The sequence below is a fragment of the Salmo salar genome, chromosome ssa24 (genome assembly GCF_905237065.1).
Source record: "Salmo salar chromosome ssa24, Ssal_v3.1, whole genome shotgun sequence".
In the NCBI taxonomy this organism is placed as follows: Eukaryota; Metazoa; Chordata; class Actinopteri; order Salmoniformes; family Salmonidae; genus Salmo; species Salmo salar.
Window position 1 is genome coordinate 19,982,360 of NC_059465.1, and position 114,500 is coordinate 20,096,859.

The window sequence follows — 114,500 nt, forward strand, 5'->3', positions numbered from 1 at the left end:
CTCGTTTTTCAACCACTCCACAATTTTCTTGTTAACAAACTATAGTTTTGGCAAGTCGGTTATGACATCTACTTTGCATGACACAAGCAATTTTTTCAACAATTGTTTACAGACAGATTATTTCACTTATAATTCCAGAAGTTTCAAATCAATTGTATTTGTCACGTACACATGGTTAGCAGGTGTTAATGCAAGTGTAGCGGAATGCTTGTGCTTCTAGTTCAGACCATACAGTAATATCTAACAATTTCACAACTACCTTATACACACAAGTTTAAAGGAATGAGTACGAATATGTACATAAAAATATGAGTGGTGGCCGAACGGCATAGGCAAGATGCAGTAGATGGTATCGAGTACAGTATATACATATGAGATGAGTAATGTAGGGTATGAGAACATTATATAAAGTGGCATTGTTTAAAGTGGATAGTGATACATTACATCAAGACGGCAAGATGCAGTAGATGGTATAGAGTACAGTATATACATAAGAGATGAGTAATGTAGGGTAAGTAAACATTATGTAATATAAAGTGGCTAGTGATAAATTGATTACATCAATTTTACCATTAATAAAGTGGTTGGAGTTGAGTCAGTATGTTGGCAGCAGCCACTCAATGTTAGTGATGGCTCTTTAACAGTCTGATGGCCTTGAGATAGAAGCTGTTTTTCAGTCTCTCGGTCCCCGCTTTGATGCACCTGTACTGACCTTGCCTTCTGGATGATAGCGGGGTGAACAAGCAGTGGCTCGGGTGGTTGTTGTCCTTGATCTTTTTGGCCCTCCTGTGACATCGGGTGGTGTAGGTGTCCTGGAGGGCAGGTAGTTTGCACCCGGTGATGCGTTGTGCAGACCTCACTACCCTCTGGAGAGCCTTACGGTTATGGGCGGAGCAGCTGCCGTACCAGGCGGTGATGCAGCCCGACAGGATGCTCTCGATTGTGCATCTGTAAAACTTTGTTTTTGGTGACAAGCCAAATTTCTTCAGCCTCCTGATTTTGAAGAGGCGCAGCTTCACCATGCTGTCTGTGTGGGTGAACATACACTAAGTTGACTGTGCCTTTAAACAGCTTGTAAAATTCCAGAAAATTGTGTCATGGCTTTAGAAGCTTCTGATAGGCTAATTTACATCATTTGAGTCAATTGGAGGCATTTCAAGGCCTACCTTCAAACTCAGTGCCTTTTTGCTTGACATCATGGGAAAATCAAAAGAAATCAGCCAAGACCTCAGAAAAAACATTGTTGACCTTCGAGTCTGGTTCATCCTTGGGAGCAATTTCCAAACGCCTGAAGGTACCACGATCATCTGTACAAACAATAGTAATCAAGTACAAACACCATGGGACCACGCAGCCGTCATACCGCTCAGGAAGGAGACACATTCTGTCTCCTAGAGATTACCATACTTTGGTGCGAAAAGTGCGAATCAATCCCAGAACAACAGCAAAGGACCTTGTGAAGATGCTGGAGGAAACAGGTACAAAAGTATCTATATCCACAGTAAAAGAAGTCCTATATCGACATATTTATTTATTTTATTTTGCTCCTTTGGAACCCATTCTCTATTTCTACTTTGCACTTTCTTCTACTACAAATCTACCATTCTAGTGTTTTACTTGCTATATTGTATTTACTTTGCCACCATGGACTTTTTTTTGCCTTTACCTCCCTTATCTCACCTCATTTGCTCACATTGTACATAGACTTATTTTTCTACTGTATTATTGACTGTATATTTGTTTTACTCCATGTGTAACTCTGTTGTTGTATGTTGTCGAACTGCTTTGCTTTATCTTGGCCAGGTCGCAATTGTAAATGAGAACTTGTTCTCAACTTGCCTACCTGGTTAAATAAAGGTTAAATAAATAAATAAATAACCTGAAAGGCCGCTCAGCAAGGAGGAAGCCACTGCTCCAAAACCGCCATAGAAAAGCCAGACTACGGTTTGCAACTGCACATGGGGACAAAGATCATACTTTTTGGAGAAATGTCCTCTGGTCTGATGAAACAAAAATAGAACTGTTTGGCCATAATGACCATCATTATGTTTGGAGGAAAAAGGGGGAGGCTTGCAAGCCGAAGAACACCATTCCAACCGTGAAGCACGCATTATGTTGTGGGGGTGCTTTGCTGCAGGAGGGACTGGTGCACTTCAAAAATAGATGGCATCATGAGGAAGGAAAATTGTGGATATATTGAAGCAACATCCCAAGACATCAGTCAGGAAGTTAAAGCTTGGCCTCAAATGGACAATGACCCCAAGCATACGTCCAAAATTGTGGCAAAATGGCTTAAGGACAACAAAGTCAAGGTATTGGAGTGGCCATCACAAAGCCCTGACCTCAATCCTATAGAAAATGTGTGGGCAGAACTGAAAAAGCATGTGAGAGCAAGAAGGCCTACAAACCTGACTCATTTACACAAGCTCTGTCAGGAGGAATGGGCCAAAATTCATCCAACATATTGTGGGAAGCTTGTGGAAGGCTACCCAAAACGTTTGACCCAAGTTAAACAATTTCAAGGCAATGCTACCAAATACTAATTGAGTGTATGTAAACTTCTGACCCACTGGGAATGTGATGAAAGAAATAAAAGCTGAAATAAATCATTCTCTCTACTATTATTCTGACATTTCAAATTCTTAAAATAAAGTGGTGATCCTAACTGACCTAAGACAGGGAATTCTTACTCGGATTGAATGATAGTTTTTTACAATTCCTGAGTTTAAATGTATTTGGCTAAGGTGTATGTAAACTTCCGACTTCAACTGTATGCCTAAATAGTGTTATTGATGGTATATCATTTTTAAGTGGAGGATTCTCAATAATAATTTCCACGATAACACATTGGTAGAAGTCAGTGACATATCAAAACTAAGCTGGGCTCGGCTAAAACCCTGGATGGGAGAACAAAGTTCAGCTGTACATAGAGTATCACGTAGGAGGTGCTGGGCCCCAGCCTAATGTTGAAGATCTGACGTTGTATCAAAAGTACAAATTCAACATTTTATATAAGGTTTGTCTATGTTGAAAATTGGTTACCAAGATGGCATAATCCTGTGGTTGCAATTTCACCCTCAAAACAACAGCTTATGTTGGTGACTTTTTGCGAATCCAATTTATTTTAAACATAGATTCCATGTCACAATACATTGACAAATTACATTGAAACAACATTGATTCAACCAGGTTGTGCCCAGTGGGATTTGACTCCATGAGCAAAGCTAACTAATGCAGTCTCACCATTAATGATTAAGTGATATGGCTGACTCTTGTTAGTGATCTTCCATCACAGAATACCATCTGTTTTTAACTTGACTCAACATAAATAGATTGTGCTCTGCCCTTTACAACACAACCATCCAACCACATTTTTAAATCAGGAGCATGTTCTAGATACCACCACCAACCCTTCCTTAAGCAGGGAGCACAGCCATAAGTTAAATCACATTAAAATTTTAGTATTCGCTTTGAAACATTTATGACAGCAAGATGTATGAGAACAGAAACTTAACATAGCACAGATACAATGTTAGCCATGAAGTGCTTTGAATGGCTAGTCATGGCTCACATCAACACCATCATCCCAGAAACCCTAGACCCACTCCAATTTGCATACCGCCACAACAGATCCACAGATGACGCAATCTCTTTTTCACCCCTTTTTTCTCCCCAATTTCGTGGTATACAATTGGTAGTAGTGACAGTCTGGTCTCATCGCTGCAACTCCCGTACGGACTCGGGAGAGGCGAAGGTCGAGAGCCATGTGTCCTCCGAAACACAACCCAACCAAGCTGCACTGCTTCTTGACACAATGCCCATCCAACCCGGAAGTCAGCCGCACCAATGTGTCGGAGGAAACACCGTACACCTGGCGACCAGGTCAGCATGCACTGTGCCCGGCCCGACACAGGAGTCGCTAGTGCGCGATGAGACAAGGATATCCCTGCCGGCCAAACCCTCCCTAACCCGGACGACGCTGGACCAATTGTGTGCCTCCTGGTCGCAACAGAGACTGGACTCGAACCCAGAATCTCTGGTGGCACAACTATGCAGTGCCTTAGACCACTGCGCCACCCGGGAGGCCCAGATGACGCAATCTCAATCGCACTCCACACTGCTCTTTCCCACCTGGTCAAAAGGAACACCCATGTAAGAATGCTGTTCATTGACTACAGCTCAGCATTCAACACCATAGTGCCCACAAAGCTCATCACTAAGCTAAGAACCCTGGGACTAAACACCTCCCCTCTGCAACTGGATCCTGGACTTCCTGACGGGCTGCCCCCAGGTGGTAAGAGTAGGCAACAACACATCTGCCTCGCTGATCCTCAACACGGGGGCCCCTCGGGGGTACGTGCTTAGTCCCGTCCTGTACTCCCTGTTCACCCACGACTGCGTGCCCAAGCACGACTCCAACACCATCTTTAAGTTTGCTGACAACACAACGGTGGTAGGCCTGATCACCGACAATGATGAGACAGCCTATAGGGAGGAGATCAAAGACCTGGCAGTGTGGTGCCAGGACAACAACCTCTCCCTCAACATGAGCAAGACTGGGGGGAAGATCGTGGACTACAGGACCGAACACACCCCCATTCACGTCGACGGGGCTGTAGTGGAGCAGGTGTCCACATCAACAAACTATCATGATCTAAACACGTCCATTGCTACAGAAAGTCGTGAAGAGGGCACGACAACACCTTTTCCCCTTAGGAGACTGAAAAGATTTGCATGGGACCCCAGATCCTCAAAGTTCTACAGCTGCACCATCGAGAGCATCCTGACCAGTTGCATTACCGCCTGGTATGGCAACTGCTCGGTATCCAACCGTAAGGCGCTACAGAGCTTCCTGACATCCAGGACCTATATACTAGGTGGTGTCTGAGGAAGGCCCCAAAAATTGTCAGACTCCAGTCACCCAAGTTATAGACTCCATAGGCTCCTTAACAGCTTCTACTCCCAAGCCATAAGACTGCTGAACAATTAATCAAATGGCCACCTGGACTATTTGCATTGACCACAAACCCCCCACCCCCCTTTGTTTTTACACTGCTGCTACTCACTGTTTATTATCTATGCATAGTCACTTTACCCCTACCTACATGTACAAATTACCTCGACTAACCTGTACCCCCGCACACTGACTCGGTACCGGTACCCACTATTATTGTTATTTTATTGTTACGTTTTTTTTAACTTTCATTTATTTAGTAAATATTTTCTTAACTGCATTGTTGGTTAAGGGCTTGTAAGCATTTAATGGTAAGGTCTACACCTGTTGTATTCAGCGCATGTGACAAATAAAATTTGATAATTGTGTAAGGTGTTAATAATCTGTATTCATCTCTATTACACTGAGGCTTGACCATGATCCCAAAGGAGCTCTGTTGTCGAGGTCATCTTTGAAACAATCTGCTATCACCTAAGCTTCAGTTTCCTCTGCTGTTTACTCTAAATCTCCCTCTGATCCATCTTCAAACAGACAGACAAACATAAGAAAAATCATTCCGCCTCCAGCTAAGTGATTAGAATTGTTTATAGGACGTGAGCTGTGTATAATGTGCTTACTAGAAAGGCTATGATATGGTTAAGTTCTGAAAATGTTTAATTTTTAGTCTTTCTATCATTTCACTCCTTTATCAAGTCAAGTGACTGCTATTAATGAAAACACGTTTGTGGGACTGATTTTTTTTTGTAATCTTGATTTTCTCCATAATGATAATGTAATTTCTTATAATACCAGAGTTAGTGATACGTCTTGTACAATTTCAAGCGTAAACAGTACTGCGAGGAGCACATTTTTCTATACAGCCATTTGTCTATGGAATAGCCTCCCCTCAGAGATCAAGCAAATGAATAATAGAAACGCAAAGTTTTTCATTTGGATGAGGTTGTCAACTAAGAGAAACCACTCCACTGCCCCTTGTGGTGTCGCCTCCTTGTGTTGCTGCTACTGCTGATCAGGTTGTATTTTGTTAGAGATGGGGATGATGTGCAATGAACTTGTTTTTTTACAGTTATGAATGATGTGAAAATTAATTTATATCTTTAAGGTTAGGGTGATGTGCAGCGAATTAGGTTTTATTTTTAAGGTTAGCGATTGTGCCACTTTTTTGCAATTTTAGGAACTTGCAGTCTGGTGCTTGCAAAGTTTAATTCTATCTACAGTACCTTAAACCGCCTCTCAAATCTTTGCTTCCATTTATGTAGCGATTTCACCAAATATAGACATTTTCTAATGAGGCTGCTCTCAAATGGGACAAGATCTGACCCTCATGATGTTGGCTCAGAGTAGAAAGTCTTCGTTATCTGTGCTTGTGATTGCGACCTAACGAAGACTAAAAAGGGCTTTGTTATGTGAGCCAGGGCTGATATTGATCAGCAGCTAGGTAGGTAGCTGTGATTGTGGAGCTGGGGGGCCAGGGGTGGTCTACATATTAATCACTAACAGAACCTGTGGTTGGGCTGCAGATGGAGAACCAGGGCACCTGCTCTATTTGTTCTCTGTGCATGGCGGAGGGCAATCGAAGGCAGATCGTCTTGGTATAGGCCGATTTGAGAGCTCCTCACCTCACTGTCTTACAGAAGGCTGTATGCTGGTGTCTATATCCAACGTTTCTGAAGGCTCAGGTGGAGACATGAGATTACATGAGCTCAACAGTCCTGTGGAGAAGAGGTCATTATTTTACACTCGGTTGCGCCTCCTTCTGTGGGCAGTCTGTTCAGAGCGCTCCACCCTGTGCTTGAGGAGAGGCACATTCCAAAGGAAGTTTACTCTTCCCTTCTTCCCTCTCTCTTCCTGTCCACCCTTTCAGATTTGGGCTGAATGTTGTGGGCTGATAAGAGAATGAGTCGGGGAGACCCCTGGCCTGGCCTGCACACATACAGTAATGGTGTGAACCAACTGTACACTGTTCTGAAGTAAGCCACAATTTTATGTTTTATTTATTTATTTCACCTTTATTTAACCAGGTAGGCAAGTTGAGAACAAGTTCTCATTTACAATTGCGACCTGGCCAAGATAAAGCAAAGCAGTTCGACAACATACAAAAACACAGAGTTACACATGGAGTAAAACAACATACAATCAATGATACAGTAGACAAAAATAAGACTATATACAATGTGAGCAAATGATGTGAGATAAGGGAGGTAAAGGCAAAAAAGGGCATGGTGGCAAAGTAAATAAAGTATAGCAAGTAAAACACTGGAATGGTAGATTTATAATTTGAAGAAAGTTCAAAGTTAAAATATAAATAATATGGTGCAAAGGAGCAAAATAATAAATAAAATAAATAAATACAGTAGGGGAAGAGGTAGTAGTTTGGGCTAAATTATAGATGGGCTATGTACAGGTGCAGTGATCTGGGAGCTGCTCTGATAGCTGGTGCTTAAAGCTAGTGAGGGAGATAAGTGTTTCCAGTTTCAGAGATTTTTGTAGTTCGTTCCAGTCATTGGCAGCAGAGAACTGGAAGGAGAGACGACCAAAGGAGGAGTTGGCTTTAGGGGTGACCAGAGAGATATACCTGCTGGAGCGCGTGCTACAGGTGGGTGCTGCTATGGTGACCAGTGAGCGGAGATAAGGGGGGACTTTACCTAGCAGGGTCTTGTAGATGACCTGGAGCCAATGTGTTTGGCGACGAGTATGAAGCGAAGGAAAGCCAACGAGAGCGTACAGGTTGCAGTGGTGGGTAGTATATGGGGCTTTGGTGACAAAACGGATGGCACTGTGATAGACTGCATCCAGTTTGTTGAGTAGGGTATTGGAGGCTATTTTGTAAATGACATCGCCGAAGTCGAGGATTGGTAGGATGGTCAGTTTTACGAGGGTATGTTTGGCAGCATGAGTGAAGGATGCTTTGTTGCGAAATAGGAAGCCAATTCTAGATTTAACTTTGGATTGGAGATGATTGATGTGAGTCTGGAAGGAGAGTTTACAGTCTAACCAGACACCTAGGTATTTGTAGTTGTCCACAAAGTCAGAACCGTCCAGAGAAGTGATGCTGGACAGGCGGGCAGGTGCAGGCAGCGATCGGTTGAAGAGCATGCATTTAGTTTTACTTGTATTTAGGAGCAGTTGGAGACCACGGAAGGAGAGTTGTATGGCATTGAAGCTCGTCTGGAGGGTTGTTAACACAGTGTCCAAAGAAGGGCCAGAAGTATACAGAATGGTGTCGTCTGCGTAGAGGTGGATCAGAGATTCACCAGCAGCAAGAGAGACATCATTGATGTATACAGAGAAAAGAGTTGGCCCAAGAATTGAACCCTGTGGTACCCCCATAGAGACTGCCAGAGGTCCGGACAGCAGGCCCTCCGATTTGACACACTGAACTCTATCAGAGAAGTAGTTGGTGAACCAGGCGACGCAATCGTTTGAGAAACCAAGGCTACTGAGTCTGCCGATGAGGATGTGGTGATTAACAGAGTCAAAAGCTTTGGCCAGGTCAATGAATACGGCAGCACAGTATTGCTTCTTATCGATGGCGGTTACGATGTCGTTTAGGACCTTCAGCATGGCTGAGGTGCACCCATGACCAGCTCTGAAACCAGATTGCATAGCGGAGAGGGTGCGGTGGGATTCGAAATGGTCGGTAATCTGTTTGTTGACTTGGCTTTCGAAGACCTTAGAAAGGCAGGGTAGGATGGATATAGGTTTGTAGCAATTTGGGTCAAGAGTGTCACCTCCTTTGAAGAGGGGGATGACAGCAGCTGCTTTCCAATCTATGGGAATCTCAGACGACACGAAAGAGAGGTTGAACAGGCTAGTAATAGGGGTTGCAATAATTTCGGCAGATAATTTTAGAAATAAAGGGTCCAGATTGTCAAGCCCAGCTGTTTTGTAGGGGTCCAGATTTTGCAGCTCTTTCAGAACATCAGCTGAATGGATTTGGGAGAAGGAGAAATGGGGGAGGCTTGGGCGAGTAGCTGTGGGGGGTGCAGTGCTGTTGAATGCAGTAGGGGTAGTTAGGTGGAAAGCATGGCCAGCCGTAGAAAAACGCTTATTGAAATTCTCAATTATAGTGGGCTTATTGGTGGTGACAGAGTTTCCTATCCTCAGTGCAGTGGGCAGTTGGGAGGAAGTGTTCTTATTCTCCATGGACTTTACAGTGTCCCAGAACTTTTTAGAGTTTGAGTTGCAGGAAGCAAATTTCTGTTTGAAAAAGCTAGCCTTGGCGTTTCTAACTGCCTGTGTGTATTGGTTTCTAACTTCCCTGAAAAGTTGCATATCGCGGGGGCAGTTCGATGCTAATGCAGAATGCCACAGGATATTTTTGTGTTGGTTAAGGGCAGTCAGGTCTGGGGAGAACCAAGGGCTATATCTGTTCCTGGTTCTAAATTTCTTGAAAGGGGCATGCTTATTTAAGATGGTTAGGAAGGCTTTTTTTTTTTAAATAACCAGGCATCCTCTACTGAAGGGATGAGGTCAGTATCCTTCCAGGATACCAGGGCCAGGTCGATTAGAAAGGCTTGCTCATTGAAATGTTTCAGGGAGCGTTTGACAGTGATGAGTGGAGGTCGTTTGACCGCTGACCCATTACGGGTGCAGGCAATGAGGCAGTGATCGCTGAGATCTTGATTGAAAACAGCAGAGGTGTATTTAGAGGGCATGTTGGTTAGGATGATATCTATGAGGGTGCCAGTGTTTGCGGCTTTGGGGTTGTACCTGGTGGGTTCATTAATAATTTGTGTGAGATTGAGGGCATCAAGCTTGGATTGTAGGATGGCTGGGGTGTTAAGCATGTCCCAGTTTAGGTCACCTAGTAGCACGAGCTCTGAAGATAGATGGGGGGCAATCAATTCACATATGGTGTCCAGAGCACAGCTAGGGGCCGAGGGGGTCTATAGCAGGCGGCGATGGTGAGAGACTTGTTTTTGAGAGGTGGATTTTTAAAAGTAGAAGTTCAAATTGTTTGAGTACAGACCTGGATAGCAGGACAGAGCTCTGCAGGCTATCTCTGCAGTAGATTGCAACACCGCCCCCTTTGGTCGTTCTATCTTGTCTGAAAACGTTGTAGTTAGGGATGAAGATTTCAGAGTTTTTGGTGGACTTCCTAAGCCAAGATTCAGACACAGCTAGGACATCCGGGTTGGCAGAGTGTGCTAAAGCAGTGAATAAAACAAACTTAGAGAGGAGGCTTCTAATGTTAACATGCATGAAACCAAGGCTATTACGGTTACAGAAGTCATCAAAAGAGAGCGCCTGGGGAGTAGGAGTGGAGCCAGGCACTGCAGGGCCTGGATTCACCTCTACATCCCCAGAGGAGCAGAGAAGAATGAGTATGAGGGTACGGCTAAAAGCTATAAGAATTGGTCGTCTGTGACGTCCAGAATAGAGAGAAAAAGGAGCAGGTTTCTGGGGGCGATAAAATAGCTTCAAGGTATAATGTACAGACAAAGGTATGGTGGGATGTGAATACAGAGGAGGTAAACCTAGGCATTTAGTGATGATGAGAGAGATATTGTCTCTAGAAACATCATTGAATCAATGCACCAAAATAATCTGTGTCTATATTGTTAAGCAAATTAGAGGTTATTGCATCAGCATTGATAAAGAAATTGAAAAGTGTTATCAGGGATATCCAATCAATTCTATCAGGAAGAATCATCTAAATTAAATGGCTGCTATAAGTGCTTACAATAGATAGAATCGCTGTTCTCGTCACCTGTGCTGGCTTTGTCACAGAGCCCATCTACACCTTCACCTTCCTAGTCAATGCTGTCAGAAGGAGCCCACCAGTTGAGGAAGCATTGTGTGGGTCTAACAGCTTGACTCTAGTTTTTACTGGACTCCTGTGACAGAGAGCACATCCCATAGCTTGGACCGATAAACATGCACTGACATATTCCATTCACATATAAAATTATTACACAAATATATAAACCACAACTCAGAGTATAAATATTTGTGCAAGCACAGAGCTGTACATCTATTTTTGGATGCAGTGTATTCCCATTATGCACCTTGCTGTTTATTTACATTAGGCCAGAAAACTGAAGACAGGCCTACTCTGCTGTAAAGGAAAACAGCTGAAATAATGTGTCAATTCTAGTGTCCTAACATGTCATTTCTGTGGGATTAGCACTCAGAGGAACAGAGGAAAATTGAGAAATGAGCTTGTGTTGACTACTGAGGATTAAAGTATGCAGAACAGAACACTTAAACATCATGGTCTTTCTTGGATAATAGCCTATGCAGCAGGGAAATCTGCATTCGATTTTCTGCTCTGTTGATTTCTGTTTCCTTTTTCTGAGGTGTGTGTTCACGGCTTTGGAAGAGACTGAACTGTGTTGTACACTTACATTAGGTTTTTTGAGGGGATCTTGTCAACTTAGAGCATGTCATCGCATTATTACAGCATGTCAAATGTTCTCCTTTAGCCTCAAGCACAATGTCACTCAAAAGGCACTTTATGCAGTGTATCTGTCACCAAGTTAGAAACCAGCTGCTATTAGCCATGCTGTTTCCCCTCTCCCTTAGATTTCAGATTCTCTAGACTCTAAAGAAATGTCAGGTCATGGGCTGTTCCTGTGTAAATCATTAGCTTCTGAAAAATGGCTACACAGTCATTAGAGCTTGAACCTCTTGCAGGTGAAGCTCAACAAGTCATGCATCTGCTCAAGTATGTGCTGATTGGCCCTGTTTTAGAAGCATTGCATTTCTTGTATACTTGTATAAATACAGGTGTAGAGGAAAGCATTCTGATTTCCTGACAGGGAATAAATCCGTAAATGATATCAAATAAAATGTTATTAGTCATGTGCGCCGAATACAACAGCTGTAGACCTTACAGTGAAACGCTTACTTACAAGCCCCTAACCAACAATGCAGTAAAAAAAAAAAAATACAGATAAGAAATAAAAGTAACAAGTAATTACAGAGCAGCAGTAAAATAACAATAGCGAGACTATATACAGGGGTGGTACCGGTACAGAGTCAATGTGCGAGGCCACCGGTTAGTTGAGGTAATATGTACATGTAGGTAGTTATTAAAGTGACTATGCATAGATGATAACAACACTACCCTCTGTAGTGCCTTGCAGTCGGAGGCCGAGCAGTTGCCATACCAGGCAGCGACGCAACCAGTCATGATGCTCTCGATGGTGAAGCTGTAGAACCTTTTGACGATCTGAGGACCCATGCCAAATCTTTTCAGTCTCCTGAGGGGGAATAGGTTTTGTCATGCCCTCTACACGACTGTCTTGGTGTGCTTGGACCATGTAGGTTATGTGGACACCAATGAACTTGAAGCTCTCAACCTGCTCCACTGCAGCCCCGTCGATGAGAACGGAAGCGTGCTCGGTCATCTTTTTCCTGTAGTCCACAATCATCTCCTTTGTCTTGATCACATTGAGGGAGAGGTTGTTGTCCTGGCACCACACGGCGATGTCTCTGGTCTCCTCCCTAGAGGCTGTCTCGTCGTTGTCGGTGATCAGGCCTACCACTTGTGTCATCTGCAAACTTATGGTGTTGGAGTCGTGCCTGGCCGTGCAGTCATGAGTGAACAGGGAGTACAGGAGGGGACTGAGCACGCACCCCTGAGGGGCCCCTGTGTTGAGGATCAGCATGGCTGATGTGTTGTTACCTACCCTTACCACCTGGGGGCGGCCAGTCAGGAAGTCCAGGATCCAGTTGCAGAGGGAGGTGTTTAGTCCCAAGGTCCTTAGCTTATTGATGAGCTTTGAGGGCACTATGGTGTAGAACGCTGAGCTGTAGTCAATGAGTAGTGATGAAACAAACATCCTCTCTCCATGTTATAGTTTACCAGATTAAAGGGTGTATATGAAACATTTTAACAGGGCAAACTGTCATGCCCTGATCTGTTTCACCTGTCTTGTGCTTGTCTCCACCCCCTCCAGGTGTCGCCCATCTTCCCCATTACCTGTGTTCTCTGTTTGTCTGTTGCCAGTTCGTTTTGTTTGTAGAACCTACCAGTGTTTTGTTTCCCTGCTCCGGCCTGTTCCTTGCTCCTGTTTTCTAGTTTCCAGGTTCTGACCGTTCTGCCTGCCTTGACCCCTCCTGTACCTTTGCCCCACTACTCTGGATTACCGACCTCTGCCTGACCCTGAGCCCACCTGCCGTTCCGGTGCCTTACACCCTCTCTGGATTATTGACCTATTTGCAAAGTACAAAGCAAAATATCAATAGCCACTATAATGTCAAAACATGATTTTTGTCATGAGTTCCGTACTATACTATTTGCTTGATTTTGCAGACCCATGACTATGGTGTATCGGCATTAGCTAGCTAGCTAAGATAACAGACTGAACTGTGTTGAACACTTAGCTGTAATTAAATTAGGTTTTTCGAGGGGTACCTAAGAGGGACATTTTTTATGATCTCATCAACTGAGGGCATGTCATCGCACCATTACAGCATGTCAAATGTTCTCCTAGTCCAATGGAAACCGATAAACCTGCTGGCTAACGGCTAGCTAGATGACCAGTGGTGCTCTAAGGCTAAGTGCCATCGTACAGAAATGGTAAATAAAATACTGGTTGATGAGCTAGCTAAATTAGCTGGCAAGGTAGCTATGACAGTTACTAGTGTAGTGTGCATGCACAAATGCATGACAACACATTGTATCGAAGTCAAGAAGGCATGCAGAACGGACTGCCTCTGGGACTGGACTGACCCATCTACAGTAGCTAGCTAGTAGAGGAGTACAAAAACGCAAGTACAGTAATATTTGTTCGATCTACTCAATCAAAATACATGTCGCAGAGTAAATACCTGCGTCAAATATATCTCATTGCATTTCATGCAAGTGCATACACATTTTTGCATAGGAAAGGGGACACGCTCAACATCGAGCTTGTGAAGGGGGATACACTTTTATGATAGCTAGTGACTGAAGAAAAACCCTATGACCACAAGATGTCCTCGTATACCCATATTTAGATAAAAATGCACTTGGTGTTTCTTCAATACTGTGTGAATGACAAGCCCATTCAATCTACTTTGGGGTATCTATAATAATTGTTGTTTTTTTATAGTCAGCTGGTAAGGGCCTATGTACTTCAGATCATTTGTTTTCATGAATGGTTTCATGTGGGCTTGGTTGCGTCCCCCATCTTAAAGTGTAAGAAGGCATTTGATATCACAATGTATGTTGTATTTCCATTTCCCCTTGATTGCCATTTCTCATTTAGTTAACCCCACCTCAATCCAGAAATACAAATCAGTTGTCAAATCAGTTTAGAGAGAAAATACATAGATGTATGTGTCTAATGGATCCATAAGTGTTCTCCAAAATGTCCCAGATATGTTAATATAAAAATGATATGGAATAGTGACATTTTACACCAGTGTAGAAAACTAGTGGACTCCAAGTACTGTTGAAATCAATTTGATTTGATCTGTGGGTATTCAATGACACCTAGTGGTCGGTCGTATGGTTGTTTCATCCCCCTCGCTGTTCACAGTTTATTGTGATTTGGTAGGTCCCTGAAAACGGTCTCCACTTCTTTCCTGTGCAAGAACTACGAGCCAAAATGTCAGATGTTATGGACTAATACGCAATGTATTGAGGGATACACTACATGACCAAAAGTATGTGGACACCTGCTCGTCGAACATCTCATTCCAAAATCATGGTCATTAATATGGAGTTGGTCCCTCCTTTGTTGCTATAACAGTGTCGACTCTTCTGGGAAGGCTTTCCACTAGATTTTGGAACATTGCTGTAGGGACTTTTTTTCCATTCAGCCACAAGAGCATTAGTGAGGTCGGGCACTGATGTTGGGCGATTCGGCCTAGCTCGTATTCGGCGTTACAATTGATCCTAAAGGTGTTTGAAGTCAACAAACCATTCCTGTATGGACTTCGCTTTGTGCACAGGGTATTGTCATGCTGAAACAAGGGCCTTTCCCAAACTGTTGCCACAAAGTTGGGAGCATAGAATCGTCTAGAATGCCATTGTATGCTGTAGCGTTAAGATTTCCCTTCACTAGAACTAAGGGGCCTAGCCTGGACCATGAAATACAGCCCCAGATCATTATTCCTCCTCCAACAAACTTTCCTCCTCCAACAAACTTTACATGCATTCGGGCAGGTAGCGTTCTCCTGGCATCCGCCAAACCCAAATTCATCCATCGGACTGCCAGATGGTGAAGATTGATCATGCCAGAGAACGCCTTTCCACTGCTCCAGAGTCCAATGGCGGCAAGCTTTACACCACTCCAGCCGATGCTTGGCATTGCGCATGGTGATCTTAGGCTTGTGTGCGGCTGCTCGGCCATGGAAACCCATTTCATGAAGCTCCTGACGAACAGTTCTTGTGCTGATTTTGCTTCCAGAGGTAGTTTGGAACTCGGTAGGGAGAGTTACAACTGAGTGTTGCAGACAATTTTTTGCTCGCTACGCGCTTTAGCACTCTGAAGTCCTGTTCTGTGAGTTTGGATGGCCTACCACTTCCCGGCTGAGACGTTGTTGCTCCTAGATGTTTCCACTTCACAATAACAACACTTACAGTTGACCGGGGCAGCTATAGCTGGGCAGAAATTTGAAGAACTGACTTATTGGAAAGGTGGCATCCTATGACGGTGCCACGCTGAAAGTCACTGAGCTTTTCGGGTAAGGCCATTCTATTGCCAATGTTTGTCTATGGCGATTGCATGGCTATATGCTCGATTTTATACATGGTTCTGTCAAATAGCCGAATCTACTAATTTGAAAGGGTGTCCGCATACTTTTGTGTATATATAGTGTATTTTGTCATATGTATTTTTTTATGCAATTGCAAGATGTATAGCTAATGGAGATAACACATATAGCTAGCTACTTTACTGTTTTCAACATGCTCGCTCATAGCTATGTGAGTTTGTGTACTAACTACAGATAATAAAGATCATTGCATTGCATGAGCGCTGCATATGTGTATGTGCCGGCGTTTTTGCCAACAGTTCATCCTGGTTGAATGTTGACACAACACCAAAGACGACGGTCTACCATCGATCTTTGACAAAACTGGTCCTGCCATGCATTCAAATTAAGCTAGCTAGCATCCTCTTTGTTAACCGGTATACCTTGCTAGCTAACTTAGCTAGCTCATGAAACATTATTTTCTTTGCTATTTCTGTATGATGGCACTTATTAGAGCCTTGAATCTCATATGGACCTCACTGGCACCACTGGTCATGTAGCTAGCCACATAGCCAGCAGGGTTGCATCGGTTTCCATTGTAAACTTTGAACTCAGATAAACTTTGAATTCAGAGCAAGGCTTCAATCGCAGAGGGACATCAGGGAATGCAGTGTCTTTGTGTTTACTGAGACGTGGCTTAAGGACAATACACTCGACTCTGCTATTCAACCAAAAGGCTCCATATTCCGAATGGATCGCACGGCGGCTACGATTAAGAGTCGGGGGCAGGGGTATATTTCCTCAAACAAATCCTTGTGTACCGAAGTTGAAAACATTGCGAGCTCCTGTTAACCCAACCTGGAGTTTCTGATGCTAAAATGCCGACCCCACTATATGCTGAGGGAATTCATGTGTGTTATTATAACAGCTTTGTACATACCGCCACAAGCAAACACTAAGGCGGCACTCAGCGAACTGTACAAGATCATTAGCCAGCAAGAATCTTCTCCATGCAATCTTCTCACCCAGAAGGACTCACAAAAGAGTGAATATTTACAAAGTTGCTGGCCCAGATGGCATCCCTGGCCGCGTACTCAGTGTGTGCTGACCAGCTGGTGGACGTCTTAGCTGACATCTTCAAGCTGTTCCTGTCCCAAGCTGTAGTACCCACCTGCTTTTAAGGATCCACTCCTTTTTTTAAATTTTTGCCTAAAATTACATCCCCAAATCTAAATGCCTGTAGGTCAGGACCTGAAGCAAGGATATGCATGTTCTTGATACCATTCTAAAGAATACAATTTGAAGTTTATGGAAATGTTAAATTAATGTAGGAGAATAACACATTAGATCTGGTAAAAGATAATACAAAGAAAAAACATGCGTTTTTTTGTATCATCATCTTTGAAGAGAAAGGCCATAATGTATCATGCCAGCCCAGGCGCACTTTAGATTTTGGCCACTAGATGGCAGCAGAGTATGTGCAACGTTTTTGACTGATCCAATGAACCATTGCATTTATGTTCAAGATTTTGTATCAAGACTGCCCAAATGTGCCTAATTCGTTTATTAATACATTTTCAAATTCATAACTGTGCACTCTCCTCAAACAATATCCTGGTTATTATTTCACTGTAACAGCTACTGTAAATTGGACAGTGTAGTTAGATTAACAAGAACTTAAGCTTTCTGCCAATATCAGAGATGTCTATGTCCTGGGAAATGTTGTTGTTACTTACAATCTCATGCTAATCACATTAGCCTATGCTCAACCGTCCTGCGGGGGACCCACCGATCCTGTAGAGGTTTTAATTAAAGGAGACCACCATCATCCCAGTGCCCAAGAAAAACAAGGTGACATGCCCAAATGGCTATCGCCCCGTCACACTCACCTCTGTCATCATGAAGTGCTTTGAGAGGCTGGTCATGGCCCACTTCAAGGCCAGCATGCCAGGCACACCAGACCCACTCCAATTTGCCTACCGCTCCAACAGATCCACGGAAGATGCCACTTCCATCGCTATTCACGTGGCCGTAACACATCTAGACAAGAGAAACACCTATGTGAGAATGTTGTTTATTTACCACAGTTCAGTGTTCAACACTATTATTCCCTCCAAGCTCAACACCAAGATCAGAGACCTGGGTCTGGATACCACCCTGTGCAACTGCATCCTGGACTTCCTAATGGGCAGACCACAGACTGTGAGGATTGGCAACAGGATCTCCTCCACACTGACTGTTAACACATGGGAACCCAGGTGTTTGTCTTCAGTCCTCTGCTGTGCTCCCTGTTCACCCACGACTGCATGGCTTTGCACGACACCAACTCCATCAAGTTTGCTGACGTCACCATGGCTGCAAGCCTGATAATGAACAATGACGAGTCAGCTTATAGGGAGGAGGTACAGTGCCTTCAGAATGTATTCACACCCCTTGACTTATTACAGATTTGGTTGTTACAGCCTGAATTCAAAATGGATTAAATTATAATTCTCACCCATCTACACACAATACCCCATAAATATTTGCAAACGTATTGATAATTAAATACATAAATATCTAATTGACATAATTATTCACATCCCTGAGTCAATACATGTTAGAATCACCTTTGGCAGCGATTACAGCTGTGAGTCTTTCTGGGTAAGTCTCCAAGAGCTTTGCACACCTGGATTGTACAATATTTGAACATTATTATTTTTTACATTCTTCAAGCTCTGTCAAATTGGTTGTTGATCATTGCTAGACAGCCATTTTCAAGTCTTGCCATAGATTTTAAGCTGATTTTAATTAAAAATTATAACTAGGCCACTCAGGAACATTCAATGATGTCTTGGTAAACAACTCCAGTGTATGTTTGGCCTTTTTAGGTTACTGTTCTGCTGAAAAGTAAATTTGTCTCCCAGTGTCTGTTGGAAAGCACACTGAACCAGGTTATCCTCTAGGATTTTTCCTGTGCTTAGCTCTTTCTTTTTATAAAAAAAAACCGTCCTGGTTCTTGCCGATGACAAGCATACCCATAACATGATGTAGCCACCACCATACTTGAAAATTCACTGCTCGAATGAGGGACCTTACAGACAATGGTATGTGGGGTACAGAGAAGGTAGTCATTCAGAAATAATGTAAAAACTATTATTTCACACAGTGAGTCGATGCAACTTAGTGTGACTTGTTAAGCACACATTTTACTCATTAACTTATTTATGCTTGCCATCACAAAAGGCTTGAATACTTAATGACTCAAGTCATTTCAGGTTTACATTTTGTATTAATTTGTAAACATTTCAAAAAACATAATTCCACTTTGACATTAAGGGCTATTGTGCGCAGGCCAGTGACAATCAAGTTAATAAATGTTCAATTCAGGCTGTAAAAATTTGAGGGGTGCAAAATACTTTTTTTATTTAGGTGGTTGATCAGCTTTAATATTGCAGATATATTGTGGCTTCTAACAACAATGTAATTGTCTGCATCATTTCCAATCCCCCATATATATTTAAAAATGTAATTTTTTTTTTTATTGTATTTTTCTTCCTTATTATTTTCCCCAAAACCTACCTCCCCTAACTGGAGTAAACTAATTAAATATACACTGCTCAAAAAAATAAAGGGAACACTTAAACAACACAATGTAACTCCAAGTCAATCACACTTCTGTGAAATCAAACTGTCCACTTTGGAAGCAACACTGATTGACAATAAATTTCACATGCTGTTGTGCAAATGGAATAGACAACAGGTGGAAATTATAGGCAATTAGCAAGACACCCCCAATAAAGGAGTGGTTCTGCAGGTGGGGACCACAGACCACTTCTCAGTTCCTATGCTTCCTGGCTGATGTTTTGGTCACTTTTGAATGCTGGTGGTGCTTTCACTCTAGTGGTAGCATGAGACGGAGTCTACAACCCACACAAGTGGCTCAGGTAGTGCAGCTCATCCAGGATGGCACATCAATGCGAGCTGTGGCAAGAAGGTTTGCTGTGTCTGTCAGCGTAGTGTCCAGAGCATGGAGGCGCTACCAGGAGACAGGCCAGTACATCAGGAGACGTGGAGGAGGCCGTAGGAGGGCAACAACCCAGCAGCAGGACCGCTACCTCCGCCTTTGTGCAAGGAGGAGCAGAAGAAGCACTGCCAGAGCCCTGCAAAATGACCTCCAGCAGGCCACAAATGTGCATGTATCTGCTCAAACGGTCAGAAACAGACTCCATGAGGGTGGTATGAGGGCCCGACGTCCACAGGTGGGGGTTGTGCTTACAGCCCAACACCGTGCAGGACGTTTGGCATTTGCCAGAGAACACCAAGATTGGCAAATTCGCCACTGGCGCCCTGTGCTCTTCACAGATGAAAGCAGGTTCACACTGAGCACGTGACAGACGTGACAGAGTCTGGAGACGCCGTGGAGAACGTTCTGCTGCCTGCAACATCCTCCAGCATGACCGGTTTGGCGGTGGGTCAGTCATGGTGTGGGGTGGCATTTCTTTGGGGGCCGCACAGCCCTCCATGTGCTCGCCAGAGGTAGCCTGACTGCCATTAGGTACCGAGATGAGATCCTCAGACCCCTTGTGAGACCATATGCTGGTGCGGTTGGCCCTGGGTTCCTCCTAATGCAAGACAATGCTAGACCTCATGTGGTTGGAGTGTGTCAGCAGTTCCTGCAAGAGGAAGGCATTGATGCTATGGACTGGCCCGCCCGTTCCCCAGACCTGAATCCAATTGAGCACATCTGAGACATCATGTCTCGCTCCATCCACCAACGCCACGTTGCACCACAGACTGTCCAGGAGTTGGCGGATGCTTTAGTCCAGGTCTGGGAGGAGATCCCTCAGGAGACCATCCGCCACCTCATCAGGAGCATGCCCAGGTGTTGTAGGGAGGTCATACAGGCACGTGGAGGCCACACACACGACTGAGCCTCATTTTGACTTGTTTTAAGGACATTACATCAAAGTTGGATCAGCCTGTAGTGTGATTTCCACTTTAATTTTGAGTGTGACTCCAAATCCAGACCTCCATGGGTTGATAAATTGGATTTCCATTTATTATGTTTGTGTAATTTTGTTGTCAGCACATTCAACTATGTAAAGAAAAAAGTATTTAATAAGATTATTTCATTCATTCAGATCTAGGATGTGTTATTTTAGTGTTCCCTTTATTTTTTTGAGCAGTATATAATTGCATCTGTGTAATGGCATTTGTTTTACCCCTCTACTAGCTAGATGGGGAAATCCAGTCCCAGACGCAGTCCGTTCTGCATTTGTGCATGCACACTGGTAACTGTCATAGCTACCTTGCCAGCTAATTTAGTTTGCTCATCAACCAGTATTTTCTTTGCTATTTCTTCATGATGGCACTTATTAAAGCCTTGAATCTCATAGGACCTCACTGTCACCACTGGTCATCTAGCTAGATGTTAATCATCAGGTTTGCTTCGGTTTTCATTGGACTAGAGCTTGCTAACTAGGTAGCTAACGCTAGCTAGCTAACGCAAGCTGATTATCATCTAGCAGCCTATGCTGACTAGCGTCGCTAACATGATAACGTTAGCTAGCTAGCTAATGTTGATACACGATAGTCGTATAAATAAATGGTTCTGAACTCCTGACAAATCATGTTTTGACATTGTAGTGGATATTGATGTTTTATTTTTTTTGCTTAGTGACATTGCAAATATAATATTTTTGCTATTTAATTCTTCTTCTCTGGTATTATGACGGTCCGCAAACAAACGTTAAACGTGCATGCTTCCACCTACTGTACGGGTGGTGAACAAAAAACAGAAATCCATTGCGGGAAACGGGGGGAAAAAAACATCAGATACAATGTAAAAATATTGTCACGATTTTCGTCGGTTATGGAGGACCAAAACGCAGCAGGTACGCTCATCTTGACGTTTATTAACTTTCCAAAATAACAAAACAAGTGAACGAACGATATACAGAGTCTGGCAAGGCACAAGGCTAACCACAGAACAGCAGTGCTCACAATCAATTCCCCACAAACACACAGACAAACACACCCAACTAATATAGGACTTCCAATCAAAGGCAACACCACACAGCTGCCTTCAATTGGAAGTCCACCCCAATTAACTCTACATAGAAACACACTTACTAGACTACACATAGAAATACATAAACATAGACCATAAACCAAAAACCCGGAAATACTAAATCAAACACCCTTTTACCAAAACACCACCCCGAACCACATAAAACAAATACCCTCTGCCACGTCCTGACCAAACTACAATACCAATTAACCCTTATACTGGCCAGGACGTGACAAATACAAAACCCATCCTCTTTCACCCCAACAGGGCACTTCATGAATTCAGGCGCATGCCCTCCACCACAGTTGCAGCATTTCGTCTCAACTGGCATAAGATACTCCCAACTACATACACTTGACACATGTCCACATAGTTTACATTTATCACACTGCATGGGTTGGGGCACAAAGGCTCTTACAGGGTATCTCACATAACCCAAAAATACATGCGAATGGAGAGACTCTTCTTCCAAGAACAAAAGAATGGATGGAGTGAGATTCCTCACTCATCAACCATACAGGTCAGTCTGCGTGCACCAACCACTGCATCTACTTCTTCAGTTACTTCCTTTACACTCACTTCTAGTGCAACTCCAGCAATAAACTTTGATAGGCACCCTGCTTCGCAGATCCACACGACCCATTCCAATCTGATTAAAAAAAATTCAAGTGCAAAGCACACTCCTTCTGCTCCTTGGACACACAATAATAATAAACCCACTTCTTGCTATCCCCACTGACGCAAACTCATCCAACGGATCTATGATTTTCATTGAGATGTCAAATAGATCTCCCAGATAACACCATCAGTCCAAAACCCTCACTCCAACTAAACAATTGTCAGAACAAGGCTTGGATTTACTAGATTCCACGACCACTTTACTTCTCTTATTTCCCTTCTTGTTTGCCACTGTAATCCATTCCTTCTCACTCATCTCCACTCGATATGCCAGCCGTTTCAAACAAAACATCTGCATCCGCCATCTTCCTCAGCCCTGACATTTAACTCTGATTTAACTACTGGTATCTATCTAATCGGGTTTCGGCATGAGAAAATGAGGTCCCACATTCCTGGGAGAGGCTATGAGAATTTGTGCACTCACGGATACAGAGGGTTTTCACTAGTTACCACAGCCACAAAGCTATATCGTAAAAATGTATGAAAATAAATGTTGCTTTTTTTGGGCTTAATTTAAGGTACGAGTTAAGCATAAGGTTAGCAGTGTGGTTAAGGTTAGGTTTGACATCTGATTTTAAGAAGAGAAAGGGTAGAAATAGGCAGGGTTTATGACTTTGTGGCTGTGGTAACTAGTGATGACCAATATGGAGCCTCAGAAATAAAATCTCCAATCATTGATTAGGAGCCACTCCTTTCTAAAAAACAGTTGAATTTATGTCAATTGCTCTGTGACATCACTTGGGGATAAACTGGTTGCATAGGAATCAATGTGTGGCACTGCAAACATTGCACACTTCTGTCACAAGTGAAATGACACTGAAATGCTTGATAATATTTGATATCAACAGAGGTATATTTTCTGGGTAACCTAAATATTGACTGGCTTTCATCTAGCTGTCCACTCAAGAAAAAGCTTCAAATTGTAACCAGTGCCTGCAACCTGGTTCAGTCTGGGTATTTACAAACAGCACAGGAATGAAATCATCCGCGTGTATTGATCATATCTTTACTAATGATGCAGAAATCTGCTCTAAATCAGTACCCAAATCCATCGGATGTAGTGATCATAATATAATAGCCATATCAAGGAACACCAAAGTTCCAAAGTGTATAAGAGGTCATACAAGATGTTTTGTACTGATTCCTATGTTGAAGATGTAAATAATATTTGATGGTCTGTGGTGTGTAGAAGCAACCAGACAATGCACTTGACGCATTTATGAAATTGCTTATTCTAGTTACTAATAAGCATGCACTCATTAAGAAAATGACTGTAAATACTGTTAATTGGAAAATTGTAAATTAGAGTGATGAGGCAAAAGGAATGGCAAATAAGTCTGGCTGCACAGCCGATTGGTAAACGTACTGTAAATTGAGAAATTTCATGACTAAACTGAACAAAAAGAAGAATAAACTGTACTATGAAACAAAGATAAAGGATATAAAGAATGGTAGTAAAAAGCTTTGGAGCACCTTAAATGAAGTTTCATCACAAAACCCACTGATATTGCAAACTACATTTAAAAAAAAAAAATGTATGGGCAAGATTAGAAAAATTTGACATGACAACAACAAATTCTGAACCTACACATCCATTCATAACTGACCAAACTATGAAAGGCAAGCATTGTAATGAAAGATGAGTACTGTAATTTTGAAGTAATTGTCGAAGAGGTGAAAACATTATTGCTGTCTATCAACAATGACAAGCCACCTGGTTCTGACAACTTGGATGAAAAATTACTGTGGATGATAGCGGACAATATTGGCACTCCTATTTGCCATCACTTCAATCTAAGCCTATAGGAAAGTATGTGCCCTCAGGCCTGAAGGGAAGCAAAAGTCATTCTGCTACCCAAGAATAGCAAAGTACCCTTTACTAGCTCAAACAGCCGATCAATCAGTCTATTAGCAACCCTTCGTAAACTTTTGGAAAAAATTGTGTTTGACCAGATACAATGCTATTTCACAGTAAACAAATTAACAACACATTTTCAGCACACTTATAGGTAAGGGCAATCAACATGTACGGTACTTACACAAATTACTGATTGGCTGAGAAATGTATAATAAAATGATTGTGGGAGCTGTTTTGATAGACTTCAGTAAAGTTTTGACATTATGGATCATAATCTGTTGCAGGAAAAACGTATGTTATGGCTTTACATTCTCTGCTATATTTTTGATTGAGAGTCACCTGTCTAACAGAACAAAGAGGGTGTTCTTTAATGGAAGCCTCTCCAACATAATCCAGCTAGAGTCAAGCATTCCCCAGGGCAGCTGTCTAGGGCAATTACTTTTTCAATCTTTACTAATGACCTGCCACTGGCTCTGAGTAAAGTGTGTCTATGTACAGTTGAAGTCGGAAGTTTACATAAACAAGATTTAATGACTCCAACCTAAGTGTTTCAACCACTCCACAAATTTCTTGTTAACAAACTATAGTTTTGGCAAGTCGGTTAGGACATCTGCATTGTGCATGACACATGTCATTTTTCTAACAATTGTTTACAGATTATTTCACTTATAATTCACAGTATCACAATTCCAGTGGGTCAGACGTTTACATACACTAAGTCGACTGTGCCTTTAAACAACTTAAAAAATTCCAGAAAATTATGTCATGGCTTTAGAAGCTTCTGATAGGCTAATTGACGTCAATTGGAGGTGTACCTGTGGATGTATTTCAAGGCCTACCTACTGTATGCTTGTAGCTAATATCACAAGTACTAAGTGCATGTTTCAACTACTGAAAAAGAGTGTGTTATATTCAAGCTAAAGTCAGTTAAGTTCAGGGATGCAAATGGCTGAGGGCCCAAAAAGGTGACACTTTTTTTAAGTTGCATTGAAACATGCAAAAAGAATCCCTGCTAGGGGGAAATACAGGTTTTAACTAATTAAACAACAAAGAACATGATCCTAACTCACAGCTAAAAATGTAAAGAATGCAATCCAATGTTATTTATTGCCTAGACTTTACTGCAAATGACACTACGTCTTCAGAAAAAACAGTACACTAATATTGCAGTTAGCCATGACAGCCTTTATAATAGAACGCTTGTGACCACACACATAAATATTGCAATTGTGAGAAAAACATCTTAAAGTAGAAATAGAATGAAAGAAACAGGCTTTCTATTTTTGCTCTATTATAGTGGCCACTATAGACATCAATTAAGTGCACAAGGCTACATGTGTACAAAAATAACATTCACTGAGTAAAAAAATGTATAATCCCCTTCACTCACACACACCTGTTACTGTCAAATTCAACACAACCAAAACTATCTTTGGGCTGCACTGCACTGCACATTATTACATTGTACACTTTCTGCCTGTGGACATCTGTTCTACAATGTGCCAGCAAAAGTGAGAAAAAGGGAAAGTGTGTGGTGTTCCTTTCACTTCTATAGTGGCATCCAGCTTAAACCAGGCCCAGCTCCAGATACACTTGATCCCTGAATCCACTTGATTAACAAGCAATGCCTCCTTTTCACCTAATTCTCTCATTCTGAAAATTAACCACATACTGTAGAGGGAAAACATTAGTTAACAGATTGTGGTTAGTTCGTTAGCTAGTTAACATTTCACGCAGATTGCCAGGGTCCAGTAAGTTGGCCAATGTTGCTCAACATTTCGCTGGCTAGCTAATGGAGAATTCGATCCAGCTAGCAAGATACTTAATGCTAATACTTGTTCCACCACACTTTCTCCCTCACCTCAAACTTTCCAAATGCCAGTAGTTTTTTAGTTACAGCTCATGAAGTATGCTTCTTCACCTTCTCACCCCCGTCTCCGTGGTCAGGCTTCTCACCCAACGTTACCTCTTCATTATCGTTCAGGGGACACGCTGCTGTTACTGACAAGCTGACTTTCCAGAGGGCGTGCTGATGCTGTAACTAGTAAATTGGTTGTCTCTTCTTTCTTCAGTCGCGTGCTGCGCAGCATTCTGTTATGTAAACGATTGGCTGAGCCTTGGATACAGCCAGTATTGCTCCAAACGAGCATCACTTGTTTGCTTACAGCCAGTAGTGATCCAACCCCCCCACCACTTTTCTCATCGGATCTACACGAATCACGTAGGTCATCTAGATGCACAATCGAGAGCATCCTGTCGGGCTGTATCACCGCCTGGTACCGCAGCTGCTCCGCCCATAACCGGAAGGCTCCCCAGAGGGTAGTGAGGTCTGCACAACGCATCACCGGGTGCAAACTACCTGCCCTCCAGGACACCTACACCACCCGATGTCACAGGAGGGCCAAAAAGATCATCAAGGACAACAACCACCCGAGCCACTGCCTGTTCACCCCGCAATCATCCAGAAGGCGAGGTCAGTACAGGTGCATCAAAGCGGGGACCGAGAGACTGAAAAACAGCTTCTATCTCAAGGCCATCAGTGTTAAAGAGACATCACTAACATTGAGCGGCTGCTGCCAACATACTGACTCAACTCCAACCACTTTATTAATGGTAAAATTGATGTAATCAATTTATCACTAGCCACTTTATATTATGTATATACTGTATGCTATACCGTCTACTGCATCTTGCCATCTGATGTAATTAAATCTATCACAAGCCACTTTAAACAATGCCACTTTATATAATGTTCTCATACCGTACATTGCTCATCTCATATGTATATACTGTACGCCATACCATCTGCTGCATCTTGCCATCTTGATGTAATGTATCACTAGCCACATTAAACAATGTCACTTCATATGTTTTCATACCCTGCATTGCTCATCTCATATGTATATACTGTACTCTATACCATCTACTGCATCTTGCCTATGCCGTTCGACCATCACTCATTTATATATTTTTATGTACATATTCATACTCATTCCTTTATACTTGTGTGTGTAAGGTAGTTGTTGTGAAATTGTTAGATTACTTGTTAGATATTACTGCATGGTCGGAACTAGAAGCACAAGCATTTTGCTACACTTGCATTAACACCTGCTAACCATGTGTATGTGACAAATAAATACATTTGATTTGATTTATTTTGGATTCAAAACCGCGAACTTCGCCGAAAGGTGACTAGTTTGCATCCCTGTAAGTTGTAGAAGATTCTTAATGGTCTGGTGAGCTCAAACATCCACACTTGATTTACGGCCTTGGCCTAGTAATTAGCAAAGATGCCTCCTATGATCAGATAAGATCTCTAGCTGTTTGGGGAGATGGGGCCATAAATCCTGACTGTCAGCTAGACTCATCAGTGATTAGCCCCTCTCAGCTGAGATGTATCTGTAGTAGGCCTACTGTGTTACCGTGTGTGTGTGTGTAATGGTATGCTATCTAGGCTATGTACAGACTTCATTTATATAGCTGCATTACCGGTGTTAATATGCATTATTTCCTTTCTTTCATAGAACCACAAGATAACTTCTGATGTAGATGTGTGTGTAACTGTGGTGGTGACTAAGATAATAAAACTCGATGTGGGCACATCTGCCTGGCTCTTTCCGGAACCCCTCTAGTGGGGTCAGACCACTAGTTTAAGTCACTAGCGGGTGAGGGCTCAGAAGAGCCAACCACTCAGACGGCTCCAGCTAGCCATTTTTACATGATCCTTCGAGATGGAATTGAACCTGCTGTAGTTGAGATGTTGGGGTGCCCCAAAGAGATACCAGCCCACACCACCACACGAAGCTGTCATGCACCTGTGGAAGATGAGCTGCAAGGCGCTACACACCTCTCTCATCTAAGAGACTACCAGCCCTGCTCCAGGTCCTGTCTGTGGTCATTGAGTAACCACACCCTCTCCAGTTGGGAGCTGCAGAGGGAATACAAGGACCTGCGTCATGAGCAGGAAGAGCTCAGGAAGACGTATTCTCTCAGCCCGGCTGACTCGGGGAGCCACGAAAGCGCTGCGTCCGCTTCTGCTCCCCAAAGCAGCCAAGCTCCTCAGCATATTGACACAACTCCAGAGTGCACAGTCCACCACACCAAGGTCTGCACCCACCTCAGCCAGCTGTTGTGGATTCTTTGCCCGCTCCTAGGATGAAGCCACAGCCTGCTGCTCCTGCAGATGTCAAGTACAGCCCAGACGTTGGTTCCCCTCCAGTCACAGCCTGGTGTGATCAGCAGACCCCCACCTTATTGGGTATGCATTGTCCTATCCCGCCAGGCTTAGAGCCCCCTGCCATGCTAGGCCCTAAATTAGCTACGCCGTCTGTAGGTCTGCAGTCTCCTGCCCTGCTTGGATTGCAGACCCATTTCTTATTGGGTAAGTGGCGTCCTAGCCTGCCGGGCTTACAGCCCCTTGCCCTGCCAGGCTGTAAGTTAGGTGCCCTGTCTGTAGGTCTGCAGTCTCTGGCCCTGCACAGATCGCAGCCCCCTGCCTTAGTTGGTAGACAGTTGCCTAGCACGCCAGGATTAGAGCATCCTGCCTTACTCGGCCCAAAGTTTGCTGCATTAGGCTTGCTGTCTCCAGACAGTCAGCCCATAGCTCCCTAGGTTCTCAGCCCTCTTCAGCCCTCAGTCCCTAGCACTAGGTCCTCGGTCTCCAGTTATACTGGGTCTGCTGTCTCCGGCACTATTCGGCCCTCAGTCCCTAGCTCCGGTGGGCCATCAGGCTCTTACCCGACTAGGCTCAGTTACCAGTTCCTCTAGTAGGCCCAGAGCTCTACCGATCTCCTAGCTCTCTGCCAGTGTGAGGTCCAGAATCCTTTTTCTTGTCAGGTCCAGAGCCAGTTTCCCTGTACGGTTCAGAGCCAGTTTCCCTGTCACATCTAGAGTCAGTTTCCCTGGCATGTGCAGAGTCGGTTTTCCTGGCAGGTCCAGAGTTGCTTTCCATGATAGGTCCAATGTTATCAGCACTATGCTCCCAGACCTCACCCATTCTAGCATTGCTGTCTCCAGCTTAAGTTGGCCTTATACAGTGCCTTCAGAAAGTATTCATACACCTTGACTTATTCCGCATTTTGTTATGTTACATCTACAAACAATACCCCATTTGTGAAAACTCTTCACAGTTGTGTTCTGTGAGTGTCACTGAGTAGGCTGATACCTATAGATTTTGGGTCCATGAAATGGGGTAAGGCCTTACATTGCAATATGAATGTCCAATATGCACAATATATTAAATTGTGATGTGATTTCCTATTAATGGACCCAAGATCCATAGGTAAGACTATACATTGCACTGTTAGTATGCCCCCAACGCAATTCTGAAGTATAATACACCCTTACAAAAAAGATTTCAGTTTTAAAACTGGAGTAAAAGTGCAGTAACTGCAGTCGACTGGTATTTTGGATGCAGTAATTGCAGAGTAACTGCAGCGTACTGCACTAGTGTACTGCAAAATTACTGCAGTAAAAAAACGGTGTTATTTTGGATGCAGTATTTGCAGTCATTGTGTAGTATAACTTCAGAATGCTGCAATCTTTTTCATAAGGACATCCACAGTACGATTTAAAAATATTTTTTGTTGGTCAAATTAACTAATTGTCTTTTGTTGAATTTATATAACATCATTCCAAAATAGTTTAGCATTATCTAGTCAAATTGGGTCATGATTCCAGAATGTTTAACTGTTTGCATCAGTTTCAAAGGGGGGGCCTTTATTTTGAAGGCGACCCGCCGATTCCACAACATACCTTGTAGGGACTACAATTCCCCGGTCTCATTTAGGTCAACGTCACTCATATTAGTGTATTTATTTTTATTTTCAAAATTTAGCACAGTACACGGTCCTTCGCGACGAAGAACCTTGTAAAGCTAGAAAGGTTTTCTTAGATTGTTCGAAGGTGCAAACATTATCTACGGTGTAACTTGCCTGATCTAAAGCCCTACGGAATCTAACTGACAGTAGCGCCGATCTGCACAGTTTGTCATCGACGTTGCGCCCAGGCAGATCAGTTGTTGTCCACGGGAGTAAAGCTGGCTATGAATTACTAGCTACTAGGACACCAACGTAGCTAACGTTAGGCAGCTAGTTAGCTAATGCTCGAAGATAAACCAGTGAGTATTCAGGTGTTTACACCAAGTGCTCTGGAGAAACGGGTGAAATAGCTAGCTAAATGCCTTTACGCTGAAAATGGGTGATGATGTTTGTAAATAACTAGAACAAGCTGGCCAGAGTAGCTAGCTAGCTTAGCAGTTTGCCAACACAACTGTCAAAGCCAGCTAGAAAGGATTTATTTGCTACCACTAGCTAACTGATTATCCATTGCTAATGTTATAGCAATAACCTTAGTTAATAGCTAACCCGTGTTAACGCATATGCTGATAGTGAGTTAGCTAGCTAGTTGGCTATTTAGCTAGCTAGCTATTATGACAGTCGACACCTTGGTAGCTAGCTAGCTAGCGCCTGGAAATCGAACGAGGGGGCTCATCAATAAGATAGCTAGCTTGTTAACTAACCTAAATTGGCTACGGTCATTCAATTATCCAAATCGAATAGCTAGCTAGGCGTTCTTGTGGATAGGTATTGATTGCAAACCAATCGGCACTTGGCTTTCACCACCGGAAAATGAAGAAGTTCTTCGATTCACGCCGGGAACTTGCGAGTTCCGGGCCTGGTTCTGGAGCAGGTGGAGGTGGCATTGGGTCGATCAGCAGCGGTGGCAGTTTTATTGGACGGGTTTTCACCATTGGACGGTATCAAGTGACCGTTGATGAAACTGTTGCTGAAGGTGAGTTAACGTTAGAGTAATTGATCTGCTATTCAAACATTGCCTGATATCACTAGTGCCAAGTTGGAAGCGAGTTTGGGTTCGAAGCAAGTTTACCCTGATGACGTGCAACCTGGTTTCAATACATTTATAAAAAAATTCTGTACGTAAATCGAGATACCTCATTTACGATATGTAGCGTTTCGTATGGTATGCATTAAATTACAGATGTCCATCCATTTCGCATGATATATTACGAATTTGCAAAACTTACAATATGTTGTGAATGTGCAAAACGTATATATCTTACGAATTCCACTGTGGGTTAAGTTTAGGTTAGGGGAAGGGTTAGCTAACATCCTAAGTAGTTGCAAATTTAGTTAAAAAAATAATAAGTAGTAGTAAAAAGTTGCTAAAATTGTCTAATGAGATTCGAACACGCAACATTTGGGTTGCTAGACGTTCGCGTTATACGCCCACCTATCCACCCCAATCAAACGGTCATAAGTAACCTTCTGTCTTATACACAATGTAACATATACGAATTTCAGTGTCCCAGATTTAAAATGTCTATGAGACCAAGCTGTGATTTGGCCTCCATGCCATGATCTCAATCTAACATAAACTAACATTAGCTGCTTTTGTTTGCAAATAGTGGAATAACAGATTGGCTTTGATTTTAATTCGGAATAACAGATTGGCTTTGATTTTAATTGTTGGTGTTATCAAGAATTCTGTCATCATGGTCAATAATAAGGACTTAGGCTAGCCTATGCCTGGGGGCCTTGGAAGCTCTGGTATGGTATGCAACTGCTGTAACAGCTGTGAGCGCCCTAAAACAGCTGTGGTGTCACTGGTAGTGTCAGGATTCATTTGGAATATGACCACCAGACGGATGGTGATAGGAATCTAAAAACTGGACAGTCTGCATCCTGAAGCAGATGGGGCATCTAGGACATGGGCAAGGTTGTATCAAGCATTTCTATCATTCAGGATTGTCCATCTGGTTGGTCTTTCACAGGAGGAACATGGCCCTGGAATTGGAATCTCACCTCATCATAACTGACATACATTATAGGCTAACATTTCTAGCCCCCATTCCTCAAGAATGGAGGAACAAGGTATTCATTTAAGTCTGCTCAGACATTATCTTCTGACTTGAGTCACAACTCTTGATGACAAATGGAGGGGATAAAAAAATGTGCGATTTTAGATCAGGGTATCAGTACAATTTGCTACATGAGGACTGTAGGAGGCAAACGGGTCATATTGTTCCCAATTAATTTCTGTTGTATATGTGTTCACCATTAATCTCCTGTCAATGGAGGATGGAGAATACACTTAAAAGGCATAGATGCTCCAAGGCCTACTGGGAGTGACTGGAATGGCAGCACACAGTGGGGAGGCCTGTCACTTAAGGCAATAAATTAGCACATGCTCCACACAATACATTATCTTTTAGATTGGGAGAGTTGTGTTGGTTTGGCCTCGCGGCTTGTCTTTGGTCACTGACTTTTGTGGGTGTGTGCATTTGCTTCACAGGGTTGGTTGGAACATTGACACACCTTACCTCTTGAGCTATGTTCTCCTTCACGTGATGTTGATGATTATCTGGCTTTGTCATTGTCATTTCTTAATATGTTTGGTAGACCAGAATCTGAAGTCATCATGAGGGGCCACAGTTGCTTGCGGGTATGCGTACATTTTAGTGGCCCCCCTCTTTACAGCGGAGATACTTTTTTGTACGTTTCAGTTCATCTCAAGCAATTCTACACATTTTGCCTTGGGCTGTAGAGAATGTTTGCAGTTTTTAATGTGTTACCCACCATCTGGATTTGGTCCTATGTAACATTTGGAATTGTGTTTTTTTACATTGGATAAAAGTAGACTAAGCTGGAAAATGGTATATCAATGGGAAAGTAATTCTGCTTTGAGAGTTGATAAACTTGTAACCCCACTTTTGAGAAAATGGCCCTTGAATATTTTGTTACACCTACTGGAGAGCATGTTGTCTACACCCATTCAGCATCATTCACACCCTCTTAAGCCTTAGCCCCACATCTCTTTAAGGATTCACATGTGAGGCCATGTACTAAACTGAGTGAGTAGTGTAGTAAACAACCAAAGACATCAAGACTAAAAATGGTAAAAGTAGTAGCCTACAATAAGTGTGAACTCCAGGTAAAAATATACTATCTAGTCCTTGGCCTGTATCCTAATCTGACTTTGGTGCTGGTCATGTTGTTGTTCACATTACCGTCTCTGTTAAACACGCACTATATCAAATTAAATCTAAGTTTGTCACATGCACAGTATACAGAAGGTGTAAAGGGTACAGTGAAATGGTTACTTGTGTAGTAGCAATATCAAAAACGGTGTCCAGATAAAGTATTTTATAATTATTAGATGACGCTTACCCAGGCGCACTTTTATAAATTGATGGATCATGTGAAAGAAATGCTATTACCACCCCCATATTATCGGAATATTCAACAGCGTTTAACCTGTCTAGGCTAGGCGGGACGAATTCGTCCCACCTACGTAACAGCCACTTGCAGCCTGTGGCGCGATTTTCAAATTCTTAAAAATCCTATTACTTCAATTTCTCAAACATATGACTATTTTACAGCCATTTAAAGATAAGACTCTCGTTAATCTAACCACACTGTCCGATTTCAAAAAGGCTTTACAACGAAAGCAAAACATTAGATTATGTCAGCAGAGTACCAAGCCAGAAATAATCAGACACCCATTTTTCAAGCCAGCATATAATGTCACCAAAACCCAGAAGACAGCTAAATGCAGCACTCACCTTTGATGATCTTCATCAGATGACAACCCTAGGACATTATGTTATACAATACATGCATGTTTTGTTCAATCAAGTTCATATTTATATCAAAAACCAGCTTTTTACATTAGCATGTGACGTTCAGAACTAGCATACCCCCCGCAAACTTCCGGGGAATTCGCTAACATTTTACTAAATTACTCACGATAAACGTTCACAAAAAGCATAACAATTATTTTAAGAATTATAGATACAGACCTCCTCTATGCACTCGATATGTCCGATTTTAAAATAGCTTTTTGGTGAAAGCACATTTTGCAATATTCTAAGTACATAGCCCAGGCATCACGGGCTCGCTATTTAGACACCCGGCAAGTTTAGCACTCACCATAATCATATTTACTATTATAAAAATGTCATTACCTTTTGTTGTCTTCGTCAGAATGCACACCCAGGACAGCTACTTCAATAACAAATGTTGGTTTGGTCCAAAATAATCCATCGTTATATCCGAATAGCGGCGTTTTGTTCGTATGCGTTCCAGACACTATCCGAAATAGTAAAGAAGTGTCACGCGCTTGGCGCAATTCCTGACAATAAAATTCAAAGTATTCCATTGCCGTACGTCGAAGCATGTCAACCGCTGTTTAAAATCAATTTTTACGTCATTTTTCTCGTGAGAAAGCGATAATATTCCGACAGGGAATCTCCTTTTCGGCAAACAGAGGAAAAAAATCCCAAAGGCGGGGGCGGTCGGGGTCACGCGCATAAGCTAGTGTCTCTTGATGGGCCACTTGAGAAAGGCGATAATGTGTTTCAGCCTGGGGCTGGAATGACGACATTCTGTTTTTTCCCGGGCTCTGAGAGCCTATGGAAGACGTGGGAAGTGTCACGTTAGAGCAGAGATCCTTAGTAAATGATAGAGATGGCAAAGAAGTTCCAGAAATGGTCAGACAGGCCACTTCCTGTAAAGGAATCTCTCAGGTTTTGACCTGCCATTTGAGTTCTGTTGTACTCACAGACACCATTCAAACAGTTTTAGAAAATTTAGGATGTTTTCTATCCATATGTAATAAGTATATGCATATTCTAGTTACTGAGTAGGAGTGGTAACCAGATTAAATCGGGTATGTTTTTTATCCAGCCGTGTCAATGCTGCCCCCTAGCCCCAACAGGTTAAGAAATATATTCCCTTTGTCGTGTCTGTGACTATCATTAAATGTCAAGACTGTTATTTTATCAAATCAATTCTCTGTAATTATTATTACAATTATCATGTAAACTTTAACTAGTAAGTCGGGGCACCACAGAAAAAAAATGTTTAGTCTCGATTTCCCGAATCGACTCTTAAGATATTTTCAATTAGTCTTCCATTAATGATTATTTATTGTTAGCTCATTAGTCTCATTCCAAACGTTGTAAAATTCTTGGTTATCTGCACAAACCCTAGTTTCCATAAGGATTCAGCAATATAATAAATAATTAAGCCAATTTGTAACTAACTAAATAATCACAGAAATACATGACAGTAGATATTGGTTACTAACAATGATAGGAAAGTCCCTAGTGGGCTAATCCGATATGACTGCTTGGAAGACAAAAGGAAAGGGTTGGGGACTGGGAAAGAGTGGGTAAGACCAAATGGATTCACTACACACAGTCTAGAATTATATTAATTGAAATGCTAATCCTTTGCACGTGAATGGCCGCTCATTCGAGGATAATTGTAATTTATATATTTACGCCGTATGCCGTTGTCTTCTCTGGTGGAATATTCAATCGTCCTGTAGGGTTCATCAGAGTCTCTGGTTAACTTTCCCAGAAGTCACAATGTCTTTTGCGGTTGTAGGTGGTTAGAATGGATATTTCAGAGTACCATTCGGAAATCTTCTCATAGGATAGATGCTTCAGCGGTTGTCGGTATTCTCTTTCTAGACTTGTATAATTACTAGTCTGCAGCTAGAAATTACATATCTAAGATTTGCTCTTACTCTGTAGGGATTGATGGTCTCAGTTTAACCATTTCCAGCCTTGTAGCCAATGCTCCACGTGGTATGGTCTTGTCCTTTCGTAGAGTTGTAGTGCAAACTATTTTAACATGTTGCGTCAGCTGCATGTTTTCTAGTCTGGTGTGAATTTCTTCAGGAGTGGGTTTTATCCTCTGTCGAAGACGCGGCGGTTATATGACGCCTAATGGGATGTCTGGGCTCACGGGGGTGTGGCCACTGACTAGAAATAATATTAAAAGGTATCAGAAATGGTGTTGTCACGGTACCAAAAATGTTACAAAAGATACCAGGCTAAATATTACGATACCTAGTAGTGTCGCGATACCACGGTGTAAAAATAAGTGGCCTAGCATCCTGTTTGCCCCGTCCCCCAGAGGCTTGTCCACGTTTTCTAAACATTCTCCAAAAACCTGTCACTGAAATTCACACTTACTCAATACAACACATTGAGTTGAACTTCACATTGTTCAGTGTATAATAGAATATGGCACTGTATGGCTGATTTGCTCACATTTGCAAAGGCCTACCTGTGATTTGGCTGGAGGAATGGGAGGAACGAATATACATGCGTAAGGATCTGCATGTCATTGTGTCAGTGGAAAACACTGCATGAACCCTTTACTCTTCAGTTAATACACACACACACACACACACTCCGTCTCACACACACACACACACACACACACACACACACACCACTCTCTCTCCCACAAACACTCCTATACACACTGCTCCCAATTTTAAAACGTTAGACACCAAACAGAATTTAAGGAGCACCAGAAAGAAATAGATTTATTTACTTTAGGCTTACATTAGACCAATAGAAATCCTACCTTTTGAAGCACATCTCATGACTAGCAGACCCTTTACCTTTTCTTCCTGTGCCAATAAAATTGGCCTGAACCTACTGTCAAGTTACCAGGTTGTTAGCTAGCTCGGTAACATGACTGAATGTTTGTTATCAAAACAATAATCAGCGACCCGGTATTAGTTTAAAAATGTTCCTTGACATAGTTTGAAATATCAAATGCGCGCGAATACCGATACAAAGAAAGAAAAAGGCATCTCCGGTAACATAGGTAAAATATGGTTTAAATTGTACTTAAGTACAGTGGTGGAAAAAGTACTAAATTGTCATAAGTAAATTCATTATATTAAGCAAACGGCATGATTTTCTTGTTTTTTTATTACGGGCAGATGGGGACATGATGAGCTATATTGATAGATGTGTGAATCGGACCATATTGCAGTCCTGCCTGAGCATTCGAAATGTAACGACTACTTTTGGGTGTCAGGGAAACCGTGTGAGAGTAAAGTACATTTTCTTTAGGAATGCAGTGGAGTAAAGGTAAAAGTTGTAAACAACATAAATAGTAGGGATGCACCTATATGACATTTTTGGCCGATACCAATATTTGATATTTTTCTTGACAAAAAACCTAATACCGATAACCAAAATGTAAATTTTTTGCGGCCTTAAGCGTTCTAGTACAGTTAAATAGTTGAAACACACATTGATCAAAAAGTTAGTTGTTATTTACAGTTGAAGTCGGAAGTTTACATACACTTAGGTTGGAGTCATTAACTCTTTTTCAACCACTCCACAAATTTCTTGTTAACAAACTATAGTTTTGGCAAGTCGGTTAGGACATCTACTTTGTGCATGACACAAGGAATTATTCCAACAATTGTTTACAGACGGATTATTTCACTTATTATTCACTGTATCACAATTCCAGTGGGTCAGAAGTTTACATACACAAAGTTGACTGTGCCTTTAAACTGCTTGTAAATTTCCAGAAAATTGTCATGGCTTTAGAAGCTTCTGATAGGCTAATTGACATCATTTGAGTCAATTGGAGGTGTACCTGTGGATGTATTTCAAGGCCTACCTTCACTCAGTGCCTCTTTTCTTGACATCAAGGGAAAATCAAAAGAAATCAGCCAAGACCTCAAACAAAATTGTAGACCTCCACAAGTCTGGTTCATCCTTGGGAGCAATTTCCAAACGTCTGAAGGTACCACGTTCATCTGTAAAAACAATAGTACGCAAGTGTAAACACCATGGGACCACGCAGCTGTCATAACGCTCAGGAAGGAGACGCATTCTGTCTCCTAGAGATGAACGTACTTTTGTGCGAAAAGTGCAAATCAATCCCAGAACAACAGCAAAGGACCTTGTGAAGATGATGGAGGAAACGGGTACAAAAGTATCTATATCCACAGTAAAACGAGTCGTATATCGACATAACCTGAAAAGCCATTCAGCAAGGAAGAAGCCACTGCTCCAAAACCGCCATAAAATAGCCAGACTACGGTTTACAACTGCACATGGGGACGAAGATCATACTTTTTGGAGAAATGTCCTCTGGTCTGATGAAACAAATATAGAACTGTTTGGCCATAATGACCATCATTATGTTTGGAGGAAAAAGGGGGATGCTTGCAAGCCGAAGAACACCATCCCAACCGTGAAGCACGGTGGTGGCAGCATCATGTTGTGGGGGTGCTTTGCTGCAGGAGGGACTGGTGCACTTCACAAAATAGATGGCATCATGAGGCAGAGAAATTGTGGATGTATTGAAGCAACATCTCAAGACATCAGTCAGGAATTTCTAGTCAGTGGCCACACCCCCATGAGCCTGGGAGCTGGGAATTTTTACTAGGATTAAAAGTCAGGAATTGTGAAAATTAGTTTAAATGTATTTGGCTAAGGTGTATGTAAACTTCCGACTTCAACTGTAAGATGGTGGCTTTCTGTTAAAGGTGCATTGCATGCTTACCACACCGCTCGTGTCGCGTGCGTTGCAAAATACATTTATACCAACGAGCATCTGCCTTGCCAAGCGCTAAAATAGAAGTCAGTTCTATTTGTGACGCTGAACGCGATGCAAGTCCTGCCTCTCCCATCTCCACATTGGTTTATAGAAGCAGATACCCACGTGCCATCTCCTCATTGGTTATATACCCACGTGGGTGATTGAAAGATGAACTGAGTTCGGTCGGTCGTCGTGGTAATACTATGAAATTTAGATTCCAATTGCCATGTAAAGTCCAAAGAAAAAATCCTTGAAGGAGGAGAGGTGACTAGAAACAATTCGGTTGACCGTTTTATGTGTGAATTACTTGTCGGAGTAGAGGACCTTGTGCATTTCAGGTAAAATAACAACTCAATGTTTATATCCCAGGACAAATTAGCTAGCGACAGCAAGCTAGCTAAGTAGGACAAATTAGCTAGCAAGTGCAAGCTAGCTGGCTAAATTGCCATACATGTTTAATGCTTTTCGACCTGTCCCCAAATTAATGTCATTGGTTCAGAGTTTGTTTTGATATTTTAACCTGCGTGTCGTGATCACGTTTGGTGTGGGGGGACAAAATGCATTTATGCACGATGGCACACGAGTGCGCCGGTTTGGGTTCCGTAGAACGTCTGCGCCTCAGCTGAATAAGGTAGCACATCGTTGGTTCTTAATGGGCACGTGAGAGCTATTTATTTTTATATATATTTTGACTTTATTTTTTTTAAACCTTTATAAAAACTGTTGACCCTACAAAAATCTCCAGCATATTTTTAAGTACAATGGTTCTTTTATGGATGCTGTAGTTTTGTTTTATTCCAACGTCTAGAATTTGAGCTAGGTGGGTGGAAAAATATTCTGAAAACTCAATTGCTAACGACCCTGTTAAAAATACAGTATGTGGTTCTCGGTAAGGGCCAGACAGCTCATGAGGAGAGGCGGGATTGTGTCGTACCTATAAATTGATTCACAAATTTTCATCGACATTGGTGTCTTAGTAGTGATTTTACTGATATCAATTTTGTTTATGAATTATTAAGTGATTAAAACTCGTACCAATTATTAACAGAATTACCAAAAAATCTGTAACGGATTTACTGCAACTGAATTGGCTACAATGGGAAATCATAGTCACAAACAGTTGGGCCACCTGCTACTGTCCTCCCTTCCACTGGCATATTGTTATGTTCAGCCCCTGACTTCTGTGTCTGGTGGTCAAACCAAGAGTGCTAAAACAGTGCATCTGGACAAGCCCTCCCTCTCTCTCTCTCCAGTTAATGTCACCTCTCTCAGCTCTTACTGACACGTACCCATGAGCCCACTCTTTCCATTCACTAACCAGCATCCTCACCCACTGAGCACAGACCCACTCCGGACATCCATGGATGTTGAAAAGTAGTACAAATTATTTGGACAGTCCACCCCGTCCTTGATTTTAACTTCCACAGACAGACCCCGCTGGACCAAATCAAAACCTATCATATGTATTTTCACAAGTTTGGATAGCACAGTACATTGAGTAGAGCACAGTAGATTACACTTCAATAAAATACAGTTCAGTAGTGATTAGAGCACAGTAGAATATGTCCTATACAGTAAAGAAAAGTACAGTATATTTTACTGTACAGAACTGAACTGTGCTGTATTGCACTGTACTCTACTGTGCTGTGATGTCCAAACTTGTGAAACAAGATGAGAATGACACTCATATCCATAATGATGCATTTCTGTGTAGTACAGATCAGGGACCCATGATGTAATTCTGTTACCGGGTGTAAATCCACTTCACTTAATGTAGTTCAGTAACCAAAATATATTTTTTCAAACTCAAGGTGCCATGTCATAGCTGACACCCCATTACTTCTGCAAACCTCTTTGAATCTTAATTCAGAGCAGATATTTATAGATTTTTGAAAAATGTGGTTGAATAAAACATGAGGGAGATATTACCATAATTCCATTACCGAAGTTTGCATCTGCACAATTCTTCCACTAAATTCGTTTTCGGAAATTAAGTAGTCTGTGCATAGAGTTTTTATGGTTTATTAAACTTTGAAATCAATGTTTTTTTTTTGTTTGGCATACAGTCGTGGCCAAAAGTTTTGAATGACACAAATATTAATTTTCACAGTCTGCTGCCTCAGTTTGTATGATGGTAATTTGCATATACTCCAGAATGTTATGAAGAGTGATCAGATGAATTGCAATTAATTGCAAAGTCCCTCTTTGCCATGCAAAGAATCCCCAAAAAACATTTCCACTGCATTTCAGCCCTGCCACAAAAGGACCAGCTGACATGTCAGTGATTCTCTCGTTAACAAAGATGTGAGTGTTGACGAGGACAAGGCTAGAGATCACTCTGTCATGCTGATTGAGTTCGAATAACAGACTGGAAGCTTCAATAGGAGGTGGTGCTTGGAATCACTGTTCTTCCTCTGTCAATCATGGTTACCTGCAAGGAAACACGTGCCGTCATCATTGCTTTGCACAAAAAGGGCTTCACAGGCAAGGATATTGCTGCCAGTAAGATCGCACCTAAATCAACCATTTATCGGATCATCAAGAACTTCAAGGAGAGCGGTTCAATTGTTGTGAAGAAGGCTTCAGGGCGCCCAAGAAAGTCCAGCAAGCGCCAGGACCGTCTCCTAAAGTTGATTAAGCTGCGGGATCGGGGCACCACAAGTACAGAGCTTGCTCAGGAATGGCAGCAGGCAGGTGTGAGTGCATCTGCATGCACAGTAAGGCGAAGACTTTTGGAGGATGGCCTGGTGTCAAGAAGGGCAGCAAAGAAGCCACTTCTCTCCAGGAAAAACATCACGGACAGAATGATATTCTGCAAAAGGTACAGGGATTGGACTGCTGAGGACTGGGGTAAAGTCATTTTCTCTGAATCCCCTTTCCGATTGTTTGGGGCATCTGGGGAAAAAAGCTTGTCCGGAGAAGACAAGGTGAGCGCTACCATCAGTCCTGTGTCATGCCAACAGTAAAGTATCTTGAGACCATTCATGTGTGGGGTTGCTTCTCAGCTAAGGGAGTGGGCTCAATCACAATTTTGCCTAAGAACACAGCCATGAATAAAGAATGGTACCAACACATCCTCCGAGAGCAACTTCTCCCATCCAGGAACAGTTTGGTGATGAACAATACCTTTTCCAGCATGATGGAGCATCTTGCCACAAGGCAAAAGTGATAACTAAGTGGCTCGGGGAACAAAACATTGATATTTTGGGTCCATGGCCAGAACTTCCCAGACCTTAATCCCATTGAACTTGTGGTCAGTCCTCGAGGCGGGTGGACAAACAAAACCCCACAAATTCTGACAAACTCCAAGCATTGATTATGCAAGAATGGGCTGCAATCAGTCAGAATGTGGCCCAGAAGTTAATTGACAGCATGCCAGGGCGAATTGCAGAGGTCTTGAAAAAGAAGGGTCAACACTGCAAATATTGACTCTTTTGCGTCAACTTCATGTAATTGTCAAATGCCTTTGACACTTATGAAATGCTTGTAATTATACTTCAGTATTTCATAGTAACATCTGACAAAAATATCTAAAGACACTGAAGCAGCAAACTTTGTGGAAATTAATATTTGTCATTCTCAACTTTTGGCCACGACTGTACATTTAAAGTGAAAGAGTCAAAGCATAATCCCGTTACTGTGGAATTGCCGAGTACTGCTCTCACGTTTCCCATGTTGGTTTCTCTGTAGCCTGTTCATCTGCTTTCAACAAGTGCAGACCTTACCGTGAAATGCTTACTTACAAGCTCTTAACCAACAGTGCTGTTCAAGAAAAGTTAAGAAATTATTTAACAAAAAGACTAAAGTCAAAAATAATAATAAAAAGTAACACAATAACGAGGCTATACACAAGGGGTACTGGTACCGAATTAGTGTGCGGGGGTACAGGTTAGATGAGGTAATTTGTACATGTAGGTAGGGGTGAAATGACTGCATAGATAATAAACAGTGAGTAGCAGCAGTGTACAAAAGGGAGGGGTGGTCAGTCAATGTAAATAGTCCGGTGGCTATTTTATTAATTGTTCATCAGTCTTACGGCTTGGAGATAGAAGCTGTTGAGGAGCCTTTTGGTTCTAGACTTGGCGCTCCGGTACTGCTTGCCGTGCGGTAGCAGAGAGAACAGTCTATGACTTGGGTGACTGGAGTCTCTGACAATTTTATGGGCTTTCCTCTGACACCACCTATTATATAGTTCCTGGATGGCAGGAAGCTTGGCCCCAGTGATGTACTGTGCCGTACACATGACTTTGTAGCGCCTTATGGTCAGATGCTGAGCAGTTGCCATACCAGGCGGTGATGTAACAGGTCAGGATGCTCTCGATGGTGCAGCTGTAGAACTTGAGGCTCTGGGGAACCATGCCAAATCTTTTCGGTCTCCTGAGGGGGAATAGGTTTTGTCGTGCCCTCTTCATGATTGTCTTGGTGTTTGGACCATAATAGTTCATCGGTGATGTGGACACCAAGGAACTTAACTCTCAACCCGCACCACTACAGCCCCGTCAATGTTAATGGGGGCCTGTTCGGCCCGCCTACCATTCTTCTTGATTGATGCTATTGGCTCAGTGTGCTGCTGTCTGCATTGTTTACTTGTCTACACCATTAACCCATTAGGCTGCTGCTCCCCACACCATATCCCTATGCTCTACGCAGTACTGTCCCGTCAATGAGCCATCTACACCCACAGTCTAGTCTGCTGAGCCTGACGCTGTGTGTCCCAAACACTAAAGCTCTGCTTTAGAGACAATGCTACGCTGATCCACATGACCATGGTCAAAGTGAATGTGCCATTCTGTCAACTGAGGGCCTGTTGCTGAATAATAGATGGACACCATGTTTCAGTCTGTACCACCCCTGGTTGAATGCCTGGATATCTTCACTTTCAGTTCTCAGCAGGCTTAGGACTACTCCTCTATGAAAGTGAGTGTGTCATTCAGAGGAGACAGTGACACATGGGGGTTGGATGATACAGTCAAGCACAGTAAAATCACTCAGTATAACTAACTGGATAACTTTCTGAATATTCTCAAACCATGCATGAAGAGGCTGCTTATGTGGTTCACTGGTCTGGGACCAGTGGTAGAACCAGCTGAGATGACCCTCTCCCTCAAACCACTCTTGCCCTCCATTAGATCACACATTTTGATGAATGTTAGTTAGAATGTTTTTCCATGGATACATTTTTCTGGCTGTAGATTTGCTTTCCTTCAGGCTATTTTTGTTCAGCTGGTTTTGAGGTATTGCTGGGTCACATTTGCAGGAAATGTCAAAGCAGTTTTGCCCCTGTTCTCTCAGCAATCCCAAAACCAGAAAGCATTTAGCTGCAACACGTTCTCTTTACAGTATCAACAAGGTGGGTCATTTACTCCAGTTTACAGGCGTGTAACGTTACTGCTGGTATGGTAACACTAGCCCTCTACTACTGACATTGTCATGGCAGAAGCCTGCCTGCCCCTCTCGCTCCACTGTCAGAGAGCGCACACACAAACCACTGGGGCATGCTGGGAAAACCAACTGTCTTTCATTTTTCGAATTATCAACGAGTATCAGCTGGTGCAAGCTGGGTTAATATAATATTAATGCCGACTGGAGACTCGACAGTGCCAGAAGAATTGTCTTCTCCAAGCAGGATGCAGCATAATGCAGACGCCTCAGTGAGCATGATTATAAACCATGTAGTAGTCATGTTTATTTATAGTTTGCTGTTTGTCATCACTGCAATGGAGCTTGTCTATCATTGTTTCCTGAACTGTATGCCAAAACACTTACATTTTTTTATTTGTGTTTGGTTGAGTGGACAGCGGGGTATTATAATGGCTGTCATCAGTGTTAAGGGGGAATGTTTATAATGTACTTGTTGTTGGCCTGTCCAGTCTGGTGAAAGTCAATGTGCTGCTTGTGGCATGTTACTTAAGAAGGTGGCTAATCCCTCTAATTTCACGTAGGTGCCTGAGATTAGATGGCGCAAACTAGCAGTGGCTTGGCAGGACAAACCCTACGTCAGCTCAGACAGGACCACCCACACACACACACTCCATGTTGTGTGTAGGTCTACATGTTTGTGCTTGCTCCCACAAGGTATTCTGATATTAACTTTGAAACGGGGACAAGATAGGCTTTGCTGGATACACTCTATTTTGCATACATTTGTATGAATATATGAGTTGATGTTAACAGATTTAGCTTGGCCCTCCACTGGTCGTACATTTACCATTCTACTGAGTGTATAGGCCACACTGATTATTTGAACTGATACTCATTGTACAGCAGTAGCTCCTATGGAACTGAAGGCTGTGGTGCAAAGCCTCTGATCAAACCCCAAACAGACAGATCACGTGGAGGGGAGCTGTCCTTGGCTTAGTGATGTGAGGCAGGCTGGATGACTCAGCCCAGGGCATGGCTCAGCGCAGGCAGCTATAGACAGCATGCTGGGAGAGCACAGGGCTGGCTACCAACAGGCCTCTCTGAGCAGCAGAAGCAGGCTCCTCTAATAGGACTGACTGTGTGTTTGTCCTAGTGAGTTCACTGCAGGGTTGAAATGCTTTAGGCCTAGCTGTGTCAGCAGTGAAAATAGACAAGGAAGCAGTTGTCCAGTAGCCTAATGCTCTCAAAGGCTTGATTTAGACCTCACTTGTTGTACAGGCTGCAGGTGCTCTGTAGTGCCTTATCTTCTGCATTCAAATGTACAGCCACCTCCCAGTTTGTATTGATTCTTCCCAGAGCATGCAGCAGGCCCCTCTAAAAAATAATCTACAAGATTCAGGAGGACAGACGAGCCTTGTTTCTGTGGTTTAAGGTGAGGTGCTGAAATGCCACTGCAGTACCAAGCCACCTGCACTGGGAAGTGTCTGTGTGTTGATGGTGCTTGTGTGTGCGTGCAGCAGAGAGATGAACCAATACAAAGTCAATCTCTTATTCAGATTAGTGAAACTTGGTCCTGGCCCATATGTTTCTGCTCTGATCAGAACCTGGAGGTGCTTATTTAGCGTAGTGCATGTCAATGCAGCAGCACGGCAGAGCTCTCAACCAACCCCTCCGAGCATTAGCTCAGCTACTACTAGCCTATAATTCTTAATCACAGACACACATACTACTCACACCTTACAGCATTGTGCTGCTACAACACTGCAGAGCCACCAATCCTTCAAAACACCAGCTCTGCATCACTGACATAAATGCACTACTGTTACCTCTCTTTGGACAATGTGAGAAGTCTAGCTGAGATACATGCACCGTATGTTAAGTTCCAGACAGTGCTTCTACTGAACCCTGCCCATCTGATGGAATTATTCTTTATTGAGGTAAAGGCCAGCCCCCTTGCTGTGTGTGAAAGGTGTGTAGATGAAAGAGCCCAGTGATGTATCACGCATGGAGCAAAGCATGCCAGCACTGCCTCCTTGTTCAACAGAAACAAATAGTGGGCACAGCCAGCCACATACGCAATCACTAGTGGTGTTGTGTGTCTGAATTAGCAGGTGAGCGAGACAGAGAGACCGACTTAAGGGCCCTTTTGGAGCCTTGCCAGTTGCCCTGTGTCAGTACAATGTTCTTCTAGTAGCCGGATGATGGAATCTCGCACTCTTCACTGTCTCCAGTCAGTGCTGCTGCTCCAATACCTGCAGTCTTTCTATGTCTCGGCTCTACTGCTGACTCACCCAATGCTATTTTGAGCCGCCCTTTATCACAGCTCCCTCTGACTGAACACATCATAACGTATCTTCCCAGCTAACTTTGCCACCCCCACTGTTTATACAGGGTCATAAAGTGTGTGTTTATATGAGTGTGTGTGAGGGGGCACGTTTCCAGGGTTGTGTGGTGTGCTGCTGTCATGATGAGGTAATGGACAGACTGGAGGATGCCCTCTCTGCTCTGCTCAGTCAGCCTCTCAGCAGCATCAGCAGCTTTGACTCATTCATTGAGGCTGAGCAGAGAGACTGGAGGAGGCTGACTGTCTATGACTCTGGGCTGATTCAGTCACTGTCGCTGACATTTGAAGGTCAAAGATCATCATTTGGCTTAAGGGGGAACCAGTGTAACGAAGCGAACATTTGTCGCTCCATATTTAGCCATTTTCATGTTGTTTATTGTATTCCGTTCCTGTTAAGTTGGCTGACATTGCAGCTGACTTCAGTGGTGACCCAGTCACAGGTCAATGCTAAAAATTAAGCATCCTCTGCATTCTTTCTTGCGCTCTCACTCCTTCCCTCCACAGGAGGCTTTGCCATTGTGTTCCTGGTGCGGACCAACCAGGGGGTGCGCTGTGCTCTGAAGAGGATGTATGTCAACAACGAGCACGACCTGCAGATCTGCGAGCTGGAGATCCAGATCATGGTGAGAACAGGCTCTGGGCTGGAGCCCTGCTTGGTCTGTCACTCAGTCCAACGTAGAATACACACCTAGCTAATAGCTATATGGTGAGGCTCTTAGACAAAGGGGGCAAATGATTGTGTGAGGTCACTGACTCGTTTGGAAACCACTGGATCACTGTGTTTCTGCTATAGTGAAGCGGATGTAGAACCATAGAGCAACATTACACAAATCAAAGAAGAGGGTTGTTTTTGTTCTGGAAGAGGTGATATGGGAGTGTGTGTGAATTGCTGAATATTGAAGCGGTTGGTTGACAAGACTAACTGAAACATATACAGAGAGAAGATGGAGGGAAGGGGCAGGAGGGTGGGTAGTAAGTGTTTCACTCTTAGCCCAGTTGGAGCCTGCTGCTGAATATGTTGAATTGGCATTAATGCAGCTAAACTCCCCCGCCCCCTTGGGCGTCAATTGCCTTACTGGAGGCCATGCTGTAAGATAACTAGCCCTGCAGCCACACCCTGGGGGGCATAATTGGTACAGAATGGCTATCATTATTACTTCCAACCTTTTGGCAGATCCTCATAGGCAGTAAGCTAGAGCAGAACAGTACACTCTCTGTCAGTCCAAAAAACAAACAAAGAACACCATTGTTATGGCAGCCTGTTTGGAACTGGAAAGCCAACCAGAGATGTATGAGGTTCTTTATATTCTCTAAAATATGAACCAATTGTGTGTGTGTGTGTGTGTTCAGAGGGACCTCGTGGGCCACAGGAACATTGTGGGTTTCCTGGACTCCAGTATAACTGCAGTTGGAGCAGGAGATGTCTGGGAGGTCCTCATCCTCATGGACTTCTGTCGTGGTAATTCTGCCCCTCTTTCCTTCTCAAGCGCTTTAGTGGTTTCATTAGGGCACAAACCTCATACCTCATTTTATCCAAATCCGTTGTAAGTCCTTCCTGGTTTGTTGCAGGTGGGCAGGTGGTGAACCTGATGAACCAGCGTCTGCAGACAGGCTTCACTGAGGCAGAGGTGCTGCAGATCTTCTGTGACACCTGCGAGGCCGTGGCCCGCCTCCACCAGTGCAAGACGCCAATCATCCATCGAGATCTCAAGGCACGAGCACCTAGCTTCACACACACACCCTCAGTCTACACTTTACTTACACTTTAATGGCCTCATTGGCATTATCATGGCCTTTTAAGTTTTTCTTTAATACTTGTCCTAGCTGCATATGTGTGTCAGCATGAGAAGTGAGCCATGAAGTGTATAAATATGTTAAACGCTGTTCGAAGATCGTCTCAGGAGTCATCTGTGTGTCTGTCTCCTCTGCAGGTGGAGAATATCCTGCTCCATGACCGGGGACACTATGTGTTGTGTGACTTTGGCAGTGCCACCAACCGCTTCCAGAACCCTCAGACAGAGGGCGTTCCACTGGTGGAGGAGGAAATCAAGAAGTGAGTGATTCTGAAGAGCTTCACCTCAACTGGAATACTGAACACATGAAAGTGGTTTGATAGTTTTAGTCTAGTGAACCAACAAGTACAACAGGTTGGGATGTTGTGGGTTTAACTGTGCCAAGTGAACCCTGTTGAGGACATTTATCTGTGATTGAAGTCCTTCCTAAATTGGTGTGCTCCCTTCCTTCCCATGTAAGGTACACTACTCTGTCATACCGAGCCCCAGAGATGATCAACCTCTATAATGGCACGGTCATCACTACAAAGGCTGACATCTGGGTGAGTTGGCATGCTGCTATATCACCATGAGAGATTGACTGGTTTCTCTCCACTATATAGGGCATTCACTCACTGCTCTAGAATGTGTGGAGAAACGGGGCAATTCAAGAGGGTACTGCGAAATGAATGTCAAAGTACAGTTTTCAGTTTACAATGTAGAAAAGTTTTAAAAAACTTGAATGAGTAGGTGTGTCCAAATGACAAGAGACATGGGGTTTGGACAATTTGTTTTTGATGCAATTCTCTATTGAATGGACATATTTGTATAAACCAATGAATGAATAATTTTATGGGTGAACACCCTACACTACACAGTTGGCTTGAGGCCAAGTTAATACAAGGTGTGCTGATGCTCACTGTGCTGTGGTTCTGCAGGCTATGGGCTGCCTGCTGTATAAGCTGTGCTACTTCACCCTGCCGTTTGGGGAGAGCCAGGTGGCCATCTGTGACGGCAGCTTCACTATTCCAGACAACTCCCGCTATTCCCCGGACATGCACTGCCTCATCAGTGAGTAGCCATCCTCCCCATCACATTATACTCACTGGTCCATGTGTTTGTGTGTGAGAGAGTCAAGGCTCTGCCTTTGTTTTCTGTCTCTGTTTTTCTCTGTGCCATTTCTGTCTTACACAGTCCCAAGTATTTTAGTTCAATGAGTGAAATGTATTCGTATCATCATTACCAACAAATGTTTTTCCATTCATCAGGATACATGCTGGAGCCTGACCCTGAGAAGAGACCAGATATCTACCAAGTGTCCTACTTCGCCTTCAGGCTGGCTGGGATAGAATGCCCCATCCAGAACGTACATGTAAGTCACCTCACCATCAGTAATAACAACCGTACTAGAAAATCTCCCTGGAGACAAAGGTTACAACCAAATATATTTCAAAGGGTCATAATGTAGAGGACCTTTTTAACTTTATCTGAATTGTTATCTTGCCTGTTCCTAATGCCAGGTGTACATACATCATTGAAAGTAAGAGATGGTATGTAAAGGCACTGTACTAGATGTTATTTATTTTTCAACGTAAGAAGCTTTCACATTTTAAGATGTTTTATTCATGTCTTATTGTTTTGGACAGCAACATAAGTGTTGTGTAAAATGCCAGAAGATGGGGGAGCAGGGAGCTTTGTGATTGTTGCCAGTTGGCTGCCCTCCATCCCCTAGGCCCCTTTGCTTTGCATTGATGGTGCAATGTCAGCACTCAATCATCTGACACGGCACATTTCAGACCACATTCCCAGAGAGGCATCAAAGTAGACACTCAAAGCCGATTCATGAAATCTGTAACTGATCATTGAATTGCTGCAATCATGTGTCATGCAGACGTTTATAATGATAAAGGGTCCTTGTTCCCGCTCTGTGACCGAAGGAAAACTTTTAAACTAGAAATCTGAGTGAAGCTTATTGATTTTAGTTGGGTAGTATATCTAAGCATAGTACTCAAACTCTTTTCACCTTCTCAGAACTCCCCTATTCTTACAAAACTCCCCGAACCAATCAGAGCCAGCGAAGCTGTGGCCAAAAAAAGTCAATCCAAAGCCAGGTGAGTGAAGAGCATGAGTATCTGACCTTTTTTTTATAGTTAAATATGTCAAGCTCCAGCAATGATAACCTGCCTTGCCTTTCCCCCTCCAAGGCTCACAGACCCCGTCCCCACAATGGAGACCTCCATCGCACCCCGTTCACGCCCCAAAGCTGGAGGGACCCAGCCCATAGGCATCCTGCCCATCCAGCCGGCCCTCACCCCACGCAAGAGACCCAACGTGGCTGCAGGGGGGCCCCAGCCCATAGGTACGCATACAGTACACTACCCTCTATACCACCTCTGCTTCTCAAAGCTTGAACCGTAAGGATCTGATGATGTGTGAGCTGAGGCCTGCTAGCAGTGAAAGTATCTTATCCTGTAACAAAGCACTCACCAAGATGGGCATCCTGTATTGAAATGTTCCACGTCTTTGGCTGACATAACATGGCCTTGTAATCCCAGTGGTTCAATTTGTCCAGCAGTACAAGGCTTGAATTAATGAGCCCTTGGTGACATTGTCTGTCCATATGCTTGTATAGAGACGGATAGGAGCTTCAAGCATGTCTGTTTCAGTCCATTGTTATGAAGTCACCCTTATACTTGAGCTCCACTACGCGTGGCTTTGCCATCAGCGTCGGTTCAATGTGACGTATTACCTACTACACAGGGCCATGTTTTGAGAGCGGAGAGGAGCAGAGGGGAAGGGCATCTTATTCTATTTTCCCCTACTGTACCATATTCATTGATTATGCATAAGTACAATAACTTTAGTCCAGTTTTTTCGCAAGTACTCATTCAATTGTTGCTAGTGGGGTTGTACTGAATGATCCTTTAATTTTACAAGTTGCTTTTGTTTACACTGTGAACATAATCATTGTAGCTAGCTGCTAAATGACTAAAATGTAAATCTTAGTAAAATAAGCAAATGTGTATAGTCAAGGCCATATACAACCACAATCAACTTTATTTCAATTCACAAGATGGAATGAACACGTGCATCAGAGAATTGAACCGCAGCGATTCTTGAGCTTGGACGCTGCCATTGGATGTGACGCAACTCGAGCGTGACATGGGCTGTATAGCAGCTTTCATTGATTTCAAAAGAAGCATTCCCTCAATGGTTGTAGTTTAGCAGGGCTGTTACAAGACAACCATCTTCACTGTATTACAGGTGTTTTAGCCGCTGCCCAGCCTGCTGCTGCTGTCCAATCAGTTCAGCAGGCACCTGCTGCACAGGCCACATCCCCACTGGCTCAGACCACCTCTTCGCAACCCATGGCCACGCCCCAGCATCAGCAGGGTCTCTTCATGAAGCAGCAGGCAGCAGCCTTTTTCATTCCACATCAGCAAGTCAACCAGGTGGGCAGATCTCATATCAGTCTGCTAAAGGCACTATATATTACATTGTGTTGACAGTCTTGTTGCCATTTGGCAATAATATGAAGTCATTTCACTGCAATATTCCATTTACTTTCTCTAAATAGTTTTAGTTGGAGACTCCTTGGTCATGACCATGGTCCACTCTATGCTCATGCTGTGTATGTAAGGACGCCATTGTTTGTTTTGTATCCATTTATTGTCTTCCAACTTTTGTTTCTATGCAGAGTGCACTTTTATCAGGACCTCTGAATGACCTTGTGGTTTTGAATTAAATTGAATCAAACTGAATAACTTTTGACTCAGCAGAAACTCCCCTCTGATCTGTTAAACCAGTTCACCACATGTAAATGACAAGTTTCATGAAAAACACAGGGCTCAGAAGGGTATTTACATGTGGCGAACTGGTTTGCATTTCTCAGAGCAATAACTCATCCCAAACTTGGCCAAATGAGACAGTAGGGAGAGGTTTTCCTGAGCACTGGTTGTGTTTTTCCCACTATCCTATCCCTTAGCAGCATCAGCTGGTGCAGAGCCTCTACAAACGGCAGCAGCCTCCCATGCCGGCCCCCCATAGCTCTGTGGCTGTGCAGCCCAAAGCTAGTCCTGTTGCTCCTCTGCAGCCACCAGCCGGCCCTGTGCCCCCCTCCCCCCAAACAGCAGCTCCCCCTAAGCCTGCAGCCACAGGACCTGCTGCACCTGATTCCGACTCTGACTGTGACTCTGAGCCCACGGTAACCACCCTCCCCTCAGGCAGCCTGCTGCTCTTTGGGACAGGGGGCAGGGGGGCTAACCTCCTTCTGTCTGGGGCCTTCGAATCTAGCTAATCACCTAACACTGACTTTGTATGCATTCTACATTTGAATTTGATTATTTCCCTTTAAAATAACTACATGTTTTATTGATCTATGTATTAAAAAAAAAAAAAATGAAATACTTGCTCTTGGATTTGTCCTGTAAACATCAGGTCTGCAATAAGGTGCAAACAAACAATGTAAAGACAGTCATCTTTTAATCTTTTTAGTAGTTTTTTCTAACTTCAAAGACATATTTCATGCTTTGCGTAGTGTTCAAAGATATCAAACCAAAAAGATGAGATTTAGAAACTGTCTGGCTGCTTTTCCTTTCACTATGGTTAATGTCTAAGGTTGTCATGAAACATCTCTGTTCCTGCAACCTGTCACCACTCAGTTCTGTCTCTTGATTCCTGTGTTTTATTTATTTTTCTGTATCTTCCAAATCTCTCTCTCAACAACAAAAATATAATCAATAACTGATCATCCTCAAGACCCCACACTGGCGCTTTGTCACTAACCAACCATGTCTTTTCACTAACCAGTAGAATGTGGTTTTGCAATGATTCTGTATTTTGGGATACAATGAAAATAATATCCTCTTAGAGAATGGCTAATCAACCTGTAATTTCCTTCCTTCTCTCCCTGATTTTTCATATTCCCTGTGATATTTTTTCCTAATCTTCATGACTGCCTTTCCTCCCCAGCCTCTGGCATCTGGCCGTGGGCTCCACAAGGTTGGCTCCCTGACGCCCCCCTCCTCCCCAAAGATGGGCCCCCGGGGTGGCCACAGGCGCATATTGAGCGACGTCACCCACAGTGCTGTGTTTGGGGTCCCAGTCAGCAGGTCCACCCAGCTACTGCAGGCGGCTGCAGCCGAGGCCAGCCTCAACAAGTCCAAGTAAGCTGAATTAACTAATCTCAATGAACTAACAATCAACTGTCCAATTATTCTACTAACACAGAGAGATTCAGGCCAATGAATATACAACAGACAACCGTATAAACACCCCCTTTTATAGCCCAGTTTAACACAGGAATAAACAGTCTATTCAATCAACAATTAACTCAGACTTTTAATTCACCCCTATTTGCTTACATGCTCTATATTTGCACAGACTCGTTTGTACATAAGATGAATGAGATGGATGATTTCCACTGTAACCTTTGTGTTTCCGTATGTGTGTTATAGGTCAGCCAGCACTACCCCCTCTGGCTCCCCCTGCTCCTCCCAGCAGAGTGTGAACCAGCCAGGTGAGGGCGTTGCCCAAACAGCTCTCTTTGCACCGTCTGGCAGCTGGAACCCGTTTGGTGACGACAACTTCTCCAAGCTCACTGCTGAGGAGCTACTCAACAAGGATTTTACCAAGCTGGTCGAGAGTAAGACCACAATGCCCAATCTGTGTATACACATCTGCAAGTGCAATGGATAGGTGGTAGATAGAAAAAAAGCGTCACTTCTGTTCAATTACCTAATTGTGTATGTCTTTATGACAGCTACAACAGGGGAGAGGGCCAGCCTCTCCACAGAGAACCTCATTCCAGGTCTGCAGCCTGTCTCTGCTGCTGGTGCTACAGGCAAGGCTTTCCCAGGTAAGGCTGTCCATGTTTTCAACTGCTCTCCTCCCTCTCCCTGTGTCATACCTACGTTATTATCCCTCCCTCATCTCTACATATTTCCCATGTGGTGTCCTCATGTGTTTTTAGGTGTTGGCTTCTTCTCTAAATCATTAAGACAAATGTTTCCTCCGTTTTTCCTCATTTACAATGTATTAATATTGGTTTCTGTAGCTGTTAGCTTCTGTAACTTTGTAGCAAGTACGGTATGCATGTGCAGTGCTTTGTTGCATCATGATTAGGTGTCCCAGAGACATCCAACTGTCCCGCATTCTAGAAAGCCCTTCTAGCCAATCAGAAACTAGTATTCAATAGTGTTGTTTATTGTGTTATCCTCAGCTCTGTTGTCCTCAATGACATCTTGTTGACTTCAATTAGATCAATAACTGTAATAAACCTCAACATCCTTCCTCCCCCTATTCTCCTGATAGCTCTCATTCTTTCTCTCTTTCTCCCTGTGTGATGTTAAGCTGAGAGATCTGCTGACATCCTGAGTTTGGATGCAGGCTCAGAGATGTTGAGTGGCCCGGACCCCTTTAACACACTCTCCCTCTCTGACACTCCAGGTAATGCTCTTTCCCAGCATGCAACATTGTTGTGGAATGAAGTGGCAGGTTCCAGTTGTCTGTCCTGCCAACATCAATCCTCCATCGTGTTTTTCAATTCTTGCACATAGATGTTCCTGAGACACTCATGTTGGTGGATTGTATACACTACATGGCCTAAAGTATGGACATCTGCTCATCGAACATCTCATTACAAAATAATGGGCATTAATATGGATTTGTTCCCCCTCTTTGCTTCTATAACATCCTCCACTCTTCTGGAAAGGCTTTCCATTAGATGTTGGAAAATTTTTGCGGGGACTTGCTTCTATTCAGTCACGAGCATAAGTGAGGTCAGGCACTGATGTTGGGCAATTATGCCTGGCACGCAGTCAGTTTTCCAATTCATCCCAAAGGTGTTTGATGGAGTTGAGGTCAGGGCTCTGTGCAGGCCAGTCGACAAACCATTTATGTATAGACCTCACTTTGTGCATGGGGGGCATTGTCATGCTGAAACAGGAAAGGGCCTTCCCCGAACTATTACCACAAAGTTGGAAGCACAGAATCGTCTAGAATGTCATTGTATACCATAGCATTAAGATTTCCCTTCACTGGAACTAGGGGGCCTAGACCAAACCATGAAAAACAGACCCAGACCATTATTCCTCCTCCACCAAACTTTACAGTTTGATGCAGTCGGGCAGGTAGTGTTCTCCTGGCATCCTCCAAACCCAGACTTGTCTGTCGGATTGCCAGGTGGTGAAGCGTGATTCATCACTCCAGATAACGCATTTCCACTGCTCCAGGGTCCAATGGCGGCAAGCATTACACCACTCCAGCTGACGCTTGGCATTGCGCATGGTGATCTTAGGCTTGTGTGCGGCTGCTCGGCCATGGAAAACCATTTCATGAAGCTCCCGACGAACCGTTCTTGTGCTGACGTTGCTTCCGGAGGCAATTTGGAACTCAGTACTGAGTGTTGCAACCGATTTTTGCGCTACGTGCTTCAGCACTCTGCAGTCCCTTTCTATGAGCTTGTGTGGCCTACCACTTCGTGGCTGAGCTGTTGTTACCCCTAGACGTTTCCACTTCACATTAACAACACTTACAGTTGATCGTGGCAGCTCTAGCAAGGCAGAAATTTGACGAACTGACTTGTTGGAAAGGTGACATCATTGAAAGTCACAGCTCTTCTTCAGTTGGGGCGGCAGGTAGCCTAGTGGTTAGAGCGTTGGACTAGTAACCGAAAGGTTGCAAGATCGAATCCCCGAGCTGACAAGGTCAAAAATATGTTCTGTCCCTGAACAAGGCACTGTTCCTAGGCCGTCATTGAAAATAAGAATTTGTTCTTAACTGACTTGCCTAGTTAAATAAAGGTAAAATAAAACAAGACCATTTGCAGTATGTTTGTGTGTGGAGATTGCATGGCTGTGTGCTTTATTTTGTACACCTGTCAGCAACTGAAATAGCCGAATCACTATTTTCAAGGGATGTCCACATACTTTTGGCCATGTATTGTATGTCCTTTAGCTCATGTCCTTTTAAAGCCATTGTTTATATAATGACTCTGAGATTACATGGCTTTGCTCTGTTGTGCTATTGTCCCTGTCCTGTTAGCGCAGTCAACGCACTCATTGATTCCCTTTCAGCTCCTATGAATACAGACCTTAGCTGGATCGCCTCACACTTGTGGACCCGTGCCTCTAACTGCACTCTTGCCTGCTTACCAGAAGGACACATTCTACTTTATTAATTGGATTGCTGTACTGTAGCCTACCTCTGGAGGTGCCTGCTTCAGAATGCCCTTGTCACTGAGAAAAGTGGGAAAGTTTACCATCACATCTGAGCTCTTCCTTCAGTTGGTAGTTGACTGCTTTTCCAAATGGCACAGGAGCAATACACTGTCTTAGCTCAGTCTGGTCTGTGTAAAGGCCCACAGAGTGGCTCCAGAGACAGTCGAACAGTCAGTGGGGACTGAGGGGATAAAAGGCAGCCTCTGGCTGTTACATAAGCAGGGTGTGGTTAATCTTCTCTGTCCTCTCCCCACTCACACATTCTTCTACACAGTGTTCTCTATCCATCAGTGCCCTAAGGATTTACTTGCTGCACAGCACAGGTAGAGTTGACAACAGTAACTGCATCACTGCTGTTGTAACCTTTTATGTATTTGACTAGACAATTCAGTTAAGAACAAATTCTTATTTACAATGACGGCCAACACCGGCCAAACCCGGATGACGCTGGGCCAATTGTGTGCCGCCCTTTGGGACTCCCAATCACGTCCGGTTGTGATACAGCCTGGATTCAAACCAGGGTGTCTGCACTGACGCCTCTAGCACTGAGATGCAGTGCCTTAGACCCCTGCGCCACTCGGGAGCCCAAATGTCTGTTGGGAGAGCTCTGCACAGTGTCTGCAGAAGTTCACATAACCACAGGCCAGATGTAAGGCCCACCAAACCTGTTACGCCACAGCATATTTCAGAAGGGATGGTCCTACTATCTAGTCTAGTTATTCCATTTTCATAATATGTCATAAAGGCGATTGGAAAGAGAATCTGTTTCCTCACAGATCAGTGCATGCTGCTGTCATATGGTGCCAAACGAGGAGTACACCAGAGCCATACATCTAAATATGGCTCTGGAATGCACAGCCGTTGTATCATAGCATTTTGTTAGCATTGACCTACGACCTATGACCTTTATCCCTTAGTGAAGGGGGCAAATGGGCAGCTGTGCTGTGTCATATTCTGAGCCCCTGCCCAAGGTCCTCTGTCCCCCCATAGCAGCCAGTCACCTGTAAGTATGTATGGAGAGGAGGTTTTTGACCCAGAAGATACTCACACGCATGCACCTGGTTTGCACTCAGGCTGTTTGGATGTACTAACCTGCTGGAGAGGCACATATCCTGAAGACAGTTCTCCTGTTTTGTCTGTGGCACACCTGGCACACCCAGCAAAGCTGACTTAACAAGGATGCCATCAGTCCGGTAGTGCTGGGTGATCCAACACTTTTTCAGTGATGAAAGTGGAGAAGAGTCATGTAAGGTCAGTCAGTGATGTTGGCCTAGTGTGTGGAATGGCGCTATGGTAGCTAACCCCTGGTATGTTTTTTGTATAGGCTGACATTTTGCTCTTTTAGACTATTTGGCAATGCTTGTCTGCCATATTGAAATGAATCTGTCAACTAATGACCAAATACAGATGAGATACTGACACTAGCTGCTAGTTGTTTGTCTTTGTCTCAGTTTGATTGGATGGATTTATGTGTTGATGGTTTAAGACAATCAGCGTACACAGTCCCTTTTTGAAGGCATGCTGTTTCGCTCCACTACCAGTTTGACATGAATGGTATTAATACAGTGGGCCCAGCTGAAATTAACCTGTCCTCTACTCAAGCATGGTCTGTGATCTCTATCACACTAGGATTGATTTTATTTTTTCCTAATCTTTTTTTATGCCCCTCTGCTGAAAAGGAAAGCAAGAGGGACAGGGCTGCCTAATGGAGAAACATGACGCAGCCAGTAGAATAATGACAAATCCAAGAACTAACCGTTACTACCCCTTGTGAGCGTTACCCTTTACCAACTAATGCTCATCTTGATAGCATAATTAATTGCCATGTTCTCAGTGGTACCTAAATGAGCCTTCATCTCTTTTCTCCCTCTACTCCTACTTTGCTTATGCAAATTCTCCCTTCCTTTCCTCTCTTTCTATGCCTTTCTCCCTCCCGGTCCTCCCTCTTCCTGTCCCTCTGTTTGGATGGCTCACAGAGAAGCTGATTGAGGGACTGAAGTCCCCTGAGACTTGTCTGCTGCTCCCTGACCTCTTGCCCCTGGCTGACCCCTTCAGCAGCTGTGGAGAGGGCAACAGCAATGGTATCAGGCTATTCTGACTGCCTGACTGCCTGTCTGCATGCCTGTCTCTCCCCTTCCTGTATCCTCTCCAGATATGAGAGATGCTTCTGGTTGTTAATGAACTCAAATCACTCTCATATACTTTATTACCTGGAGCTTTTTTTATTCCTTCTGTCCTTCTCGTTCATTTCTTTATCCAACCATCTCTCCTGTTTCATTTTCAGCAGCGGCTAAGGCTGATATGTATGTGGACTCTCTGATCCTTGGTCTGGAGACAGCCTCAGCCAGCCTGCCAGGTTAGTGCCCTATACCTTACTGTTTTTACCGCTCCTCTGTATCAGCCTTGAATTATAAGTAGTGTTATTGCATTATTGCCATACATCAGTTGGCGTGCATGAGTGAACACATAGCATAGCTCTGTGTGTGAGGCCACAATGCATTGGGATAACACAGAGGGATTTGCCTTCACTAAGATTGGGTGTTATTTCTGCCATCAACGTCATACAGGCATATCAGTCTTGATTCAGGAGCTTAGTTGTGGTGTCCTTTGTTTTAACTATTGCTTGGTGTTGAAAGGATCAGGTCATTTATCAGTAGCCTGCTCAAACATGCCCTGCCAGGCTTTGCTGACAGGTTTGCCTGCAGCAAAATATTATTCCCTGTCACCATTTCTTTTATTGCTGTTAACGAGACTGTCTGGAATGGTTGTGACAGCGAGCGTCTCGGTTTATCGCAGTGATCCGTTACTATGACGTACTCTTAAAGGTGAACAGGAAAACATTTGCAGTGCACTGTTGATTAGCAGTGCTGATTCTGCTCCAGATGAACATGTGCAAAGTGTGAATGTTTAATGGCTGACATTCCCTGCAGCCAGTGAAAATAGGCTGGAGCTGGGAACAAGGCAGCTACTGCTGAGCAATAGAGCGTGTGTGCTGCCTCTGGGTTTGACCTCTCCACATCATTCAAGGGGCAGTTTTTTTTTCTCAGCTTTTGGTCTGCTCCGCTAGAGGACACTAATGGACCATGGTCCTGTCATTGGTCCAACTACTACATACAGCACAGTACCATTACTAGTCTGGGGTTTGAGCAGGGTACTACTTGGAGGATAAATTTACACTGAGTATACCAAATATTAGGAACACCTAATATTGAGTTGCAGACCCCCTTTGTCCTCAGAACTGCCTCAATTTGTCGGGGCATGGACTCTACAAAGTATCGAAAGCGTTCTACAGGATATGCTGGCCCATGTTGCTGTCAATGCTTTCCACAGTTGCGTCAAGTTGGCTGGATGTCCTCTGGGTGGTGGATCATGCTTGATACACACAGGAAACTGTTGATTGTGAAAAACCCAGCAGCGTTGCAGTTCTTGACACAAACCGGTGTACCTGGCACCTACTATCAAACAATGTTCCAAGGCACTTAAATATTCTGGCTTGCCCATTCACCCTCTGAATGGCACACATACACAATCCATGTCTCAAGGCTTAAAAGTCCTTCTTTAACATGTCTCCTCCCCTTCATATACACTGATCTGATTTTGAAGTGGATTTAACAAGTGACATCAATAAGGGATCATAGCATTCACCTGGTCAGTCTGTCATGGAAAGAGCAGGTGTTCTTAATGTTTTGTATACTCCGTTTATAAGAGGAAGCTCACATTTACTTTTAGTCTGAACTTTCTTCTGTGGGAAGAGGGTGAGCAAGCTTTTTTCTCCCTGTTTGGGTTAATGGCCTGTGTTCACTTTCTTTCCTTCTTCCTCCCTACATCCTGTGCCCTGGCCCCTCCTCCCTCAGACCCTCTAGCTGGGGAGGATTCTCTGCTGGGCTGCTCTCTGCTGTCTCACACCTCCACACCTGGGGCTCAAACTGTCTGTGTACCTCCATCCTCCTGCTCCTCTGCCCCTGCAGGCTCTGCCTCCTGTCTGGATGAGCTGGCTCCTGTCTCATTTGGCACTGCCCAAGCACCTGCTGGTAAGACCCTCTCACCAGCTGTCATGTACTGTACACTGAGTGTACAAAACATTAGGAACACCTTCATAATATTGAGTTGCACCCCCTTTTGCCCTCAGAACGAACAGCCTCAATATGTCGGGGCATGGACTCTACAAGGTGTCAAGCGTTCCACAGGGATGCTGGCCCATGTTGACTCCAATGCTTCTCACAGTTGTCAAGTTGGCTGGATGTCCTTTGGGTGGTGGACCGTTCTTGATACACATGGAAACTGTTGAGCGTGAAAATCCCAGCAGTGTTGCAACCTGTGCGCCTAGCTACCATAATACTACCATACCCCATTCAAAGGCACTTGAAAAAAATATTTTGCAGGGTTTGCACAAGGTGCTTAGAACATGAATTTGGCGCTCTGAAATTCAACTACTGGAATACCTTCAAAATCAGACATTTTCTCAAGTTGGTACTTCCAAAGTACTTTAATTAAAATTAGATAAACAGAAAATGATCAATTATGTTCATATTAAAAATATTACAAAAATGTATTGGTCGTGCAAATTAATTTCCAGGCAGTCTACTGAGTTTTATTTCCTCAAGTTTTGCACTCTAGTTGTCAGGAGAGCTCGCTCATTCCACCTACACTGCCACTCAGCCAGGCACAGAACTGACTGATTAGGTGCCACCAAACGTCACATCAATAGCTAAAATGCCGGAGGGTGAGGGTAAACACCGTTTAAACGCCATTTCCCAAATAGAAAGGTACGTAATCTCCCGGATTTGCCTTGTTAGCAGCGCGTTCATTCACTACTCTGTCCAACGGGAAACTCCGCCTACGACGTAGGGTCGAGAGGTGAAACGAGCTACCTCAGCCCAGACCTACAGTTGCAAGTAGCAGAGGAACACCGCTGACAGTGGGAATTCTTTTAACATCCCTTGACTCCTGCCGTGTCAGACCCCCCCCCCAGTGTACAACTGGTAAATAGTCGCTTATATTTCAGTCAGGTGTCTAGCTAGGTAGTTCAAAGGCTCTGGCTATTAGCCAGGTAGCTAGCTATAACTAGCTGGCTAGAAGGATTAAGTTAGACGCTAATGTTGAACGAAACCTGACCTCAGCAGGACCAGTTGACTGAAATTAAACTAGCTGTAATCCAAAGATGGGCTACTATAAATTCTTATAACAAAATACCTTTTCTGTGGTGAGTCAGGCTGCAAAGGTGATACACAGAGAGAGGAAGCATTGAAGCAAGCAGGGAGAGAGGTTAGTAGTACAGTGGTTCCCAAACTTGGGGTCTGGGACCCATGTGGGTTCCCCAGAAATGTAAATTGTGTCAAACACAACTTAATTTTCTTCTAATGGGTATAGAAGACAATATTTTTGATTCTACGAATGGCTTTTTACACCGTCAGAATTCACTTTCATGTCATTTAGTGAAATATAAAGACCATTTAATAATATGTATACTGAACAAAAATATAAGTGCAACAATTTCAAAGATTTTACTGAGTTAGAGTTCATATAAGGAAATCAGTCAACATCATCAGTACTGACTTACCACTCATAGTAAATAAAGTGAAACCCGTATTATTGAGTTGAACTTGTAAGGTAGTGATGACTGCGACTAGAAACAATTGCATAATAGGAGCTATTACAAATTGATGATCCTTGAAAATAAATATTTGTGCTTGAAAAAGTACTTGAATTTGACTTGTACTGTCTGTATGAATCCTGGTCTTCCCCATTCACCCTCTGAATGGCACACATACACAATCCATGTCTCAATTGTCTCGAGGCTTAAAAATCCTTCTTTAACCTTTCTCCTCCCTTTCATCTACACTGATTTGAAGTGGATTTAACAAGTGACATCACCTGGATTCACCTGGTCAGTCTGTCATGTTTTGTACACTCAGTGTGTTACCTGTGTAAACGCCCCTCAGCTAGTCTGACTTCCAACTTCTGTTCAGCCCAAACTAAACCACACGCCTGCAATATCTCTCAGCTTTAATGCTCAGTCAAAACACTAAAATACATGTTCAAAGGCAAGTGACCTTTGAATGTATGATGTTAAACTGTCATATTAGTAATATCAAGATGAACTATATAATTTCAGAAGGTAATTAGATATTGATACAGACCTGTCGGCAGCCTGTATCAACCGCCCTTCATAGTTCAAACAGTGAGGTATTAATTTGTAGCGCTATACAGCAGCCACAGCATTGTGGGATCTTCTGCAGACCCTTGACTCATTTACAAAAGCCACATCAGATGCATGGCTTAGTACTAACGTTGTGACTGCTCTGGCTGCATCTGTCTCTACTCCCTGCACCCTCCCCCCACTCGCACTCTCCTGGGCTGCGCTAACCTTCTCCCTCCATCATCCCTTCACCTCCTCTCCTCCACCTGCAGACTCTGCTTACCTCATGTCGGGCTTCCAGCCACCTGAGGCTGGGGAGAAGGGCACTGAGGACGAGTTTGACCCCATCCCTGTGCTCATCTCCAAAAACTCCAACAACCAAGGTATGTAAGGTAGACCAGCAGAATGTAGATAGGGTTTGGATCCATGTGTCTCGTTGGTCCACACAGATCTTCTGAAGACCAGAGTACTGTTCTGTATGAGCTGTCTTCCTTAACCCATATAACCCAAGGTGACCATGAATGAGCACAGCCATTGCTGAGAAGACCCTAGCTAACACCTTAGTTAATCACTTACACCTGATGAGAGCAACTTATAGCTGGATTGTGCTGTAACCTTAGCTAGCCCTCGTCCTAGCATGCTCTCACATCGGTGGGTTTCTCTTAGCTTTCTCTCATTCACTTTTCATTGGTAATAAGAATTGGCAGTTCCGATCAAAAGGAGGCACTGTTCTGCAGTTGTTTTGTACAGTCTGTCAGAACAGAAGCACCAAAGGCAGAGCTTGAAGGAGTAGTTCTTCCAGAGGGTAGGACGACTTACAGTATGTCCTCCCAGCACGCTTTCCCTGAAATGCTGCGGCTGCATATAGATAACCTCAGCTTACTTTCTGTATCTTTCTTCTCTTCCCCCGTCCCTCATTCACCCCTGTCTGCTCCTGTCATTCTGCTCTCTTCTCCGCCCTCTTTCACCGATTCTCAATTATTTGCCATTTTATGTTCTGATCTCTGTTCTGTCAAATTCTCTCTCTAAACATTACTCTCACTCCCGCTTGTTCGCCTTTCTCCCTCTTCTCTCTTCCTTGCTCCCCTTATGTCCTTGTCTCCCTCTCTCTCTCTCTGGCACGTTTCAGGTGGTCACTCGCGCAGCAACAGTGGCAGTTCAGAGTCCAGCATCCCCAACATGGCCCGCTCCCTTCTGCTGGTGGATCAGCTCATCGACCTCTAGGGGGGTTGGGAGAGAGAGGTCGAAGGGGCAGCGTGCAATCGTAACACGTAGGGGATGGAGAGGGGGCAGCAGAGGCACTTCTGTAGCACCTTGCGAGGTGAAATAGACTAGTGAAAACTTTCTCCGGTGTGCCTCCTTGCCCCCGCCTCCATCTCTTGCTTGCCTGATACAATGGTGGCCGTTGGCATTCCCATGTTGGTGTAACAACTTTGCATTAACCCCCCGCCCTGACACATTGTCTGCTTCTGTCTTGGCTGCACTATGGGCATTATCGCGCTTTCATCAATCTGTCAACATTCCTAATTGTCCTTCCATGCAGATTCAACCCCACCTCATGCACATACTGCCTGGCTTGCCCATAACCCGATTTGTCTTTGCTTGGTTCTACAATGTTTTATCACTTATACAATCCACCCCTGGCTATTTGTCACAGGTCTGACCATGTAACACAACAGTACAGTGCTTCTATCTCTCCTGGTTATCTGTAGGCACTCTTCCTGTAGCAGCTATGATCATGTATAGTCTATAGAGCAAAGCAGTTGCCCTTTAGAAAAGCATATGCTGACTGAACTATCCAGAGCTGCTTGCATTGGGCATTACGGGGGGGACAAATAATGACGATAAGCTGTCAGTCCTTGGTCTTCTGCTGTGTGTTTAACTGTTATCAAACTGCTGTGATCCACTGCTGCCCCCTGGGAATGTTTGGCTGTCTGTTGCAAATGTTGTAAGATGTCTGCCATTGTAAGCTCATAAGTGTTTGTGCAATGTCCACGGTTACGGTAAACATCTGATCTCTACAGGCGTCGCCAGCTACCCTCAAACTGGCGCTGATATTCAGGTCTACTACAACAACAATCTCCTTTACTGTGCAACCATGTTTATCCTGGCTGTTCTTTACGTAAGAGCTACAATCTGTTTATCTCAAGGTTTCCTGGGATTATTGTTCCTATGCTATGAATTTCCTGTAGTCCTCCTTTAAGATTATATTGAGCTGGTGCATTTCTTTCCTCCCACTATGCCCTTAAGTCTAAGAATTGTCTGGAAAGGTTGACACAATCGTGGTATTATTCTAAATGTGTGTGATTCATTTGAATGCCCTTGTCCTTTGGTCATGTGTATTCCAATAAGAATTGGAATACACCAATTAGTATTGGGTTTATTTGGGTTTGTTTGTTTCTATCATCGGCCCATTGGCAGCTGTAAATTCAGTGTGTGCGATAGAAAAGAGTGCCATATTGAGCATGGAAATAAGCATGAGAATAAGACTCGCAGGTACAACAGAACTGTGCAGTGGTTGTTTAATGAGTCGGTTGATATTCACCAGTGAGCCAGCAGAGCGAGAACTAGGTGCAGCTTGGGTTTTGTCTGTCTGCTTGTGTTGCGCTGGTGTAGCCATACAGTACAGGCAATCCGTTTCTCTATTTGTTCCATGTGCCTCTGTTGCACATGTTCATAATCATTCATATCCACCTCCCTTTTGTCTGATCTACCTGTCCATACAACACACACACACACCTCTTGATGTTGCTTGCCTATGATGTAATGTCCAACTTAAATCTGGACAAATCCATTCCCCACCAACTCTTATGTATATAAAACCACTGTTTCAATGTCCTCATTCTCCCTTTAAAAATGTACTTTAACTACTACTTTGAAAGTGTTTTAATTTTAAAATATATATATATATATCATGGTATGAATAAATGTGACTATTGATAGTACTATAGAATGAATGTATGAAGTGAGTCAATATGGAATATATAAAGTTCATAACAAGTACATATACTTGAATGGAAAAAAATGTATTTTTGTTTATTATTTATGAAGCTGTATTTAAGAGTACTACCATCCTGTCCCTCCTTTTTGTCCAAAGTATTTTTGTCTATTCTTGGTCTTGTGGAAGACTATTTTAGCGTAGTTAAAACCATAGGGCTAGTTGCTTCCCTATCTTAATTTGGTTGTGTTCTGAGGATAGCTCTGTGCTTGTTACTTACTGTACCTTATTGAGGTATTGTCATCACACCTCATCCCTGGTTTTGACCTATTTCTAGTTTGATTTTCTTTCTCTGAGCTGTAGTTTATTTAGTAGCTTGAAGGGAATAGATTTCTTCCACCTCTTAAAGCCCTCCCTCTGAAAACAGGGCTTATGACGGAAGGGTCTTCCTGATATCTCTGTCCCTTATTTTCCTCCTCCTTTACTGTTAACCCCTAAATGTATCACACAAGCTATCTAGCCTACCTACTTACAAGTTACAGTGCAATTTAGTATAATTTGTTGGAAACAGAACCAAAGTTTGTCTTGACTCATCTTTGTCCTCCTCCCAGTAAGCATAATCAGTGGATGTGATGCACTACATTGTACCCACCCTTGATTTACCTCCTGAGGCATATCAAAATGATACAATATTTCAGAAACTGAAATGCAACCCGTATAATGCATCTCAAAAAGTTTTGTTTCCATACTTGGAAAGTATACAAAGCAAAATGATACATTTCCGTTGATGTTACTGCTAGTATCTTTGAGAAAACATTGTTTTACCCCTCACCAAACCATATATTGTACAGTAAGTTTTAGAAATTGGCCTGTGGAATCTGAAGTGTATGGACAGATAATCAGTAAAGCTACTCTTGTTTGGTTTTTATTCATTTTTCTCTCTGATCAACACGTTGTACAGTTCAGTCTTCTGCAGGTTTTAGTGTAGCTAACCTATGCAATTCTACAGTAGTGATCATATTGTTCTTAGACACCACAGTGCTGTATTCAGTAGAGGTCTAGCCTTGCCAGTAGAGTTTTAATTGTGTTGCTGTGAAATGGATGTGCCTAGTGTGTTTGCTAGGGGAAACGGTGACAAGTATAATTTGATTAGATGAAAACTGTTGAAATGAACAAACAGCAAATGTTAATATGTGAAAGCAAAGCGTTATCTAGTGTGTACCTTCTATTTTTATGAAATAAGCAAAAAAAGAAAACAAAGGAACATTAAATAAACATGTAAATGTGGATGTAACTAGTCTCCTTGGTGTCTTTCAGTTCACCAGTAGGAAATGTAGTTCAATATATCCTAGTGTTATGAGATGATTGGAAGAGCAAGTAGCTATAGGCACAGTATGCATCCTTTGGCTGATTAACGCAGTCTGTTGCTTAGTCACACACCCACATAATTCACTTCCCTAACAATGCCAAGGCTCACACTTCAGACAGCGAATGCTGTCAGTATGGCAGCTCATAAATGCGCTAATGGCTTTCAGGGGCCTCCGCGTTTTGAAAACAAAAAAATATATATTTTTGCCCTATTGATCGAAACACAGTTCTCATTGACGCTACAGTATGGAAGTGCCCAATCATCCTATTACACCTCGGTGCTCTCACTCAGTTAAGCAACTAACACACTTAACACACTGCACTCTTACATGGGGTTGAGTGCTCTCACTGACTGTAGAACTCACACACCTAGCTTCTTGCCTTTTCAATCCAGTGGGAGGTTGAGAAGCTTAGAGATACAGTTCTAGCTCTTCTCTTACTCACACCCTGCCCAGCTCTTTGCCCTCTGGCTGACTTTGAACTGTGCCCTACAATGGCTGCCACTAACCCTATACCTCTGGAGCTACCGGCTAACTCCTGCTACCTGCACTACCAAGGTAAGACTGCCCCTGTTTCTGCCCCCCTCTCTCTTTGTTTCTGCTCCTGTGAGTCCTCTCACTCCTTGTTTCCATAGGTCCACTTCCTTCTTATCAAGTCCCTATATCTTTATATAACTTACTAATTACAACCCTAAATCTGACAGTATTACTTGCTCTGTAATGGTACATGGAATTGTGTTGAGGTATTGAGTATATATGCTTAGAGAATGTTGCAGGTCTGCTGAAATCAATTAGTGGAAACAATGTATTTTGTTGTGGTGATAGTGCTGAATAGTCTTGTCTGTCACATTGTGTTGTATAGAGTAGAACATGTGTGTTTTTGATGTAGTCGTGCTGGCTTTCTGCTGTTGGACCATTGTGCTGTTATTGCTGTTTCCATGGTGTTTACTTGAACACAGACCGTAGTCTTCAGAGCTGCAGGAGGTTTCTCAATTTCAACTCAATTGATGTATCATCTTGTCTCCATTTACACATCTCAAGTCTTATCCATTACTCTGTGCCTTCTCTCCTCTGCAGAGCTGAAAGGGGTGAGTAACGGTTACGCTGTGCTGGACGAGGGGGGTTCTGAAATGGAGCTGCGTGGAGAAGGCCACAGAGCAAACGAGGGCTGTATCCACTCCAGCGATGATGAGGAAGACGAGAGAGTGAAGGAGGAGCAGGGCAGGAGGGCCAGGGAGAGGGGTGTGGTCCATGACTGCAGTGGCTCCAGACCATTGCTGCTGGATTCAGATGAAGAGGAGCAGCAGGGGTCTGAATTTCCCCTCCCATCCTCCCAGCCATCCCTATCACACCCACAACTCTCCAATTCCTCCCACCAACCTACCCCATCCCTCTGTGCCCCATCCCTGACTCATTCCCACCAGATGCCCCAGCAAGCCAGGGTGGTTGAGGTTGTGTCTGATGTCTTCTTCAAATCCCCCTTCAGGATTGAACAAGAGGCAGGTGACGTGTTTGCAAATGCCCCCTTCCAACGTCCCTCTGTTGTGGCTCAACAGCATCCAGACGTCTTCCTGCAGGCCCCCTTCGTGAAGCCCAAGACCCAGCACCCTCACCCAGCTGTGGTTCACCCTGTGGCCCCTGAACCAGCCCTCTTGAGCCAGGTGGCCACGCAGCCTTTCCGCCCACAGGCCCTGGCCAAGTACTCCCGACACTTTGAGGGCCCTTTGCCTCACCAACCTGTGACAGCTCAGAGGGTGTTGTCCAATGTGAGCAGGCAGGCTGCTGTGGGCTCAGTACCTGTGGGACCCTTACACTCCTGGACTTCAGAGGTGAGCTCAGTAGACCCCTTTGTCTCTGCACCCTTTCACATCAAGGCCCCACAAGAAAACCCCTGAAAGATCCCATCCTTCCCTACAGAGAAGGGGAACCAGCATTGGCGCCCACACCTGTGCACACTACACTAAGGCATACACACTGCATGCTGTCACCAGCACTGGGGCTGGACTGCAGGACAGCATAGAACTCTTAAGATCTTGTCCTTTACAAACTTCGATCAGTCTTGATATTGCGCAAGGTCATCAATGTTTTTTTGCTGCAGTAGAATTGAGGTGGGTCCTCATTTATAAATGCTGTGTACACACAAAATATGCCCCAAAACATGCATGCAGCAGTTTAAGCAAATGTTGTCATTTATAAAAACTGAACTTGATGTGAGAATGATTATCCTGCCACTATGCATATGCATTTTGAAGTGGTTGAATGTTTGCATTGCAATTAAGGGAAAAGTAGCGTAGTAGCCTTGTGCAGGAATACAGTGGCCTTCAGAAAGTATTCATACCCCTTGACTTATTCCACATTTAGTGAATTATGTGAAACCTGAATGGATGTTTACCCATCTACACACAATAACCTATGACAGTGCAAACATGTTTATATAAATGTTGCTTATTTATTGAAAATGAAATACAGAAATCTCATTTACATAAGTATTCACACCCCTAAGTCAATACATGTTATAATCACCTTTGGCAGTGATTACAGCTGAGTCTTTATTGGTAAGTCTAAGTGCTTTGCACACCTGAGATGTACAGTATTTGGACATTCTTTTAAAATTATTCAAGCTCTGTTAAATTGTTTGGTGATCATTGCTAGACAAGACATTTAAGTCTTGCCATAGATTTTCAAGCTGATTTAAGTCACAACTGTAACTAGGCCACTAGGGAACATTCAATGTTGTCCTGGTAAGCAACTCCAGTGTATGCTTGGCCTTCTGAAAGGTGAATTTGTCTGTTGGAAAGCAGACTCAATCAGGTTTTCCTCTAGGATTTTGCCTGCGCTTACCTCTATTTTATTTTTATCCCCAAAAAACTCCCTAGTCCTTGCCAATGACGAGCATACCCATAACGATGCAGCCACCACCATGCTTGAAAATATAGTGCTACTCAAATGTGTTGTTGGATTTTCCTCATCAGGGTATAAAGTTAATTTCTTTGCCACATTTTTGGCAGTTTCTTGCAAAACTGTTCCAAATGTTTTGGAATATTTTTATTCTGTACAGGCTTTTCACTCTCATTTAAGTTAGTCTTGTGGAGTAACTACAATGTTGATGATCCATCAGTTTTTTTCCTATCACAGCCATTAAACTCACCATTGGCCTCACCACAAATCCCTCTCCTGCAACTGAGTTAGGAAAGACGCCTGCGTCTTTGTAGTGACTGGGTGTGTTGATGCACCATCCAAAGCCTAATTAATAACTTCATGCTCAAAGGGATATTCAATGCTTTTTTATTTTTACCCATCTACCAATAGGTGCCTTGCTTTGCGAGGCATTTTAAAACCTCCCTGGTCTGTGGTTGAATATGTGTTTGAAATTCACTGCTCAACTGAGGGACTTTACAATTATCTGTATGTGTAGGGTACAGAGATGAGATGGTCACAAAAAAAAATCCTGTTAAACTATTATTGCACAGAGTGAGACCATGGAACTTGTGACTTAAGACAATGTTCATTTAGGTTGCCATAAAAGGGATGACTCAAGACATTTCAGCTTTTCATTTTTTTATTAATTTGTTAACATTTCTAAAAACATAATTCAACTTTCACATTATGGGGTATTGTGTAGCCCAGTGACACAATCTCAATTTAATCCATTTTAAATTCAGGCTGTAAAATAACCAAATGTGGAAAAAGTCAAGGGGTGTGAATACTGAATTCTGAAGCCACTGTATATAATACTCGAATTCATAACAAAAACAGGTAGCTAAATATAACATACAGTAATTTGTCATTAGTGAGAAGAGCGAAAATCAATTTATTTTATTTGCATTCTAAAATAATTAAAGTCATTTATTTCATTTCCATGATCATTTCATAATTAATTCCTCACCATTTCTGACTAATGGCTTCATACTCACAAAATTGCCTATAGGCCTACAGCAAGTTAGTATATGCTACAATTTATCCCATTTCTCAATTAATGAAACCCACTTTACAATAGTAAATAGATGAGCTATTTCAAGTATTTTGCTCTATGCGATCCAACGTGAAGGGCAGTTTAACGGTAGAAGAGACGGTTCCTTTTCCATTAACGTTTGTGTAGGCTACATCTGAATACTGTAATGTCAAATTTCTCGGGTAGACAATATTTCATTTAAACATGCGTACACCAAACATTAGGAACACCTTCCTAATATTGAGTTGCACCCCCCTTTTTGCCCTCAGAACAGCCTCATTTCGTCGGGGCATGGTCTCTACAAGCATTCCACAAGAATGCTTCCCACAGTTGTCAAGTTGGCTGGATGTCATTTGGGTGGTGGACCATTCTTGATACACACGGGGAAACTTGAGTGTGAAACCCAGAAGCATTGCAGTTCTTGACACATTGGTGCTCCTGGGCTGGCACCTACTACCATACCCCATTCAGAGGCACTTAATGCTTTTGTCTTGCCCATTCACCCTCTGAATGGCACACATACAAACCATGTCTCAAATCCATCTTTAACATGTCTCCTCCCCTACATCTACACTGATTTTGAAGTAAATGTAATAAGTGACATCAATAAGGGATCATAGCTTTCACCTGAAATTCACCTGGTCAGTCTGTCATGGAAAGAGCAGGTGTTCTTAATGTTTTGTACACTCGGTGTATAGGCTTATCATAACCATTGCAGAATACATTCCTTACCTTTTCTGTGCGAGTTGAGTTCATATTTCTGACATAACCATACAATAAATGACCATACTCATCTCTTTTTAATTGGGCCTATTAGATAGGCTATTACACGTTTTTGATCTATTCATTCGAGAGGAGCGTAGTTAATAACAAACAGTTGATCTTTTGCATTGAAGTGTGTAGGCTACCACTGTAAGTAGGCCTACTGAAGTTCAACATTTTTTTCAGAGTAGACAATGTTGAAGTAGAATTTGCGGGCAGTGCAGGATGTTTTGGTTCAGGAAAAAGTTTATACAAAACATTATTGAATTAAAACGATCTGTTTACAGGTCCACAAAAATGTGAATTTTTTTTTCTTCTATCAGACACGGTCAGATAAAGCAAATGTCACTGCAAAAGAAAATATTCTGCCAACACCTCCAAAGACATTTGGTGAAGTTTCCCATTGCTATTTTCTTTAGATGCTGTCTTGGTCTAATTCCAATACTTCCAAAGTATACAGCAAATAAGGGCGTTGTCACCATAAAAGGTGAATGCTGGGGTTTTACAGGCGGTGTTATAATGCCTGTTGACGCACAGTTTCACCACAGGTCTGATTTTATAACTGGAAATATGCATATGTATGGCAGGTGCAAAGTTGAACTATTTTTGAATAAAATGTCTGCAAAGGTTATAAATGAGGCCCCTGGTACATCCGTTGTCCCTGTGCTGGTAGCTATCATATTCTTTGTCAGAAGTAATCCGTTGGTATGCACAGAGGATATGGCAGTCTAGTGGGGAGGTTTTCTGCCTACTTTAGTTTGCCCTCAGCTTTTCTATCAGATTGAAAACCTTGCTTAATTTAGAGAGCTTCTTGTCTGGGTCCAGTGATGAAGATTAGATACAGAAAGGACACACACATACAGTTCAAGTCAGAAGTTTACATACACCTTTGCCAAATACATTTAACCTCAGTTTTACACACAATTCCTGACATTTAATCCTAGTAAAAATCCCCGGTTTTAGGTCAGTTAGGATCACCACTTTATTTTAAAAATGTAAAATGTCAGAATAGTAGAGAATTATTTATTTCAGCCTTTATTTCTTTCATGACATGCCCAGTGGGTCAGAATTTGACATGCATGCACTCAATTAGTATTTGGTAGCATTGCCTTAAAAACAATTTAAACTTGGGTCAAATGTTTCGGGTAGCCTTCCACAGGCTTCCCACAATAAGTTGGATGAATTTTGGCCCATTCCTCCTGACAACTGGTGTAACTGAGTCAGGTTTGTAGGCCTCCTTGCTCGCACCCGCTTTTTCAGTTCGGCCCACAAATTTTCTATAGGATTTGAGGTCAGGGCTTTTTGATGGCCACTCCAATACCTTGACTTTGTTGTCCTTAAGCCATTTTGCCACACCTTTGGAAGTATGCTTGGGGTCATTGTCCATTTGGAAGACCCACTTGCGACCAAGCTTTAACTTCCTGACTGATGTCTTGAGATGTTGCTAAAATATATCCACATAATTTTCCATCCTCATGATGCCATCTATTTTGTGAAATGCACCAGTCCCTCCTGCTTCAAAGCACCCCCACAACATGATGCTGCCACCCCCGTGCTTCACAGTTGGGATGGTGTTCTTCGGCTTGCAAGCGTCCCCCTTTTTCCTCCAAACATAATGATGGTCATTATGGCCAAACAGTTCTATTTTTGTTTCATCAGACCAGAGGACATTTCTCCAAAAAGTATGATCTTTGTCCCCATGTGCACTTGCAAACCGTAGTCTGGCTTTTTTATGGCGGTTTTGGAGCAGTGGCTTCTTCCTTGCTGAGCAGCCTTTCAGGTTATGTCGATATAGGACTCGTTTTACTGTGGATATCGATACTTTTGTACCTGTTTCCTCCAGCATCTTCACAAGGTCCTTTGCCGCTGTTCTGGGATTGATTCGCACTTCTCGCATCAATATACATTCATCTCTAGGAGACAGACCCTGTCTCTTTCCTGAGCGATATGACAGCTGCGTGGTCCTATGGTGTTTATACTTGTGTACTATTGTTTGTACAGATGAACGTGGTACCTTCAGGCGTTTGGAAATTGCTCCCAAGGATGAATCAGACTTGTGGAAGTCATCCATTTTTTTTCTGAGGTCTTGGCTGATTTTCCCATGATGTCAAGCAAAGAGGCACTGAGTTTGAAGGTAGGCCTTGAAATGCATCCACAGGTACACCTCCAATTGACTCAACTGATGTCAATTAGCCTATCAGAAGCTTCTAAAGCCATGACGTAATTTTCCAAGCTGTTTAAAGGCACATTCAACTTGGTGTATGTAAACTTCTGACCCACTGGAATTGTGATTGTGAAATAATCTGTCTGAAAACAATTGTTGGGAAAATTACTTGTCATGCACAAAGTAGATGTCCTAACCGATTAGACAAATCTATAGTTTGTTAACAAGAAATTTGTGGAGTGGCTGAAAAACTAGCTTTAATGACCCCAACCTAAGTATGTAAACTTCCGACTTCAACTGTACACTATATATCCCGTTCTGGGCTCAACCGCTCAAATTTGACCCTCTGCTCTTATACTTAGTCCATTCCCCATTGCTCTGTGAGGGCCAGTAAGGATTCCCATGACAGCCCTGGTCTCTCAGGGTGATGATGTCACTACCATTCCTCTACTCATCCAGGGGTTATACACTTACAGGGGCCATAGGAAGACCTCCTTTAGTGGTTCCTTTGTGTCTTATACGTCTGATATTTTGGAAGTAATCTGATGACCATTTTAGCCCATTGAGTGGTGTACACTTCTTACTAGGTAGGTTAAATGTACCTCTAGCAGTGCTGTCATATTTGATCATGTATAATAATGTTAATCAGATGCTGGATTATGTTGCACGTGTCAGGCTGTAATGTATGAGTTTTAGCCTTTTTTTGTCCTTCACCGATTGCTTTCTTAGTCACTTAGTTGTTTTACATGGTCACGTGACTGTCAGTGCTGCAAAAGTCAGCCTTATGTATCTACATGCAGGGCATACAGTACAGAACATACCTAAGAGGTGAAAGGTCAGAGTTTCTCCTTACGCTTGTCCTTTCTTGTGGCTGCCTCTGCTGTATTTAAGTTTGTGTTGGTTTACTTTAATTTTGGACTGAGCAGGTTGGTAATGCTGTAGAAGTGAAGCCTTATAAGTCCTCCACTCTCACAATCAGCACTGTCGGCAAAGTCACTCCCAATCAGCACCTCCGCTACACTCCCAATCAGCATCTACTTCTAATACTACCTTCACAGGAACTCTATACATTCACAATCATGTTCTCAATCCGCACTTCTACATTATACCTGCACTTGAGTCACCGATTCAAGATTTGTAAATGTGATGTAGTTAAGTCTTGTTCACACTGCAGGCCTTAATGCTCAAATCATTTTAGTTTTTCAAATCTGTTTTGGAATACTGACTGTCCAAACAGCAAGTTACAAGTGACCATGTGTTCAGATGGCAGTCATTTCCTGACATGAGTATGCAAGTGTGTGTGTGCAGTGGTATAGAGTGATTGGTGGTGCTCGTGCTTCCTATCACTCAGAAGTTATTTAGCAAGCTAAGGTGACAACAATAGATGAATGGAATTCGACCAAAACAATGGAAAACGCGTGGGGGGGGTGCTGTGGGGGAAAGATCCCACATTTTATTTGATTTATTAGGATCCCCCTTAGCCGACGCCAATGGCAACACCTAGTCTTACTGGGGTCCGACACATAACATAACGAAAAAGACATTTGCATACATTTAAAAACATTAACATGTAGTGTATCAGTTACACATACATGTCAGTACATACACACAAGTAGAATCACCTCATTTACTGCATGTAAGCCTGCCATTAATATTTCCCGTTGCTTTGAATGTTAATCTTAATGTAGGAATACTTTTAGAGCTGCAAAGGATATAAGATGAACCAACTTTCAAAAGTCCTTTTTGGCTAGCCACAGCAGTCAGCTAGGTAGCTGTTTAGCTTTCTAGTACATTTACTCATTTGTTTGTAAACAGCAAGCTAGTTAGCTACCACATTCTTGTCATGTCAAGAGTAGCTAGCAAGTAACAAGATATGCCAAATAACAGTAAATACCACTTGAGGGCAAATTAGATTTGACCCTTCAGACTTAATTCGCATGGACAGGAATCAGATTTGTATCTGATTTCAAACCACCTACGAAGGTGGTTACAAATGTGGCTTGAAATATGATTCCATGTGCTTTTTGGCTGTTCAGACTGCAGGAAAAATAAAAGATTAGAATTGGATACGGCAAAAAATAGGATTTGAGTCATTTCAAACTACCAGTGTGAACAAGGCTTTAGTTAGACCGATGGCACCTCACACTATTTCTACCTTTATAGAATCAGCACCCCCTAGCAGAACATGCCAGAATAACTACAACCCTTGTCAAGCACCTCAAGCGAAACACACAGTTGAACCATAACTTTCACTTGTGGCATCAGACACCTACCTACACATGCTAAAAATACACTTCCAAGTAAATGGTCAACACATGGTTTCATCATAAACCCGTAAGGGTTACCTTTTTGCTCTTCTACACCAGATGTTGTATTCCTTCTGTTTTTCTTTTCTCCATATCAGCATTTCATATGGCTATGGTCTTCTGCTGACTATTCAATAATCTTGAAGCACTTTTCAATGTTTGCTATCCACGACTCTGCATTTTACCTGGTCATGGTGGGGACCAATACAGAGGTTTTAAACTACTTGATCCAAAGTAAGAACCGCTGTCTTAAAAATAGTTAAAAAAATACAATACTTGTATATGTTAATTAATCTGCAGTGCAAATGAAGAATGCACACTACATCAGCAGTAATTATAATTTACTCTACAATAGTTTATTTTAGCAACTATAGTATTTACACAGTAGCGTTGGTAGGAATTTGCTTTAAAAAAAACGAGTAGTCAGCCAGAAGTTAGATAAATTGTACTTTACTCTGCCAATTGTCCATAGGGTTGGTCATTATGCAACAACAAAAAACAAACATCTAATAGAACATGCATTTAAAGACTTTCCAAACGTGGGTATGTTGTAGTAGACCCGCTTACCTCATGTCAAAATAAAATTCCCGCAAGTGCGCCACACCTGCACACAAAAAAAGCACGAACTTGTGGGCGACTTTTATTTTGACATGAGGTAAGCAGAGAGGAACTGACCTCCAAGGAACTGCACGGGTCTACAAAGACCCACGTTTGGAAATGCTTTTTAATTATACGTTAAATGAATGTTCTTTAATTCCCCCTGCATAAAGACTAAGCCTACAGACAATCGACAGAGTAAGTTGAAATTGAATTTTATTTAACTTCTGTCTTCCGGCTGACTAACATTTGTTTGCCAGCTAATTCCCAGCAATGCTATTGTGTGAAGTTTAGTAGTTAAAATCGTTATTTTGTAGGTCAATTCCTGAACGAAATATCAAGTCTTTGATTTATGACTGACTGACTAGTATAGGAAAGAAGTGGCTGGTTTATACAGCAAGCCTCACCTGCTGAAACCTAAAAGCACCCATATCAAAATATTTGAACACATTTGTTGTATTTCCTTATGTAAAGATCAATAAATGAATGCAAAACAAGTCAATTTAATAGTTTTAATTTGTTGCATTTGTTTATCATCATGAGACACACCCATATGTAATGAATGTTATAAAATGTACCTTTCATCTACCTTGTGGTTGTGTATCATATAGGAAGGCATACACAATTTGCTTACATAAAAATACAAGGACGGTTTCCGCCCTCAGCAGAGTTTACGGAAATTGAGTCACTGTTTAGAAACATGGCGACTTACAAGCAGGTCAGGTATCTCTAAGAATTTGAAGTCCGTAAGTTTCTCTCTGTGGATTCGTTGAGTACTGAAGATATCAATGAGCTGTAGGAATGCATGTTTTCACGTTTTCTATCACTTCGTGTTCCTCAACTAATTAGTAAGTAAGCAGCTAGCTATAGTAGCTCTTAACAGTTTCATAACCCAAGCCGAGGTCTGACGCAGATATGAGACTAGTGCGCTAACGTGATTGTAGCTCCATCTAAAGTTAAATTATATTGCAACTGTTATACCTTTTAACTGGTTTAATAGAACATTAATAGCTAACTAGTTAGCTAGTTGCTCAGCTTGCCTCTCACTGGCGGAAATACACCAGCCCAGTCAGCACAATATCCCTACTTGCCTAATGATGCAGTGGGAGTTTGATCAAAGGAATATTTTCATAATGGGTTTTTGGAAGTAACATTTCTGTCCACATTACATCAAATTGAATTGTTCATTGTCAGCATGTGGTACATGTGACTAATCAGATTATCTACAATCTTGCGTGACTGGTTGTTTTTATTTAGCATGGTTGATCCTGGTGATCCATTTATCCGAATTTAACCTGCTCAAAATGTTTTTTCTTAAGCCTTGCTGTGCGTGCATATCAGTATGCTGGACTGCATTGGACTGCATTGGACTCCACTCAACATTGTCACAAGGAGATGGCCACTGCCACCATTTTGAAAGCATCTGTCGTTCTACCCCTGTTCCTAGGCCGTCATTGAAAATAAGAATTTGTTAACTGACATGCCTAGTTAAATAAAGGTCAAATTAAAGAATTCACACCCGAGTCAATTTTTTTATGTAAATTTGATATTTCATTTAACATTTGCAAAAATGTCAAAACATCTTCACTTTGTCATTATGGGGTGTCAGTGAGGAAAAAGTATCTAATCCATTTTGAATTTCGGATGTAACGCAACAAAGTGGAATAAGTCAAGGGGTATGAATACTTTCTGAAGGCACTAATGTAAATGTCTCTATTTTGTACAAGCTATATAACGTGTTGTAGCACCACAATAGCAAAAATGATTTGACAGTATTGTGCCGCTCATTCAGACTCAAGACACTCCCAACCCAAACAGCTTGAAGTTTCTGCCAGGTCGCATGGTCCTCGAACAAGGAACAATGGATTTTACTGCACCCCGGGAAGCCTATTGCTCACCCCTCGCTAGGTTAATGACTTAGGCTACTGAAACCATGCCTTCCAATATGGGATAAAACTATTTTACACATTTGAAAGAAACAAGCAGTCTGATAGACATCTTGTTACAGCCCTATCTTATCTTGGGCAACATTGTAACTTCATTTCTTCAGGCAACTATTTAGAATCTATGGTGTCAAGGGTGTCTTTTTGGGTACTGACTTCATTACCATAACCAAGGTAAGATTTACAGTCATTTAAATCAAATGTTATGTCACATGCTCCGAATACAACCGGTATAGACTTCACTGTGAAATGCTTACTTAAGAGCCCTTTCCCGACAATGCAGAGTTAAAGTAACATGCTAAGCCGGACGCGTGCACGTTGATTTTGTTAACCCACACCAGAAGTGATTAGGACATGCAGGTTGAAATATCAACTCTGAACCAATAATTAATTCGGGGACAAGTCAAAAAGCATTAAACATTTATGGCAAGCTAGCTTGCTGTTGCTAGCTAATTTGTCCTGGGATATAAACATTGGTTTGTTTTACCTGGAATGCACAAGGTCCACTACGCCGACAATTAATCCTCGGAAAAACCGAATTTGTTTCTCATCTCCTTTGGACTTTATATGACGGTTGGCAACTAACTTTACTGTGCATTACTACAACCAACACTGGAGTGAGGACCTCAGTTAATCTTAGAATCACCCATGTGGGTATATGCCCTAAAAACCAATGAGATGGCACGTGGGTATATGCTCCTTAAAACCGATGAGAGGCTGGACTTGCAGCTCGTTGAGCGTCACAAATGGATCCAATTTCTATTTTAGTGCCTGGCCATGCAGATGCGCGTGAGCAGTGTGGGTTCAATGATTGAATAACATGTGTACATTTATTTTGCAACCATCGCGAGCGGTCAGCATGTAAGAAAAATGACATGTGCATTCGGAAAGTTCAGACCCCTTGACTTTTTCCACATTTTGTTACGTTAGAGCCTTATTCTAAAATTGATTAGTTTTTTCCCCCCCTCAATCTACACACAATACCCCATAATGGCAAAGCAAAAACAGGTTTAGAAATTAATGAATTTATTAAATTCAAAACTAAAATCAATTTTACATAAGTATTCAGGACTTTGTTGAAGCACCTTAGGCAGTGATTATAGCCTCGCGTCTTCTTGGGTATGATGCTACAAGCGTGGCGCACCTGTATTTGGAGTTTCTCCCATTCTTCTCTGCAGATCCTCTCAAGGTCTGTCATGTTAGATGGGGTGCGTTGCTGCACAGCTATTTTCAGGTCTCTCCAGGAGATGCTTGATCGGGTTCAAGACCAGGCTCTGGCTGGACCGCTCAAGGTTGTTGTCCTGTTGGAAGGTGAACCTTCACCCCAGTTTTAGGTCCTGAGCTCTCTGGAGCAGGTTATCAAGGATCTCTGTACTTTTCTCCGTTCATCTTTCCCTCGGTCCTGACCAGTCTCCCAGTCCCTGCTGCTGAAAAACATCCCCACAACAGGATGCTAACACCATGCTTCAGTATAGGGATTGTTAAGCACGCCTTTTGGAAGAGGGAACGCAACACCCTGCTACACTCAATTCCCCGTGGAGTGAAAGAGGTATGTGACTGCAGGTGCGGGTAAGGATGACAGAGGCAGAATATATTACCGTTAACAGGGAATTTTCCTTCACACAGTAATTTGGGGAAAAGGGGCTGGATGGAAGCAAAGAAAGTAAAAAAGTTAGAGCCCCCTCTCCTACCCACCCACAACTTAACTAACTAGCACCAACTGGCGCACTAACCAAAATACAGGGCATGGTCCGCCCAGGTCTTACCTAGTGTGCAATGACATAGTACATACTACGGGTATATGTATGCCCGCAGGCTTCTTGCCTAAGCACTCCCAAGGTGCCCCCCCCTGGGAACAAATTAAACAGAATACAAACTTAAAGTGAACAATTTCACTAATCAAAAACAGTCCTATGGCATACAAACGTCAGCAGGACTGGCTACAAAATACTTTACAAAAATTCATACAGACCAACAACGAAACACAGGACATACCAAGAAGCTATCTCTGAGCAACAACCAACACAGGACATACCCAGAAGCTCCCTCCTCCTAACAAAGAAACTCTCTCTTAAAGCTGCAGGAGTCGGTAATTGAAAACAGCTGTATCTCCTGACGAGAGGGTGGGGTCAGAGCACCAATCATCAATGGGGCCAACCAATCAGCTGCTTAGGACTTCAGGAAGCCATTTCCTGAAATACACACATATACAAACCCACAACACAGAAACTGGGGAACGTAACACGCCCACCCCACCCCAAAACATAACAAAACCCAACACGCATCCCTAGTTACTAAACCCGTGATAGAGCATCAGCGACCACATTCGCCGAACCCTTCACATATTGAATCTGTACATTGTACAAGGATACAATCAGAGCCCACCGCATAAGGTGGCGGTTCTGATTTGTACATTTGCTTCAAAAACACTAAAGGATTATGGTCCGTGAAGACCAGTATAGGCAAGGCACTGGAGCGCACATATACTTCAAAAAACTGTAAGGCTAGCAATGAAGCCAGTGTCTCTTGTTCAATGGTGGAGTACCTTGACTGACACGAGTTGAACTTACGGGAGAAGAAACTGACGGGCCGATCCACTCCCTCTTCATCTTCCTGCAAAAGAACCGCACCCACCCCCACTATACTAGCGTCAACCTCCAACTTAAAAGGCTTGTCAAAGTTGGGGTGGCAAGCACAGGGGCACTACAAAGTAGCTCTTTGGCGGACTCAAAAGCATAGTTACAGTCCTGGGACCACTTAAATGGTACTTTGGGACTAAGCAGAGATGTAAGGGGAGCTACTACTGTCGAAAAATTCTTACAAAGTACGATAGTACCCTACCATCCCCAGGAATCTGCGCAACTGGCGGCGAGTCATGGGAGCAGGAAAAGCAACAATTGCTTCCACTTTGCCAGTTACTGGGCACACTTGACCTCGTCCCACCTGCTTCCCTAAGTTTCACAGTAGCCTTCCCAAACTCACACTTGGCCAAATTGAGGGATAAAGAAGCATTCTTCAGCCGCTGAAACGCACTTTAAGGTGGTGAGATGATCAGACTAAGTAGACAAATGAATCATCACATCGTCAAGGTAAGCAGTACAATTTGGAACATCTGTGAACACAATGTTAACTAGGCGCTGAAAAGTAGCAGGTGCATTACACATTCCAAAGGGCATCACATTGTATTGTACGAAGTTATCAGGCGTAACGAAAGCCAAGATGTCAGAAGCTCGAGAGGTCAGAGGCACCTGCCAATAACCTTTTAGCAAATCTAACTTACTAACTATGCAGCAGAGCCAATTCTATCAATGCGGTCATCTAAGCGAGGTAGAGGAAATAATCAGACTTCGTAATGGCATTTATGCGACGATAGTCCGTACATAAGCGGTACATACCGTCAGCCTTAGGAACGAGAATACACGGGGAACTCCAGGAGCTGTTACTGGGTTTTGCCATGTCATTCTGTAATAAATAAGCTACCTCACTTTTCATTACCTCCCTTTGCTTAGCAATAACCCGGTACGGATGCTGACGTATAGGAGCATTATTCCCCACATCCACGTCATGTTCCAAGATAGACGTGCGACTTGGAACGTCCTGAAACGCATTGAGAAAACTATTTATCAATAGGATAAGATCATTAGTTTGATTGTTATCCAAATGTTCCATTTGAGGGGTTAACTTTTTCAGCATCGCCGAATTACATAAGCGTTCACACTGCTGTAATGTATGGCGTAACTCCAACCCGTCCTCCTTATCCTCTTCTAGGTCCCAGCCAGGCTTCAGCACCACCGCAGCCACACTGGAGACGGAGAGCTGGACCTGCTTACCTGAGGAGCTATCTGGAGAGTCACGTGTATATAATATGCTTTCAGCATGTTAATGACACACACAGGAAGAATGCCTACGATCTGGGGCTTTATCACATAATTGGTGTCAGAGTTTCTTTTCTACAAGATATGGCCCAGAAAAACGTGCCGACAGAGATGAGCCAGGGATTGGCAACAAAACAAAAACTTGATCCCCTGGTGCAAAAGAACGGCCAACAGCATCTTTGTCATGTAACTTCATGCGTTTTTGAGACGAGGAGAAAGACTTTTGGGCTAACGCACATGCGGCGTGCAGTCTCCCGCATCTTACTGACATAATCCAACACATTTTTAGGGGCGCTACTGGGTGTAGGAGATATGATATGCTCCTTAACTTTTTGCGGACCCCGTGGGGTGTGTCCAAACACAAGGTCAGCAGGGCTGAACCCTAAGGACTCCTGTATTGTTTCCCTGATAGCAAATAGGACAAAGGGCACCCCCCTCATCCCAATTGGTACTGGTATCCATGCAATACTTGCGTAGCATCGCCTTTAGCGTCTGATGCCAGCGTCCGAGGGCCCCTTGACTCTCTGGATGATATGGACTGGAGACCTGATGGGAAATACAGTCGAACACATTTGAGAACAGTTTTGACAAAGTTGGTTCCCTGATCAATTTGGATTACTTTAGTGAGTCCAAACGTAGAGAAGAACTTCACTAGTGCCATCACCACAGTCTTAGCCGTTTATAGTACGGAGAGTGATAGCCTCTGGGTAGCGAGTAGCACTGCACATTATTGTTAGTAAGAACTGGTTACCTGACCTGGTTTTCGGCAACGGACCTACACAATCGATTATCACTCGTTCAAACGGTTCCCCCACCACAGGAATTGGGCAGAGCGCCGCACAAGGAACTGTTTGATTCGCTTTCTCAGTGAGTTGACATAATGACATGTTTTACAAAAGTGGACAACGTCAGACTTCAAACCCGGCCTGAAAAGAAATGTTGACGGACTCGGTTATAAGTCTTCGTGATGCCCAAATGTCCGGACCACGCCTGGTTATGGGCGAGTGAGAGCACGATCTCTTTAGTTTTAGCTTCCACAGTGAAAATTAACCTTCTCAAAAATGGAACTAGCCAAATCCACCACATCTCCTAGCTTGCGAGGTTGTGCCCTTGTTAACGCACAAGCAGGAAAAACATGGGGTAATGCTTGAACCAATTTATCATCTGTAGTTTTGATTTCTGGGTTGTCTACTACCTCTAACACAGGAGTGATGTTACCACCAGCGATATCATTCCCTAGTAGCAATGTGACTCCTTTTACTCGCAGTGTAGACACTACACCAACACGGGAAAGTCCTGATACCAAGTCTGACACTAAGTGGACCCAGTTTAATGGTACAGGTATGGTTTTTGTCTCTATACCCTGTAATATGAAATATACGTTTCAGGAGACCAGGCTAAAGCATCAGTAACGATTACTGACTGCGCCGCCCCGGTGTCTCGTAAGATTTGTATGTGCTTTTGATCCGCTTGTTCTCCAGTTAAGGAAACGCAACCGGCAGAGATAAACGGAGCATAGATAGGATCCGGTTTCCTAAATGCTGAATCAATAACTTGGTCCAACAGACGAGCCAAAGACTGGACTAAACCCACGCTTTTCAATTTAGGGGATGGTGACAGGGACTGTTTGTTTATTTTTCAAAACCGGGCAGTCCGCAATCACGTGACCCTTTTGGTGACAGTAAAAACATTCACGGATTTCGTGAAAAGGCTTAGGGTCGTCGGAGGAAAAGCGACCCGATCGAGGCAATGATGATGTAATCGTTCGGCCTTCAAAACGAGGCGCATCAAAGACAGTCTTGTGTGTCAAAGCATACTCATCTGCCAACACTGCTGCCTGGACCAATGTCGCTAATTTCTGTTCATTTAAATTAACTACAATTCTATCAGGGAGGTTGCTTTTAAAATCCTCCAACAGCATCAACTCCCGAATATCAGCAAAGGTGTTAGCTTTGCTGGCTGAACACCAGCGATTAAACAGAGACTCTTTGTCCCTAGCAAACTCAAAAGTCCGGTGAGAGGGTTTTTTGTGGACATACCCAGAAGCTCCCTCCTCCTAACAAAGAAACTCTCGCTTTTAAAGCTGCAGGAGTCGGTAATTGAAAACAGCTGTATCTCCTGACGAGAGGGCGGGGTCAGAGCTCCAATCATCAATGGGGCCGACCAATCAGCTGCTTAGGACTTCAGGAAGCCATTTCCTGAAATACACACATATACAAACCCACAACACAGAAACTGGGGAACGTAACAGGGATGGTGCCAGGTTTCCTCCAGACGTGATGCTTGGCGTTCAGTCTAAAGAGTTCAATCTTGGTTTCGTCAGACCAGAGAATCTTGTTTCTTGTGGTCTGAGAGTCCTTTAGGTGCCTGCAAACTCCAAGCAGGCTGTCATGTACCTTTTACTGAGGAGTGGCTTCTATCTAGCAACTCTACCATAAAGGTGCAATTGGTGGAGTGCTGCAGAGATGGTTGTCCTTCTGAAAGGTTCTCCCATCTCCACAGAGGAGCTCTGGAGCTCTGTCAGAGTGACCATTAGGTTCTTGGTCACCTCCCTGACCAAGGCCCTTCTCCCTCGATTGCTCAGTTTGTCCGGGCGGCCAGCTCTAGGATGAGTCTTGGAGGTTCCAAACTTCTTCCATTTAAGAATGATGGAGGCCACTGTGTTTTTGGAGACCTTCAATGCTTCAGACATTTTTGGTACCCTTCCCCAGATCTGTGCCTCTACACAATCCTGTCTCTGAGCTCTATGGACAATTCCTTGGACCTCATGGCTTGGTTTTTGCTCTGACATGCACTGTCAACTGTGGGACATTATATAGACTGGTGTGTGTACCTTTCCAAATCTTGTCCAATCAATTGAATTTACCACAGGTGGACTCCAAGTTAGAGAAACATCTCAAGTATGATAAATAGGAACAGGATGCATCTGAGCTCAATTTCGAGTCTCATAGCAAAAGGTCTGAATACTTAGGTAAATAAGTTAATCATGTTTTTATTTTGAATACTTTTGCAAAAATTTCTAAACTTGTTTTCGCTTTGTCATTATGGAGTATTGTGTGTAGATTAAGGAATATATTTGATTTTATCCATTTTAGAGTAAGGCTGTAACGTAACAATGTGGAAAAAGTCAAGGGGTCTGAGCTTTCTGAATGCACTGTATATATTTTAGAATATGACAATCATGGCTTAGAACGGATGAGGATTGCTCCATTTCTGACTTCTTATTCAGACAGATATAGATCTGGAATGGAAGTTAATCAAACCTGATGTGTTTGCTGCCATTATGGACTTTTTCACCTCTGGACTTCCTGTTGTCAATGAGGAGGACACCCCTCGTGCAGATACAGGCATGGAGCAAACACAATCACTGTATAAGGCTGTGCAAGACATGCACTTAACATAGGATAGGCTTTATAACAAGGATATATACAGTGGGGTCAGAAATTGACACCCTTGATAAAGATTAGCAATAACGACAATGTACAGTAAATAAAGTGCTGAACTGTATTGTATGCTTCAAAGAAAAGGGAAGTTATTTTATACTAAAACAATTGCTCAGAGAAATATATTTTGTTAAACAAGTAATACTTTTTCCCTCAAAAGGTACGGAATCAAAATTATTGACACCCCTAAAGATTCTTATAAACAAAGTAGTCAAGTTAATTTGGTCCCATATTCCTGGCACGCAATGACTACATCCAGCTTGTGACTTGCACACAAACTTGTTGGATGTATTTGCAGTTGCTTTTGGTTGTTTGACTATTTTGTGTCCAATGGTAAATAATACATTGTCATTTTGGAGTAACTTTATTATAGTAAATAAAAATAGAATGTTTCTAAACACTACATTAATGTGGATGGTACCGTGGTTACGGAAAAGCCTAAAGTTGGAGGGTCAAATATCATACCCCCAAGACATGCTAACCTCCCCTGTTATTGGTAATGTGAGAGGTTAGCATGTCCCCCTATTGACGTCGTACCTCATTCGAATCAATGTGATCACTGTCTATCATCAGTACCAGAAGTGGTCTATATATTCTAGCAAGCAATGAATAAAACAGTGTGACTTGCGCAGTGCGTGCCTTCTGCCAGTCTTGTAGCTAGCTAGTTTGTAACCTGATGAAAAGAGTGCTAGTTGGCCATTGTTCGCTAATGAATTCTAGAATGGAGTAAAACGTGACGTCGTGCCAAGTGGTAACATCAATGACAGGAATTATAGAGTTAAACTGTCAATCAGGTAGCTAGCAATGGTTAGTTAATGTTAGCTAGCTACGCTAAGCTAGCTAGGTACTTATTGGAAATGGGTGTGTAGCACACAGTTTATACACAACAAAATGTTTAGCCGCCCTCATGACAAACATGAATGTCTCTAAACACTTCCACATTAACGTGGATGCTACCATGATTACGGATGTGAATAATGAATAGTGAGAAAGTTACAGCTGGTCAAAGACCCTACCCCCAAGACATGCTAACTTCTCAACATTACCAATAACAGCAGAGGTTAGCATGTCTTGGGGCTATGATATTAGACCCTCTAACTTTCAAACTCATTATTATTAATTATTTCAGAATTTTCCATAACAATGGTACCCCACACACAGTGTGTATATACAGTGCCTTTGGAAAGTGTTCAGATCCCTTGACTTTTTCCACATTTTGCAACTTTAGCCTTATTCTGAAATGGATGAAATAAATACAAATCCTCAGCAATCTAGGCACAATACCCCGTAATGACAAAGCAAAAACGGGTTTTGAGAAAATGTCTAAATATTAAACTATTTACATACAGTACCAGTCAAAAGTTTGGACACCTACTCATTCCAGGGTTTTTCTTTATTTTTTTACTATTTTCTACATTGTAAAATAAAAGTGAATACATCAAGTTACTACATGGAATCATGTAGTAACATTTACATTTAAGTCATTTAGCAGACGCTCTTATCCAGAGCGACTTACAAATTGTTAACCAAAAAAGTGTTAAATAAATCTAAATATATTTTATTTTTGAGATTCTTCAAAGTAGCCACCCTTTTCCTTGACAGCTTTACACACTCTTGGCATTCTTTCAACCAGCTTCATGGGTAATCACCTGGAATGCATTTTGTTAGGTTGCTTCAATCGAATCTGGTATCAGAACAGAATTTAACACTAGGCTACTGAATATATTTTCAGCTGTTTATTAATAGAATTTAGTCAAGCATAATAAATGGTAAATGAAATTTTCGTATATACGGGTTCACTGTAACACCTCGCAGGGCAAAACAGAGAACTAACTGTTTAAGCACAAAATTCTTCTTTAATACTCTGACAGAGATAGTTCCCGCTCAGAGCGGGCCTGTCAGAGTAGAGGCTGAGTGTGGTTTAGACTTACTCAGCCTATCGTAGGCGCACAGGCTGGTCCCAGCCTCCTGGCGAATCACATGTTGCCAGGCGTTGGATCTTATCTTCTTAGTGTATACTCAAGAGTCAGCAACCACTCAGTTGCCTGTTATTCACTCATACAGTTGTTTCTCCACTCTGTTCATCACATGCTCCCCTTGTGATTGGTTTCACAACCTCCTATCACTAAGTCAGCTGCCTACACCTTGTTACACAATGTTCTCTTTGTCTACCCATTTTGCTGTCCTGTTTAAGTTCTGATGTACTATAAACCATAATTATAGTTGCACATTCAATATCTGCAGAAGCATAAAACCGAAAAATAACCCCACAATTTCAATAAACAGGTGTGCCTTGTTAGGTCATTTGTGGATTTTTTTTTTCCTTAATGCATTTTGAGCCAATCACTTGTGTTGTGACAAGGTAGGGGTGGTATACAGAAGATGGCCCTATTTGGTAAAAGACCAAGTCCATGTTATGGCAAGAACAGCTCAAATAAGAAAAGAGAAACAGTCCATACTTAATTTATGACATGAAGGTCAGTCAATCTGGAAAATGTCAAGAACTTTGAAAGTTCCTTCAAGTGCAGTCACAAAAACCATCAAGCGCTATGATGAAACTAGCTCTCATGAAGACCGCAACTGGAAAGGAAGACACAGAGTTACCTCTGCTGCAGGGGATAAGTTCATTAGAGTTACCAGCCTCAGAAATTGCAGCCCAAATAAATTCTTCAGAGTTCAAGTAACATACACATCTCAACGTCAACTGTTCAGAGGAGACTGCGTGAATTAGGCCTTCGTAGTCAAATTGCTGCAAACAAACCACTAAAGGACACCAATAAGAAGAAGAGACTTGCTTGGGCCAAGAAACACGATCAATGGACAGACGGGTGGAAATCTGTTTTTGTCTGATGTGTCCAAATTTGATATTTTTGGTTCCAACCGCTGTGTCTTTGTGAGAAGCAGAGTAGGTGAACGTATGATCTCCGCATGTGTGGTTCCCACCGTGAAGCATGGAAATGTGATGGTGTGGAGGTGCTTTGCTGGTGACATTGTGATTTACACTGCTCAAAAAAAAGGGAACACTTAAACAACACAATGTAACTCCAAGTCAATCACACTTCTGTGAAATCAAACTGTCCACTTAGGAAGCGACACTGATTGACAATAAATTTCACATGCTGTTGTGCAAATGGAATAGACAACAGGTGGAAATTATAGGCAATTAGCAAGACACCCCCAATAAGGGAGTGGTTCTGCAGGTGGGGACCACAGACCACTTCTCAGTTCCTATGCTTCCTGGCTGATGTTTTGGTCACTTTTGAATGCTGGCGGTGCTTTCACTCTAGTGGTAGCATGAGACGGAGTCTACAACCCACACAAGTGGCTCAGGTAGTGCAGCTCATCCAGGATGGCACATCAATGCGAGCTGTGGCAAGAAGGTTTGCTGTGTCTGTCAGCGTAGTGTCCAGAGCATGGAGGCGCTACCAGGAGACAGGCCAGTACATCAGGAGACGTGGAGGAGGCCGTAGGAGGGCAACAACCCAGCAGCAGGACCGCTACCTCCGCCTTTGTGCAAGGAGGAGCAGGAGAAGCACTGCCAGAGCCCTGCAAAATGACCTCCAGCGGGCTACAAATGTGCATGTGTCTGCTCAAACGGTCAGAAACAGACTCCATGAGGGTGGTATGAGGGCCCGACGTCCACAGGTGGGGGTTGTGCTTACAGCCCAACACCGTGCAGGACGTTTGACATTTGCCAGAGAACACCAAGATTGGCAAATTTGCCACTGGTGCCCTGTGCTCCTCACAGATGAAAGCAGGTTCACACTGAGCATGTGACACTCTGGAGACGCCGTGGAGAACATTCTGCTGCCTGCAACATCCTCCAGCATGACCGGTTTGGCGGTGGGTCAGTCATGGTGTGGGGTGGCATTTCTTTGGGGGGCCGCACAGCCCTCCATGTGCTCGCCAGAGGTAGCCTGACTGCCATTAGGTACCGAGATGAGATCCTCAGACCCCTTGTGAGACCATATGCTGGTGCGGTTGGCCCTGGGTTCCTCCTAATGCAAGACAATGCTAGACCTCATGTGGCTGGAGTGTGTCAGCAGTTCCTGCAAGAGGAAGGCATTGATGCTATGGACTGGCCCGCCCGTTCCCCAGACCTGAATCCAATTGAGCACATCTGGGACATCATGTCTCGCTTCATCCACCAACGCCACGTTACACCACAGACTGTCCAGGAGTTGGCGGATGCTTTAGTCCAGGTCTGGGAGGAGATCCCTCAGGAGACCATCCGCCACCTCATCAGGAGCATGCCCAGGCGTTGTAGGGAGGTCATACAGGCACGTGGAGGCCACACACACTACTGAGCCTCATTTTGACTTGTTTTAAGGACATTACATCAAAGTTGGATCAGCCTGTAGTGTGGTTTTCCACTTTAATTTTGAGTGTGACTCCAAATCCATTGATTATTTTTGTGTGATTTTGTTGTCAGCACATTCAACTATGTAAAGAAAAAAGTATTTAAAAAGATTATTTCTTTCATTCAGATCTAGGATGTGTTGTTTAAGTGTTCCCTTTATTTTTTTGAGCAGTATATTTAGAATTCAAGGCACACTTAACCAGCATGGTAACCACAGCATTCTGCATCAGTACGCCATCCCATCTGGTTTGGGCTTAGTGGGACTATCATTTGTTTTTCAACAGGACAATGACCCAACACACCTCCAGGCTGTGTAAGGGCTTTTTAACCAAGAATGGAGAGGCAGTGCTGCATCGGATGACTTGGCCTCCACAATCACCCGACAACAACCCAATTGAGATGGTGTGGAATGAGTTGGATCGCAGAGTGAAGGAAAAGCAGCCAACAAGTGCTCGGCATACTGTATGTGGGAACTCCTTCAAGACTGTTTGAAAAGCATTCCAGGTGAAGCTGGTTGAGAGAATGCCAAGAGTATGCAAATTTGTCAAGGTAAAGGGTGGCTACTTTGAAGAATCTCATAATATATTTTATTTTGTTCAACACATTTTTGGTTACTACATGATTCCATAGGTGTTATTTCATAGTTTTGATATCTTCACTATTATTGTACAATGTAGAAAATAGTAATAAGAAAGAAAAGGTGTCAACTTTTGACTTGTACTGTAAGTATTCAGACCCTTTGCTATGAGACTCCAAATTGAGCTCAGGTACATCCTGTTTCCATTGATTTGGAAAGGTACACACCTGTCTATAGATGGTCCCACAGTTGGTGCATGTCAGAGAAAAGACCAAGCCATGAGGTCAAAGTAATTGTTTATAGAGATCTGAGACAGGATTGTGTCGAGGCACAGATCTAGAGAAGGGTACCAAAAAACACAATGGCCTCCGTCATTCTTAAATGGAAGAAGTTTGGAACCACCAAGGTTATTCCTAGAGCTGGCTGCCTGGTCAAACTGAGCAATCGAGGGAGAAGTGCCTTGGTCATGGAGATGACCAAGAACCCGATGGTCACTTTGACAGAGCTCCAGAGTTCCTCTGTGGAGATGGGAGAACCACCATCTCTGCAGCACTCCACTCCACCAATCAGGCCTTTATGGGCGTGGCTAGATGGAAGCCACTCCTCAGTAAAAGGCACATGACTGCCTGCTTGCAGTTTGCCAAAAGGCACCTAAAGACTCAGACCATGAGAAACAAGATTCTCTTGTCTGATGAAACCATGATTCAACTCTTTGGCCTGAATGCGAAGCATCACATCTGGAGGAATCCTGGCACCATCCCTACGGTGAAACATGGTGGTGGCAGCATCATGCTGTAGGTATGTTATTTGGTGGCAGGGACTGGGAGACTAGTCAGGATTGAGGCAAAGATCAATGGAGCAAAGTACAGAGATCTTTGATGAAAACTTGCTCCAGGGTGCTCAGGACCTCAGACTGGGGTGATGGTTCACCTTCCAACAGGACAACAACCCTAAGGATACAGCAAATACAATGCAGGAGTGGCTTCGGGACCAGTCTCTGAATGTCCTTGAGTGGCCCAGCCAGAGCCTGGATTTCAACCTGATCGAACATCTCTGGAGAGACCTGAAAATGGCTGCGCAGCGACGCTTCCCATCCAACCTGACAGAGCTTGAGAAGATCTGCAGAGAAGAATGTGAGGAAGTCCCCAAATACAGGTGTGCCAAGCTTGTAGTGTCATACCCAAGAAGACTCTAGGCTGTAATTGCTGCCTAAGGTGCTTCAACAAAGTACTGAGTAAAAGGTCTGATTACTAATGTAAATGTGATGTATATTTAATAAATTCGCTAACATTTGACCTGTTTTTAGTTTGTCATTATGGGGTATTGTGTGTAGATAGATGAGGTTAAAAAAAAAAAACATTTTACATTTACATTTTAGTCATTTAGCAGACGCTCTTATGCAGAGCGACTTACAGTAGTGAATGCATACATTTAATTTAAAAAAATTCCCCCGTACTGGTCCCCCGTGGGAATCGAACCCACAACCCTGGCGTTGCAAACACCATGCTCTACCAACTGAGCCACACGGCTGTAACAAAATGTGAAAAATTTCAAGTGGGCTGAATACTTTCCGAAGACACTGTAAGTTCTGTAAGTATATGTTTGCATGAACTGTTCCCTTTGTCTTCACAGCACCCTCAGATGGTGATGATGAGGTGATTACTATGATCAAAGAGCTTCTGGATACCCGAATCAGGTATTAGTTGTTGTATTTAGCCTTTTTCTGACATCTCCCTGTTGTCAGAAGTGTCTCTTTGCTCATTGCAGTATCAGTATGTATCAGTCTTAACTAATGTGGCTTCCTCCAGGCCCACAGTGCAGGAGGATGGTGGAGATGTCCTGTATTGCGGCTTTGAGGATGGCACTGTGAAGCTGAAGCTGCAGGACTCCTGCACCAGTTGCCCCAGCTCCATGGTCACACTGAAGAGTGGCATTCAGAATATGTTGCAGTTCTATGTCCCTGAAGTGGAAGGGGTAGAGCAGGTTTATACCCTGTACAAAATAACTTGCGGAATTTGAGATGATTCATGATTGCCTGTTGGTCCAGTTCTCGATTTCACAAGACTATCCTAACGTGTCATGTTCTTTCCCAGGTGAAGGATGAGCAAGAGGAAGTTGTCCAAGGCTGAGTCCAATGGAGATTACTGACTCTACAGACATTCTTCTTACCCTCTCCCCTCCAGCACCCACTCCTGACTCCATCCTATAGCAGATTCATGAGCATCGTAGAGTCCTGTCTAAAGCACAGCAGTGGTAAAAGAGGAACTGCAGGGTTATTTGGAGAGATTTCTCGTTGAACTTCATAGCAGTTCTCAGAGATTGTCAGCTGTCAAGTCATTCTGGCTATGCGTTTCAGTGGGTAAGAAGTAGTGTCTTTGTCCTGCTGCTTGCTTTGAAAGGCTTCCAAGGTGAAGGATTCCAGCTTCAACTTTTGTCTGACGATTTATTTATTACAGTTTCTAGTATTATCACACCATATAACTCAGTAAGTATTGGTTATTACAGGCCCAATGCAGCCGTTTGCATAACAATATCAACTCATTTCTGGGTAACAATTAAGTACCTTACTGTAAAAGATTTCCATTCAAATGGATGTAACCGATGTGAAATGGCTAGTTAGTTAGCGGTGGTGCGCGCTAATAGCATTTCAATCAGTGACGTCACTCGCTCTGAGACTTGAAGTAGGGTTTCCCCTTGCGTTGCAAGGGCCGCGGCTTTTGTGGCGCGATGGGTAACGATGCTTCGGTGGGTGTCAGTTGTTAATGTGTGCAAGGGTCCCTGGTTCGAGCCCGGGTTGGAGCGAAGAGAGGGACGGAACCTACACTGTTACATGGGCAAAATAGCTTTTTAGCAAAAAACTACATCTCAAGTAAGGATTTTGCAAAGGGGAGAATGGAGAACTAGCTGTCATTGTCAGAGAGGTTTGGAACTCTTTATTGGTCTATTAATTTACCGCATGGTGATGTCACCATGGAAAGCCGAAACTCCCACACATGCAAACCTGCTGATTAGAAGGTCCTGTGTAGATTGTATTTTCAACCAGCAGCTATCAGGAAATAACACTGATAAAATTGTTTCACTCCTTTGGTTCATCAGCTGTTGTTCAATATATACATTTTGACTGCACTGAACCTTTAAAAAAGCACAACTCCATCCATATAAAACACAAATGTGCACTGTATAATGTAAATAAATAAAATGCATTGAATTAAGTATGAAATTATTTTCTTGAATGCCCTGAATGCAGTTCTTTCTTGAACTGCACTGTTGGTAAGTAAGCATTTCAAGTAAGGTTTACACATGTTATATTCGGCACATGTGACAGTTTGATATGATTTGAAATTGGCAACCAAATAATCTGTCAACCTGACAGGGGAAATGGTGCACAGATAGTGTGGTCTGGAGGAAAGTTTGAGTTGGTTTATAAGTCTGTTACTATTATGTGAATGTATAATAAGCAATTAAAAACCTCTAAATTATACATTTTTGTTAGGAATTTATCATCCACAAACACATTTCTGTGCAGTCCACAGTCTGTTAAAATAAGGCAGATGTAAAGTAACAAATGAATATGGTGACACAAAAACATTTTATCAAACTAAACTGGGAATAAATATGGTTATTTTGAATAAATACGGTTGTCACTAGTTACCACAACCACAGACATAAACCCTGCCTATTAAATGTTTTATTTTATTTTTAAATGTGATTTTAAAACTAACCTTAACCACACTGCTAATCTAAACCTTATATTAAGACCAAAAAAGCAAATGTTTTTTTTCATGATTTTTTACGATAATATAGCCACCAATAAATATTGGTTGGTTGGTTGACACTTCACAAATTTACTTTCCATCTCCTCACTCGCGCCCACGGATATCCTATCTCCATCCTGCTGCTATGTCAGGGTGAGTGCGTAGGCGGTAAAAATCGGGATTGACAGCCGTTGCACCAATAAGGGAAGCCTGCTGAGGCTACTTGGATCCCATTCAATGGAATTTAAAGGGGGCGGGACCATCTGACTCGTCAGACGAGAAACTGAGCCAGTGATGCCAATTTAGCTGCTAGATTAAGCAACTTTTCAGACTGCCCTGGCAGCTTTTTTGTCAAACAGCACCTAGCAATACATGTTGCTACTTTTAAAAATGTATTTTGAACTTTTAGCAACTTTTGAAAAGTGACTCAAACGCTAAAATGCACGTATTTTCCCCTCTAAATGACACAAAAACGATTTTCTCTGTCACACTCAGTCACAACACACGTGCCTGGCTGCAAAAGTGCATTGTGAGTGACGTCAGCAGCAGGCCAGCAGCAATTTGAGCAAATTGCAAATCATTGTTGGCTGACTGCAGCAACAGTAGTACGGGTTCGACGAGCCAAACCCAATGAATATAGTTGGTCACGAATGTTTGATCTTGAACAGAACTTACAACATCAATCAACATGCCTCAATCAAAATTGTACAGAAAAGAGTGGGAGTCTGTACCTGAACAAATGTCGAATCATACTTTTCGCCGAGATGGCCAGTCAATTTGAGCAACGTTATTGTGTATTCTACGTAATGACGCAGTTTTACGTAATCACGCAATGACATCACAACGTAATTTAGCAACTTTTAGCAACAAATCAACCTGCCTCTAGCAATTTACCCTGAAAATTAGTTGGCAACACTGAACTGAGCTGAGCCTGGTGTAAACTAGCTAGTTTGAAAGAGAAGCGCTGACATGTGTGGTAAGTAACGTTAGCTAGATATAATAAATTAAATAGGTGTACATTTTCAACAGTTTACACATGCAAATTGTGAGATTAACACAGAACTGGTTTTGGAGAGATGTCAATGTTTTCAGTCAGACAGCTGAGCTTCCATCTAAAGAAAGAGCTTAGTTTGTTTGCCAGACAAAACAAACTACTAACATCAAATTATTGAGTTCATATCTTTTAAGTGAACTTGTAAGTTGTCTGGATCAGATGTTTTATAGCTAACAATGTTATCAAACAAATTGTCATGAGGGCGACTAAGCGTTTTGATGTGTGTAAAACGTGTGCTACACACCCATTTCCAATAAGTACCTAGCTAACTTAGCATAGTTAGCTAACGTTAACTAGCCAGCTAGCCGTTGTTAGCTACTTGATTGACAGTTTATCGCTCCATAATTCCTGTCATTGATGTTATCGTATGTCACGTTATACTCTATACTTGGATTCATTAGCGACCATTGGCTAACTACCCTTCTTTTCATCAGGTTACATACTAGCTTGCTACAGGACTGGCAGAACGCACGCACTGCGCAAAGTTATATTCCTTGCTAGAATATAGACCACTACTGGTACTGATGATGATGATGATGATAGACAGACAGTGATTGTCACATTGATTCGAATGAGGTAGAGGGATTTAAAATGATGGGAAGCTGTGTTTACTTTTTTAACCTGTCAGTGTCTGAATATTAGAATAGTGATGGATTAGTTCTCCACTCATCATCTCTCATCTGCTGACTCTACAACAAGTTCCTGAAGCGCCCAGCTATGTTTTGAATAGCCAGCCAGAACCAGTATAAATAGTGTGGATGATTCGCTTTTTAATGGTGGTGGGAACTTAGCACTATGAAATCCATTAGTAGAAGAGACAATCAGACACTGTCGTCTCTGTCATAAAATTTCCCCAAATAGATGCTCCTTATACTGAACTGCTGCAGGATAATTCCTAAGGAAATAATGGTGGTAATGCTGACATGCACTGAGATTTTTATGAGAGCCTTATTTTTCCTACTCTGTTTAACCCTCGTTCTGAACAAAGCTGAGCCTTGTTTGCCCTTGCCTTGCCCATTTGCCCCCTCCACCTTCCTCGATCTCCCCCCGCGCTCCCTTCCTCGATCTCCCCCCCCCGCGCTCCCTTCCTCGATCTCCCCCGCGCTCCCTTCCTCGATCTCCCCCCGCGCTCCCTTCCTCGATCTCCCCGCGCTCCCTTCCTCGATCTCCCCCGCGCTCCCTTCCTCGATCTCCCCCCCGCGCTCCCTTCCTCGATCTCCCCCCCGCGCTCCCTTCCTCGATCTCCCCCGCGCTCCCTTCCTCGATCTCCCCCGCGCTCCCTTCCTCGATCTCCCCCGCGCTCCCTTCCTCGATCTCCCCCGCGCTCCCTTCCTCGATCTCCCCCGCGCTCCCTTCCTCGATCTCCCCCGCGCTCCCCTCCTCGATCTCCCCCCCGCGCTCCCCTCCTCGATCTCTCTCCCCCCGCGCTCCCTTCCTCGATTTCCCCCTGTGCCAGTCTGCTCTCAATTGATGCTCTGTTGCACTGCTTCCTTTTGCAGTGCCTCTACATAGTCAGTATTTTATCACCGCCCCTTTATATCCTCTAATTGGGAATTTGTCATTGATTATTGTGTTATCCTAAGAATAGCTATTGTCTCTTGGCCTTCATCATTTAGGTTTGTTTATTTTGACTAGTTTGTTGAAACCTTATGCCATTGTTCTATTTGTGAGCTTATGTGGGTGATTGATGGTTGTCATGAAGAAAATGGGGCAGGGCACAGGAAATTGGGTACAAATAGGCTTATCAAATTGTATTGGTCACATGCGCTGAATACAACAGGTTAGAGGTCGACCGATTAATCGAAATGGCCGATTTAATTAGGGCCGATTTCAAGTTTTCATAACAATTGGAAATCGGTATTTTTGGACGCCGATTTTGGCCTTTATTTAACTAGGCAAGTCAGTTAAGAACACATTCTTATTTTCAATGACGGCCTAGGAACAGTGGGTTAACTGCCTTGTTCAGGGGCAGAACGACAGATTTTTACCTTGTCAGCTCAGGGATTCAATCTTGCAACCTTAAGGTTAACTAGTCCAACGCTCTAACCACCTGCTTTACATTGCACTCCACGAGGAGCCTCCCTGCTACGCGAATGCAGTAAGAAGCCAATGTAAGTTGCTAGCTAGCATTAAACTTATCTTATAAAAAACAATCAATCAATCATAATCACTAGTTAACTATACATGGTTGATGATATTACTAGTTTATCTAGCCTATCCTGCATTGCATATAATCGCTTAGGTACACGTTGCTCCAACCATAAACATCAATGCCTTTCTTAAAATCAATACACAAGTATATATTTTTTAACCTGAATATTTAGTTAATATTGCCTGCTAACATGAATTTCTTTTAACTAGGGAAAATGTGTCACTTCTCTCGCAAACAGAGTCACGGTATATGCAGCAGTTTGGGCCGCCTGGCTCGTTGCGAACTGTGAAGACTATTTCTTCCTAACAAAGACAGCCGACTTCGCCAAACGGGATGATTTAACAAAAGCGCATTTGCGAAAAAAAGCACAATCGTTGCACGACTGTACCTAACCATAAACATCAATGCCTTTCTTAAAATCAATACACAGAAATATTTTTAAACCTGCATATTTAGCTAAAAGAAATCCAGGTTAGCAGGCAATATTAACCAGGTGAAATTGTGTCATTTTGCGTTCATTGCACGCAGTCAGGGTATATGCAACAGTTTGGGCCGCCTGGCTCGTTGCAAACTAATTTGCCAGAATTTTACTTAAGTATGACATAACATTGAAGGTTGTGCAATGTAACAGGAATAACGTTTTGTTTTTGAGATTATTGTTTCCGGATTCGACCATATTAATGACCTAAGGCTCGTATTTCTGTGTGTTATTATGTTATAATTAAGTATATGATTTGATAGAGCAGTCTGACTGAGCGATGGTGGGCAGCAGCAGGCTCGTAAGCATTCATTCAAACAGCCTTTCGCAATGCATTGCGCTGTTTATGACTTCAAGCCTGTCAACTCCCAAGATGAGGCTGGTGTAACCGATGTGAAATGGCTAGCTAGTTAGCCGGGTGCGCGCTAACAGCGTTTGTAAGTCGCACTGGATAAGAGCGTCTGCTAAAAATGACGTAAATATAAATGTTTCAAACGTCACTCGCTCTGAGACTTGGAGTAGTTGTTTACCCTTGCTCTGCATGGGTAACGCTGCTTCGAGGGTGGCTGTTGTTGATGTGTTCCTGGTTTGACCCAGGTAGGAGCGAGGAGAGGGACGGAAGCTATACTAAAGTGCCTATAAGAACATCCAAAAGTCAAAGGTATATGAAATACAAATCGTATAGAGGGAAATAGTCCTATAATTCCTATAACAACTACAACGTAAAACATCTTACCTGGGAATATTGAAGACTCATGTTAAAAGGAACCACCAGCTTTCATATGTTCTCATGTTCTGAGCAAGGAACTTAAACGTTAGCTTTTTTACATGGCACATATTGCACTTTTACTTTCTTCAACACTTTGTTTTTGCATTATTTAAACCAAATTGAACATGTTTCATTATTTATTTGAGGCTAAATTGATTTTATTGATGTATTATATTAAGTTAAAATAAGTGTTCATTCAGTATTGTTGTAATTGTCATTATTACAAATAAAACAATAAAAAAAACGGCTGATTAATCGGTATCGGCTTTTTTGGTCCTCGAATAATCGGTATCGGTGTCGAAAAATCATAATCGGTTGACCTCTACAATAGGTGTTGGTAGATCTTACAGTGAAATGCTTACTTACAAGCCCTTAACCAACAATGCAGTTAAGAAAAAATAAGTGTGAAGAAAGTATTTACTAAATAAGCTGAAATGTAAAAAATGGCAAAATAACATTTTTTAAAGAGCAACAATAAAATAACAGTAGCGACGCTATATACAGGGGGTACCAGTACAGAGTCAATGTGCAGGGCCACAGGTTAGTTGAGGTAATATGTAGGTAGAGTTAAAGTGACTATGCATAGATAATAAACCGAGAGTAGCAGCAGTGTAAAACTGGGGGGGTCAATGCAATAGTCTGGTTAGCTGTTAGCTGTTAGCTGTTCAGGAGTCTTATTGCTTGGGGGTAGAAGCCTTTTGGACCTAGACTTGGCGCTCCGGTACCGCTTGCCGTGTGGTAGCCGAGAGAACATTCTATGACTAGGGTGGCTGGAGTCTTTGGCAGTTTTTAAGGCCTTCCTCTGACACCGCCTGGTATATAGATCCTGGATGGCAGGAAGCTTGGCCCCAGTGATGTACTGGGCCGTCCGCACTACCCTCTAGAGCCTTGCGGTTGGAGGCCGAGCAGTTGCCATACCAGGTGGTGATGGTATGTAGGCCAACCTCTGTTCAGCCAGGCATGTCTGTAATAAATGGCACCGTTTTCATTTGGTATCATTCTTCTCAGATGAGTTCTGAACTGCACAAAAGCATAGCCTAGAGCACCTGATCCTTCTGTCAACATATTGCCCCAACACTAGAACACCCTGTTCCACTGAGTCTCCCACTGTCCATTTCTCAAGGTGACTTCTCTCTTTCATGTAAAAACTGCAGATAACATCCAGGGCAGGCTGTGCCCTCAGGAACAGATAGGTGTGTGAACTACTGTGTAGTTACACACAGCACCATTGTTTCCAATTCCTATATGATGATAAATGGCACCAGAGCATTATAAAATGTTTTACGTGTGTTAGCGTTTGCACGTGTAGAAATCCTTGGTGTAGTTGTTGCTGTGAATTGTAGTGAGCCAATAATTCAACTGCCTGCAGATTACATCAGATTGGCTAGCTAGCCAATGGAACCTTCAGCGTTTCTGACACAATCGGCATATATGAACAGAAAGCATGCGTGCTTTATTTGGTCTCTATTGACCTAATCACAGACCACCAAAAGCAAAAGGTAATACCCACTATTAGGATTTGTTCACTTAATCCCTTAAAAGAGTTGTAGTGAAATTCCTTTGTCGTATATCATTGTTTGACTTCCTAGTTGAAATCTGTCTCCCTGCTCCTTCCTTCTGTCAGGAATCTTTGCCTATCTGAACTACCACGTGCCAAGGACTCGCCGGGAGATCCTGGAGATCCTCCTCAAAGGCCTGCTTCGTCTGGAGTACCGTGGCTATGACTCTGCCGGTGAGCTGAGGGAGATAAGGCGGCTTGTCTCAACACTGTCTGCGTCGGTCTGTCTGCATGTTTATTAGCTGCCTTTCCCTCTCACTGTAGGCCTGTCGACAGGCGTCAGTTATTCTGCTTATCTACAGGAGTCATGTTTTTGTTCTCTCACCTAACATTAAAAACAATGATTGTCCATTGGCCTCACTGTATGCCTTAGTCTTGAGCAGGTCTGTCAATCTAGTCACGCTTACATTGATGCTCTGTCTGCTATCAAACTGTAGCATGTGTAAAATAACCGCTACAAAATCACTCAACAGAGGCATATTTGTGTACTCTGTAGCAATAAGACTCTTTTTACCAGGTGTTGGAATTGATGGAGGGAACAGCAAGGAATGGGAGGCCAATGCCCGGTCTATTCAGCTGATCAAGCAGTCCGGAAAAGTGAAGGCTCTTGATGATGAGCTCACAAGTAAGACTTGTTGTCAGCACTAAGGATGTTTACTGAGTAGATAAATATAATGCCTAAAATACCAATGACTCAAAACGACTTTGTTGGGTACATGTCAGTTGATTTGAGGCTTGCCTTTCAACAGTGTTTGTGTTTGCCCCATAGAGCAGCAGGACATGGACATGGATGTGGAGTTTGATGTCCACCTTGGCATCGCCCACACTCGCTGGGCTACCCATGGTGCCCCCAGCCCTGTCAACAGCCACCCACAAAGGTCTGACAAGAGCAACGGTCAGTACCATAGACATTTCTTAAACTTGTAGGACTATTAGGGCCTCTCTCCTGTATAGGCATCACATTCTGCTAGTTGTAGTAGTCTCACGTTGACTGACTATATAGAGTAACGAGGGACATTTATTATTAAAGTGTATATGTGTATTTTTGTTTTTTATATTTTTTTTTTAGAGTTCATTGTCATTCATAATGGAATTATCACAAACTACAAAGACCTGCAGAAATTCCTGGTGAGCAAAGCAACATTTCAACATATTTAATTTTTTTCCCAAGGCAGTTGGTTTCTTTCATTAGCCAAGGCTATCAGCAAGAATTATCAGACTTCCATGACTGACTCTCTCCCATTCCACAGGAGAGCAAGGGTTATGAGTTTGAGTCCGAGACGGACACAGAGACCATTGCCAAGCTGGTAAAGTACATGTATGACAACCGTGAGAGTGAAGACCTCAGCTTTGCTACTCTGGTGGAGCGAGTGACCCAGCAGCTGGTAGGAGCCTGTTCATCTACAGAGCAGAACTGTCCAGAAACAAGGCCCTCTGACCTGTCTTGTGATAAACATGGTTTTATCTGCTCTCCTAGGAAGGAGCTTTTGTCCTGGTCTTCAAGAGTGTCCATTACCCAGGAGAGGCTGTAGGCACCCGGTACACTGCTACTGCATTTCTACATACTCCTTGAGTTGGAAAGGAATAATATACATTAAACATGCATCTTTTAATTTTATGTAATGATTGTACTTGTTTATGTTTGTATGTAAATAGGAGGGGAGGTCCTCTGCTTATTGGGGTGAAAAGTGACCACAAGCTGTCCACAGATCACATTCCTATCCTGTACCGATCATGTACGTTATTAGGTAACTGCTCTCTATCAGTGAGTCAGAATGGAATATGAGCAGACGGGAGCTGTTTTATGTCTAGAACACAACTGTATCTCCCCAGCTGGTAAGGACAAGAAGGGCTGCCCCACTCTGCCCAGGATGGAGCAGGACACCTGCCACACGCTCTTCGCAGAGGAAAAGAAGTCTGTGGAGTACTACTTTGCCTCTGATGCCAGGTCAGACTCCTCACTCTGTTATTCTCTATATTACTCATATCCCACTCATGCAACGTTAGATGTATTTTTTTGGATGAACTGTACTTTTAGAATCAGTCTAGACAATTGTTTGGTGAATGTTTTCTCCTAGGAAAGTGGGAATTAACAACATCATTAACTTGGATTCACTGTTGCTCTGTTGTCCTGGCAGCGCGGTGATTGAGCACACCAACCGTGTGATCTTCCTGGAGGATGATGACGTGGCAGCAGTGACGGCCGGACGGCTCACCATCCACCGCATCAAGCGTACAGCCGGAGACCACCCTGCCCGCGCCATCCAGACCCTGCAGATGGAGCTGCAGCAGATCATGAAGGGTGAGGGGAGGGTAAGGGCTGGGGGTACAGCACTGTCATGGGTCAACCCTCTAAAGATGTTGATGGTGCTACGAGGACTTTGAGAACCCAAGAATGGCTGGAATTGCTGATTATCATTGTCAATACAGTCAGAATCATTTCACTATACAAGGGTCATATTTACTGGGGCCGGCATAATGCAACAGGAATTATTAATAATAAAAAAAACGGATGAGTAAATAATGATTTTTGTTGTTGTTAAACGTGACTCTGTAAACTGATAATGTTAGTTAGCTGGAGTGGGCATGTTAGCTGGTCCTGCTGTTGGACGCACTTGTTGCCTATCACTGTGAAGGCTACGTTTTCTACTGTGATTGGTCAATAACGACGGCAGTGCTTGAAAAATGGAGCACAATCCTATTTTTTCCGCCTCGGCTGAGTGGCAGCCACAGGCACACCTTTAATATCAATCTCTGTACGCGCACACACACACACACGTACACAGCCAGGTGTTTATGGGGTTGCCTGGCTGACATCAAAGGTACTGAAGGGGCACCCTGGCTCCATCATGGAGATTACATCAATCACCAATGTAGAGTACTGTACCCGGGTCATTAGCAGGACTTCATATTGAGCTTGCTGCTCCCCATGTCTCCAGCAGAGGTTGCTAATACACTACCAGTCAGTTTTAGGAGACAATCCTTTGTGGTCCTATCATTAAAGCCTCTGCCTCTATCTCTCTCTCCTCAGCCTCCATTCCAGGAGCTCTGCTGAAATAAACCTAATTCATATGACCTAAATTTCTGTCTCCGCAGAGGCGGGCTGCAAAACCCTCTCGTATTTCATTGTCACAAAGGGCCGTGCGAGGAAACAACAATCTCCCTGTAGGCTCTTGCTTATTTTATTTAGTCAAGACATGCCTGATAAATGTCTGTATTAAAGAGCAAGGTCATTACGGTCATTTATCTCCTGTGTTATTTACCTCCCAACAGCTATAAAACACTAAACAACATGTTTTCCAGACTGGCTTCCTTTTAGTGGTCATCATGCGTCAACAGTAACCTTTACAAAATGCCTAACACTTTATAAAAAAGCAAAGCCAACAGGCTTGAAGTGATGTTGTTGAGGACTCTGATCTAGTGTTTTTTGGACCATTTTTCAGGGAACTACAGCTCCTTTATGCAGAAGGAGATCTTTGAACAGCCAGAGTCTGTGGTCAACACCATGAGGGGAAGGGTCAACTTCAATGACAACACAGGTGAGATTACCTTTCCAGTGTAATACACAAGTCAAGTCACAAAACACTCAAGTTACTACACAATACACACTATGCCCCTCTCATGCCTGTCATTATACCCATCAAGGTGGTATCCTCATGATCAATTTCTATCTGAATACAAACAATGGACATGATTACTGTATTTTGATTCTGTTTGTATCCTTAGTAACCCTGGGTGGACTGAAGGATCACATTAAAGAGATCCAGAGGTGTCGACGGCTCATCCTCATCGCCTGTGGCACCAGCTACCATGCAGGGGTGGCAGTGAGTAACTGATTACCTTTTTTATAAGGCAGGAATGATATCACCAGCATAAAATGGAGTCAACTAGAGCCTAAGGCTCCAAGATAGGAAAAACAACTATATAAACAAAGACACAAGTGAGTTCTTACTCTGGTTTGTACATGGAAACATGTTTTTCAGTGTGGATGTCATGTGTGATCCAGTGCTGATCTTTCCCCACAGACTCGCCAGGTACTGGAGGAGTTGACTGAGCTGCCTGTTATGGTGGAGCTGGCTAGCGACTTTCTGGATAGAAACACACCAGTGTTCCGTGACGACGTCTGCTTCTTCATCAGCCAATCAGGTGGGAGGATCGCTGTCTCCTCAAGGACCTGAACATTGCCGCTTTGTTTACTCATTTCCCCACACAATACAGCTTCAGCGATGTCTCGTACATGCTCAGCCCAATAACAATGCACGCAAAGCAATTTCTTTCACTCTTTACTTCATGCATTGATGCTGAACGTAAAGACCTGATGATATCAGTTATTCCGGTCTATAGAATCTGATATTGTATTCGGTGTATATACACATAGTCCAACCTGTTCCAGTATCTATCCTGAGTGCTGATTTGCATTGCTACCTTTTGTGTGCAGGCGAGACAGCAGACAGCCTGATGGCCCTGCGCTACTGTAAGGAGAGAGGAGCCCTGACGGTGGGAGTCACCAACACAGTGGGCAGCTCCATCTCCAGAGAGACAGACTGTGGGGTGCACATCAACGCTGGGCCAGAGATAGGAGTGGCCAGCACCAAGGTGAGGAGACCGGCTCGCTGCTGCTCTGTGTAGCACTTCTCCTGACTGATTCCTTTCCCATACTGACTCTCGTAGTGTACTGTCCTGTAGACACTCAGCTGTCGGAACAGGAGACCTTCCATCCACCATACTCCGCTATGTCAACTTCTTTTACTTCTGTGGTGGGGGGGAAAATTCCCTTCAGGATAGCCTATTAGGGCGGGGGAATTCCTCCTATCCCTCTCCAGAGGTTTTCAGTTGGTCAGACTGCAGTAGGATTGTTGGAAATGAATGGAATGGTCTCCTTCCTAATTAGGCGGAGCGGCGTTACGAAGTCCAGAGGCAGTTTCACTTTGGCTTGGTCTATATAATCACCCGTGTATACTTATTATTGCAAGGACATGAGGTTCACGCCAATATGCTGCGCTGGTGGTATCTGTATAGTTAAGGCAAACCCTGAAGCACTTGGGCGCTAATGTCAATACATAGAACATGTGGTTAACCCCTCTCTCCCTTGAAATTAGAGAACTTCATCTGAAATTAGTGTCTGGATTCTTTTGTAAGAGAGGTTATTTAAACTGCTGTATTCCACTGCTCTACACAGAACACATAGTGCCTGATATTCTAATCTTTACTCTTGTAAAAAGTAAGGATCCATGGTTTCCTTCTACTATGAGCACTGATCCTACAGATTGCCAGAGTGGGGTTGCAGATGACTGGAGTGAGTTCCACTCAGCAGCTGAGGGGGGAGGGGGGTAGAAAAAGAGAGTCCGGTCCCTCCCTGCTCTGGCTCTCGGGCTTGGCTCAGGGACCCTCCGGCAGCTCCAAGGTCCCAGCACAGCGCAGAAAGCCTGGAAAGCACGCCTCAAAGACGCTGTCCTTTACTGCTTGTCTGGCCCATGCCCACGCACAGCACATCAGAGGACATTATGTATTTCACCCTCTGCTCAATACATGTTCCTGCTGACTCCGTTTTGTATCGTTTCATAATATTATTCAGATGAACCTTCTGGGGAACATTAAACTGGATGACTCTGGTGATGTCTGTCTTGTTCTCAGAATTGGGGCTGTCCACAACTATGCCTGCTAAACATGGTCAGGGAGAATGAAGGGGATAGCTGGAGTTGAGACGGCACCACTTCTTGAATACACTTCTCCCCCTTAGCCAAACAATAAATATTGAGGGAGGGAATGTAAGCAAATGAGAGCCATCTGTGGTCTTTGTCTGAATAGAACCTGGAGTATGCTTGTGCCCTTACATCATTTTTTTTTTAACTGCTCATCATGCCGTATTGCCTGAGGAGGACGTGTGGCACGTTTGAGGCCTCTCGGGGACATGGTTGCGGCAGTGTGTTTTGACAGGCTAGCGTGAGCCTCTGTCCTCTTTTGACATTCTGGATGGAGTGATGGGGGTTTTAACCGGATTAAATGCACTGCCACAAATCTGAGTGGATGGCTAGGACTGTCAGAGTTGTGAGGGACTGTGGTTCCAGTACTGTCAAGAAAAATAGTTGTGTGATGGTTTTACAACCATGCCTTTGGCTTTAGAGCAATCAAATGTATTTATACAGCCGTTCTTACGTCAGCTGATATCTCAAAGTGCTGTACAGAAACCCAGCCTAAAACCCCAAACGGCAAGCAATGCAGGTGTAGAAGCTAGCACAACCGCGTCCAGTAGGTCCCGTCAAATGGCTTGGGCTCTTGAAGAACGTTGATTTTAGATCTCCTAAACTGGTACGGAGAGCCTTCTAACCTATGTGTGAGTGGTGGTGATACTTTTCAGAAGCAGGAAAAACAAGCGCATCATGGTTCTACTTCTACTGTAGTTGGGGCCGACTGTTTCTGTGCTGTTTGTTTTGCTAGTAATAATAATTTGGTGGGGGCTTATACTTGTGCAATTGAAAAGTTTTTTTTTTTTTTTTTTTTGGCAGATCCCAACTCCCCCTTAGACACCATCGGGCGTGGGATTACGCCAAAGGTCTGCCATTTTATAAACGGTGGCCCTGGAGCAAGTAGGGTTAAGTGCCTTGCTCAAGGGCGCATAGACAGATGTTTCACCTTGTCGGCTCTGGGACTCAAACTAGCGACCTTTCGGTGACTGTCCCAACACTCTAACTGCTAGGCTACCTCCTGCCCTAGTGTCTTATTGTCAGGGGATGTGTTCATCCGTAGTGTTGCCAGATTGTGTCCCCATAAGACTGTGCTAGCTCTCCCCTCTCCTGTCCTGCAATAGAGGCCCTATCTGTGTCCAGCCCATCCTGCAGCCCAGCTCTCCATCCACTTCTCATCTGTTGCATATTATTACTGTGGAGCTGGCAACCAGAGCAGCCAGACAAGACTCTACTTCTCCAATAACTGTACTGCAAAGTAACCTGGGGATCTGGCAACCCAGGCCCTTTGCTAAACGAAGGGTTCTGCAGTCTCTGGCCCAGGATGGAGAGAGGGAAGACTATGATTCCTTTTGTTTAGAACCGGAAGAGAGAAGATCATCTAGGAGACACCTGGGACCTCTGTGTTCGGTACTGTCTGCTTCTTGCTGGAGCATTAAGCATGCATTATGTCTGGCTGTGTCTGTTGTTTTGCAGGCCTACACCAGTCAGTTTGTGGCTCTGATCATGTTTGCGCTGTTGATGTGCGACGACAGGATCTCCATGCAGCCACGGCGATGTGAGATCATCCAGGGCCTGAGAGTTCTGCCAGGTAGACCAGACCCTACACACATCTACCAAGACATTGCACTGTGCTGTTAATGACCATAAACCTCTGTGTATGTGATGCTCAAAGGGATGTGCAGATTATTCGACACACTGACCTACTGTAGTATAGACCGCAGTAAGTAATGGTCACAGTCAGCACAGCCAGAGCGAGGGATGGGAAAGCTGAGGCCTGTAGCGGGCCTCCTCGGTCTGTCTGTCTGTCATCTTTCTCCAACTGGGCTGTTTTTCTTTGAACAATATGCATTGTCAGAGAGCTAATGCAATGACTGTGCTGTGGAGGTATCCTCAGAGAGGGAGATGGAACGAGAGTGTACAGTGGGGAGGGAGGAGGCTTCAGCAGCTGGGTCAGTCCTGGCTGTTTGCCCTGGCACACTCCTCTGGACCCGAAGCCTTATGTTAAACGGTCTCCCTTTCTGACCCAAGCCCCCATTGACCCCAGTCTCCAGGACCTGTTAACAGTGGCCTGCTGGACTGTCATAGGATGGGTGTTACTGTATTGCCTTTCATCCAGGAGTTTGGTTAGATGAAATTGATTTTCTGACATGTTCTCCCAAATGTACCGCCAATGGAAGAGGAATATTTTGTAGGGCTATCTCATTTCATAACCTTGGACTAAGATTACTCATTTGTTTTCCCTCTTTGTACCTGTCTCTCTATCTGTGTTTACCTGCTGCTCCTCCTTCTTCCCTCTCTTTGTGTGTCAGACCTGATAAAGGAGGTGCTGAGTCTGGATGACGAGATCCAGAGGCTGGCAGCAGAGCTGTACCAGCAGAAGAGTGTTCTCATCATGGGCCGAGGCTACCACTACGCCACCTGCCTGGAGGGAGCACTGGTCAGCACGCCCACCTCCATCTCCGCCTCCTGAAAGGAATCTCCACTCCTAAATGAGATTATGATCATTGTGTTAAGATACTTCAGGAGAAGATTGGCCCAGAGTTGTTTCACTTTCCAATAGCCCACAATAACTGTTCTGCCTCAGCCTCACGCAAGCCCTAATGGAGTCTAGCCTGCTGGAATTTCTGCTGAAGTGTTTTTAATCACAGCAACTAATTAGACTGATTTAGAAATGTCTCTCCACACTATTTAGGGATTCTTCAAGTTCTGTTGATTGCCAATCCTCCAGTATCTGAGGCACACAGTGCTGGGTCAGTCTGCTGTGCTCCTGGATCTGATCTAGTGTTCCCTGGCCAGTCTACTGTTCCCTTTAGAATTTAAGAAGATAAGATATACATACTCAACTTATGTCATGTCGGCATGGTGTTTTTCTGAGGTTGTGTGTCCCTGAATGTGTATGGGAATGTGGTTTCCTATCTGAATGAGGTGTTGGGTGTGTCGCTCTCTCCAGAAAATCAAGGAGATCACGTACATGCACTCAGAGGGCATCCTGGCCGGGGAGCTGAAGCACGGGCCTCTGGCCCTAGTCGACAAACTCATGCCCGTCATCATGATCATCATGAGAGACCACACCTACACCAAGTGTCAGAATGCACTGCAGCAGGTGGTGGCGCGTGCGGTAAGAACTGACGCACGATATCTCAAACACCATTTAGCTTTCCACCGCATCAACTGTTGAAAGGTTGGAACCACAGTAAACCATTGCCAATGACCTTATCTGGTTGTTAAACTCACTTTCAATAAACATTTTGTTTTCTGGTAGTGATATGTCCGCTTGCTGTTGTAGTGACCACCTACCTTCCAGGCTAAAAAGAAATATAACAACTCAAAGACATGGATATTAAGTGCTTCATACTTTACACATTAGATTTGTTTTCACAATGCAGTAATATCAAATGGGCCTCACATTCACCACAAAGTGCAAGGGAGGAGTTATTTTCTACATGACATCACCATTCTCACTAATCTACCACAGATGTGGACCTAAGCTTTGGGTTTGAGACACGAGTCAACAAAGCTATTATTCAGGGAAGGACCAAAGTTTCACATTTCAACACTGAACTCCAGGTTAAAGGTTATGACAATGTTGTGCTGGAAGCATAATGCCTTTTGTTTGGTTTACAGGGCCGACCCATCGTGATCTGTGACAAGGATGACTACGAGACCGCCAAGAGCTCGAGCCGCACCATCAAAGTGCCGCACTGTGTGGACTGTCTGCAGGGCATCCTGAGTGTCATCCCCCTGCAGCTGCTCTCCTTCCACCTGGCTGTGCTCAGGGGCTTTGACGTGAGTACTGCACTGTCACTGAGTTGGGTTCTTACTGTAGGCATTCATAATGGGGAGCTAATTTCTTAGGGTTGTTGTTTCTTGGTAAATGTAGACATGTCTGACTCTTCTCTCCCAATACAGGTGGATTGCCCAAGGAACCTGGCCAAGTCTGTGACTGTAGAGTGAAACGTGTCCTTTGAAGATCCAGAAACGTTCCTGTTTTGTGTGTGTCATGGCTCTTTTTAATGCAGTTGTTACTCTGGTACGCTAAACATGTACTGTATCTGTCTCTTCTCTCAAAACACATCTGAAGACATTGTTATATCATAGATATGATTTTTTGGGGGGGGTCAGTGGTGGGAAGGGTTGGCAGTAATGTTGGCATTTGGGTGCTGCCATGGGTTACTGGACTATAGGCAGTTAATGATCCAACTGAAGAAAAGACTGAGCTGTAGCCATTTTGGATGATACACAACAGTGCTCATAACTTAGATGTTGGATACTTGCTGCTGGTTTTACATTTAATTCAGCTGTTTGTTGTCAAGAGTCTGCACATGAAAATCTTGCTGAAGTTACTGTTTCATTGGTGCAATAATTTGGTCTGTTGGGATCCGTTTTCTTTCGCAGCTAGAGAAACATCTGTTGTTTGAAATGTTCATGTTACTCTTGTGTGTGTTGAGTAAATTATTAAAGGGGCAGTGCAGTTAAGTCACATTTCTTTTTTTATATATATATACTTTTTTTTTTGCTTACGGTGAGTTAGAAATGACACACATTTTGAAAATGATAACACCCTTTTTGGGAAATAATGCCTGGAATTTCAGCTTGTACAAGTGCGCTGGAACTTTTTACCCACATCATGTCACAATGTGATCTGATTGATAATAGAGCAATGACTGTTGATCTGGGTAAGGGGTGGGCTGTAGACCAGCCGATCAGATATATAAATATCTTCAAATTTGTTTCCTAATGTCCACACGATCAGACAGCATTTCAAGGGCCAATGGAGCCTCAGGGACGTAAATGATAAAAAATTTGATTTTCATTAAATACATATAGTCCTGACTGTACATCTGAAGTGCTTCCAAGAAGAAAGTCTCCATTAAATCATGCTTTAGTCTACTGACCTGTTCCAGAGACTATTGAGAACTCTCCATTGTTATACTCAAAATACCATGATGACAAATCAATAGAATTTGTCTCCTATACAAGTTTTGAAGGTGTTAAGGGCAATATGAAATTTGCTACAGACTTGCTTGTGTTCACTATTGTGCACCTATTTGTTTTGAATCATTGGTGAGGTTACAAAAGCAACTTGACAATGATTCACTCATTGTGGTTTGGCAGACGTATAGGAGAGTTCAACTTGGTTTAGGCAAGAGTTTGTCTGAATAATTGACTGTCCTGGCATAATCATGCGTCAGTAAAATTCTAAGTGATAATTTAATAAGTTACCCAATCAATTTCCTGAAGATGGACAATGAGTACTAGTGGACCAATGATCAACATTCATTACTCTGTAGGCATGTTACTAGCCTTGTGACTTGTTGACAGTTTAGCAATATTCAAATCTTCTGTTCTTGTTAGCCTATTTTTTGTTGTTGTTGCCTGGGCTCAGTTTGGGTCGCTGTTTTACAATAACTCAACTCCTTTTCCAAGAGAAATGGAGTTGCTGATGAGCGTAATCTGCACCAACGTTTTGTCGACCAATGCCCTGCCACCATACCAATTTGATTGCAATATTGGGACAATGGTTTTCCTTTCTATAGAATTTTTTATACAGCAACTGAGTAGAGACCTCTTGAACATATGGGTTATGCAATCCCCCCCAAAAAACACCATGCTATGTTCATTTTGCTTTGAGTAACCAAAGATGTGGTTTTAGACACTTGATAGGCAGAGCACTTGCAATGCAGTAAGCGTGTTTGACTATGTAGCTGCTGTGGGCTCTCCCAAATGTGTCTTTATAAGCCAAGGAGTAAAGCAGTATGCTTGTTTGACTGCAAAAGGGTCACTGACAACTCGAGACAGGTTCTTAGCTTATTTGTATTTCACCTTTCGGTTTAAGATCTTGCAATCAAGCCTTAATTTACTAAAAAAAAGGGGTTTCCCCACGTGAAGGTTTACCGGTCTTTGCGTCTGTGTTTTCATTGTATTACATTTACTGAGCCCTTGTATCTGCCTACATTGAAAGAGCCTAGCAAAGACCCTGTTTTATACTGGAAGTGCTTTAGTAACTCATGTAAAAATGCAGGCCTTTGACAGGAAGTATGGCCAAGGCCACTGCACTAACACTCAGACCCTGGAACATCTGTTGGAAACTTGTGGGGCACTATTTATGACTGTTGCAATAGTGTATAGTACTATACTTTCAGTGTCTTTTTAGAATGGGCTTTGACAGTGTACAGTAGGATTAAGTACTCACAATTATGCCCATGGATTAACAATTTCCCTATCATCCATAAAAATTGCCATTATGGCAGACACTAACTTGACAATATTTCTAAATATGCAGTTGGACAATGATTCAACTAAGAATTAAGGAAACATTTTAATAGTTAATATGGCAATTGAAAACAAACACTTGAAGGGAAGTTGAAGCAATAGTCCTAGGATGCACAGTTCCTTTAAAAGATTTAAAAAGAAAAGCGTTACTCAAGTTACTTTACTGGAGGAAAAGTCATTAGAACAATATGCATTCCAAGACAAAGTGGCCAGGTAAAGATGCAAAGAGCCACCTCAGAAACAGGAGTGATTTCTTTAGGAGCAACTGCTGAGAGAAGACCACTTCCTTGCAGCAATGAATCAGGTCCCAAATGAAGGCAAGTGCCTCTGCAAAGTATCCAGTGAGAGTCCTGATGGTGAAGAACATTGGTCTCACGTACCCCCGTAGAACCAACATGGCACAGACACCTGGTGCAATGAATCTGTTGAAAGCTAAGAAGGCTGAACAAACTGACAGGGAGCACTGACAAAGAGTTGAACAAGCCTGCAGAATTGATTGGGTGGTCTTGAAGCCTTTCTCAGTTTGGCCAGTTTTGGAACCAATAGCCTTGGAGGTATAACAGCGATCATTGACACTTGAACACACATTTATGCCCTGATGAGAAATGACAACTAACAGCATCACCCTAAAGGCTGTGTTGAACTTCAGTATGGCTGAAAGAAAACATGCACAACAGTTGGTAAAAACAAGAGCAGCCTCCAGAATTGTTTCATTGCATTGGCTCAGTGCTAAAATGCCCTCAAGTGCAGGAGTTGTGCAATCACTAAAGGCAACCATAGCCTTATACACAGAGCCAAAAAGTCTAAATCCTCTAACCATAGTGAACATTGTTGAAAATATGTTTTAGTCCTTCAAGATCTTTTACTGTCAAAAAGACGACAGCGGGCTTTGTAAAAGTCCTTTGTTGGTACACACCGTTTCAGTGTTATAGCATCATTTTTGCTCAAGTGTTCAGTTCTCTGGGTTTATCAGTCCTCAATATGAACTCACAAGGGCAAAGCTTGTAATATAGTGGCAAACAGTGCAATTACCTCTGATCTTGAATAACTATCAACAGCTGCTGCAGCTGCCACACCTTGCCAAGGGTGCATCTCAACAGTTTAAAGTGGCTTCCTCTCCTTGTCTCATTTCATCCATCTGCACTCATTTCTTCTGCTCATTATGAAGACTATTATATAGTCCATTGACAGCTTTTTGTGTGTGTTTACTGTTGATGCCTACTCCTATCAGTTTACTGACTGGGTGTGTTCAACCAAGGAGTTTAACAGAGCATTTTGTCTTACAGCCGTGATCGGTTGACTTTTATCGCAGTTGAAGAATACTTGACTGTCAGTTTGCTTCCCAGAAAGAATAACCAGATGCTTTCTACTGGATTTACTGGGCTATAATGTTCTTGAGTTATTATTTGCCTTCTGTTGAATCCAGTGTGAGGGGCTACCAGATACAGTGTTAACAGTGCTTTATAGATGGATGAGGGCTGGCCTCCTTAGGACAACACAGTGAATTTGAACACTATGGTTTGGAAGAAATGAGGAGTGGAAAGTGTGCAACTTCTGCCAAGACATTTCTTGCATTGTGTTTGGCTGCTATGGAAGGGGTCAATGAAAGCACCTGAGCATTATATTTCCTTTCTCTGGGATCTAGGGACAAAAAGGATAATATTCTATAGACCATTTAAAGCAACCAAAGCCTTTTGTCTATAGGTTGTTTGTTGTTATTTGATTAATACATAGTAATATTTGGTATATATTTATTCCTCAGTTTGAGGATTCAAGTGAACAATTGTTTTATTTGGTCCAAATGTCCCCTATATCCCTCCCACTATATGCCCAAAACACAATTATGTAATGTATAATTAATACTGGCACGCCTTTCCTCCAGCCTTTCCACATTTCCTGCAGATTAAATTATGTCTAATATTTTCCTAGATAGCTCACTCCATTTGTAGATGTGACATAATTCAACATATGAACATCTGGATGCTGTTAGCCACGAATCAGATTGATAATTTTTTTCTATGATTGAGGCAGGGAGGTACAGTCTGTGCACTGTTAGTAAATGGTGCATAGTTGGTGAACCCAGTGACTCCA

The 114,500-nt window shown here is 43.1% G+C and overlaps 3 protein-coding genes across 50 annotated transcripts; all 3 read left to right on the forward strand.

Annotated features, from left to right (window-relative positions):
• Positions 1 to 29,944: 29,944 nt before the first annotated feature.
• Positions 29,945 to 78,678, forward strand: LOC106585601 (AP2-associated protein kinase 1). 45 transcript variants are annotated; one of them, XM_014171990.2, is made up of 24 exons: positions 29,945 to 30,966; positions 46,774 to 46,892; positions 47,620 to 47,728; positions 47,839 to 47,981; positions 48,201 to 48,322; positions 48,523 to 48,604; positions 48,980 to 49,112; positions 49,310 to 49,413; positions 50,073 to 50,152; positions 50,246 to 50,400; positions 51,306 to 51,493; positions 52,027 to 52,245; positions 53,013 to 53,206; positions 53,498 to 53,685; positions 53,803 to 53,898; positions 54,393 to 54,488; positions 58,237 to 58,341; positions 58,545 to 58,616; positions 60,115 to 60,291; positions 62,113 to 62,147; positions 62,672 to 62,782; positions 63,529 to 63,720; positions 64,424 to 64,521; positions 67,782 to 68,096. In XM_014171990.2, the coding sequence occupies exons 1-24, from the start codon at positions 30,804 to 30,806 to the stop codon at positions 67,798 to 67,800; spliced, it is 3,000 nt and encodes a 999-aa protein (XP_014027465.2). In that variant the 5' UTR covers positions 29,945 to 30,803; the 3' UTR covers positions 67,801 to 68,096. The 45 variants fall into 45 exon arrangements, 43 of the variants coding, with proteins under 43 accessions (XP_014027465.2, XP_014027467.2, XP_014027466.2 ...); XM_014171992.2 differs by lacking the exon at positions 64,424 to 64,521 and having other exon boundaries at positions 67,782 to 68,064; XM_014171991.2 differs by lacking the exon at positions 67,782 to 68,096 and having other exon boundaries at positions 64,424 to 66,631.
• On the forward strand, positions 73,645 to 94,758 carry LOC106585603 (NFU1 iron-sulfur cluster scaffold homolog, mitochondrial). Of its 3 annotated transcripts, XM_014172002.2 has the most exons (4): positions 73,645 to 76,683; positions 92,316 to 92,379; positions 92,492 to 92,657; positions 92,777 to 94,758. In XM_014172002.2, the coding sequence occupies exons 1-4, from the start codon at positions 76,632 to 76,634 to the stop codon at positions 92,810 to 92,812; spliced, it is 318 nt and encodes a 105-aa protein (XP_014027477.1). In that variant the 5' UTR covers positions 73,645 to 76,631; the 3' UTR covers positions 92,813 to 94,758. The 3 variants fall into 3 exon arrangements, 1 of the variants encoding a protein (XP_014027477.1); XR_006761786.1 differs by lacking the exon at positions 73,645 to 76,683 and adding an exon at positions 91,729 to 91,838 and having other exon boundaries at positions 92,492 to 94,758; XR_006761785.1 differs by lacking the exon at positions 73,645 to 76,683 and adding an exon at positions 91,795 to 91,838 and having other exon boundaries at positions 92,316 to 94,758.
• Positions 94,759 to 95,152: 394 nt separating this feature from the next.
• Positions 95,153 to 110,612, forward strand: LOC106585600 (glutamine--fructose-6-phosphate aminotransferase [isomerizing] 1). Of its 2 annotated transcripts, none has more exons than XM_014171987.2 (19): positions 95,153 to 95,414; positions 100,516 to 100,623; positions 100,967 to 101,074; positions 101,219 to 101,344; positions 101,519 to 101,577; positions 101,700 to 101,834; positions 101,927 to 101,988; positions 102,106 to 102,197; positions 102,283 to 102,397; positions 102,588 to 102,751; positions 103,893 to 103,988; positions 104,176 to 104,273; positions 104,475 to 104,595; positions 104,888 to 105,045; positions 107,610 to 107,724; positions 108,446 to 108,573; positions 109,087 to 109,254; positions 109,761 to 109,922; positions 110,046 to 110,612. In XM_014171987.2, exons 1-19 carry the CDS (start codon positions 95,408 to 95,410, stop codon positions 110,088 to 110,090), a joined length of 2,067 nt encoding a protein of 688 aa, XP_014027462.1. In that variant the 5' UTR covers positions 95,153 to 95,407; the 3' UTR covers positions 110,091 to 110,612. The 2 variants fall into 2 exon arrangements, with proteins under 2 accessions (XP_014027462.1, XP_014027463.1); XM_014171988.2 differs by having other exon boundaries at positions 102,106 to 102,185.
• The last annotated feature ends 3,888 nt before the right edge of the window (positions 110,613 to 114,500 follow it).

Bases quoted from the DNA above. Each gene is read 5' to 3' on its own strand.
- LOC106585601 (XM_045706910.1), top strand. From the start codon at position 30,804: ATGAAGAAGTTCTTCGATTCACGCCGGGAACTTGCGAGTTCCGGGCCT. The intron at 54,489-58,236 runs GTAATGCTCTTT...GATGGCTCACAG, and splicing joins CTCCCTCTCTGACACTCCAG to AGAAGCTGATTGAGGGACTG. The intron at 58,617-60,114 runs GTTAGTGCCCTA...CTCCTCCCTCAG, and splicing joins AGCCTCAGCCAGCCTGCCAG to ACCCTCTAGCTGGGGAGGAT.
- LOC106585603 (XM_014172002.2), top strand. From the start codon at position 76,632: ATGTTCTTTAATTCCCCCTGCATAAAGACTAAGCCTACAGACAATCGA. The intron at 76,684-92,315 runs GTAAGTTGAAAT...TTGTCTTCACAG, and splicing joins GCCTACAGACAATCGACAGA to CACCCTCAGATGGTGATGAT. The intron at 92,658-92,776 runs GTAGAGCAGGTT...GTTCTTTCCCAG, and splicing joins ATGTCCCTGAAGTGGAAGGG to GTGAAGGATGAGCAAGAGGA.
- LOC106585600 (XM_014171987.2), top strand. The intron at 102,752-103,892 runs GTGAGGGGAGGG...ACCATTTTTCAG, and splicing joins GCTGCAGCAGATCATGAAGG to GGAACTACAGCTCCTTTATG. The intron at 104,596-104,887 runs GTGGGAGGATCG...TTTTGTGTGCAG, and splicing joins CTTCTTCATCAGCCAATCAG to GCGAGACAGCAGACAGCCTG.